Genomic DNA, 112,583 nt, shown 5'->3' with positions numbered 1-112,583 from the left:
GTTTTCAGCTGAGTATCGGCAGGAAGTGGCATCACTCCCGCAACGTTGAGGGCGCCTTTAGGCCTAGGGTGGCACCTAAATACACCCCTGGGAGAGCGAGCTGTGGGGCAGCACATGTGAGAGTGTGCCCTTTATAATCCCTCCTCCGCTGAATGGAGAAATGTAGTTTTTGCATTGGTCTGTAAGAACCAAGCGTGTGTTGTGACACAAGGATAGGAGAGCACATGGCGCAAAGGGCAAGTAATAATAATTCATATTAATCATAAGGCGTCCATTTTTATTTGGTTTAACAATAAGCATCTCTTATTTCCACAGAGACATTTCCACAGATAAGAGATGGGGTTCGAAATACCCCACATGTGACCTGAGTCGCTACCAGAAAGTCCCTCCACCACCCCCCCATGCTTGTATATGGCACGGGCAGGCCCCAGGGGATATAAATATACTTTTCTGGCTCCTCATTGGTCAGTCTCTCCCCTGGGCCCCCCACAGTTGTGGGTTCTGCTTTTATATTTCACAGAAATTCATAACAGAGTGTTTCTGGATCTCCTGGCTCAGTCCATTCTGCTGCAGTTTCAGAGCTCGGGTTTCTTCTCGAATGCCTTCCCAGTCTAATATCTGCAAAAAAAAAAAAAACAAATAAATCACACAAATGGAAACCTTAAAAAAGCAATAGGGGCCATTTTAGCACAATGATATACGGTTACAGATCCTCCCAACCCAAGTGACTTTATATCTTGCGTCAATATTTATTTTGTATTAATTATCCTTTACACTAAGGGCTTCGGTACTGGGGAATTCTGACTGCCGCAAGGGCCTCAAAGGGTAAATTGTTATGAGTGGGTGTATTCTATAGGCTGTATACTCAGATATGGTAACTGCACATACATTTTATTTAGTGAAAACTAGGGATGCACCAAATCCAGGATTCGGTTCGGGATTCGGTTCGGGATTCGGCCAAATTTTGAATTAAAATCACATATCTGATCCAAATCCTTAAAATCACATATCTTTTGTTACATAGCTGTTAATTTACTCAAGTACAGTTGTCACTACCAACCAGTAAACAACAAGTCTTGGCAGTGTACTACAATTAATGGCCAATGGGAAGCTATTTAGCATCTATGAATGAGCCTACGGCCTATGAAAATATCATGGAAAAAAAGGTCACGGATTTTATTATCCCCTTCCCAAACAAGGAACTTACTGGTTCTCCAGATCAAGAATCATCTCTCTCTTTTTTCTCCATCCTGCCCCTACTGTTCTCCATCTTTGACCCTACTGCTCTCCCATCTTGCCCTACTGTCTCCATCTTGTCCTACTGTCTCCATCTTGTACTACTGTCTCCATCTTGCCCTACTGTCCCCATCTTGTCCTACTGTCCCTCATCTTGCCCTACTGTCTCCATCTTGCCCTACTGTCTCCATCTTGCCTACTGTTCCATCTTGTTCCTACTGTCTCCATCTTGCCCTACTGTCTCCATCTTTCCCCTACTGTCTTGCCCTACTGTCCCCATCTTGTCCTACTGTCCCCATCTTGCCCTACTGTCTCCATCTTTGCCCTACTGTCCCCATTCTTGCCCTACTGTCTCCATCTTGCCCTACTGTTCTCCATCTTGCCCTACTGTCTCCCCATCTTGCCTACTGTCTCCATCTTGTCCTACTGTCTCCATCTTGTCCCTACTGTCTCCATCTTGTCCTTACTGTCCCCATCTTGTCCTACTGTCTCCATCTTGTCCTACTGTCTCCATCTTGCCCTACTGTCTCCATCTTGTCCTACTGTCTCCATCTTCCTACTGTCTCCATCTTGCCCTACTGTCTCCATCTTGTCCTACTGTCTCCATCTTGTCCTTACTGTCTCCATCTTGCCCTACTGTCTCCATCTTGTCCTACTGTCTCCAGTCTTGCCCTACTGTCTCCATCTTGCCCTACTGTCTCCATCTTGACTCCATCTTGTCCTTACTGTCTCCATCTTGCCCTACTGTTTCCATCTTGTCCTACTGTCTCCATCTTGCCCTACTGTCTCCATCTTGCCCTACTGTCCCATCTTGCCCTACTGTCTCCATCTTGTCCTACTGTCTCCATCTTGTCCTACTGTCTCCTTTGTCCTACTGTCTCCATCTTGCCCTACTGTCTCCATCTTGTCCAGTCTCCATCTTGCCCTACTGTCTCCATCTTGCCCCTACTGTCTCATCTTGTCCTACTGTCCCCATCTTTGTCCTACTGTCTCATCTTGCCCTACTGTCTCCATCTTGCCCTACTGTCTCCATCTTGTCCTTACTGTCTCCATCTTGCCCTACTGTCTCCATCTTGCCCTACTGTCTCCATCTTGTCCTACGTCTCATCTGCCTATGTCTCCATCTTGCCCTACTGTCTCCCATCTTGTCCTACTGTCTCCATTTGTCCTACTGTCTCCATCTTGCCCTACTGTCTCCATCTTGCCTACTGTCTCCATCTTGTCCTACTGTCTCCATCTTGGCCTACTGTCTCCATCTTGCCCTACTGTCTCCATCTTGCCCCTACTGTCCCATCTTGCCTACTGTCTCCATCTTGGCCCTACTGTCTCCATCTTGCCCTACTGTCCCCATCTTGCCCTACTGTCTCCATCTTGCCCTACTGTCTCCATCTTGCCCTACTGTCCCCATCTTGCCCTACTGTCTCCATCTTGCCCTACTGTCTCCATCTTGCCCTACTGTCTCCATCTTGCCCTACTGTCTCCATCTTGCCCTACTGTCTCCATCTTGCCCTACTGTCCCCATCTTGTCCTACTGTCTCCATCTTGCCCTACTGTCTGTATTTTCAGAGAATTCACGACCCAATCAAATCATTGCAGGGCACAGAGACCTTCAGGGATTGGGTGAATATACAATGGGTCTCAGGCCGGAGCCGACCCTGTAGGGGACTGTCAGTCCGAGGACGAGTTCCTTGGTTCCTTTGCTCATTGGCCGGACGTGTCCCCTACTGACCCATGTGACGTCGCTGTTCCTCGTGAGGTTCCTGCCTGACAGCGCGGAGCTCGGAGGGAACAGAACGTTCGGTGCATCAGGGAAATCTCTCCCAGTGATTTATATTCCGATCCCCCAGCGCCGAGCTCTTTGCTCCTCTCCTGGGAGGGAAAAGCTTTTAGATATTGTGGGTTCTGTTCTCTTTATTGGCTACAAGTGCCCGACCCAAGTGCCCAAGTGCCCGACCCAAGTGCCCAAGTGCCCAACCCAAGTGCTGAACCCAAGTGCCCAAGTGCCCGACCCAAGTGCCCAAGTGCCTGACCCAAGTGCCCAAGTGCCTGACCCAAGTGCCCAAGTGCCCTACCCAAGTGCCCAAGTGCCCGACCCAAGTGCCCAAGTGCCCGACCCAAGTGCCCAAGTGCCCGACCCAAGTGCCCAAGTGCCCGACCCAAGTGCCCAAGTGCCTGACCCAAGTGCCCAAGTGCCCGACCCAAGTGCCCAAGTTCTGAACCCAAGTGCCCGACCCAAGTGCCCAAGTTGCTGACCCAAGTGCCCAAGTGCCTGACCCAAGTGCCCGACCCAAGTGCCCAAGTGCCCGACCCAAGTGCCCAACCCAAGTGCCCACGTGCCCGACCCAAGTTGCTGACCCAAGTTCCCGACCCAAGTGCCCGACCCAAGTGCCCAAGTGCCCGACCCAAGTGCCCAACCCAAGTGCCCAAGTGCCCAACCCAAGTGCCCGACCCAAGTGCCCAAGTGCCCAACCCAAATGCCCAAGTGCCCGACCCAAGTGCCCAAGTGCCCGACCCAAGTGCCCAACCCAAGTGCCCAAGTGCCCGACCCAAGTGCCCAACCCAAGTGCCCAAGTGCCCGACCCAACCCAAGTGCCCAAGTGCCCGACCCAAGTGCCCAACCCAAGTACCCAAGTGCCCGACCCAAGTGCCCAAGTGCCCGACCCAAGTGCCCAAGTGCCCGACCCAAGTGCCCCAACCCAAGTGCCCACGTGCCCGACCCAAGTGCCCAACCCAAGTGCCCGACCCAAGTGCCCGACCCAAGTGCCCAACCCAAGTGCCCAAGTGCCCAACCCAAGTGCCCAAGTGCCCAACCCAAATGCCCAAGTGCCCGACCCAAGTGCCCAATCCAAGTGCCCGACCCAAGTGCCCAACCCAAGTGCCCAACCCAAGTGCCCAAGTGCCCGACCCAACCCAAGTGCCCGACCCAAGTGCCCAACCCAAGTACCCAAGTGCCCGACCCAAGTGCCCAACCCAAGTGCCCAAGTGCCCAACCCGAGTGCCTGACCCAAGTGCCCGACCCAAGTGCCCAAGTGCCTGACCCAAGTGCCCAAGTGCCCGACCCAAGTGCCTGACCCAAGTGCCCAAGTGCCCGACCCAAGTGCCCAAGTGGCTGACCCAAGTGCCTAAGTGCCTGACCCAAGTGCCCAAGTGCCCGACCCAAGTGCCTGACCCAAGTGCCCGACCCGAGTGCCTGACCCAAGTGCCCGACCCAAGTGCCCAAGTGCCTGACCCAAGTGCCCAAGTGCCCGACCCAAGTGCCCAAGTGCCTGACCCAAGTGCCCAAGTGCCCGACCCAAGTGCCCAAGTGGCTGACCCAAGTGCCCAAGTGGCTGACCCAAGTGCCCAAGTGCCCGACCCAAGTGCCCAACCCAAGTGCCCAAGTGCCCGACCCAAGTGCCTGACCCAAGTGCCCGACCCAAGTGCCCAAGTGCCTGGCCCAAGTGCCCAAGTGCCCGACCCAAGTGCCCAAATGCCTGACCCAAGTGCCCAAGTGCCCGACCCAAGTGCCCAAGTGGCTGACCCAAGTGCCCAAGTGCCTGACCCAAGTGCCCGACCCAAGTGCCCAAGTGCCCGACCCAAGTGCCCAACCCAAGTGCCCGACCCAAGTGCCCGACCCAAGTGCCCGACCCAAGTGCCCGACCCAAGTGCCCAAGTGCCCGACCCAAGTGCCCAACCCAAGTGCCCGACCCAAGTGCCCAACCCAAGTGCCCGACCCAAGTGCCCGACCCAAGTGCCCAACCCAAGTGCCCAAGTGCCCGACCCAAGTGTCCGACCCAAGTGTCCGACCCAAGTGCCCCCAGCCCAAGTGCCCGACCCAAGTGCCCAACCCAAGTGCCCAACCCAAGTGCCCAACCCCAGTGCCCGGCATAACCCCCGTCAGTAACAGGTAATATTGCAGGGGGTACAGAGCAAGGGATAGAGATACTAGAGGGAGGTATGTGGCCAGGCATATTATTGATCTGTGTTTATCCATGGGAGCTGCCATGTTGGTTCTGCTGAGCTCATCCATTGATTGTAACGACACAGCGCCCTCTGGTGGTCAGTTTATTAAAAATAAACTCCTCTCAGGCATCAGTCACTTGACTCAATAAATACAGTTTGGGTTGAAAATCCCTCGAATAAAAAATGGTATTGTTTAATATAAAACTAACAAGTCCGGTTTCCTATTCATTTCACTGACTGTTTGGTTATAACTTTAATATCTGAATCCTACAATCAGCTGCCGGTGATACCGACGGGTAAATTGCGCCCGGAATTATCCGCCTGCACTCGATCCGCCCCCTGAGCCTACGGGTGTCACTAATGGAACGTGGGGCCCCGGAATGATTGATGGGCCCCATTATAGGCACTTTAACTAAATGACTGAGAGGCGTCTGTATCGGCATTAAATGCAAAGTCTTCCTCCTCTTATACTGGGGGGATCCACTCCGGGGGGGGGGTAACTTCCCTGCTAGGTAGGTACCTAATATATAGGGGCAGAGACAGGGGAAAGTGTTGGAAGGGTTACTGCCTGCCCTGCTCTCATTTCCCTACAGAAATAGGGGTTGGTAGCACTAGGTAGGTACCTAATATATAGGGGCAGAGACAGGGGAAAGTGTTGGAAGGGTTACTGCCTGCCCTGCTCTCATTTCCCTACAGAAATAGGGGTTGGTAGCACTAGGTAGGTACCTAATATATAGGGGCAGAGACAGGGGAAAGTGTTGGAAGGGTTACTGCCTGCCCTGCTCTCATTTCCCTACAGAAATAGGGGTTGGTAGCACTAGGTAGGTACCTAATATATAGGGGCAGAGACAGGGGAAAGTGTTGGAAGGGTTACTGCCTGCCCTGCTCTCATTTCCCTACAGAAATAGGGGTTGGTAGCACTAGGTAGGTACCTAATATATAGGGGCAGAGACAGGGGAAAGTGTTGGAAGGGTTACTGCCTGCCCTGCTCTCATTTCCCTACAGAAATAGGGGTTGGTAGCACTAGGTAGGTACCTAATATATAGGGGCAGAGACAGGGGAAAGTGTTGGAAGGGTTACTGCCTGCCCTGCTCTCATTTCCCTACAGAAATAGGGGTTGGTAGCACTAGGTAGGTACCTAATATATAGGGGCAGAGACAGGGGAAAGTGTTTGGAAGGGTTACTGCCTGCCCTGCTCTCATTTCCCTACAGAAATAGGGGTTGGTAGCACTAGGTAGGTACCTAATATATAGGGGCAGAGACAGGGGAAAGTGTTGGAAGGGTTACTGCCTGCCCTGCTCTCATTTCCCTACAGAAATAGGGGTTGGTAGCACTAGGTAGGTACCTAATATATAGGGGCAGAGACAGGGGAAAGTGTTGGAAGGGTTACTGCCTGCCCTGCTCTCATTTCCCTACAGAAATAGGGGTTGGTAGCACTAGGTAGGTACCTAATATATAGGGGCAGAGACAGGGGAAAGTGTTGGAAGGGTTACTGCCTGCCCTGCTCTCATTTCCCTACAGAAATAGGGGTTGGTAGCACTAGGTAGGTACCTAATATATAGGGGCAGAGACAGGGGAAAGTGTTGGAAGGGTTACTGCCTGCCCTGCTCTCATTTCCCTACAGAAATAGGGGTTGGTAGCACTAGGTAGGTACCTAATATATAGGGGCAGAGACAGGGGAAAGTGTTGGAATCAATATGGCAGCTTCTGGCCGTACTGTATCGATACAAATGTATGAATAGAACGAGTCCCGGTTACTGGGAGGAGATAGGGCAGGAGAGGGTTAATATTTAGCGTTTCGCTAATCCGTTTATCCCGCCATCTTCCCTCATATTGGAAATGCACAGAGCGCAGGCACCGCGGGCAAAACGCCACGTTGAATTAAGAGCCCGGGGAGCGAGTTATTATGAGGCAAAGCGCTCGGCGTAGGACAAATCTCTAATAAAAGTTGCCGGATTTTTCTTTCTCTCTTTTCATCTCGTTGTAAATCTGCAGAAAACCTTTAGGGCCTGAAGTGTTTGTTCCTCTGAACCCCGGGGGCCCCCCAAATCTACTGCACAGAGAGAGAGGGGGGGCTTATATTTCCCACTGGTTAATCAGAGCTTAAAGGGGAACTGCACCCAAGAACTGATATTCTGCAACTTCCCAATGTCTGTCCCTTTCCCTTCCCTGCACTGCTGGTTCTGACTCCTGATACAACTCCCCAATATCCATTCATCCCTCATTCTCACTGGGTTTATAGTTATGTGTAACTGTCACTGTGTCTGTCCCTTTCCCTTCCCTGCACTGCTGGTTCTGACTCCTGATACAACTCCCCAATACCCATTCATTCCTCATTCTCACTGGGTTTATAGTTATGTGTAACTGTCACTGTGTCTGTCCCTTTCCCTTCCCTGCACTGCTGGTTCTGACTCCTGATACAACTCCCCAATATCCATTCATCCCTCATTCTCACTGGGTTATAGTTATGTGTAACTGTCACTGTGTCTGTCCCTTTCCCTTCCCTGCACTGCTGGTTCTGACTCCTGATACAACTCCCCAATACCCATTCATCCTCATTCTCACTGGGTTTATAGTTATGTGTAACTGTCACTGTGTCTGTCCCTTTCCCTTCCCTGCACTGCTGGTTCTGACTCCTGATACAACTCCCCAATACCCATTCATCCCTCATTCTCACTGGGTTTATAGTTATGTGTAACTGTCACTGTGTCTGTCCCTTTCCCTTCCCTGCACTGCTGGTTCTGACTCCTGATACAACTCCCCAATATCCATTCATCCCTCATTCTCACTGGGTTTATAGTTATGTGTAACTGTCACTGTGTCTGTCCCTTTCCCTTCCCTGCACTGCTGGTTCTGACTCCTGATACAACTCCCAATATCCATTCATTCCTCATTCTCACTGGGTTTATAGTTATGTGTAACTGTCACTGTGTCTGTCCCTTTCCCTTCCCTGCACTGCTGGTTCTGACTCCTGATACAACTCCCCAATACCCATTCATTCCTCATTCTCACTGGGTTTATAGTTATGTGTAACTGTCACTGTGTCTGTCCCTTTCCCTTCCCTGCACTGCTGGTTCTGACTCCTGATACAACTCCCAATACCATTCATTCCTCATTCTCACTGGGTTTATAGTTATGTGTAACTGTCACTGTGTCTGTCCCTTTCCCTTCCCTGCACTGCTGGTTCTGACTCCTGTCATTCTCACTGGGTTTATAGTTATGTGTAACTGTCACTGTGTCTGTCCCTTTCCCTTCCCTGCACTGCTGGTTCTGACTCCTGATACAACTCCCCAATATCCATTCATTCCTCATTCTCACTGGGTTTATAGTTATGTGTAACTGTCACTGTGTCTGTCCCTTTCCCTTCCCTGCACTGCTGGTTCTGACTCCTGATACAACTCCCCAATATCCATTCATTCCTCATTCTCACTGGGTTTATAGTTATGTGTAACTGTCACTGTGTCTGTCCCTTTCCCTTCCCTGCACTGCTGGTTCTGACTCCTGATACAACTCCCCAATACCCATTCATTCCTCATTCTCACTGGGTTTATAGTTATGTGTAACTGTCACTGTGTCTGTCCCTTTCCCTTCCTGCACTGCTGGTTCTGACTCCTGATACAACTCCCCAATATCCATTCATCCCTCATTCTCACTGGGTTTATAGTTATGTGTAACTGTCACTGTGTCTGTCCCTTTCCCTTCCTCACTGCTGGTTCTGACTCCTGATACAACTCCCCAATACCCATTCATTCCTCATTCTCACTGGGTTTATAGTTATGTGTAACTGTCACTGTGTCTGTCCCTTTCCCTTCCCTGCACTGCTGGTTCTGACTCCTGATACAACTCCCCATTCCCATTCATTCCTCATTCTCACTGGGTTTATAGTTATGTGTAACTGTCACTGTGTCTGTCCCTTTCCCTTCCCTGCACTGCTGGTTCTGACTCCTGATACAACTCCCTAATACCCATTCATCCCTCATTCTCACTGGGTTTATAGTTATGTGTAACTGTCACTGTGTCTGTCCCTTTCCCTTCCCTGCACTGCTGGTTCTGACTCCTGATACAACTCCCCAATATCCATTCATTCCTCATTCTCACTGGGTTTATAGTTATGTGTAACTGTCACTGTGTCTGTCCCTTTCCCTTCCCTGCACTGCTGGTTCTGACTCCTGATTCAACTCCCAATCCCATTCATCCTCATTCTCACTGGGTTTATAGTTATGTGTAACTGTCACTGTGTCTGTGCACTGCTTTCTGACTGTCATTCTCACACTGTCACTGTGTCTGTCCCTTTCCCTTCCCTGCACTGCTGGTTCTGACTCCTGATACAACTCCCCAATACCCATTCATTCCTCATTCTCACTGGGTTTATAGTTATGTGTAACTGTCACTGTGTCTGTCCCTTTCCCTTCCCTGCACTGCTGGTTCTGACTCCTGATACAACTCCCCAATACCCATTCATCCTCATTCTCACTGGGTTATAGTTATGTGTAACTGTCACTGTGTCTGTCCCTTTCCCTTCCCTGCACTGCTGGTTCTGACTCCTGATACAACTCCCCAATACCCATTCATTCCTCATTCTCACTGGGTTTATAGTTATGTGTAACTGTCACTGTGTCTGTCCCTTTCCCTTCCCTGCACTGCTGGTTCTGACTCCTGATACAACTCCCCAATATCCATTCATTCCTCATTCTCACTGGGTTTATAGTTATGTGTAACTGTCACTGTGTCTGTCCCTTTCCCTTCCCTTCCCTTCCCTGCTGGTTCTGACTCCTGATACAACTCCCTAATTCCCATTCTTCCCTCATTCTCACTGGGAATGAACCTACAATGTGACTGTGCTGCCCCCTAGTGACCAGACTGTGTAACATTCAGTTTTTATATTCTACTCTCACCCGGTGCCAAAGAATCTTCTAGAACATTAAAACCATTTGGGCTTTAGTGTTACAGAGATCTCTGGCCAATCCTATAATTGGACAAAGGAGGTAACTGGGGGGGCCCCCATATAAAAGGGGATGCCCAACCCTACAGGCTCATTTCATGTTACATTTACCTACCTGCTGCCCTACTAAGGTGGGTTGGGGGGGGGGGGGCAGATAAAGATTCAGGGGTAGAAACCCCCAGTGTGGGGCAGTTGGTGAGTCTATAACAACAAACCATCCCACAATATGTATAAACACAACCCAAGGAAGCTCATTGGCCTCCTGTTTAAGCTGAAATTAAAGGGCAACTAAGTGTCTAACCGTCCCCATTGCTAGAACCCAGCCCCGCCTCTGTCCCCGCCCCCTAGTGATTTTGCCCAGTCTTTGGTGCCTCTGGATCCATCCGAAACTCTTGGTTTTGTTCTTAGTTCGGGCCAAAACACAAAAAGATATATTTTTTTTGGGGGGGGGGGGGGGTAAAACACGGAGACGGAACCCGAGGAATCATCATTCTCATTCATTTCACTTAAAAATAAAAAAAAGCAAATAACATCTGTAGGTATAAAACTGCAGCAGTTATGGGGGGGTTACATGCCGCCCCCTAGAGTCATGGGAAGTGCCGACAATGGACTGACCCAATGGGAGCGCAGCTTTGCCTCCATGGAAGGAATCATGGGTAATTATGTACTACAGTACTGGCGCCATGTAGCCCTTTAGACCACACCCCCGGGTACTGGCTCCTCCCTCCTGCTGACTGTCAGTAGATCTATGGGGGTAGGTCAGCAGTGCAGAGAGCGAAGGGGCTGGGGGGGCGGTTTGATGCCAACGATAGAAACCCTGAGGCGATTGTATGTGCGTGTCTGACGGAGAGATTGGATCAATCTGGGGGGGTTCTTGGAATTGTTCCAATCTGGGGCCCCTCCGGTACCATTGGACCACTCTGCTGTACCCCCGACACAAGTGCAGCTTTGTGCCACAAGCAATACAGACACATTGGGTAAAATCTGGGGGTGGGGGGGGCTGGTTGCCATTACACAGGGGGCGGAACCCACTGAACCCCAAATCTAACGTTAGTTCCCTTATGTACATAAAGCGCCACAACTTGTCTCACCGGCCAATGGCATCGCAGCGAAGACCTATGGCCAGACAGATGTAACAGACACCACGGGGGGTGGGGTTATGGACCAGGGGGGTGGGGTTATGGACCAGGGGGTGGGGTTATGGACCAGGGGGTGGGGTTATGGACCAGGGGGTGGGGTTAGTGGAGCAAACCTTAGTGTGTTATGAGAAAGCAGCAAATTGTCTATAAATAAGAGTTTGTGTAACGAGTCTGTTGATTGGCTGAGCCCGTTGGTTGCTTCTTGCATGTCTCCCTGCACCCCCACGACTCCCGAGGGATTGGGGGGGGCTCTTGTTCACAGCAGAGAGGGGCGCAGGGTAGCGAGAAGGCACTTGTCTGTCACTGAGTGGTATTTGCCCCAAGGCGGGGTCTCTGTACAGCAACTGACCCCCAGCACCTTCAAGTCCCGCCTCCCCGTCGGCCTCACATGAAGCCCAAGATGAAGTCGAGGAGTTCCTGGCGGCTGCTCTGAGGTAGGAAAGTGGCGCTCAGTTCCAACATGGACTCCCGCTTTTCCTTATACACCTGGAAAACCTGCAAAGGAAGAGAAAATGCTGCCATTGGTTCATTGGTTGCTATGGGTTACTGGACCTCTAATACTCTTATTAAATGACTCCCTTCAGGAACTTAACTTGAGTGGATCAGCTAATCAATCCTCTGCCCATTTAGGTGGAAAATAAAAGTCTTTTGACATATCTGCTCAGCAGAGGCGGTATTCCTGCCCAAGGTCTTTGTATTTGGCTCCTCCCACCCCTTCAGGGGAAGTCTTTGGGATGTCCCTAGTGTATTCATGTAATGTATCTACTTGAATGTTAAATCCTTTCCAAACAGTGGGGGACATAAGGCAAAATAATGATATAACTCCTCCCATGAGGAGCCAGGGCTGAAAATACTGAAGATCTCCCTTAGATACTGAGATTACATTAAACTGGGATGTGAAATGAAACTCCATAATAGAGTTGGGGGAGGATACAGGATACCATGATGCTATAAACTCCTCCCAAGAGGAGCCAGGACACTGAAATACAGACGTACAAGCCCTACCACTCCATTTTATTTTCTCGGCGCCCTATTAACATTACATCAAATTGGGATGGTTACATGGAATTCCATAGCAGAGTTATCAGTTAGTGAACAAAGGGTACAATGAGGCTATAACTCCTCCCATGAGGAGCCAGGGCTGAAATACAGAAGAACAAACCCTACCGCTCTGTTATATACTCTCTTCTCCCTTAGATACTGAGATTACATTAAACTAGGATGTTAAATGAAACTCCATAATAGAGTTGGGGGAGAACACAGGATACCACAATGCTATAAACTCCTCCCACGAGGAGCCAGGACACTGAAATACAGAAGTACAAGCCCTACCACTCCATTTTATATCCTCTGCTCCCTACTGACATTGCATCAGATTGGGATGGTTACATGGAATTCCATAGCAGAGTTATCAGTTAGTTGACAAAGGGTACAATGAGGCTATAACTCCTCCCACGAGGAGCCAGGGCTGAAAATACAGAAGAACAAACCCTCCCACGAGGACCCAAGACAGTGAAATAGGAAAGTACAAGCCCTACTATTTCATTATATAGTGATAAGTCTGCTTCTACCATCACTATACAATAAAATGGCAGGGCTTGTACTTCCCGGTTTCGCTGTCTTGGCTCCTCGTGGGAGGAGCAAATGTAAAGGATTTATTAGTAAATACAGAAATCCTTTTTTTCCTGCAATATATTATCATTAAATCTGGGTATTTTTTGATCAGAAGGAAACTTCCCCTTGTTGGTTCTTACAGAGTTAAAGGTACCGGGGCAGCAGCCTGTCAGTTTGGCACAGAGATGCGGCACCCAACACTGACTGCTGATTGGTGGAGCAGGAATGATTCCCGGACGCTGCGGCTTCACCAGTTAATTGCTAATTTACTACAAAGCTTCGTGTCCTCGGAAGGAAAATGATGTTTTTCGCGGCGCATGTTTGAGAACAAAGTGAGACTCCGGCAGCTTATTAGGGGCAGTAAGTGTTCCATTTGTGGTTTATCTCCCCAGACAACTGAGCGTTTATAGCCCCCTGGAGAGGGTCCAAGTGCGCTGGTAATGGAGAGTGGGAACCCGTGTAATTACTGGCACAGAATGTTCCCGAGTCTCTCACTGTCGAGAGGGTTTAAGTCACAGAGCGTTAAAGGGACAATGTCCCTGCTTTATGGCTGAGATTCTAGCTATCTGTATAACAGAGCATTCTGTCACAGTGGCACAGATCCTATCTGATCCCCCCATTGTAAGCAGCAGTCCTGCCCTGCTTTATGGCTGAGATTCTAGCTATCTGTATAACAGAGCATTCTGTCACAGTGGCACAGATCCTATCTGATCCCCCCATTGTAAGCAGCAGTCCTGCCCTGCTTTATGGCTGAGATTCTAGCTATCTGTATAACAGAGCATTCTGTCACAGTGGCACAGATCCTATCTGATCCCCCCATTGTAAGCAGCAGTCCTGCCCTGCTTTATGGCTGAGATTCTAGCTATCTGTATAACAGAGCATTCTGTCACAGTGGCACAGATCCTATCTGATCCCCCCCATTGTAAGCAGCAGTCCTGCCCTGCTTTATGGCTGAGATTCTAGCTATCTGTATAACAGAGCATTCTGTCACAGTGGCACAGATCCTATCTGATCCCCCATTGTAAGCAGCAGTCCTGCCCTGCTTTATGGCTGAGATTCTAGCTATCTGTATAACAGAGCATTCTGTCACAGTGGCACAGATCCTATCTGATCCCCCCATTGTAAGCAGCAGTCCTGCCCTGCTTTATGGCTGAGATTCTAGCTATCTGTATAACAGAGCATTCTGTCACAGTGGCACAGATCCTATCTGATCCCCCCATTGTAAGCAGCAGTCCTGCCCTGCTTTATGGCTGAGATTCTAGCTATCTGTATAACAGAGCATTCTGTCACAGTGGCACAGATCCTATCTGATCCCCCCCCCATTGTAAGCAGCAGTCCTGCCCTGCTTTATGGCTGAGATTCTAGCTATCTGTATAACAGAGCATTCTGTCACAGTGGCACAGATCCTATCTGATCCCCCCATTGTAAGCAGCAGTCCTGCCCTGCTTTATGGCTGAGATTCTAGCTATCTGTATAACAGAGCATTCTGTCACAGTGGCACAGATCCTATCTGATCCCCCCCATTGTAAGCAGCAGTCCTACCCTGCTTTATGGCTGAGATTCTAGCTATCTGTATAACAGAGCATTCTGTCACAGTGGCACAGATCCTATCTGATCCCCCCATTGTAAGCAGCAGTCCTGCCCTGCTTTATGGCTGAGATTCTAGCTATCTGTATAACAGAGCATTCTGTCACAGTGGCACAGATCCTATCTGATCCCCCCATTGTAAGCAGCAGTCCTGCCCTGCTTTATGGCTGAGATTCTAGCTATCTGTATAACAGAGCATTCTGTCACAGTGGCACAGATCCTATCTGATCCCCCCCATTGTAAGCAGCAGTCCTGCCCTGCTTTATGGCTGAGATTCTAGCTATCTGTATAACAGAGCATTCTGTCACAGTGGCACAGATCCTATCTGATCCCCCCCATTGTAAGCAGCAGTCCTGCCCTGCTTTATGGCTGAGATTCTAGCTATCTGTATAACAGAGCATTCTGTCACAGTGGCACAGATCCTATCTGATCCCCCCCCCCATTGTAAGCAGCAGTCCTGCCCTGCTTTATGGCTGAGATTCTAGCTATCTGTATAACAGAGCATTCTGTCACAGTGGCACAGATCCTATCTGATCCCCCATTGTAAGCAGCAGTCCTGCCCTGCTTTATGGCTGAGATTCTAGCTATCTGTATAACAGAGCATTCTGTCACAGTGGCACAGATCCTATCTGATCCCCCCCCCATTGTAAGCAGCAGTCCTGCCCTGCTTTATGGCTGAGATTCTAGCTATCTGTATAACAGAGCATTCTGTCACAGTGGCACAGATCCTATCTGATCCCCCCCCCCATTGTAAGCAGCAGTCCTGCCCTGCTTTATGGCTGAGATTCTAGCTATCTGTATAACAGAGCATTCTGTCACAGTGGCACAGATCCTATCTGATCCCCCCATTGTAAGCAGCAGTCCTGCCCTGCTTTATGGCTGAGATTCTAGCTATCTGTATAACAGAGCATTCTGTCACAGTGGCACAGATCCTATCTGATCCCCCCCCATTGTAAGCAGCAGTCCTGCCCTGCTTTATGGCTGAGATTCTAGCTATCTGTATAACAGAGCATTCTGTCACAGTGGCACAGATCCTATCTGATCCCCCCCATTGTAAGCAGCAGTCCTGCCCTGCTTTATGGCTGGGATTCTAGCTATCTGTATAACAGAGCATTCTGTCACAGTGGCACAGATCCTATCTGATCCCCCCCCATTGTAAGCAGCAGTCCTGCCCTGCTTTATGGCTGAGATTCTAGCTATCTGTATAACAGAGCATTCTGTCACAGTGGCACAGATCCTATCTGATCCCCCCATTGTAAGCAGCAGTCCTGCCCTGCTTTATGGCTGAGATTCTAGCTATCTGTATAACAGAGCATTCTGTCACAGTGGCACAGATCCTATCTGACCCCCCCCCATTGTAAGCAGCAGTCCTGCCCTGCTTTATGGCTGAGATTCTAGCTATCTGTATAACAGAGCATTCTGTCACAGTGGCACAGATCCTATCTGATCCCCCCCCATTGTAAGCAGCAGTCCTGCCCTGCTTTATGGCTGAGATTCTAGCTATCTGTATAACAGAGCATTCTGTCACAGTGGCACAGATCCTATCTGATCCCCCCATTGTAAGCAGCAGTCCTGCCCTGCTTTATGGCTGAGATTCTAGCTATCTGTATAACAGATCCCATGTGGGGGAGACTTGGGGAACTCTGGGACAGATCCGTGCAGCAGAAGGCAGAGCTACTTTATGACAAAAGGCAATTTCTATAATGAAGCTAATTGTTTCCCATGACAATTGTGCAGGAGCAGCAGACAGAGGACAGAGTGGGGTCCCGCGGGGGGGTTGGCAGTGTCTGTATCTCAGTTCATTCGGGGACAGATCTTGTTTTGCTTCTGCTCAATCCCCGTCTCACTGACCCCCACGTTTCCCCCCCCCCCCCCCCCCCCCGGGACTCGGAGCTCCTGATGGAGACGATTCGTCTCAGCGCCTTTAGGTAAAATCTGAGCGGATTTGTCCAACAGAGACTGTCAGGCAGAGAGAGCGCAGGCAGCGAGACTCCCACAGCAACGAGACTATTAATGGGCTCAGACAGACACGGTCCCAGGGGCAGGAGGGTTGTGGCACACGGAAATGTCAGGGGCAGTTAATAGACAAACCCTTAAGCACCCAGATAAATGCCCACGTACAGCATTAACCCTCGCAGGCTGCATTCACTGTAATCTCTTTGCTACTGAAATCGGAGAGAGAAGCACTGGCGCCCCCTGCTGGCCATTACGGGAATATATAAGCTGGTCACTAAGTAACAAGAAACATTCAATAAGAGGGTGCTGGGAGTTACTGGGGGTACATTTAATAAGAGGGTGCTGGGAGTTACTGGGTGTACATTTAATAAGAGGGTGCTGGGAGTTACTGGGGGTACATTTAATAAGAGGGTGCTGGGAGTTACTGGGTGTACATTTAATAAGAGGGTGCTGGGAGTTACTGGGTGTACATTTAATAAGAGGGTGCTGGGAGTTACTGGGAGTACATTTAATAAGAGGGTGCTGGGAGTTACTGGGAGTACATTTAATAAGAGGGTGCTGGGAGTTACTGGGTGTACATTTAATAAGAGGGTGCTGGGAGTTACTGTGTGTACATTTAATAAGAGGGTGCTGGGAGTTACTGGGGGTACATTCAATAAGAGGGTGCTGGGAGTTACTGGGGGTACATTCAATAAGAGGGTGCTGGGAGTTACTGGGTGTACATTTAATAAGAGGGTGCTGAGAGTTACTGTGTGTACATTTAATAAGAGGGTGCTGGGAGTTACTGGGGGTACATTTAATAAGAGGGTGCTGGGAGTTACTGGGGGTACATTTAATAAGAGGGTGCTGAGAGTTACTGTGTATACATTTAATAAGAGGGTGCTGGGAGTTACTGGGGGTACATTTAATAAGAGGGTGCTGGGAGTTACTGGGAGTTACTGGGGGTAAGTGGAATTACCCCTGACAGCTCTCTGTGCCCCGTTCTCTGCCCCGCTGCTCAGGCATTACAAGCAGATCAGCAGCTGCTACATTGTTTCAACAGTCAGAACCAGACGAACAGAACACAGGCAGCTCTGCAACTGGTTAGAATAAGACCCTCCGTTTCTCATCCTAATTTAACTTCCCCTTTAATCTTGCTTTCAGACCCTCAGAACCCAGCGCCGGGCGTAGAATCAAGAACAATTAAAATAATATGGGAAATATATTTACCCCCAGATCCACGAAGGTCTTCACTGCGTTGCGGGCGAGACACAAGGTGGCGCTCTCGGCTGGAGGAAGAAATAAATCTGTCACTTTCGGGTTGGTGGCATTTAATTAAACGTTGTTCCTGGCCGTATCGGCACCTACTGGCCAATGGCATTGCCCCCCTGCTCCCCATCATAGTCGGATTTAAAGAGGACCTACGCTCTGTATAATGAGCCCCCCACCCATTCTTTGCTGCCTGTGTCTCGGGCTTGCAGGTAAGGAGTAGTTTATTCTGCCCCGGGGGGGGGGGGTTAGTTAGTATAGTAAGGAGAATCTGTTTAAATAGTATTTCTAGTTTATAAAATAAACTTAAAGTTAACCTTTAGTATGTTATAGTACAGCCTATTCTAAGCAACTTTTCAATTGGTCTTCATTATTTATTTCTTGAATTATTTGCCTTATTCTTCCAACTCTTCCAAATGGGGGTCACTGACCCCGGCAGCCAAACCCTATTGCTCTGTGAGGCTCCAGTTTTATTGTTATTGTTACTTTTTATTCCTTATCTTTCTATTCAGCCCCTCCCCTATTCATATACCTGTCTCTCATCCAAACCCCTCTCTGGTTGCTAAGGGACCCTAGCAACCAAACAGCTGCTGATACTCCAAACTGGAGAGCTGCTGAACTGAAAATAACTAAAAAAAACTACAAATAAAAAATGAAGACCAATTGCAAATTGTCTCAGAATATTACTCCCTATTACTCCCCCATTTAGGGTTAAATTTAAACCGTTTGCGTAACCGTTTCCCAGCAGGCAGTGGGAGGGACTTACCATAGACGGCGAGCGACCGTTCCGCCCTAGAGATCAGGTACTTGAGGAGACTTTGGGTGAACTCCTTCTCCGGGACGGGGCTGCTGAATGTGAGGGCGAAGGTGCCGGCTGAACTATACGCCTCCAGGATGGGGCCGAGCAGCCGCTGCAGGAAGGCGAGGAACTGCTGCTGCTCCTCACATGGGCTCATCTATGGAACACAAGGGGTTAATCAAAATATGGCCGAGCTGGGGTATTAATGCTCATTACCCCCAAGTACCCGCAGGTCCTTCTCCATCAAGGAATTGCCCCACTCCCCGTACCTTTAGGTAACGGTCCCTCTGCTCTTCCCCAAAGTCGCTGTCCTCATCCTCCTCATCACTTCTCCACGACAGGTGCTCTGCCAGCTTGTTACCCCAGGGCTGATCCGCGAGGCTGGGGCTGGTGTCTTCCTGCTCATCCTGTGGCAAAATATGGGTGTGTCAGAAAGGGGGGTAGGTACAGGGAACTGCCTCCCAGCAGGGCCGGTGGGACTAATACAGTAAAGGAATAGGGGGGGGGGGGCTTAAAGGGAACATAAGGAAGTGCTACTTTACAGAAAGGGGGGTAGGTACAGGGAACTGCCTCCCAGCAGGGCCAGTGGGACTAATACAGTAAAGGAATAGGGGGGGGGGGGGGGCTGAAAGGGAACATAAGGAAGTGCTACTTTACAGAAAGGGGGGTAGGTACAGGGAACTGCCTCCCAGCAGGGCCGGTGGGACTAATACAGTAAAGGAATAGGGGGGGGGGGGGGCTTAAAGGGAACATAAGGAAGTGCTACTTTACAGAAAGGGGAGTAGGTACAGGGAACTGCCTCCCAGCAGGGCCGGTGGGACTAATACAGTAAAGGAATAGGGGGGGGGGCTTAAAGGGAACATAAGGAAGTGCTACTTTACAGAAAGGGGGGTAGGTACAGGGAACTGCCTCCCAGCAGGGCCGGTGGGACTAATACAGTAAAGGAATAGGGGGGGGGGGGCTTAAAGGGAACATAAGGAAGTGCTACTTTACAGAAAGGGGGGTAGGTACAGGGAACAGCCTCCCAGCAGGGCCGGTGGGACTAATACAGTAAAGGAATAGGGGGGGGGGGCTTAAAGGGAACATAAGGAAGTGCTACTTTACAGAAAGGGGGGTAGGTACAGGGAACTGCCTCCCAGCAGGGCCGGTGGGACTAATACAGTAAAGGAATAGGGGGGGGGGCTGAAAGAGAACATAAGGAAGTGCTACTTTACAGAAAGGGGGGTAGGTACAGGGAACAGCCTCCCAGCAGGGCCAGTGGGACTAATACAGTAAAGGAATGGGGGGGGGGCTGAAAGGGAACATAAGGAAGTGCTACTTTACAGAAAGGGGGGTAGGTACAGGGAACAGCCTCCCAGCAGGGCCGGTGGGACTAATACAGTAAAGGAATAGGGGGGGGGGGCTGAAAGGGAACATAAGGAAGTGCTACTTTACAGAAAGGGGAGTAGGTACAGGGAACTGCCTCCCAGCAGGGCCGGTGGGACTAATACAGTAAAGGAATGGGGGGGGGGTGAAAGGGAACATAAGGAAGTGCTACTTTACAGAAAGGGGGGTAGGTACAGGGAACTGCCTCCCAGCAGGGCCGGTGGGACTAATACAGTAAAGGAATAGGGGGGGGGGGCTGAAAGGGAACATAAGGAAGTGCTACTTTACAGAAAGGGGAGTAGGTACAGGGAACAGCCTCCCAGCAGGGCCGGTGGGACTAATACAGTAAAGGAATGGGGGGGGGGGGGCTGAAAGGGAACATAAGGAAGTGCTACTTTACAGAAAGGGGAGTAGGTACAGGGAACAGCCTCCCAGCAGGGCCGGTGGGACTAATACAGTAAAGGAATGGGGGGGGGGGCTGAAAGGGAACATAAGGAAGTGCTACTTTACAGAAAGGGGGGTAGGTACAGGGAACAGCCTCCCAGCAGGGCCGGTGGGACTAATACAGTAAAGGAATAGGGGGGGGGGCTGAAAGGGAACATAAGGAAGTGCTACTTTACAGAAAGGGGAGTAGGTACAGGGAACTGCCTCCCAGCAGGGCCGGTGGGACTAATACAGTAAAGGAATAGGGGGGGGAACTGAAAGGGAACATAAGGAAGTGCTACTTTACAGAAAGGGGGGTAGGTACAGGGAACAGCCTCCCAGCAGGGCCGGTGGGACTAATACAGTAAAGGAATAGGGGGGGGGGGCTGAAAGGGAACATAAGGAAGTGCTACTTTACAGAAAGGGGGGTAGGTACAGGGAACAGCCTCCCAGCAGGGCCGGTGGGACTAATACAGTAAAGGAATAGGGGGGGGGGCTGAAAGGGAACATAAGGAAGTGCTACTTTACAGAAAGGGGAGTAGGTACAGGGAACTGCCTCCCAGCAGGGCCGGTGGGACTAATACAGTAAAGGAATAGGGGGGGGAACTGAAAGGGAACATAAGGAAGTGCTACTTTACAGAAAGGGGGGTAGGTACAGGGAACAGCCTCCCAGCAGGGCCGGTGGGACTAATACAGTAAAGGAATAGGGGGGGGGGGCTGAAAGGGAACATAAGGAAGTGCTACTTTACAGAAAGGGGGGTAGGTACAGGGAACAGCCTCCCAGCAGGGCCGGTGGGACTAATACAGTAAAGGAATAGGGGGGGGAACTGAAAGGGAACATAAGGAAGTGCTACTTTACAGAAAGGGGGGTAGGTACAGGGAACAGCCTCCCAGCAGGGCCGGTGGGACTAATACAGTAAAGGAATAGGGGGGGGGGCTGAAAGGGAACATAAGGAAGTGCTACTTTAGAGAAAGGGGGGTAGGTACAGGGAACAGCCTCCCAGCAGGGCCGGTGGGACTAATACAGTAAATAAGATGGCGGCCAACGTTCCCAGCAGACCCTACACATATACGCAGACCCCCGTGCCCCCCTCACCTCTGCTACCAGGAGAATCCCATAGGAGATCATTCTCTGCACGGCTTCATTGCAGACCTGGTAGAACATCTGACAGGGCTGGAAGACAAGAGACAGTCAGTTAGAGACAGACCCCGGGGCCCATAGGGACACACACTGATGGAAAGCCCCAGTGTCTGAATTTGCCCCAGGTCCAAAAACCTAAATGCCCCTCGCAAAGGTTCCTGGTCCTACTGTGCATTACTATAGCCAGCCAGCAGGGGGCACCACTTCAGCTCAGTCATGGCCCCTCCCTCCAACCATCCTCTGTCTCCCCGGCTCATAATCACATGAACAAAATAAACCAAATTAAACCCCAATAACAGAAATAACTAGAGAGGAATCAGTGACTGTACAAGCGGCGCCACACTGCCCCCTGCTGGAGATCTGCTGTAATAACCATCAGGGCCTGCAGTGCTGCACAGACGCCCGCTGGGTTATATAGAGAGATGGATAAAAATCAATTAAAATATAAAATAGATTTAAAAAGAAAATGAAGACCAACTGCAAAGCTGCTCAGAGCCTTAGCTTTGAACTGAAGCCATTTAAAGGTACCCACCTTCTTAACACCATGGTGGGAAGCGCCATACTGCCCCCCACCCTGACAGTAAAACAGACCCCGCCCCCTCCCACCCCACAATTCTCACCTTACCAGAGCAATAACCCCCTCATTGGACAGGAGGTAGCACAAGGCGGTGGCGCTGCGGATCAGTCGCTCCTGGCTGATGGCGCCGTCGGAAGAACCGTTTGTCCGCTCCGAGCTTTTCCGTCTCAGTTCCGAGTAGAGGCTGCAGGCTGAACCGACAGAACCAGCAAAGGGTTAATGGATTTGAGTCTTTTTGCAACCCCAGTAACTATGCTCAGGGAAACAGGGCAGGACACAAATGGGCCAGCAGGGGGAGCTGCTGAGTGTTTAACTGCACCTACATCTCCCCTAGTTGCTCCTTAATCACATGATCTGCCTATAAGCAAGGGGGTAACTAATGGGGGCAAGGAAAATTAACTCCCCCCCCCCCCATTAACCAATGAATAAACCAAAGAATTGCAGCCCCACCCACCCCCATTAGCCAATTGCTTACCCACTACCGCTTCGGTGAAGTAAACATGGAGAAGGCCGTTGCTGTAGTAGTTGAGCTCGAACACGGCCGGGATGTGGGTGTTGGGCGCAATGAAGAACTCGCTGCTGGTGTGGGTGATGTTGGCCGAGTTGCCCAAGAGCTGGATGGCGTGCATCACTACGTCCTCCGAGTTCCCCGAGAAGCCCAAGTCGAAATCCCGCGCCAACACCTCCTCCTTCATAGAGAAGAAATCTTCCACCAATAGGGAGAGGTGAACGCCCTGGGGTTTGGGGGGGCAAAAGGGTTAAATTACACTGGAGACAGAGAAACCAGAAATATACCCCCCCCCCCCCACCTTCTGTCTCTCATCCCCTCTCCTATCCTTTTCTATTCCCCCCCCCCCAACTGTTTGGCCTTACTCCCCCCCATCCTCCCTCTTCTCCCCCCTTCTATATTTCCCCTCTCCCCCATTTGTCTCTCTACTCCCCGAACCCCCTTTCCCTTCCCCTCTCTCCTTCTGTCTCTCATCCCCTCTCCTTTCCTTTTCTATTCCCCCCCCCAACTGTTTGGCCTTACTCCCCCCCATCCTCCCTCTTCTCCCCCCTTCTATATTTCCCCTCTCCCCCCATTTGTCTCTCTACTCCCCGAACCCCCTTTCCCTTCCCCTCTCTCCTTCTGTCTCTCATCCCCTCTCCTTTCCTTTTCTATTCCCCCCCCCAACTGTTTGGCCTTACTCCCCCCCATCCTCCCTCTTCTCCCCCTTCTATATTTCCCCTCTCCCCCCATTTGTCCTCTACTCCCCGAACCCCCTTTCCCTTCCCCTCTCTCCTTCTGTCTCTCATCCCCTCTCCTTTCCTTTTCTATTCCCCCCCCCAACTGTTTGGCCTTACTCCCCCCCATCCTCCCTCTTCTCCCCCCTTCTATATTTCCCCTCTCCCCCCATTTGTCTCTCCCCGAACCCCCTTTCCCTTCCCCTCTCTCCTTCTGTCTCTCATCCCCTCTCCTTTCCTTTTCTATTCCCCCCCCCCCCCAACTGTTTGGCCTTACTCCCCCCCCATCCTCCCTCTTCTCCCCCCATTTGTCTCTCTACTCCCCGAACCCCCTTTCCCTTCCCCTCTCTCCTTCTGTCTCTCATCCCCTCTCCTTTCCTTTTCTATTCCCCCCCCAACTGTTTGGCCTTACTCCCCCCATCCTCCCTCTTCTCCCCCCTTCTATATTTCCCCTCTCCCCCCATTTGTCTCTCCCCCGAACCCCCTTTCCCTTCCCCTCTCTCCTTCTGTCTCTCATCCCCTCTCCTTTCCTTTTCTATTCCCCCCCCAACTGTTTGGCCTTACTCCCCCCCCATCCTCCCTCTTCTCCCCCCTTCTATATTTCCCCTCTCCCCCCATTTGTCTCTCCCCGAACCCCCTTTCCCTTTCCCTCTCTCCTTCTGTCTCTCATCCCCTCTCCTTTCCTTTTCTATTCCCCCCCCAACTGTTTGGCCTTACTCCCCCCCATCCTCCCTCTTCTCCCCCCTTCTATATTTCCCCTCTCCCCCCATTTGTCTCTCTACTCCCCGAACCCCCTTTCCCTTCCCCTCTCTCCTTCTGTCTCTCATCCCCTCTCCTTTCCTTTTCTATTCCCCCCCCCCAACTGTTTGGCCTTACCCCCCCCCCATCCTCCCTCTTCTCCCCCCTTCTATATTTCCCCTCTCCCCCCATTTGTCTCTCTACTCCCCGAACCCCCTTTCCCTTCCCCTCATCCCCTCTCCTTTCCTTTTCTATTCCCCCCCCCCAACTGTTTGGCCTTACCCCCCCCCATCCTCCCTCTTCTCCCCCCTTCTATATTTCCCCTCCCCCCATTTGTCTCTCTACTCCCCGAACCCCCTTTCCCTTCCCCTCTCTCCTTCTGTCTCTCATCCCCTCTCCTTTCCTTTTCTATTCCCCCCCCCAACTGTTTGGCCTTACTCCCCCCATCCTCCCTCTTCTCCCCCTTCTATATTTCCCCTCTCCCCCCATTTGTCTCTCTACTCCCCGAACCCCCTTTCCCTTCCCCTCTCTCCTTCTGTCTCTCATCCCCTCTCCTTTCCTTTTCTATTCCCCCCCCCCCCAACTGTTTGGCCTTACCCCCCCCCATCCTCCCTCTTCTCCCCCTTCTATATTTCCCCTCTCCCCCCATTTGTCTCTCTACTCCCGAACCCCTTTCCCTTCCCTCTCTCCTTCTGTCTCTCATCCCCTTTCCTTTTCTATTCCCCCCCCCAACTGTTTGGCCTTACTCCCCCCCATCCTCCCTCTTCTCCCCCTTCTATATTTCCCCTCTCCCCCCATTTGTCTCTCTACTCCCCGAACCCCCTTTCCCTTCCCCTCTCTCCTTCTGTCTCTCATCCCCTCTCCTTTCCTTTTCTATTCCCCCCCCCCAACTGTTTGGCCTTACTCCCCCCATCCTCCCTCTTCTCCCCCCTTCTATATTTCCCCTCTCCCCCCATTTGTCTCTCTACTCCCCGAACCCCCTTTCCCTTCCCCTCATCCCCTCTCCTTTCCTTTTCTATTCCCCCCCCCAACTGTTTGGCCTTACTCCCCCCCATCCTCCCTCTTCTCCCCCTTCTATATTTCCCCTCTCCCCCCATTTGTCTCTCTACTCCCCGAACCCCCTTTCCCTTCCCCTCTCTCCTTCTGTCTCTCATCCCCTCTCCTTTCCTTTTCTATTCCCCCCCCCAACTATTTGGCCTTACCCCCCCCCCATCCCCCCCTTCTCTCTAACAGGAGGGCCCACCTCCCATTACACACTAATGTACTGCCAGAGAAGCAGAAGCCGATTGGCCAGTAGAGGCGTCAGTCAGACTCACCTGGCGGTACCTGTAGAGCAGCAGACAGGAGACGATGTGGGTGGACATGACAGCGCAGCACCTATCAGCACCTGGGGGGGGGGGGGAGCAGTAAATCAGTTTACCAAGCTGTACCCCATTATTAACTGGCACTGCCCCCCAAACTGGCACATGTATAACTGGGTAGGAGAGTGGTACCTCCCCATGAATGAGAATGAGCCCTAATGCCCCGCCTATGCACATAATTAGTGGTTCTTACTAAAAAGCACGTGATTGGCCAAGTTGGTGATCATCTGCCTCCTGAGTGGCTCCTCCTGCACATTCCTGGGTCCTGGGTGCAGCGCTGCCTCCCCATCATGCACTGCGTCCTGGGGTCTGGGGGCACAAACACACAACATGCCCTTATGGCTACACTGCATACATAAGGGGAGGAGCTGCCTAAGCCACTCCCAGAAGGCGGGACTCACCTGGCAGAGAGGATGCTGGGTAGAAGCACTTGCTTGAGGCACAGCGGGGGCAGGAATGGCTTCTGTTCCTGGGTTTCTAGATATTCCTGGAAAGCGAAAAAAATAACGTGGAAACCTTAAAAAGTAGATTCCCAGCTGCTGGGGGTCTATCCCATAATGCACTGTAACTAGACACGCCCCTTGTTTGTCCCTTAGGCACCACTTGTGCCAATACCAGTGGGGGTGGCAACTCCCGGCATGCCTCCAACAACAGTGGGACAAACTGGTTACCAACAAAAGACCCTGCCTCCCTGGCTGTTGATAGGCTGGGAGACAGCTGCAGTACCGCCTCCCACCACTACAGCCAGAGGCCAGGGCTTCCCATAGGGCTGCACAGAACAGCGCCCCCATCGGATGGGAGAACATTTCCGCCCCTGGGGACTCACTGACCTTCAAGGAAAACGGTTGCGCAAAATCCACTCGCACGCAGCCGTAGTTCTTCCGCAGCATCCGCAGAACCCCCCGCGCCACGCTCCACAGGCTTTCGTCCTTTTTGGGTTTGCCCTTAGAACCAATACAGATAGCGACGTGTAAATTTGTTATATTTCTACCATAAAATCTGCCTTATAAAGACGGGAAGAAATTCCGCCTGGAAATATCTAGATATAAGGCAAACTATCAGCATTTCATCTTTCTTTAAAGGGGAACTAAACCAGGCATAACAAAGAGGGAGGAGCATATTATACAGAGGGTAACATTAGTCCCTTTCCAATAGGCCCAAGCAGGAAAGTAGCCCCTGGCTCTGATTGGCAGCTGAAATGATGAACGCAATGCTCTGATTGGCTACTGTGTCTCAAGCAGATAATTAGTGGAATTAAAGGCAGCAGAGAAATGAAGTTGCCCCTATTGCCCCGCCCCCTGGGGACTCACCAGCTGCTCGCTATTGTAATGCCCCTCGATGATCCGGTCGTAGGAGATGCCCACGGGCACGATGAGGACGTCGGGGACGGAGCTTTTGCCCACAGTGTCCACAATGACGGACAGGAGCCCGGCCCGACCGCACGCAGTCTTTCCGCTACGGGACCGGGTCCCCTCCAGGAATATCTCCAGGAACTGGTGCTGACACAGCAGCTCCTCCACATACTGAAACCCAAACAGCTCCGGTCACAGGGGCATTCAGAACCGACCCAGCCCCACAGTGCTTATTTACCCCCCCCCCCCATGTACTTGCCCCATACATTCCTCGGTTCCAGTTACAGGAGCCAATAGGGGACACTTACCCCCTGCAGCAGAGAGCGATACAGAACATCCTTCTTCCCATCCGGGGTCTCGTCCAGTTTGCGCCGTATGAAAAAACCTCCCAACAGATGAATTAAGGTGCTGCCGAGCGAGAAAGTGACTGTTACATAAATCAGCAGGAACGGCCCTGTAACGTTACATCTGCCCCCTGAGATGGGGGTATTGGGGAGAGGGGTACTGAGCTGGAGGTGGGGTATTGGGGAGGGGGGTACTGAGCTGGAGGTGGGGATATTGGGGAGGGGTACTGACCTGAAGGGGGGGTATTGGGGAGGGGGTACTGAGCTGGAGGTGGGGTATTGGGGAGGGGGGTACTGAGCTGGGAGGGGTGGGGATATTGGGGAGGGGTACTGACCTGAAGGGGGGGTATTGGGGAGGGGTACTGAGCTGGAGGTGGGGTATTGGGGAGGGGGTACTGAGCTGGAGGTGGGGATATTGGGGGGGGGGTACTGAGCTGGAGATATTGGGGAGGGGGGGTACTGACATGAAGATGTGGGCATTTGGGGGGGTACTGACCTGAAGATGGGGATATGGGGAGGTACTGACCTGAAGGTGGGGGTATTGGGAAGGGGGGTACTGAGCTAGAGTTGGGGGTATTGGGGAGGTACTGACCTGAAGATGGGGATATGGGGGGGGGTACTGACCTGAAGGTGGGGATATGGGGGGGAGGGGGGTAATGACCTGAAGGTGGGGATATGGGGGGGAAGGGGGTACTGACCTGAAGATGGGGATATGGGGGGAGGTACTGACCTGAAGATGGGGATATGGGGGGGGGGGGGGAGGTACTGACCTGAAGATGGGGATATGGGGGGGGGGAGGTACTGACCTGATGGTGGGGATATGGGGGGGAGGGGGGTACTGACCTGAAGGTGGGGATATGGGGCGGGGGAGGTACTGACCTGAAGATGGGGATATGGGGGGGGGGGAGGTACTGACCTGAAGGTGGGGATATGGGGGGGGAGGGGGGTACTGACCTGAAGATGGGGATATGGGGCGGGGGAGGGTACTGACCTGAAGATGGGGATATGGGGGGGGGGGGTTGCTGAGATGGGGATGGGGGGGGGTACTGACCTGAAGATGGGGATATGGGGGGGGTACTGACCTGAAGAGGGGATATGGGGGGGGGGGGAGGTACTGACCTGAAGGTGGGGATATGGGGGGGGGGGGGAGGTACTGACCTGAAGATGGGATATGAGGGGGGAGGGGGGTACTGACCTGAAGATGGGGATATGGGGGGGGGAGTACTGACCTGAAGATACTAACCTGAAGATGGGATATGGGGGGGGGAGGTACTGACCTGAAGGTGGGGATATGGGGGGGAGGTACTGACCTGAAGGGGGGATATGGGGGGGGGGGGGAGGGGGGTACTGACCTGAAGATGGGGATATGGGGAGGGGGAGGTACTGACCTGAAGATGGGGATATGGGGGGGGGGGGGGGGTACTGACCTGAAGATGGGATTTGGGGGGGGGGTACTGACCTGAAGGTGGGGATATGGGGGGGGGGTACTGACCTGAAGATGGGGATATGGGGAGGGGGAGGTACTGACCTGAAGATGGGGATATGGGGGGGGGGGGGGAAGTACTGACCTGAAGATGGGGATATGGGGAGGGGGAGGGTACTGACCTGAAGATGGGGATATGGGGGGGGAAGGTACTGACCTGAAGATGGGGATATGGGGGGGGGAGGTACTGACCTGAAGGTGGATATGGGGGGGGGGGAGGTACTGACCTGAAGGTGGGGATATGGGGGGGGGGGGGAGGTACTGACCTGAAGATGGGGATATGGGGGGGGGAGGTACTGACCTGAAGATGGGGATATGGGGGGGGGGGAGGTACTGACCTGAAGATGGGATATGGGGGGGGGGGGGAAAGTACTGACCTGAAGATGGGGATATGGGGGGGGGGGGGAAGTACTGACCTGAAGATGGGGATATGGGGGGGGGGGGGGGGAGTACTGACCTGAAGATGGGGATATGGGGGGGGGGAAGTACTGACCTGAAGATGGGGATATGGGGGGGAAGTACTGACCTGAAGATGGGGATATGGGGGGGGGGGGGAAGTACTGACCTGAAGATGGGGATATGGGGGGGGTACTGACCTGAATATGGGGAGGGGGGGGGGAGGTTACTGACCTGAAGATGGGGATATGGGGGGGGGGGGAGGTACTGACCTGAAGATGGGGATATGGGGGGGGGGGGGGGAGTACTGACCTGAAGATGGGGATATGGGGGGGGGGGGAAGTACTGACCTGAAGATGGGGATATTGAGGTTGTTCCCGGCTGCAATGTGAGGGGCTTTGATATTGTGGCAAAACAAGATGAAGGTGAGCAGCAGGTAATCGATGTGTGACTTGTGCACCGGCAGGAACACCAGGGGGGAGCATTTCTACAAAGGGGGAGCAAACAAGGCTGAAGCAACAGAACAGCAACACCTACATCTACCGACCTACCGACCTACCTACCTGTCTGTCTATCTCTTTTACTGATCACTTGTGGTCATCTCATCTCAGCTCCATCTGTCTCCTCATCTCCGCACCCCCTGGACCCCGAAAGACCCAGTACAATGGCCCTTTAATGCTACAGTCTGATGGAGAACCCTCTGTAGCCACCCCCCCCCCCTATATTACATTAATCTGTAGCCCAAACCCTTTAAACTGAAAGCCCATAATGGCCCCCCAGGGCGGTACCTCCGTGGACGCTTTCTTCACCATCTCCAGTTGCCCCTTGTGGATCTGAATGTTCCAGAAGAAGCCGTTGAAGAGCTTTAGCAGAACCCACCCAGTCAGCCTGGAAGAGAAGAATCCGCATTTGGGTATCAGGTAAGTACCGGTCCAATGGGCCCCAGGCTGATCCCTCCCACCCGGTGCTGCTGGACCCCCTTACCCTTCCTTATCACTAAGCCTGGTACTCAGTGACCCAACGCCCTCCTATATGAACGAATGACACTGCAGCACCCCCAGTGGCCCCGCCTTCCCAGACAACTCCCTGTACCTGATCATTGCAGGGGAGACACAGGCCACCATCTCCTGCAGGATCTTCTTGGCTTTCCTCTTCACTTTGTTGGTGGATTTGGGATCGGCCGTTCCCGCTGGACTCTCCTCCGCTGCTACATCTTCAATGGCCGCCTGTACCCTATTGGCCAACACAGAACAACTCAGATTATATCTTTCCCTCAACCCAAACAGTGAGAAAGGGGCACTTACAGGGTGGAACCTACCCCCCCCCCCCCCCCCCCCCCACATACCAGGGCGCCAATGCAAATGCCCATGTTTCATGGTTCTGTTCCTTCAGCCCGAATAATCAGAACTGGGGAAACAGACAACTGTGACCCAGTATCCGTGGTGCCCATGCCCAGACAGTTGGGCAGCATTAAAATCAGTGAGAGCACCCAGGCAAATCAGCTTTAGCCCTAGTTAGGCGTGCCCACCCCACCTGGAATCATGGGCAGCACCCACAGGCCCCCCCTCACCTGCTGTTATTCAGCACCGTCTCCGCCATGTTACTGCAGAACATGCTCTTACGGACGTCCCGCTCCTGCACGAACAGCACGTAACACAGGCGCCGAGCCAGCCAACCCCGGTGCCTGCAAGTCACACAGCATCCAATAGAAAGGGTTATATGGGCAGCGCCACGCCCCACTATTCTCTCAGCTCTCACCATCAGCATAGGAAGGGGTTCCTTACTGTAAGGGCAGTCAGGTTATGGGGTTCCCTACCCAGAGAGGGGGAATGAGTGATACATTGGGGGTGGGGAGGAAAGGGGATCTCACCATCAGCATAGGAAGGGGTTCCTTACTGTAAGGGCAGTCAGGTATGGGATTCCCTACCCAGAGAGGGGGAATGAGTGATACATTGGGGGGTGGGGAGGAAAGGGGATCTTCACCATCAGCAATAGGAAGGGGGTTCCTTACTGTAAGGGCAGTCAGGTTATGGGGGTTCCCTACCCAGAGAGGAGGGAATGAGTGATACATTGGGGGTGGGGAGAAAGGAGATCTCACCATCAGCATAGGAAGGTGGGTTCCTTACTGTAAGGGCAGTCAGGTTATGGGATTCCCTACCCAGAGAGGGGGAATGAGTGATACATTGGGGTGGGTGGGGGGGGGGGGAAGGGATCTCACCATCAGCATAGGAAGGGGTTCCTTACTGTAAGGGCAGTCAGGTTATGGGGTTCCCTACCCAGAGAGGGGGAATGAGTGATTCATTGGGGGTGGGGAGGAAAGGGGATCTCACCATCAGCATAGGAAGGGGTTCCTTACTGTAAGGGCAGTCAGGGTTATGGGGTTCCCTACCAGAGAGGGGGAATGAGTGATACATTGGGGGTGGGGGAGGAAAGGAGATCTCACCATCAGCATAGGAAGGGGTTCCTTACTGTAAGGGCAGAAAGGGGGTTAATGGAGTAGCCTGGAGAGGGGGAATGAGTGATACATTGGGGGTGGGGAGGAAAGGGGATCTCACCATCAGCATAGGAAGGGGCTCCTTACTGTAAGGGCAGTCAGGTTATGGGGTTCCCTACCCAGAGAGGGGGAATGAGTGATACATTGGGGGTGGGGAGGAAAGGAGATCTCACCATCAGCATAGGAAGGGGTTCCTTACTGTAAGGGCAGAAAGGGGGTTAAGTGAGTAGCTGGTGAGGGGGGGGCAGTATTTGGGATTAATATAAAATAATTATTTGCCTTCTCTTGTTGAACCTATAGATAATTCTGGGAGGGACAAACCTGATTGGCTCAGCCCCACTCACTATGCAGGTAGGAAAGGGTTAAGCCAATATTTTGTTTCACTGTTTGACCTCAAAGAACCCTGTCGGGTTGGAGTGACATTTGGATGATGATTTCCATATAATGATTAACCTGGGGGTCAGGGTGGGGGGTCCGGGGGGCACAGGGAGAGGACACGGTGTCTAGACAAGCCAAGGACAGTGGCATGGGGGGGGCTAATAAAGGGAAAGCTCACTGGACAACAACCAACCGCAAGGTTTGTTCTCAGGTTCTGCCCCAGCAATCGACTAAAGGGCAAGTAAGGAACAAAACCTAAATGGAACCTGCCCCTCTAGAATAGGATGGAGCAGCTTCTCCAGGGCAAATTCCTTATAATAAATGAACTTCCTGTCAGGTCACTGAATGCAGCCAATCAGATTGCAGGTTAGAGGACATGGGCGGGACAAACATGCGCTTGAAGCCAATCAGATTCACACATACATAAAACTGTGTATTTGGATTGGTTCAACCTGTAGTTCCGCCCATCTGTCAATCACTGTTCTATAACTGCCTAGATAGGAGCCCGTGGTCCCTGTGTGGCCCCCCAGGGGGTTTTTAAGGGCCACAATCTGCCCTAGGCCTCTACAGACTTTACTCTAGAACACAAGTGTTTTACTATTGGATCCCTGAGCCACTGCAGAATAAACTGTAATGCCCTGTTGTGGGGTAATTAAGTCTAACGAGGGGGGATACAGGGTGCTGTTTAATCAGTTATGGGCCTTAAAGGCATAGCGCCAGGTGAGACTGCCCCATCAGGGTATCAGATCTGCCCGACGGGGGGCAGGTAAGTACCTTGTGTGGGTTTCATTTATGTAGATGACGTTGCGGAGACCCAAGGAGGGAATGCTGGGATTGAAGAGCGACTCCTACAGGGGGAAGAGAGGGTTAAACACAGTTACACAGACTGAGAATAGGATCAATATGGCAGCTCCCACCCCTGGGTACAGCCGTTCTGGCAGCCACTGAACCCCTTAGCCCTCATTGTGGGGTACATTGAGGGGGTTAACCCCCCCGTGGCCCCGAGAGATAATCCCCATTCACTCAGTTATTTGTATCCTGTTCCTATCCCTTTAAATAATCCAGTTCTGAGCTCGTTATGCTAGTGAGCAGGGGTCTCGTTACTAAACAAGCAGACACAGGTTGGTGGACTACAACTCCCAGCATGCCTTACACTCACATTGCTTATATGTAGGGGGGCAGTCCAGCAATATCCGGGGGCTCCCAGCTAACAAACAGGCAAAGCTTCCCCCCCCCCCCAACAGCTTAACCACTTAGCTGCCAGGACCCTCCCACGTCACTAGCAAAAGTGCTCGGCCAAGGTGGCCAAGGCCACGTAAGCTTATTGCAGACAGACAATTGCAGGCAGCCAGCCAATCATCCAGGGTGTTAATTCCGCACTATTAACCCTAATCTGCCCACTAATCCCCTTACCCGGCTCAGGGGGGTACAGGCGTGGCAGCTCCTCCCCACGAATGGTCTCTTCCTGCTCAGCAGCGTCTCCTTCCACGTGAGCGTGGCCGACCGGAACACCGACAGGGCGGGGATCCTCTCCCCCTAACGGAGAAACATCAGCCCCGTTACTAACCCTCTATATCCTTATTGCCCCCGGGGGGGGCACTTGCTTGTTACTAAATGCCCTACATGTTACTACATGCCCTTTAACCCTGTCCCATAAAGGGGTAGTTCACCCTGACTGATACTATGTTATATATTGACCAATTCTTAGCAACTTTTCAATTGGTCTTCATTTTTTATTTCCTATAGTTTTCAAGTTATTTGCCTTCTTCTTCTTCTGACTCTTTCAAATGGGGGTCACTGACCCCGGCAGCCAAACCCTATTGCTCTGTGAGGCTCCAGTTTTATTGTTACTTTTTATTTATTAACTTTCCATTCAGGGCTTCTTTATTCATCACAGAGTCACACCACTGCATGGTTGCTAGGGTAATTTGGTCCCTAGCAACCAGAGAGCTACTGAAATTCCAAACTGAAGAGCTGTTGAACAGAAAGCTAAATAAAAAACGAAGACCAATTGCAAATTGTCTCAGAATATCACTCTCTATCAACCCCTTTATCAAAAGTGCACTAGTGCAGTAACCCATGGCAACCAATCAAAGCTGTCAGAACAAAGTTAATAACTGACTGGTTGCTATGGGTTACTGCCCCGGTGCCAACTTGCCAAGTGTTAGTAAATAAGCCGAGTGTTGCACTTTACTCTCAGGAGAGCGGCCAAGGACTGGGTGTTTTATTTATTCATCGGTCTCTAAAATAACGTGAAAGGGCAAGTCGAGTTATTCTTTTAATCTGTTGGCTTCTGCTACACGGTTTGAGTCGGAGCCAGAACCAGCCGTGCACAGAATATAACCGGCCAATAGCAGCAATAGAATAGATACTGGGAAGCTGCTAAAGATTATATTTTCCTTTATGCTCCTGTGGGTTTGTTATTAATCTCACACTTCTATATTTAGATTTACTTGCCCTTTAATAGGAGAAAGGGAGTCTGGGAGCTCAGGGTGACAGGCTGGGATGCCCTAAGCTGGGGTAACTTAGCCTGGGGTAACTTAGCCTGGGGTAACTTAGCCTGGGGTAACTTAGCCTGGGGTAACTTAGCCTGGGGTAACTTAGCCTGGGGTAACTTAGCCTGGGGTAACTTAGCCTGGGGTAACTTAGCCTGGGGTAACTTAGCCTGGGGTAATTTAGCCTGGGGTAACTTAGCCTGGGGTAATTTAGCCTGGGGTAACTTAGCCTGGGGTAACTTAGCCTGGGGTAACTTAGCCTGGGGTAACTTAGCCTGGGGTAACTTAGCCTGGGGTAACTTAGCCTGGGGTAACTTAGCCTGGGGTAACTTAGCCTGGGGTAATTTAGCCTGGGGTAACTTAGCCTGGGGTAACTTAGCCTGGGGTAATTTAGCCTGGGCAAAGGGACGGTTTGTGAAGGGGAAATATTCAAAGTATTGTTATATGGCCAGAGTAGTGGATACAGGGAAAGGGACGGGCAGAGGTGGCTGTACGAGCAGCACAGATCATCAGAATAAAAGGGTCAATGTAACTCTCATTTATACACTTGTAACAGGTGGCAGCAACCTACCCACCCACCCTGGGGGCACTTTCCTTCCCACCCTGGGGGCACTTTCCTTCCCACCCTGGGGGCACTTACCCTCCCACCCTGGGGGCACTTTCCTTCCCACCCTGGGGGCACTTACCCTCCCACCCTGGGGGCACTTACCCTCCCACCCTGGGGGCACTTACCCTCCCACCCTGGGGGCACTTACCCTCCCACCCTGGGGGCACTTTCCTTCCCACCCTGGGGGCACTTTCCTTTCCACCCTGGGGGCACTTACCCTCCCACCCTGGGGGCACTTACCCTCCTACCCTGGGGGCACTTTCCCTTCCACCCTGGGGGCACTTACCCTCCCACCCTGGGGGCACTTACCCTCCCACCCTGGGGGCACTTACCCTCCCACCCTGGGGGCACTTACCCTCCCACCCTGGGGGCACTTACCCTCCCACCCTGGGGGCACTTACCCTCCCACCCTGGGGGCACTTACCCATTCCTCTGTGCAGTTCTTCAGCTTCCCAGTCGTGTAGTCCCCAGAATGGGGCAAGTAGGAGCCGTCGGCCATCCCCAGGGAGTAGACTGCATCGTCCATGGCTCTGAGCTCCCCCGTCGGTGCGACTCCCGGGGACCCTCACATGCAGAAAGTAGCGGATCCGGCCCCCCCCCTGCAGCGCAAAGGGAACACAATGAGAGTCGCAGGGGCCCCGGGAAACAGCGAAGCCCAAAGTGTCACGGATCATTAGTCTCCGAGTTGGAGATGAGACTCTGCCCCTGAGCCCCCCCCCCCAGAGCCTTCCCACCAATGCCCCATCCTCCTCCTCCTCCAGTCACTGAATGGCCAAACTGCTTAATCCCAATAATGAGCTCCAGATTCTCACTTAATTAAAGGGGAGGGTCACCTTTAAATTAACTTTTAATATCTTATATAATGGTCAGTTGCAAACAACTTTTCAATTGGTCTTCATTATTTTTTTTTTTTATAGTTTATGAATTATTTGCTTTCTACTTCTGACTCTTTCCATCTCTTAAATGGGGGTCACTGACCCCGGCAGCCAAAAAGCTTTTCCTCTGTGGGGCTCCAGTTTTATTGTTACTTTTTATTTCCTTTTATCTTTCTATTCAGCTCCTCTATTATTAATATTCCAGTCTCTCTTTCCACTCACTCCCTGGTTACTAAGGTAAATTGGACCCTAGCAACCAGATAACTGCAGAAACTCCAAACTGAAGAGCTACTGAACAAATAGCAAAATAAATAAAAAAATAAAGACCAATTGCAAATTATCTCAGAATATTACTCTCTACATCATACTAAGAGTTAATTCAGAAATGAAGGACCCCTTTACCTTTTTCTTTAATGTTCGGACTCCCAAACTGTCTCCTAAACTTGAACTTTCAAGATAATTCCCAAGTCTGAGTGTGAGCTCAGTGACCCCCCCAGGAGCAGCTCATTGACCAACTGCTGACGCTCTAAACTCTCCCAGTAGGCGCCTTGGTTGCAGGGAATGCATTGGGCAAACAGTGCCGGAGGGAGCGGCCACGGAGCTTGCAGGAAATTATTCATTGATAGAAAATGACATGTGGGCAAAGGGTTAAACACAGAAAGTAGGGAGTCATTATTTGTGGGGTGCCCCTTGTGTAGCTGAAGTTGGCCCATGTACAGTGGCCCCCCCAGAAGTCACAGGGGACCCCCAGATTGTATACTGGGGGGAGAGTTACACCCTTTGTTGCAAAACAGATTGGATATAACCAAAAAGGAATAAGGTAAAGCTGGGTTTGTGGGTGCCGCTGGGTAAATATGGGGGACAGGTTCATTACAGTCAAGGGGGCAGGGGGGTTCCACAGTTTATACTAAAAGAATTGACATTTTGGGTAAAGGTGCCGGGGGCAGGTTGACTTTCAGAGCCCCTAGGGGGCACCACCTCAACTACAGGTGAGGGGGGGTGCTAGGAAGGAAAGGTTATAGTTATAGGGGATATAGGGGGACCCCACTTGTCCAACTGCCTGCTGCTTGCCTGGTGCCAGGGTTGGGCATGTGGGGGGGGGGGGGGGCAGATTAGTGGGAGGGGCCAGGACACACTGGTACCAAGGACAAGTCCATAAGAACTAGGTGAGAAGCTGAAGGTGAGATCTTCCCCGATCCTTATCTGAGAGACATTCCCTGTGCCACGTGCCCCGTGGGGGGGGGCAGAGATTAGGGAGATTAATGTGCGGCTGGGAACCTGCTGGGGGAGGGGGGATTGGGGGGGCTACTAGAGACGTGGGCTGGGCAAACAGCTAGAGCTTGGGGCAAGTCATCGGCTAATGCCAGGCGGGTCCCACTCTCGGCCTGTAGGGTAAACGTGTTCCCCCCCGTGTGTCTGATGGGCCGACCCAATGGCTGCGAGGGAATGTACAGGGCGGGGGTAACGCCAGCGTGGGGCAAATTCTCTGTCTCCTATTGTCCCCAGGCTACGAATCCGCCCCGAGTGGCATCAGCCTTAATGGTTGGGGGGCAATAATGTCTAATGGGCAGGAACCTGGGTACTGGGTCTGATACATTGTCTACATGGAGTAAGGCTCTTAGCGGGGTCCCCAGGGACTCTGTAGGGAGGCAGTTAACGGGGGGGGGTAGGATCACTATATATAAATATATAAGGGGGGGGCAGTAATGAAATAGAGAAAGTACAGGGAAGAGCGACTAAGCTGATAAAGGGAATGGGCTCAGTTATGGGGAAAGGCTGGCCCAGTTGGGATTGGTTACACTGGGGGGGGGGGGCAGTTAAGGGGGGGTCACTATATATAAATATATAAGGGGGGGGCAGTAATGAAATAGAGAAAGTACAGGGAAAGAGCGACTAAGCTGATAAAGGGAATGGGCTCAGTTATGGGGAAAGGCTGGCCCAGTTGGGATTGGTTACACTGGGGAAGGGGCAGTTAAGGGGGGGTCACTATATATAAATATATAAGGGGGGGCAGTAATGAAATAGAGAAAGTACAGGGAAGAGCGACTAAGCTGATAAAGGGAATGGGCTCAGTTATGGGGAAAGGCTGGCCCAGTTGGGATTGGTTACACTGGGGAAGGGGCAGTTAAGGGGGGGGGGTCACTATATATAAATATATAAGGGGGGGCAGTAATGAAATAGAGAAAGTACAGGGAAGAGCGACTAAGCTGATAAAGGGAATGGGCTCAGTTATGGGGAAAGGCTGGCCCAGTTGGGATTGGTTACACTGGGGGGGGGGGGCAGTTAAGGGGGGGTCACTATATATAAATATATAAGGGGGGGGCAGTAATGAAATAGAGAAAGTACAGGGAAGAGCGACTAAGCTGATAAAGGGAATGGGCTCAGTTATGGGGAAAGGCTGGCCCAGTTGGGATTGGTTACACTGGGGGGAGGGGCAGTTAAGGGGGGGTCACTATATAAAAATATATAAGGGGGGGCAGTAATGAAATAGAAGATGCTCCTATTTATCTAACAATCCTTCCTGGTTGCCCCCCCACACTAATGTGGGTTCATACATGGCGCCCCCTGAATAACAAGTCCCATATATATAATATATACACATTGCAGGGACACATACGCTGGGGCTGAGGATGCTGGGAGTTACAGCTGGGGGGCAGTAGGGGGGCAATTAAAGGGATGGGGGACACCCGATAGCACAAAGGGGACGAGTGAAGGTCGCGGAGTTTCCTCTCCCGTGAGTGACGGCACCGAGTGGCTATAAATAGTCCCATTCAGCTGGAGCCATGGGGGGGGGGGGGGGCGGTGCCGCTGAGGTGCCAGGGGAATGGGAAGCGCAGGGACAGTGGGACAGGGGTGCTGGGCAAACATTGGGGTACAGAGGGTGAAACCGGGGTACCTGCTGCGCACTCACCGCACACAATGGGGAGCAGCAGAGACATCACAAGAGTTAAATTAACCCTTTCTGGGCTGTATTCCCACAAAGAATCCGATTGGCTCAGCCACTGCAGAACCTCTTGCTCTGACCCATTACCGTAATGTTCATGTACAAGAGCCCATAAGGAGAAGCTGCAGAACCTCTTGCTCTGACCCATTACCGTAATGTTCATGTATAAGGGCCCATAAGGAGAAGCTGCAGAACCTCTTGCTCTGACCCATTACCGTAATGTTCATGTATAAGGGCCCATAACGAGAAGCTGCAGAACCTCTTGCTCTGACCCATTACCGTAATGTTCATGTATAAGAGCCCATAAGGAGAAGCTGCAGAACCTCTTGCTCTGACCCATTACCGTAATGTTCATGTATAACAGCCCATAAGGAGAAATTGCAGAACCTCTTGCTCTGACCCATTACCGTAATGTTCATGTACAAGAGCCCATAAGGAGAAGCTGCAGAACCTCTTGCTCTGACCCATTACCGTAATGTTCATGTACAAGAGCCCATAAGAAGCTGCAGAACCTCTTGCTCTGACCCGTTACCGTAATGTTCATGTACAAGAGCCCATAAGAAGCTGCAGAACCTCTTGCTCTGACCCATTACTGTAATGTTCATGTATAAGGGCCCATAACGAGAAGCTGCAGAACCTCTTGCTCTGACCCATTACCGTAATGTTCATGTACAAGAGCCCATAAGAAGCTGCAGAACCTCTTGCTCTGACCCGTTACCGTAATGTTCATGTACAAGAGCCCATAAGAAGCTGCAGAACCTTTTGCTCTGACCCATTACCGTAATGTTCATGTATAACAGCCCATAAGGAGAAGTTGCAGAACCTCTTGCTCTGACCCGTTACCGTAATGTTCATGTACAAGAGCCCATAAGGAGAAGCTGCAGAACCTCTTGCTCTGACCCATTACCGTAATGTTCATGTATAACAGCCCATAAGGAGAAGTTGCAGAACCTCTTGCTCTGACCCGTTACCGTAATGTTCATGTATAACAGCCCATAAGAAGCTGCAGAACCTCTTGCTCTGACCCATTACCGTAATGTTCATGTATAACAGCCCATAAGGAGAAGTTGCAGAACCTCTTGCTCTGACCCGTTACCGTAATGTTCATGTACAAGAGCCCATAAGGAGAAGCTGCAGAACCTCTTGCTCTGACCCATTACCGTAATGTTCATGTATAACAGCCCATAAGGAGAAGTTGCAGAACCTCTTGCTCTGACCCGTTACCGTAATGTTCATGTATAAGAGCCCATAAGGAGAAGCTGCAGAACCTCTTGCTCTGACCCATTACCGTAATGTTCATGTACAAGAGCCCATAAGGAGAAGCTGCAGAACCTCTTGCTCTGACCCATTACTGTAATGTTCATGTACAAGAGCCCATAAGTAGAAGCTGCAGAACCTCTTGCTCTGACCCATTACCGTAATGTTCATGTATAAGGGCCCATAAGGAGAAGCTGCAGAACCTCTTGCTCTGACCCATTACCGTAATGTTCATGTATAAGAGCCCATAAGGAGAAGCTGCAGAACCTCTTGCTCCGACCCATTACCGTAATGTTCATGTATAAGGGCCCATAAGGAGAAGCTGCAGAACCTCTTGCTCTGACCCATTACCGTAATGTTCATGTATAAGAGCCCATAAGGAGAAGCTGCAGAACCTCTTGCTCCGACCCATTACCGTAATGTTCATGTATAACAGCCCATAAGAAGCTGCAGAACCTCTTGCTCTGACCCATTACCATAATGTTCATGTATAAGAGCCCATAAGGAGAAGCTGCAGAACCTCTTGCTCTGACCCATTACCGTAATGTTCATGTATAACAGCCCATAAGAAGCTGCAGAACCTCTTGCTCCGACCCATTACCGTAATGTTCATGTATAACAGCCCATAAGAAGCTGCAGAACCTCTTGCTCTGACCCATTACCGTAATGTTCATGTATAAGAGCCCATAAGGAGAAGCTGCAGAACCTCTTGCTCTGACCCATTACCGTAATGTTCATGTATAAGAGCCCATAAGGAGAAGCTGCAGAACCTCTTGCTCTGACCCATTACCGTAATGTTCATGTACAAGAGCCCATAAGGAGAAGCTGCAGAACCTCTTGCTCTGACCCATTACCGTAATGTTCATGTATAAGAGCCCTTAAGGAGAAGCTGCAGAACCTCTTGCTCTGACCCATTACCGTAATGTTCATGTATAAGAGCCCTTAAGGAGAAGCTGCAGAACCTCTTGCTCTGGCCCATTACCGTAATGTTCATGTATAAGAGCAGAACACCGTGACAGCCCAGTTATAAGAGTTCTATGGGACTGATAGTTATGTCTGACAGATGTGTATGGCAGAAGGTTCTGAAGCAGCTGATACCATGGCCCAAAGCGCCCCTGCCCCGCTAATGCCCCGCTAATGCCCCGGCCCAACACCCCGTCCCCTTACCTCTCCTTCAGCCCGGCACCGGACTCCTGAGCACGCCTCTGCCCGCACTCCTCATGGCCGCGCATCCTCCTCTCGTCATCATCCTGCGCCTCTCTGACGGCCATGTTGGGTAAGAAAGCGGTCGCTAGTGAGGAACTAACGGAGGCCATTTTGTGTAAGGGCAGTGCGTAACTAGTGTCTCCGAACAGTAAGGAGGGCTGCCATATTGGTTGAGGGCATGATTCCTCTGATATGGCCGGGAGAAGCCATATTAAGTAAGGGCAGCGCTAACATTTACTTTTGCTTCCACGGTTAAACTCAATTAGTATTTACTGTTTAGATAATAACCAAAAAATAAAATAATTTGCAGTGTATAAATTGTCCCAAAGAAGGAATAATGTAAGTTATATAGATAAATCAGCCCAAATGGGTATGTATAAGGGGAGACTCTCACATAAAGCCTCACAGTACAGTAAATAAGCATTATATAGTATAGTAGGATATAAAATTATAATTTAGGCAACAAGCCTGACTGCATTTTGTGCCTGATGGGGCATTACTCACAGGCTAGTGGCACATCCCCAATATATTGCTTTATAAAGGGATTATGACCTCTACTACAACATCCAATCAGAAACGAGCAGTCATCGGAGGTCAAAAGGCGCAGCCACCTACTGGCATTAGGGTCACCCCCCCACCGGCCGGTGTTTATTTTTACCAACCTGGCAGGTAAATCAGCGCTTGGTGCCAATGTTATTAATAGGGAGAAAGTGCACAAATAAACTGTATATATGGGGAATTGTCATATACAAGTAGGAAGAAAAATCTATAAATTAATATATATATATAACCATTGGAAGAGAAAAGTGAAGTTTGTTGGGTGAAATTTCTGTTCTGCTGGAGGGTAGGGTTCACTTACCCTTTAAGAAGTCACTGAGGACAAATGAGATTTATTTTAACCTTGGAAACCTGCAGCTATAACTCCCCCCCCCCATGCGTCATTGTATTGATCCTTGTAGGCAGATTTAGGAAGCGTACACACTGCGCCATAAAGCAGCCCCCCCCCCCTACACAATCAGCATTTCTCACCCAGGAAACAGCCAACCTCAGCTTTATAGGTTTAGTATTGCTGAATCCTGTGATTTACAGTAAATACCAACGCCGGGGGCTGCGGCCAAATGTGTTTGTGTTTGTAAACCTGAATGCTCTGTTATACAGATAGCTAGGATCTCAGCCATAAAGCAGGGCAGGACTGCTGCTTACAATGGGGGGATCAGATAGGATCTGTGCCACTGTGACAGAATGCTCTGTTATACAGATAGCTAGAATCTCAGCCATAAAGCAGGGCAGGACTGCTGCTTACAATGGGGGGATCAGATAGGATCTGTGCCACTGTGACAGAATGCTCTGTTATACAGATAGCTAGAATCTCAGCCATAAAGCAGGGCAGGACTGCTGCTTACAATGGGGGGATCAGATAGGATCTGTGCCACTGTGACAGAATGCTCTGTTATACAGATAGCTAGAATCTCAGCCATAAAGCAGGGCAGGACTGCTGCTTACAATGGGGGGATCAGATAGGATCTGTGCCACTGTGACAGAATGCTCTGTTATACAGATAGCTAGAATCTCAGCCATAAAGCAGGGCAGGACTGCTGCTTACAATGGGGGGATCAGATAGGATCTGTGCCACTGTGACAGAATGCTCTGTTATACAGATAGCTAGAATCTCAGCCATAAAGCAGGGCAGGACTGCTGCTTACAATGGGGGGGATCAGATAGGATCTGTGCCACTGTGACAGAATGCTCTGTTATACAGATAGCTAGAATCTCAGCCATAAAGCAGGGCAGGACTGCTGCTTACAATGGGGGGGATCAGATAGGATCTGTGCCACTGTGACAGAATGCTCTGTTATACAGATAGCTAGAATCTCAGCCATAAAGCAGGGCAGGACTGCTGCTTACAATGGGGGGGATCAGATAGGATCTGTGCCACTGTGACAGAATGCTCTGTTATACAGATAGCTAGAATCTCAGCCATAAAGCAGGGCAGGACTGCTGCTTACAATGGGGGGATCAGATAGGATCTGTGCCACTGTGACAGAATGCTCTGTTATACAGATAGCTAGAATCTCAGCCATAAAGCAGGGCAGGACTGCTGCTTACAATGGGGGGGATCAGATAGGATCTGTGCCACTGTGACAGAATGCTCTGTTATACAGATAGCTAGAATCTCAGCCATAAAGCAGGGCAGGACTGCTGCTTACAATGGGGGGATCAGATAGGATCTGTGCCACTGTGACAGAATGCTCTGTTATACAGATAGCTAGAATCTCAGCCATAAAGCAGGGCAGGACTGCTGCTTACAATGGGGGGGGGATCAGATAGGATCTGTGCCACTGTGACAGAATGCTCTGTTATACAGATAGCTAGAATCTCAGCCATAAAGCAGGGCAGGACTGCTGCTTATAATGGGGGGGATCAGATACCCCCAATCCTCTGGCCATCGGGGCCCCCAAGAGAACTCAGGAAGGGAATTAACGTTTCCATATATACCTCCAATCAGCGCAGTATTGTGCTTAGGGCTCCATTTCTGCCCCATTTAGTCTCTGCCTTCAATAGAACTTTGTATGCGACTCTATGGGATGTGGTTGCCTAGGAAACATGTGAAGCTGAAATCCAAAAGTTTTGTTCCCTTTTCAACGGGAACAAACAGACTTTGTCTGATATCGGCCGCCGGATTGGTCTTTTTATTCTGAATGCATTAACTCTTTATAGCTGGGGCAGACACATCACATACTCACTGTATAATATAAATATAAAGGTTTATGGGAGGATCACACCGGGGCCATTGTTCTCCCCCGGGGGGGGGGGTGTTGCTTAGCAACTGTATGTTGTCAGAAAAGTTACAGAACTGTTTGCACCAAAGCAGCCAAACTCCTGACGTGCAGGGAGAGCACCCATGGCTGCAAAGGGCCCTTCGTTCACTCACCCTAAGGTGCTGTCCCTTCCGCACCCAGTGTCCCAGCTGGCCAATCCCCAGGCCCTGTCTGTGCGCGGAACCTCTAAGCCTGGCGGGAGAATAGAGGATCCTCATTCACTAAAAGGAATCAACAGAAAAGAAAATGATTTAGACAAGAACCTGGGGGCCATCACTAGCCACGGGCTCAGTAACTGGGAGCAGCTGGACCGCTGGGCAAATCTTGGTAAATCTGGTACATTGGTGGCTTGGATATTGGGGAGTTGTATCAGGAGTCAGAACCAGCAGTGCAGGGAAGGGAAAGGGACAGACACAGTGACAGTTACACATAACTATAAACCCAGTGAGAATGAGGGATGAATGGGTATTGGGGAGTTGTATCAGGAGTCAGAACCAGCAGTGCAGGGAAGGGAAAGGGACAGACACAGTGACAGTTACACATAACTATAAACCCAGTGAGAATGAGGGATGAATGGGTATTGGGGAGTTGTATCAGGAGTCAGAACCAGCAGTGCAGGGAAGGGAAAGGGACAGACACAGTGACAGTTACACATAACTATAAACCCAGTGAGAATGAGGGATGAATGGGTATTGGGGAGTTGTATCAGGAGTCAGAACCAGCAGTGCAGGGAAGGGAAAGGGACAGACACAGTGACAGTTACACATAACTATAAACCCAGTGAGAATGAGGAATGAATGGATATTGGGGAGTTGTATCAGGAGTCAGAACCAGCAGTGCAGGGAAGGGAAAGGGACAGACACAGTGACAGTTACACATAACTATAAACCCAGTGAGAATGAGGAATGAATGGGTATTGGGGAGTTGTATCAGGAGTCAGAACCAGCAGTGCAGAGAAGGGAAAGGACAGACACAGTGACAGTTACACATAACTATAAACCCAGTGAGAATGAGGGATGAATGGATATTGGGGAGTTGTATCAGGAGTCAGAACCAGCAGTGCAGGGAAGGGAAAGGGACAGACACAGTGACAGTTACACATAACTATAAACCCAGTGAGAATGAGGAATGAATGGTATTGGGGAGTTGTATCAGGAGTCAGAACCAGCAGTGCAGGGAAGGGAAAGGGACAGACACAGTGACAGTTACACATAACTATAAACCCAGTGAGAATGAGGAATGAATGGATATTGGGGAGTTGTATCAGGAGTCAGAACCAGCAGTGCAGGGAAGGGAAAGGGACAGACACAGTGACAGTTACACATAACTATAAACCCAGTGAGAATGAGGAATGAATGGATATTGGGGAGTTGTATCAGGAGTCAGAACAGCAGTGCAGGGAAGGGAAAGGGACAGACACAGTGACAGTTACACATAACTATAAACCCAGTGAGAATGAGGAATGAATGGGTATTGGGGAGTTGTATCAGGAGTCAAGAACCAGCAGTGCAGGGAAGGGAAAGGGACAGACACAGTGACAGTTACACATAACTATAAACCAGTGAGAATGAGGGATGAATGGATATTGGGGAGTTGTATCAGGAGTCAGAACCAGCAGTGCAGGGAAGGGAAAGGGACAGACACAGTGACAGTTACACATAACTATAAACCCAGTGAGAATGAGGGATGAATGGATATTGGGGAGTTGTATAATATAATATTTTAATATAAAAATACTCTGCTTTTTTGGTTCCCCTTTAATTGATTTTCAGACAGTGATCCAAGAGTTTCTATGTATTCTTTCCTATCTCTTTCCTCATTGGCCTTCAGGCTGGTTCCGCCCCCAGACACAGTGCCAGGAGCCTATAGAGGAGTGGGCCCCACGGTTATAGATATCAGGGCTAATTTATGACGGCAGTCGCAATTGCGGTTACACAGGAATGGACAGAGTTTTTATGAACATTGACCCCCTTCATTATAGGAACTTGCTCCTCCCACTGCGGGTATTTACCCCAAGCGCCAAGGTGCAGTCTCACTGGACTTGTATTCAGGAACTGTAATGGGCCAATATGGGCCCCTGGGGGGGGTTAATTATAACATTTTAGTAACTTACAAATATCAAGTGATTCCTAAAGGGGGTGTTTCTATTCCCTACACTGCTGGTTCTGACTACTGTCACAAATTAGCAGCTGACTAAAGAGTCGCGAGCTTAAGTACAATGTGTAAAGTGTTATTTTTAGATGGAATTGGCCCCGGTTAACCTTTAATACATCTGCCCCTTAATCTTCTGTAACCCACTATCCCCAGTTTATTTCCATACTTTGTGCCACCCCCGTGTACATGCAAATGGTACAGTCTGCCCCAGTTAAACTGAGGTTTTGCCCCTGCACTGAATGGAATCCCCATGCTCTCGCCCTGCAGATGGGAACAGCTGGGAGAATGGAAGAAAGGAAGAAGGAGTTGTTTTCCATTCGGACACCTCTCGGATCCACCGCCAGGCGGAAGAGGTTGGACAGCTCCGCCTTTACTCCCCTTTACTTTGATCATTTAGACTGAACCACAACTCATTACATGGCAGCATAGAAATCAGTGCAGTCTGCATCAGAACTTATTTCATAAGCAGCCCTATTGTGTCGGCTTCTATAGGGGCTGGAACTAGGGGTAGGAGAAGGGGTATCTGGGGGTTTCTGTGTACTCTTGCCCCCTCCGCTTGTCATTGCGCTGCATCTTTCCCCCCCCGAGACATCACTGCTTGTTCTTCACCACTGAGCATGTGCGGTGCCACTGACACACAGATGGCCTAACAAGATCTAAGATGGGGGGCTGCTGGGGGCAACTATGATGGGTCATTACTGTTATAGGGCCGCAGTACCTCTGGGCTGGTACAGTATATAAAGTACAGCATTTCCAAGCAGATTCTTTTTTAGGCTTTAGTTCCCCTTTAGGATAGCGCGCACTCACATTCAGCAAAAACCATTAGAGAGAAATGACGGATAAAGGGCAAGTAAGATATTTACTGGGGGGCCCCGAGGACGGGCGCTACAGTTACTGACCATACATTGGTTCCCTGCCCGTAGCTGCAGTATCAGCTGTTTGACAAGTTAAACTCCGGAGGGTTCTACCGGCTCAAATCCCTGTTCTGGAGCAACGACCCCGAAGGTCGAGGGAGAGTGAAAAGGTACCGGGGGGGTTGTATAATTATTATTATATTATTATATCATGTTATTATAACATCATTATAGGAATATATTATTTTATTATAATTATATGTATTTTTTATTGATTATATCTGTTTTACCATTTTCATAATTATTATTATTTTTACTATATCATTTTATTGTATCATTATAGCATATATATTTATTATTGTATATTATGTTATTATAATACACAAAAGGCGTGATTATTCTGTAAATTACAACCTTATAATTGGAGCTTAGTGATGTCATTTCTGTCACATGACTCACTTACCCCCTGTTGTAAAATATAAGGATATTAGAAGTCACCTCAGAGTTCCATGACCTGTATAAAAGCACTTGGCCCTCAGCCTCTGACTTATATGGCCATGGAATGTCTTGGTGACTTATAATATCCTTATATGTTACAATAGGGGGCACTTTATTCACTATATATTATAAGGAACTCCTCGGGGGCTTATAATATCCCTATATGTTACAATAGGGGGCACTTTATTCACTATATATTATAAGGAACCCCTCGGGGGTTTATAATATCCCTATATGTTACAATAGGGGGCACTTTATTCACTATATATTATAAGGAACTCCTCGGGGGCTTATAATATCCCCTATATGTTACAATAGGGGCACTTTATTCACTATATATTATAAGGAACCCCTCGGGGGTTTATAATATCCCTATATGTTACAATAGGGGGCACTTTATTCACTATATATTATAAGGAACTCCTCGGGGGCTTATAATATCCCTATATGTTACAATAGGGGGCACTTTATTCACTATATATTATAAGGAACCCCTCGGGGGTTTATAATATCCCTATATGTTACAATAGGGGGCACTTTATTCACTATATATTATAAGGAACCCCTCGGGGGCTTATAATATCCCTATATGTTACAATAGGGGGCACTTTATTCACTATATATTATAAGGAACCCCTCGGGGTTTATAATATCCCTATATGTTACAATAGGGGGCACTTTATTCACTATATATTATAAGGAACCCCTCGGGGGCTTATAATATCCCTATATGTTACAATAGGGGGCACTTTATTCACTATATATTACAAGGAACTCCTCGGGGGCTTATAATATCCCTATATGTTACAATAGGGGGCACTTTATTCACTATATATTATAAGGAACCCCTCGGGGCTTATAATATCCCTATATGTTACAATAGGGGGCACTTTATTCACTATATATTATAAGGAACCCCTCGGGGGCTTATAATATCCCTATATGTTACAATAGGGGGCACTTTATTCACTATATATTATAAGGAACCCCTCGGGGGCTTATAATATCCCTATATGTTACAATAGGGGGCACTTAATTCACTATATATTATGATATAATTATTTTATTATATTTTTTTCATTATATTATTTACATTATTATATTATTAGTGGGTGGGGCCATGGGGGGAGGAGCATAAACCAAGTTTTTATTCTTATTTTATTCTTTAAGGGACGCCTTGCTGGGGACAGTGACAGCCTTCCTGGGCCGATATATCAGCGAACAGCTCTTTCAGTGCCTCCTCCAGCGGTAAGAACCCCCCCCGCAGTCCCCTTGTTGCCCACGGTAACTGTTTGGGGCCCCTTGGGGTACAATAGGGTAGATTTATAGCATTTACCTGATACATTTACTGTTTATTATAGTTCCCATGTATTTATTATTTCTGATTAAAGGCCATGAAGCTATCTTTAATACGGCAAAAGCAAACCCAGTTTTGGGGACCCGGTGCCTTTGGCTGAGATCCCCCCCACGTCTCTGTCCATACAATGAGATATACCAGAGCCAAGAATATTTGGAGGGGATACAGGTACAGATGTGTCTTTGTCGCCGTGCAGGTTACATCTGGGGGACCGGCAAGTAATAACCTTTGATGCTTTCTATGATCGATTCAAGAAGGAAGAGAACAGAGACCCCCCGGAATGGCTGGACCCCCACAGGAGGAAACACAAAGCCACTCTGAAGGCTGCACATCACGTTCATCTAGAACTCAGGGACATGGCAAATAACAGGTCCGTGTCATAGAAATGGGGGGGGGGGACCCCCTGCTTGGTCACTATGACCCTCTTTCTATTAATTCATATGGGTAGGAGCTGCCATAGAGTAATGGCGCCTCTGCTCCGAGGGTCCCCTCCATAGAGATTTACATGGAGTAGATATATAATTGCAGCTCTGTGATCAGTAACTTGAGCCCCTGTAGAATCTGGGGTTCCCCTAAAATGAAAATGTCATGGGAGATTCTTCAGTTGTTTCTATGGGAAATACAGGGGGTTACGGGGGGGCACTCAGGGCGAGTCATTCCCAGGATAATGATTGGCTGGGGGGTGAGCCCAGAATGCTAATTGCCCTGACACAGAAGCCGTGGGCGGCCCAGTTCTGCAGGGGGCTGAGTGTTGGCACCCAATGCCCCCTGGCACCATTTCCTTCATTCTGTTGGTGCCAGGGAACAGATTTATATTCTCATCACTGGGGCCCCACGCGCAGCCCGGGGGGGCAGAATCGCCCCAATTAAAGGCAAAGCAGCTGGAACTCAGCATTTCTGGCTCTTACATTTTCTGTGCTAAAAATTCCCTTCTCCGGGGGCGAACTGGGCCAGCGGGGCACCGGGAAAAGACCCAATGGGTTCTGCCAGCCAAGACCCGATTCCAGGGCTGCAGATCCCCCTCCCCTGATAGGGTCGGACTGGGGATGCAGGGCCCACCGGGGCTTCTGCCTCAGGGGCCCCTTCACCCCCCCGTGGGGATCAAAGGGGTCGGGGGAGGGGGTTGGAGGGTGTTGGGGGCCCCTGCACCCCCCAATGGCCCCCGACGCCTTCGCACCCCACCCACAGGGCCCCCAACACCCTCCAACACCCTCCCCCGAGTGCGCCTAAATGAAACTTACCTGCGGCGCATTGGTGAAGCCAAAGGATCATGGGAGCACCCCGGGGGGTTCGGGTCTGGCCCTCTGGGGCCCACTACGGCCTGTTTTTTTCCCGGTGCCCCGGCGGCCAAGTCCGACGCTGTCCCCCGATGTGCTGAAATTAAGTTTCATTTACGCATGCTTGGGGTGGGGGTTGGGTGGGGGCCACAGCAAGGGGCCCCTTGGGGGGTTGGTAACCCTGGTGGGCCCTGCACCCCCCAGTCCGACTGTCTTTCACTTTTCCCTGAACAGAAACCTTCCTGCAGTTCGTATCGGGGCGACTCTCAACAGGGCCCCAAGCAGTTGCAAGGGGCCCCAGTGCACACAGAGCGGCTGGGGAGGGGCATTTCTTTACAACCTGACCCTGCGGGCCGGGGCCCCCCCATTACTACAGGGTCTGTTTCCTCCATACTTACACCAGTGACCCCAGCACCAGTAAATGCATGGCCCAAATCAAAGCAGAACCTGGGCCCGTAGAACCCACGGTGCTGACACATTGTTGCCTTTATCATTGGCTGCTATGGGCTCCGCCTCCTTCCACTCTTGATCCCCACAGGCACTTTGAACTCGCCCGCCATTTCTCGAAGGGGGCTCTGAATGCATCGGAATTCCGCGCGGTTCTGTCCAAACTGGGCCTGGAGATGACGGACGCTGAGTTTCCCAAGCTCTGGAACAGGCAAGGCAATGTTATTATTAATACAATGGGGCTCATTTAGCAACACTGGAAAACTTTGCCCGTGGGCAGTAACCCATAGCAACCAACCAGTGATTGGCTTTTTTTAAGTGAACTGTTGGTAGAACAATAAATGCAACCATTTGATTGGTTACCATGGGCTGATAAATGGCCACCGATATGTCTGATATAGAATATGAGGCCCCCCCAGGTCCTACACCACAAATCCCAGCATGCCCTGGGGTTGCCACTAGAAGTGTAACTAAACCCCCCCCCCACTAGCCAGGGTGTAATTATGGCAACATATATATATAAAAATGATTTTTACATGACAGATATGTGAGAGACGGTGGGGCGGCTCTGGGAATGGAAGAATTGCTGCGCCGTTTGGGAGACAAGGACCTAAAGCCTCTGGGGAACCAGCCCAGCCCTTTGCTGACGGCGCTAGAGAAGCTCTCTGGGACCGAACCGGCCCAACTACCAAGTTTGTAAAGGGGAACAGAACCTTGACTGGTCTCCTATCATCTGGCCAGAGTAGCAGTGCATCCTGGGAAAGCCTATAATAGCCAGTGGGGTGGCTGTGGGGAAATGGGGCAAACGGCTCCAGGGGTAACTACAGGGGCACAGCCTAAGGTACCACAATGGGGTAATTGTTGCTGCCTGTGTGTTTGCTATAAATTCTGTTACCCCCATAGAAACAAGCAGAGCGGCTCTGACCCACGCGGGGAGGGACAGGAACGTATCTCTGAGCATAGAGAAATGGCTGAAGGAGAAGTTCAGGGAAGGAGCCCGAGCAATGATGGCCGAGTTCCTGCTCTGTGACCCACAGAAGATTGGGAAGGTAAGTAGGCAGGGTGCCTATTTGCCAAATATAAAGGGATCTTGGGATCCCTTGTGATCCCTGTGTTACCCCTGTGTTACCCCCTGTGTTACCCCCGTGTTACTCCCTGTGTTACCCCCTGTGTTACCCCCGTGTTACTCCCTGTGTAACCCCTGTGTTACCCCCTGTGTTACCCCCTGTGTTACCCCCGTGTTACTCCCTGTGTTACCCCCTGTGTTACCCTCTGTGTTACCCCCGTGTTACCCCCTGTGTTACCCCCTGTGTTACTCCCTGTGTTACTCCCTGTAATACCCCCTCTGTTACCCCTGTGTTACCCCCTGTGTTACTCCCTGTGTTACCCCCTGTGTTACCCTTGTGTTACCCCCTGTGTTACCCTTGTGTTACCCCCTGTGTTAATCCCTGTGTTACCCCCGGTGTTACCCCTGTGTTACCCTTGTGTTACCCCCTGTGTTACCCTTGTGTTACCCCCTGTGTTAATCCCAGTGTTACCCCCGGTGTTACCCCTGTGTTACCCTTGTGTTCCCCCTGTGTTACCCCCTGTGTTACCCCTGTGTTACCCCCTGTGTTACCCCTGTGTAGGGGTTTACCAAAAACGGGCCCTTAGGACAGGAACCCCTAGGACAGACCACAGGGTGGTGCTGGGACACAGGGACACTGGGATGACTGGGTGCTATATAGTTAATGGGGAGGACCCCTGTAGTTCGGGTTATGACCACAAGGTGGTACACAGGCCCATATAAATAACGCAGCCATGTGCTGTAGGGGTTGGTTGGTCTAGGGACTGCTCCAGTAATGGAGTGGGTGCCCTGGGCACAGTTCTGATATAGGAGTTTTGTAATAGATCGCTCTAGGAGTGATATGTAGAGTAGCGAGGTTAGAATGGGCAGACATGGCCCCTCCAGGAGTAGTAAGCGAGGTTAAGACCTCCCGGCAATACATCAGCCGGAGTGCAGGGAATTAAGTGGCTAGGGAAGGTGTACCAAGGCACCACCAGTCCAGGAGGCCGGATCTGAGGATGCCCTATGAGAGTACCGGTGTGGGTCCCTGTGGGGTAACGTCCTAGCGTGAGTACCGGGGGAACTCTATGGTAGAGTGTCTTGCCGTGAGTACCGGGGAGAGCCCCTAGATGGGAACACATGTCGGGAGTACCGTTGGGTAGGCCAACAGGAGATGGTACTCAATGAGATGTATGGAGATATACCCTGCACTGTATACTATGGTTAAGCTGCTCCTGGAGAGGTGTCCGTCCAATAAACCTTTTCATTTACTTCATTCATATACCCGTGTGGTGAGATCTATTAGTCCGGAGGGGCACATCAACCTATGAAGTTCCCAGGGGGTAGGAAATAAGTCCATACCACTATCCCTGGGTGGAGGCACGCCATTGCTGGGAAACTCCTGTCCCCATAGTAAGCGGGGCTCAGGACTCCTGTAGCGCCAAGTAAAGCAGTAGTACCACAGTATGTGCACAGGTGGGCTACATTTGGAGGCACTGCTGAGATGAGAGCAGGAACTTTTTGCCAGACCGGGCTCTAAAGGAACTGAGGCCTAGTGTGTCTGTGAGACCCTTTTCCCGACCGGATTAGATTTGGGCCATCCTGATCCGCATCCCCAGGTGGGATTTGGCGCGAAAAGAGGAGCAAGGGCGCTCCTAGCCAATAGGATTGCAGGAAGATTGGCGCCAAGGGAGAGCCGGGGAATACCCGTGAGATCTAGGCGGGCCAGAAGGGAAAGTACCTGATTTGCATACCGACCGCCCCGTGAGGGTCAGCGGCCAATAGGACACGTTAGAAAGTGCGCACAGGGCTGAGGAAGTGACGTTGCTAGCTGATGTCACAGCGGCCATTTTGGGACTTTCTCAGTTGGCAGTGAGTCGTGAGAGTAAGCTCCTCTACAACTCCACAGCAAGCATGTCGATTAAGTCCGGAAGTGAAAGAGGGAGTGAGACACCCATGCTTTCTAGACCGGAAGTTGGTAGCCTGTACGATGCCAATATTCGTTACGTGTGGCTAGGATCTTTTGTAGAGAAGCCCTCGCCGTTGGGAGAATTCCTCATGGTGCCCATATGTGGTGACTGTGGGGCCGAGGTCCATTCAGCTCTAAAACAGGCCCTGGGCCGATGCCCAAGCTGTGGACACAGAGGTTGGATGGGACCTTTGAGAGAGGACAAGCTCAATGATGGATACAGAACCACGCTGGCAATGTTGACGACTCTAAATACCAACCAGTCAAGTCCAGCCGTATACGGGCGATACCTAGGGGACGGCGACCTTACCCTGGTGTCCGGACCACTACAGTTGTATCCCTGGAAGGTGGAGATCTCGGGGTCCGTAGCCTCCGGGGATGTAAGTAGTGAGAAACCCCAGGGGGTGAATGAGGAGTCCCAGGGTTGGGAATCCCAGGGCGGACGGGTAGAGAGTGAGCCTGCAGCCATTTTACCCGAAGCCCCTAGTATCAGTCAAGCCCAGGCTACGGTTGAGCCAGAACCCCAAGGGGTGCCGCAAGGCCCGGAGGAGGCCGCGCAGAGTCCCGAGTCCACTAGTGATAAAGGGGGACCACCCGAAGTAAAGTCTCTACCACCCTATATAGAGGTTCTCAAAAAGAGAAATGAGGCCTCTGAAGGAGCCAATGGGGCAGTTAGTACCCCTAATCCCGGCTGGGATAACCTGGATGAGACGGAGGAGGAAGACTTCTATAGTCCTCAGTTGTTTAAACTACCTAATAGTATCCTAGCTCCTAGAAAAATTACTAAAGAGGAGGAGAAGGACTTCTGGGTCCTGCCTGGTAAGGGTGACCCCGATATATTCTGCCGAGTGTCCAGAATACAGCGGGTCATGAATTACAAGATATTTAGGCTTTGGGGATACTATATGCCATACGCACCCCTCTGGGTGTATGATAAAATGGAGTCCCTAATGGACGATTGGGTGGTGGCGGAGATAGCAGCCAAGGAAAAGAAGGCTGGGAAGTGCCTGTACCACGCTGATCCCCTGAAGAAAATGGCGGCCTGGAAGTTTGTCAGGGCGCTGGAAAAAGAGTGGTGGTGGGGCCGCACTGTGCTACGCCACACCGTATATAGCTGCGGGAGAAAGAGCCCAGAACCGCGCTATTTTAGTACGGAAGTTGAATTGCCCAGTGGGGTACCAGTGGAAAAACCACACCCTTGCTACTACGCCTCATATATTGACATACAGATGCGGTTTGCGTATATGGTGTGAGAGAGTCTTCAGTGGGACTTGTTTAATCCCAGGCGGGAACTTTTCAGTTCAGGGGTGAGTGACACCTGTCGTTTGGGTGTGCCCCTCAGGAGGGACTTGTCCTTCTCCCTGGAGGAGCCGTCGACGATGGGTAAGGATCATCCAAGTCGCAGCCAACCGGCTGGTTGGGAGGAAAGTGCTGCTCCTGTCACGATTCCCGGAGGGGAGATCCTGAGTTAGCCCAAGAGGGCGCAAGTTTGCCTAAATGCCCACCCGTTGGTGGATGAACGGACCCAAGGTGGGATCACCTTGGGAGCTGGACTCCCTCAAGGAGGAGGGGAGGGTCAGGAAAAGAAAGTCTTTCTATTATTTTCTTTGCTGCAAAATAAAGAAATTGTTTTGATTTTTTTTGGGCAATAAGTTGTCCTTTCTCTCTTGTTTCAGTGTGAAATGTCTAAGGGACAGAGACTCTTATGGGGACTTTCACCAAGACTATGGAGGGTGGGAATGTTTTTATGTCTCGTTCTTCCTTTTCAGTCATCCATTGTACCATGGCAGTCTCCTGGAGGAGCTGTGAAGCGTGATGTGAAAACAACATGGTAAATGTATTGTATTTAGTAGAATGTGTGTCAGCCAGGAGGTGACAATTTTCTTGTAGGGGGAGAATGTAGGGGTTTACCAAAAACGGGCCCTTAGGACAGGAACCCCTAGGACAGACCACAGGGTGGTGCTGGGACACAGGGACACTGGGATGACTGGGTGCTATATAGTTAATGGGGAGGACCCCTGTAGTTCGGGTTATGACCACAAGGTGGTACACAGGCCCATATAAATAACGCAGCCATGTGCTGTAGGGGTTGGTTGGTCTAGGGACTGCTCCAGTAATGGAGTGGGTGCCCTGGGCACAGTTCTGATATAGGAGTTTTGTAATAGATCGCTCTAGGAGTGATATGTAGAGTAGCGAGGTTAGAATGGGCGGACATGGCCCCTCCAGGAGTAGTAAGCGAGGTTAAGACCTCCCGGCAATACATCAGCCGGAGTGCAGGGAATTAAGAGGCTAGGGAAGGTGTACCAAGGCACCACCAGTCCAGGAGGCCGGATCTGAGGATGCCCTATGAGAGTACCGGTGTGGGTCCCTGTGGGGTAACGTCCTAGCGTGAGTACCGGGGGAACTCTATGGTAGAGTGTCTTGCCGTGAGTACCGGGGAGAGCCCCTAGATGGGAACACATGTCGGGAGTACCGTTGGGTAGGCCAACAGGAGATGGTACTCAATGAGATGTATGGAGATATACCCTGCACTGTATACTATGGTTAAGCTGCTCCTGGAGAGGTGTCCGTCCAATAAACCTTTTCATTTACTTCATTCATATACCCGTGTGGTGAGATCTATTAGTCCGGAGGGGCACATCAACCTATGAAGTTCCCAGGGGGTAGGAAATAAGTCCATACCACTATCCCTGGGTGGAGGCACGCCATTGCTGGGAAACTCCTGTCCCCATAGTAAGCGGGGCTCAGGACTCCTGTAGCGCCAAGTAAAGCAGTAGTACCACAGTATGTGCACAGGTGGGCTACACCTGTATCACCCCCTGTGTTACCCCCTGTGTTATCCCTGTGTTACCCCCTGTGTTACCCCTGTATCACCCCCCGTGTTACCCCAGAACTATAGCTTCCGGGATCTGTTGTGTGTCAGTGGCACTGCACATGCTCAGTGTGCTCCATCTGCTGCTGCTGAGAAGCCAGGCCTAGGGCTACATACTGTATATATACTGGATATTGGTTTTGGCTTGACTTCTCCTTTAATACGTTGGGCAGTTGGATGTTCAGCTATTGGTTAGGTTTCCCTTTAATGAGAGACGTATATATTTGGGTTGCTAGGTAACCAAAGAAGACTTTCTTATTGTCTTGGGGAAGTTTCATCTGCAACTTTCGAGCGACCAACTTGGCCGTTTCCTTGCCCGCTGCGGGCTCGACGAGGGGTCGGCCAACGTGAATTATGTGGAGTTTGTTCAGTTTGCGCAGTGCCGGGGCAAGAACGGAGCGGCCAATCGGGTCTCAGTACAAAGGTACAAAATAATTAACACTTTATACCCCGGCTCTGATACATTTGATCAAACAGTGGAACCCCCAGACAGACAGTAGCCACCCCCCAATGTTCCAGCCAGTTTCTATAGGAATGTACTAATGTCTCTTTGCACCGGGCAGGGGCAGGAAGGCAAATTCGCTGAGGTCGCAGGGGACGTTCGTGGCTTTAGAAGAGAAACTGGAGAAGATTTTCCACTCGGATTTCCAAGTTCTGCTCAGTTTGTTCCAGTGAGTGAGAGAGAAACTTGGGGTCATGGTGTCTATAGCTCCGCCTCCATTGAGCATCAGGCACCGCCCACTCAGTAGATACTTCAGCATCCAGTCATTCTGGAGATTCAGAAGAGTCTCCACCTCTTCCCTGGGGGTGGAGCAGCTACTTACTGTGCCGCCATTGGCTGGTTTGAGGATTTTGAAAGCTTTGGGGGTTATGTAATAAAAGGCACTAAGTTTGCCCAGCAACAGTAACCCATAGCAACCAATCAGCAATTAGATTTGAACAAGTTAGAAATCAAGAGCAAAGATCTAATTGGTTGCTACGGGCAACATCAACGGTGATATTTATCTCCAGTCTTAGTAAACATACCCTAAGTTATCCCAGGAGCAGTAACCCATAGCAACCAATCAGCAGGCAGCATTTACTGGTCACGTGTTTAAAAGCAATTATCTTATTGGTTGCTATGGGTTACTGCTCCGGGGCTAACTTAGGGGCATGTTTACTAAGACTGGAGATAAATATCACCGGTGATGTTGCCCGTAGCAACCAATTAGATTTTTGCTCTTGATTTCTAATTTGTAGGTGACTGTTCAAATCTAATTGCTGATTGGTTGCTATAGGCAACATCACTGGTGATATTCACAATGGACCCTTCCCAGTAGAACCAGTTTCCCAGATGTTTCTATATGTGCCCAATACTCCTTTTAGAGCCCATTGGGGCAGGATTCTGCCCCCCCCATTGTCACGACCCCCCCCATCTAACTCCATGGTGTCTTCCAGGTCTGCCGATTCCAAGAAGCAGAACGCCGTCAGTCCGTGGGAATTCCGATCCATCCTGCAGGAGCGGTGAGGTCACAATGGGTTTCCTATTAAAGGGGAAGTTGTCCTTTACGCTAAAGGAAAAAAGTCATTTAATAAAAATTTCTTTTTTCACTTTTTCAGCCGTTTTAGATATTTAATCCTTAACGCTTTTGTTCTCTTCAATGTGAATTGTTCTTGCCCTCTTGTTGCTAATGTCAGTGCCCCCGGTAACCAGAAGGCAAGCTGGTCAGACTTTCCATTGCTTTATCCGTCGGTTGGGGGTTGCTAGGGGCGTGGGGTGCAGGCCGTTCCCATACATTGTGTTTCTCTACCCCCCAAAGGTTCTCCATACAAATCACAGATGAAGACTTTGAACATTTGTTGGGGAAATTACCAGTCGATCAGCACGGGGGGGTCAAATACTTGGACTTTATGGCCAAATTCGACTGCAGGTAAAGAAAAAAAGTCTCTCGGGGCAAAAATGGTTCCTTTATGCCAACGAAATTCCCCCATTGAAAGACCCCCATAAACCCTCGCAAGGGTCCCTGATTAAATGCTGAGGCGTGATTGTGACTTGGGGTGTAACCCTTGTGCCCCAAATACTCCCTCAGAATAACCCTGGTGGGTTTATTATACAGTATTAGTGCAGGATTATTGTGCCACAGTGACCTCTACTGGTGGATTATGATCCCTACACCCAAAGCACATTCACTTGATACAAAGTTTCACTTGTTTTCCTTGCGCTTTCCCTTATTTATTTCTCACAGTATTTACAGTTACACATTCTGTGCCATTTACTGATCCTTTTTGTAATCCATTTCTCGTAATTAGCGGCAAAAGCCTGAGCCCTTGTGATGAGGCCAAGACGGTGGTGACAGAAATCAGCAGGAAACCCCGGGCTGCAACACCGATGGGGGATCGAAAAGAGAGAAGCGCCGAGCAGGTGAATCGCTTGTAGTTCCTGTCCGATCTTATTGTCGCCCCCAGAGACTGACCTACAGACTATATGAGCTTAGCATGGGGAGGCAGGGGTTAAGTGCTGTAAAAACTGGTCTCTGCCCTGTCCCCCTCTCTCCCCCTGTCCCTCTCTCCCCCTGTCCCTCTCTCCCCCTGTCCCTCTCTCCCCCTGTCCCTCTCTCCCTCCCAGTCCCTCTCTCCCTCCCAGTCCCTCTCTCCCCCTCTCCCTTTCTCTCCCCCTGTCCCTCTCTTCTCCTCTCTCTCCCTCTCTCCCTCTCTCTGTCCCTCCCTGTCCCTCCCTGTCCCTCCCTGTCCCTCTCTCTCTCTCTCTCTCCCTCTCTCCCTCTCTCCCTCTCTCCCTCTCTCCCCCTGTCCCCCTGTCCCCCTGTCCCCCTGTCCCCCTGTCCCCCCTGTCCCCCTGTCCCCTGTCCCCCTGTCCCCCTGTCCCCCCTGTCCCCCTGTCCCCCCTGTCCCCCCTGTCCCCCCTGTCCCCCCTGTCCCCCCTGTCCTAAAACACACCCAGTGTGAGAGAGGACTAACTAGGGTTGTTGGAAGGATTTGTTTGTATTACTACTAAAGGGGAAATAATCCAATGTTATTTTACATAGGGAGACTTGCATTGGGGGGTTCAGCTGGCCCTGAAATTGGGGGGAAGTTTTATCACACAATATTGCTTTACCAATTCATGCTTCAGGTCCCAACATGATTTAAAGGGGATATAACCCCTCAATAAAACTCCCCTGTGACCCCTAGTCCTTGTATTAAATATCCAAGTGAACTGGCCAATGAGAATGCAGATTATCAGCACTAAGTCAGGCATCTTGCTGATATCTTACATAGGGAGATTATTGTGCCCCCATGATCTGACTCTGGAATCAGACATAAGGGGGCGGGGGCGGGGGCAGACTGCGGTTTTAACCTTTTCAGCTCCAGTTGCAGGAACTAAGAACATGGAGCCGGGTTGACAGAGATCAGCTCAGACTCTCATTGGAGGATAACTTTGCATTTTAATGAGCCCCTGGGCCTGTAGAGCTGGGGAACCTTTTTAGCAAGGGATATTGCTTTAGATAGAATGCAGCCCCTATGTTACTGGACTACAGCTCCCAGCATGCTCTGAGAATACTGTGCTATGACTTGCAGTAAAGGGGGGGCTGAGCCAAGAGTGTTTGGGTCCCTTTGGGTGTTTCATAAAATCCTCCCCAAAAAGGTAATTGGCCATCGCTGGTGCCACTGGTACTGGTTCTGCCCAATATTAATTGCCCCACAGAGATCAACCTTCCCTTATACTGGGGGTATTTGATTTGCAGGTAGCGGAACTGATAAAGCAGCAGGTCAGAACCAACTATGGATCCATAGAGGCCGCATTCAGGCAAATGGACCGGATGAACACCAATCGGCTGAGCGCAGAGGGCGTGTACCAACTTCTGAAAGGGTATGGATACCACAAGGGGTCAGACTGAGGGGCAGATTTATAAAGGGCAGTAAATAACTGCCACCTGGGGGGAAAAGTGCAAAGTATAAAGATGCGTTCTTGCCGTAACCATGACAATAATCCAATGCTAAGTATCTTGATCAGACCTAGATGGACACATTAAGGGGGACATGTAATGAAATCCAGGTCTAGTAACCCATAGCAACCAATCAGCAGGCAGCAGTTATTGGTCACGTGATTCTTTGGATCATAAACCCTGGTGCAAAGGTTTCAGCTTTTAATATTTTGCACTAATTCCCCCCATTCCACCCCAAAGCGGTGCACATTGGGCGCAACCCTAACATTAACCCTATATGTTCCAGGTGCGACATTCACCCCCCACTCTCCAGGGAGGAAGCAGCAAAGCTCTGGAAAACTCTGATTCTCAATCGGGATCAAACGCTGAATTTCTCCCAATTTATTCGCCACTTTGGATTCTCCGCAAAAATCTCCTCCTTCCCCAACGCCAAAATCTGCCCCCCGGTGGCAGGAGATGGCGACTTCTGGGTCCGATCCAAGAAACTGAATTCTGATACCAAGATCATCGCCAACATCCTGCAGTCAAAGGTGGAACCCGAATGGTTCTGTGTCATTCCCAGATTAAAGGGGAACTAAACCCACAAACTGTATTTGTTTCTGTCTGTCCCTTTCCCTTCTCTGCACTGCTGGTTCTGACTCCTGATACAACTCCCCAATATCCATTCATTCCTCATTCTCACTGGGTTTATAGTTATGTGTAACTGTCACTGTGTCTGTCCCTTTCCCTTCCCTGCACTGCTGGTTCTGACTCCTGATACAACTCCCCAATATCCATTCATTCCTCATTCTCACTGGGTTTATAGTTATGTGTAACTGTCACTGTGTCTGTCCCTTTCCCTTCTCTGCACTGCTGGTTCTGACTCCTGATACAACTCCCCAATATCCATTCATCCCTCATTCTCACTGGGTTTATAGTTATGTGTAACTGTCACTGTGTCTGTCCCTTTCCCTTCCCTGCACTGCTGGTTCTGACTCCTGATACAACTCCCCAATATCCATTCATCCCTCATTCTCACTGGGTTTATAGTTATGTGTAACTGTCACTGTGTCTGTCCCTTTCCCTTCCCTGCACTGCTGGTTCTGACTCCTGATACAACTCCCCAATATCCATTCATTCCTCATTCTCACTGGGTTTATAGTTATGTGTAACTGTCACTGTGTCTGTCCCTTTCCCTTCCCTGCACTGCTGGTTCTGACTCCTGATACAACTCTCCAATATCCATTCATTCCTCATTCTCACTGGGTTTATAGTTATGTGTAACTGTCACTGTGTCTGTCCCTTTCCCTTCCCTGCACTGCTGGTTCTGACTCCTGATACAACTCCCCAATATCCATTCATTCCTCATTCTCACTGGGTTTATAGTTATGTGTAACTGTCACTGTGTCTGTCCCTTTCCCTTCTCTGCACTGCTGGTTCTGACTCCTGATACAACTCCCCAATATCCATTCATTCCTCATTCTCACTGGGTTTATAGTTATGTATAACTGTCACTGTGTCTGTCCCTTTCCCTTCTCTGCACTGCTGGTTCTGACTCCTGATACAACTCCCCAATATCCATTCATTCCTCATTCTCACTGGGTTTATAGTTATGTGTCACTGTCTGTCCCTTTCTTTCCTTTGGTTCTGACTCTGACTGACATTTAGCAGGAGCAGCTTTGATAAATTGAATCATGAGTCAGAACCAGTGATACAGAGAGTATAAACACTATTATTTATCTACACTTCCCTAGTCCATTTAGCAGTATCAGTGGGGAGTTATATAACTGTCAGCCCCTCGTCTCCGTCTCAGGTTTCCCCCCGTGTAGCCCCGCGAGGGCAGGGAATGGCATTTAATGATTAGGATCGAGACTCGGCATTCAGAGCGGCCGATTATTTCTCAATGCCCCTCTGTGCGCACACAGCAGCCATTGTGCCGTCCATGTCCCCTTTACGGGATCCCTCGGAACAGACTTATTGTGCCGGGAATGAGACGTCTCTTCATAGCGAGTCTCCCACTGTTGCACAGAAATAGCAGAGGGAATATGGAATAGATACTGAGCTTCTGTATATTGGCTCCGGCCCCTATAGGCAGTGTGGGGGGATAATGATATATTCACTGCTGGCTCCCTCTGTTCTGTAGTCTGAATATTCTCATTCTATCCTGCCAAGGCTTGGAACTGATAAAGGGACAGACACAGTGACAGTTACACATAACTATAAACCCAGTGAGAATGAGGGATGAATGGATATTGGGGAGTTGTATCAGGAGTCAGAACCAGCAGTGCAGGGAAGGGAAAGGGACAGACACAGTGACAGTTACACATAACTATAAACCCAGTGAGAATGAGGGATGAATGGGTATTGGGGAGTTGTATCAGGAGTCAGAACCAGCAGTGCAGGGAAGGGAAAGGGACAGACACAGTGACAGTTACACATAACTATAAACCCAGTGAGAATGAGGAATGAATGGATATTGGGGAGTTGTATCAGGAGTCAGAACCAGCAGTGCAGGGAAGGGAAAGGGACAGACACAGTGACAGTTACACATAACTATAAACCCAGTGAGAATGAGGGATGAATGGATATTGGGGAGTTGTATCAGGAGTCAGAACCAGCAGTGCAGGGAAGGGAAAGGGACAGACACAGTGACAGTTACACATAACTATAAACCCAGTGAGAATGAGGAATGAATGGATATTGGGGAGTTGTATCAGGAGTCAGAACCAGCAGTGCAGGGAAGGGAAAGGGACAGACACAGTGACAGTTACACATAACTATAAACCCAGTGAGAATGAGGGATGAATGGATATTGGGGAGTTGTATCAGGAGTCAGAACCAGCAGTGCAGGGAAGGGAAAGGGACAGACACAGTGACAGTTACACATAACTATAAACCCAGTGAGAATGAGGAATGAATGGGTATTGGGGAGTTGTATCAGGAGTCAGAACCAGCAGTGCAGGGAAGGGAAAGGGACAGACACAGTGACAGTTACACATAACTATAAACCCAGTGAGAATGAGGGATGAATGGGTATTGGGGAGTTGTATCAGGAGTCAGAACCAGCAGTGCAGGGAAGGGAAAGGGACAGACACAGTGACAGTTACACATAACTATAAACCCAGTGAGAATGAGGAATGAATGGATATTGGGGAGTTGTATCAGGAGTCAGAACCAGCAGTGCAGGGAAGGGAAAGGGACAGACGCTCAGTTAGATTCGCACACATCCCATAGGAGAGAATGATGATAAAAGCGGTTCCGTATAACCGGGTCGCTCACATTGTCTCTTTGGTTTCAGGTGGAATTTCTTGTTGATGACATTCGGACCAACTTCAAGGAACTGGACCCCCTCGGTACCGGCTGTGTTACTAGAGAAGAATTTGTGGACCTTCTGCAAGACCTGAACCCAGATCTGACCCAGCACCAATGCGACACATTTGCTGATAAATTCTCCACCGGGCAGAACAGGTATTTCCCCTGCCATGGGGCAAAAGTGCAGCGACACTGCTGATTGGTTGCTATGATTGGTTGCTATAGTTACAAACACACATCTTACATAAGCCAGTGAGTGACCCCAGGGTATATACAGTAGTGACTAAGAGCAAATAGACAGAAGGGTTTCTGACCCAAAGAGCTTACAATCTGTATCTCTGCTTGCAGGATCTCCTATGTACAATTTCTCCAGCCGTATGAAGCCGGAAGGTCGAGCTTTAAAGAAAATCAGGGTGAGGCGCCCAAACGGGAGAACAATGGCGACCCCCGCGGTGAGGCGGTCCAACACGGTCTGATGTCAGTCACCGCCATGTTACGGCAAAAGGTTGGTAACCCACATCTCTTTCTGGGATATGGGGAGTTAATATGAAGTTGCCCCTCCCCTTGCTGCTATAACTGCCCCTGCCCTTCTGGGAAGGTTCCCACTAGATGGTGGAACAGTGTTGCTGGGAGTTGCTCCCATTCAGCCACAAGGGCATTAGTGAGGTTGGGCAGTGATGTTGGGGGTCAGGCTCACAGTCGGGGTTCCATCCCACAGGGGGTCAGTTGGGTTGCCCCTCCCCTTGCTGCTATAACTGCCCCTGCCCTTCTGGGAAGGTTCCCACTAGATGGTGGGACAGTGTTGCTGGGAGTTGCTCCCATTCAGCCACAAGGGCATTAGTGAGGTTGGGCAGTGATGTTGGGGGTCAGGCTCACAGTCGGGGTTCCATCCCACAGGGGGGCAGTTGGGTTACCCCTCCCCTTGCTGCTATAACTGCCCCTGCCCTTCTGGGAAGGTTCCCACTAGATGGTGGAACAGTGTTGCTGGGAGTTGCTCCCATTCAGCCACAAGGGCATTAGTGAGGTTGGGCAGTGATGTTGGGGGTCAGGCTCACAGTCGGGGTTCCATCCCACAGGGGGGCAGTTGGGTTGCCCCTCCCCTTGCTGCTATAACTGCCCCTGCCCTTCTGGGAAGGTTCCCACTAGATGGTGGAACAGTGTTGCTGGGAGTTGCTCCCATTCAGCCACAAGGGCATTAGTGAGGTTGGGCAGTGATGTTGGGGGTCAGGCTCACAGTCGGGGTTCCATCCCACAGGGGGGCAGTTGGGTTGCCCCTCCCCTTGCTGCTATAACTGCCCCTGCCCTTCTGGGAAGGTTCCCACTAGATGGTGGACAGTGTTGCTGGGAGTTGCTCCCATTCAGCCACAAGGGCATTAGTGAGGTTGGGCAGTGATGTTGGGGGTCAGGCTCACAGTCGGGGTTCCATCCCACAGGGGGGCAGTTGGGTTACCCCTCCCCTTGCTGCTATAACTGCCCCTGCCCTTCTGGGAAGGTTCCCACTAGATGGTGGAACAGTGTTGCTGGGAGTTGCTCCCATTCAGCCACAAGGGCATTAGTGAGGTTGGGCAGTGATGTTGGGGGTCAGGCTCACAGTCGGGGTTCCATCCCACAGGGGGGCAGTTGGGTTGCCCCTCCCCTTGCTGCTATAACTGCCCCTGCCCTTCTGGGAAGGTTCCCACTAGATGGTGGAACAGTGTTGCTGGGAGTTGCTCCCATTCAGCCACAAGGGCATTAGTGAGGTTGGGCAGTGATGTTGGGGGTCAGGCTCACAGTCGGGGTTCCATCCCACAGGGGGGCAGTTGGGTTGCCCCTCCCCTTGCTGCTATAACTGCCCCTGCCCTTCTGGGAAGGTTCCCACTAGATGGTGGAACAGTGTTGCTGGGAGTTGCTCCCATTCAGCCACAAGGGCATTAGTGAGGTTGGGCAGTGATGTTGGGGGTCAGGCTCACAGTCGGGGTTCCATCCCACAGGGGGTCAGCAGGGTTGGGGTCAGGGCTCTGTCAGGTTCTTCCCATCTCAGTAAACCCATTCTATATGGACCAGGGCCCCTTTCCAGTCAGAGGGAATTGGATTATTATCATTTTTGCCCAATAAAACCCCCTGATGCCCTTGGCAGCTCTCAGCCGTTCATTGGCGGAACCTACACGGGGCCTGCCAGAAGTTGGACAGAACCGGGACTGGACTCCTGCACTTGCGCGAGTTCCGATCCGTACTCAAACTGTGCAACATCGTTCTGGATGAGGATGAGATTCTGCACATTATGTCCCACTACGATACGGACCTGCCCGGGAAACTGGACTACGGCCGCCTGGTGTCGGATCACAAAAGGAGCAGCCAGAAAGGCTGAGATTGCGCTAAATGGGCTAATAGGTTCAAAATACCAAGGTACCGGCCCATTCATGGCAATGGAAACTTATTCTCTACTGCAGAATTCAGATCTGCTGTTTGCAACTGTGCAGTTCCTTCTAGACTGTTCCACTTCTGCCTTTAATAAAATCTACAGAGCGATCCGTCTTTAGTCTGAGTCCAATATTTACTCATCTACAAACAGTGATTATCCACAGCAACAGAACATCTATATCTGTCTGTCTATACAGGCTATTGCCAAACTTAGGGGGCTGTTCCTGCTGAATTGTGCTTAGTACAGGGGAATCCCTATGTGCCATAGTATTATGGTATCTCTCTGTACAGGCTATGAGCAAACTTAGGGGGCTGTTCCTGCTGAATTGTGCTTAGTACAGGGGAATCCCTATGTGCCATAGTTTTATGGTATCTCTCTGTACAGGCTATGGCAACTTAGGGGGTGTTCCTGCTGAATTGTGCTTAGTAGGGATCCCCAAGTATTATGGTATCTCTCTGTACAGGCTATGGGCAACTTAGGGGGCTGTTCCTGCTGAATTGTGGCTTAGTACAGGGGAATCCCTATGTGCCATAGTATTATGGTATCTCTCTGTACAGGCTATGGCAAACTTAGGGGGCTGTTCCTGCTGATTGTGCTTGTACAGGGGAAATCCTATGTGCCATATGTTTTATGGTATCTCTCTGTACAGGCTATGAGCAAACTTAGGGGGCTGTTCCTGCTGAATTGTGCTTAGTACAGGGAATCCCTATGTGCCATAGTATTATGGTATCTCTCTGTACAGGCTATGGGCAAACTTAGGGGGCTGTTCCTGCTGAATTGTGCTTAGTACAGGGGAATCCCTATGTGCCATAGTATTATGGTATCTCTCTGTACAGGCTATAAGCAAACTTAGGGGGCTGTTCCTGCTGAATTGTGCTTAGTACAGGGGAATCCCTATGTGCCATAGTTTTATGGTATCTCTCTGTACAGGCTATGGGCAAACTTAGGGGGTGTTCCTGCTGAATTGTGCTTAGTACAAGGGGAATCCCTATGTGCCATAGTATTATGGTATCTCTCTGTACAGGCTATAAGCAAACTTAGGGGGCTGTTCCTGCTGAATTGTGCTTAGTACAGGGGAATCCCTATGTGCCATAGTTTTATGGTATCTCTCTGTACAGGCTATAAGCAAACTTAGGGGGCTGTTCCTGCTGAATTGTGCTTAGTACAGGGGAATCCCTATGTGCCATAGTTTTATGGTATCTCTCTGTACAGGCTATGGGCAAACTTAGGGGGCTGTTCCTGCTGAATTGTGCTTAGTACAGGGGAATCCCTATGTGCCATAGTTTTATGGTATCTCTCTGTACAGGCTCTGAGTAAACTTAGGGGGCTGTTCCTGCTGAATTGTGCTTAGTACAGGGGAATCCCTATGTGCCATAGTTTTATGGTATCTCTCTGTACAGGCTATGAGCCCCCATACAAATTTCAATAAATTTTTTATTTTCCTTGGGGAAAGATTTAATTAGCGCTGAGAACGTGAGACTCCGGTTGGCTGGCGTGTGGCCCCGCCCCCCCATGTTACATAATCATCTCCTTATCTAAAGAGAGCGATTGTCCCGTTTGTATGGAGCCAGCTGTGACTGAGCGCTTTCTCCTCTCCGGCCTTTATCATGCAGATCCCCAGTCAGTACCCGGGCCGCTCTGTAACAGAACCCTCTCTGCTCCGATGTTGCATTTCTAGATCCGACTGATAGTTTCATACATGTCTGTGAATGAGGGGATCATGTTCCCCCCGATAGAAAGAGCCGGGAGATAAGGTCTGCGCTCTCGAGGTTTCCTGAGTGCCATCCCCCCGTCCCAGCAAGGCTCAATGTCTCCCCATTGTATCTTCCCGGGATATAGAAACCTGGGGGTCACCGGGTGACTGGGGCACTATCAGTACCGGGGCTTTTCTGCTATACCTTGGGGGGCTATTCACTTACTGAGTTATACAGGGAACTCTGAGTATCACTCATGTATTATAAGGGATAATGTACCCCCTACTGTAAATGATAAGGATATTAGCAGTCACTGAGGGGTTCTGTGCCCCCCATATAAAGGCACAAGGCTGCAGGCTGAGTTATACAGGGAACTCTGAGTATCACTCATGTATTATAAGGGATAATGTACCCCCTACTGTAAATGATAAGGATATTAGCAGTCACTGAGGGGTTCTGTGCCCATATAAAGGCACAAGGCTGCAGGCTGAGTTATACAGGGAACTCTGAGTATCACTCATGTATTATAAGGGATAATGTACCCCCTACTGTAAATGATAAGGATATTAGCAGTCACTGAGGGAGTCTGTGCCCATATAAAGGCACAAGGTACAGGGAACTCTGAGGTTATTACTGATATTCTCATACAGATTATATTTTATAATAAACTCACTATTTATATTATATTTATTATTATATCCATTGGATTTACAGTTGTAAGTAAGTGCGATTGCCAGGGGGCAGGATTGGGGGGCAGATCACAGGAGTAGTGGGGGCAGGGGATTTAACAGGGATTTGGCTCAATAAAGTGAATATAAGAACCCTTGGGCAGAACAAAGAGCTGCACTGAGCATGAAAGTATCCCACAATGGGGCAGGACTGAGGCTTTATTGTCCCTGTCGGAATGGGCCCAATTTGCCTCTTATCTGCCATCGGGCCCTTTGTGCCCCGTCCCAGGGGGCTTTGTAATGCGCCTCACCCTTTGCTTTGCAGTCAAATGTTTATGTTTCTGCCTACACACAACATTAAACCCGGCACAAAGGCCGTTCCTATGCGGCATGTCGGGCCCCTAGGAGGGACCTGGAATGGAGCCCAAACAGGAGAAAGTAGCCGGGGCCCGGTGCCACCCCTCTGCCATTGGCTGGGGCAGAATAGCCCACGGCAGCTGATAGTTATCTCAGGTAGAATTGCCCCATTTTCCCTGCAGGGTATAAAAGGGGGAGAGGGAGAAGTTCCACCCTGCGGGTTTGCTGGAGAGCAGGAATTGCGGAGGGATATGCCAGCTGGGGGCCACAGGACTGCCGGGCACTGAGTATACAGGTAATTATCTCTGGGGTTATTATACCTGGGGGCCACAGGCTGGGGTTATTATACCTGGGGGCCACAGGACTGCCGGGCACTGAGTATACAGGTAATTATCTCTGGGGTTATTGTACCTGGGGGCCACAGGCTGGGGTTATTATACCTGGGGGCCACAGGACTGCCGGGCACTGAGTATACAGGTAATTATCTCTGGGGTTATTATACCTGGGGGCCACAGGCTGGGGGTATTATACCTGGGGGCCACAGGCTGGGGTTATTATACCTGGGGGCCACAGGACTGCCGGGCACTGAGTATACAGGTAATTATCTCTGGGGTTATTGTACCTGGGGGCCACAGGCTGGGGTTAGTATACCTGGGGGCCACAGGCTGGGGTTATTATACCTGGGGGCCACAGGCTGGGGTTATTGTACCTGGGGGCCACAGGACTGCCGGGCACTGAGTATACAGGTAATTATCTCTGGGGTTATTATACCTGGGGGCCACAGGCTGGGGTTATTATACCTGGGGGCCACAGGCTGGGGTTATTATACCTGGGGGCCACAGGCTGGGGTTATTGTACCTGGGGGCCACAGGCTGGGGTTATTATACCTGGGGGCCCACAGGCTGGGGTTATTGTACCTGGGGGCCACAGGCTGGGGTTATTGTACCTGGGGGCCACAGGCTGGGGTTATTGTACCTGGGGGCCACAGGCTGGGGTTATTATACCTGGGGGCCACAGGCTGGGGTTATTGTACCTGGGGGCCACAGGCTGGGGTTATTATACCTGGGGGCCACAGGCTGGGGTTATTGTACCTGGGGGCCACAGGCTGGGGTTATTGTACCTGGGGGCCACAGGCTGGGGTTATTGTACCTGGGGGCCACAGGCTGGGGTTATTATACCTGGGGGCCACAGGACTGCCGGGCACTGAGTATACAGGTAATTATCTCTGGGGTTATTGTACCTGGGGGCCACAGGCTGGGGTTATTATACCTGGGGGCCACAGGCTGGGGTTATTATACCTGGGGGCCACAGGCTGGGGTTATTATACCTGGGGGCCACAAGACTGCTGGGCACTGAGTATACAGGTAATTGTCTCTGGGGTTATTGTACCTGGGGGCCACAGGCTGGGGTTATTATACCTGGGGGCCACAGGACTGCCGGGCACTGAGTATACAGGTAATTATCTCTGGGGTTATTGTACCTGGGGGCCACAGGCTGGGGTTATTGTACCTGGGGGCCACAGGCTGGGGTTATTATACCTGGGGGCCACAGGCGGGGGTTATTATACCTGGGGGCCACAGGCGGGGGTTATTATACCTGGGGGCCACAGGCTGGGGTTATTATACCTGGGGGCCATAGGCTGGGGTTATTATACCTGGGGGCCACAGGCTGGGGTTATTATACCTGGGGGCCACAGGACTGCTGGGCACTGAGTATACAGGTAATTATCTCTATAGCAAGTAGGAACTTTATTTCTCATATTCAGTTATCATTGTGTTTAAAGGGAAAGTATTGCTTCTTACAGCATTTTCCCAACAATTATATTCAGTTCCGACTCCCACCACTACTGCTGGAATGTCATCCTTTGCTATAGGGTGCAACAGAACAGCACCACAGGGTTATTATACCTGGGGGCCACAGGCTTGGGTTTGTACAACTGGGGGCCACTGGCTGGTGTTTGTACAACTGGGGGCCACAGGCTGGGGAGTGAGGATTTGGAGGGAGGGAAGGGGATATTGCAACTGTGTAATTAAATTCTAGTTGCGATGCTGTTAATAGGACAATATACTAATCAATCAGATATGGATCCAGAAATCAGACTTTGACTGGCGGCTAAATCAGGGGGGCTCCCATCCCAGAGGAAAGTTCTGTTTTGCCATAAAGCAGCGACTCAAGGCACCTTTCAGTATGCACAATTTCATAGCACGGGGGCCCCAGCAATACATGCTATAGTGACCCTATATGGCACAGTGGCCCCAGCAATACATGGTATAGTGACCCTATATGGCACAGTGGCCCCAGCAATACATGGTATAGTTACCCTATATGGCACAGTGGCCCCAGCAATACATGGTATAGTGATCCTATATGGCACAGTGGCCCCAGCAATACATGGTATAGTGACCCTATATGGCACAGTGGCCCCAGCAATACATGGTATAGTGACCCTATATGGCACAGGGCCCCAGCAATACATGGTATAGTGACCCTATATGGCACAGGGCCCCAGCAATACATGGTATAGTGACCCTATATGGCACAGGGCCCCAGCAATACATGGTATAGTGATCCTATATGGCACAGTGGCCCCAGCAATACATGGTATAGTGATCCTATATGGCACAGTGGCCCCAGCAATACATGGTATAGTGATCCTATATGGCACATTGGCCCCAGCAATACATGGTATAGTGACCCTATATGGCACAGGGCCCCAGCAATACATGGTATAGTGATCCTATATGGCACATTGGCCCCAGCAATACATGGTATAGTGACCCTATATGGCACAGGGCCCCAGCAATACATGGTATAGTGATCCTATATGGCACAGTGGCCCCAGCAATACATGGTATAGTGATCCTATATGGCACAGTGGCCCCTGCAATACATGGTATAGTGACCCTATATGGCACAGTGGCCCCTGCAATACATGGTATAGTGACCCTATATGGCACAGTGGCCCCAGCAATACATGGTATAGTGATCCTATATGGCACAGTGGCCCCCCAGTGGCATTCCGGTATATCACCAATCAATGAAGCATAAATTTGCCCCCCAGTATTTCCTACAGGGAGCGTGATGGAGCGAATGGATTCCCCACGTGTTCCCTACTGAGAATCCCACGGATAGTTCCGGCTCGGATTGTTCTACAGACATTTCAATCATTATCTGCCCCCAACGCGGAGCAATGGTGCTTTGGGGTCTCGGTCTGGTAACTGTGCTCATTGCCTCGGCTGCGGCCAAGTGCACCCCCAACAAAGTAGGTAATCACTTTTCCTCATTTCTGCCATGGGGGGGGCAGGGAAATTCAGGGGCATGTCTAGAAAATCCAGCTAGAAGGGCAAGTAAATATAAATGCCCTGCAACATGTATTTATTAAACATGTCCCTGAATTTTTAAGGGATCAGGTCAGCCTACGATACGTGGGTTACCCCCAGTTGATAAGGAATACAGTAAGGATCCATAGAACTGAAGGCGGGGGGGCTTATGAGATTCTGCTGGGATACTCATTGTTAGACTGCGCTGCTATTGGTCAGATATAGGAATATAAAGAATGCCAGTAATAGAGTAACTTACCGTTGGGGCATTATACTGGGCACAGTCCCAGTATACTGGTATTGGGGCTGGAGGAAAGGAGATTCAAGTACAAGTAAAGACTTTTTCAGGCATCGGCAGACCCAGGATTGGGCCAAATTCCAGCCCATTAGGCAAAATGTACAGAACCCTTTTTGTCATGATGTGACGGCAACATATTGCTTAACATATAATGCAGTTCTTTGGGTTTGGGTCCAGTTTGAATACACAGATTAGGCTTAATTGCAGCTTTTTATAGATCATCTATATGTGAATCCATTTACCCCCGATACTAAATTCATTTCCTACTAATGTTCTGCCTTTAGATGCCATTATCGTGCATTGCTACCCCAGGTCTATAGTTGCCAAAATCCCTGAATGTCCCTACGGATGGGAAATCAACCAGCTCGCTATGGGAGGGGTCTGCTACAATGGGGTCGTCGAGTCGGGATATTACCAGTTCACTATTCCTGATTTATCCCCAAGGAACAAGTCCTACTGCGGGACACACTCGGAAGTAAGTATGAGGGGCTGTCCCTGCTGAATTGTGCTTAGTACAGGGGAATCCCTATGTGCCATAGTTTTATGGTATCTCTCTGTACAGGCTATGAGCAAACTTAGGGGGCTGTTCCTGCTGAATTGTGCTTAGTACAGGGGAATCCCTATGTGCCATAGTTTTATGGTATCTCTCTGTACAGGCTATGGGCAAACTTAGGGGGCTGTTCCTGCTGAATTGTGCTTAGTACAGGGGAATCCCTATGTGCCATAGTTTTATGGTATCTCTCTGTACAGGCTATGGGCAAACTTAGGGGGCTGTTCCTGCTGAATTGTGCTTAGTACAGGGGAATCCCTATGTGCCATAGTTTTATGGTATCTCTCTGTACAGGCTATGGGCAAACTTAGGGGGCTGTTCCTGCTGAATTGTGCTTAGTACAGGGGAATCCCTATGTGCCATAGTTTTATGTTATCTCTCTCTGTACAGGCTATTGGCAAACTTAGGGGGCTGTTCCTGCTGAATTGTGCTTAGTACAGGGGAATCCCTATGTGCCATAGTTTTATGGTATCTCTCTGTACAGGCTATGAGCAAACTTAGGGGGCTGTTCCTGCTGAATTGTGCTTAGTACAGGGGAATCCCTATGTGCCATAGTTTTATGTTATCTCTCTCTGTACAGGCTATTGGCAAACTTAGGGGGCTGTTCCTGCTGAATTGTGCTTAGTACAGGGGAATCCCTATGTGCCATAGTTTTATGGTATCTCTCTGTACAGGCTATGAGCAAACTTAGGAGGCTGTTCCTGCTGAATTGTGCTTAGTACAGGGGAATCCCTATGTGCCATAGTTTTATGGTATCTCTCTGTACAGGCTATTGGCAAACTTAGGAGGCTGTTCCTGCTGAATTGTGCTTAGTACAGGGGAATCCCTATGTGCCATAGTTTTATGGTATCTCTCTGTACAGGCTATGGGCAAACTTAGGGGGCTGTTCCTGCTGAATTGTGCTTAGTACAGGGGAATCCCTATGTGCCATAGTTTTATGGTATCTCTCTGTACAGGCTATGGGCAAACTTAGAGGGCTGTTCCTGCTGAATTGTGCTTAGTACAGGGGAATCCCTATGTGCCATAGTTTTATGGTATCTCTCTGTACAGGCTATTGGCAAACTTAGGGGGCTGTTCCTGCTGAATTGTGCTTAGTACAGGGGAATCCCTATGTGCCATAGTTTTATGGTATCTCTCTGTACAGGCTATTGGCAAACTTAGAGGGCTGTTCCTGCTGAATTGTGCTTAGTACAGGGGAATCCCTATGTGCCATAGTTTTATGGTATCTCTCTGTACAGGCTATGAGCAAACTTAGGGGGCTGTTCCTGCTGAATTGTGCTTAGTACAGGGGAATCCCTATGTGCCATAGTTTTATGGTATCTCTCTGTCTCTCTGTATAGCCTGTTTGCCTGCAGACTTCATGTAAAGGGATTCTAACACAACAGGAGGGCTATGGGAGAACAGCCAGAGAACAATGTTTTTAAGAAAACTCTCATTTTTGCAGTTCAAGAACCCAATCTACCACTTCTACAACTCCATAGTGTCCAACGACAGCACCCTGATAGTGAAGAGTCAGCCGGTCAACTACTCGTTCACGTGCACGTACCAGTCCAACTACCTGGTTAGCCACGGCGCCTTCGACCAAAGGTCGGTCCCTAATGTGCCCGCTGTGGCCCTTCACTTGTCCGTCTCTTACAAAGGGGCCCTACTCATGTGTTTGTTTAGTCTTACATATATTTTTCCTTCTTCTAGAGTAGCTACAGTTCATGTGAAGAATGGCAGCTCGGGATCCTTTGAAAGCCAACTCTCTCTCAATTTCTACTCTGTGAGTGTCTGTGGATATTTCTCTCTACGGAACCTTCCAGACAAAAACACCCAGCGCCAAACCCAATTTTAGCTGTGCCATGATGACAAGGGATGAATTTGAACTGACACTGCTACTAAGTTTCCTATTATTATTATTATTACTTCTCACCGGCCACCCAGAACCCACTGAGCACGTGCGGTGCCACTGACACTCCTAACAAAATCCACTGTAACTTTGGCCTGGTGTATTATGTTTTGTATATAAAATATAGCATTTCTAACCAGATTAGGGTTTAGTTCTCCTTTAACAGATGGCCCTGCTGGATTGTGATTAGTACAGGGGTATTTACCCATAATTTGGGGGTATTTCTTTGCAGATATTATAAGTTCCAAATGACAGTTAGATTATGACCCCCCCCTAAATTTCTGAGAGAAGATAATAATGAGGCCTTTGGTCTATAAGAAGAATACCTGGGGGTGCACTACTCCGACAGTAAACTGGGGGCGCTACTGGCCATGTCCCTGATTCAGACTGGGGATACTGTATTCAGTTACTATAGGGAAAATGACTCTATTGCTATTAATATATCTGTGTTTAACTCTTTCCTGAAAAGAACGCCAAGTTTTCTTCCCAAAAGGAAGCTCCTTTTGTAGTGGAAACGTCGGACATTGGCACCGATGTGTTTGCCGGAGTGGAAGCCAAAGGACTCAGCAGCAGGTACCGTATATACAGTAATATGGGGGCATAGCACGAGTGTGGCATCTCAATTGGCACCTCAACTATAAATGTGTAGTAAAGGAGAAAGGAGAAGGAAAGGCATTAGCCATATTAGTGCCACCTAGAACGCTATATTTATTCTGCAGAAAGCTTTACCATACCCGAGTAAAGAGCCCTAGAAGCTCCCTTTGTTTGTTTAAGATAGCAGCTGCCATTTTAGCTGGGTCTCTGTAGCTTCCTGCTGCAGCTCTGGCCTTTGGTAGCTCAGATTACACATGCTGATGGGAGGGGGGAGTGAGTTCTTATGCAGCCTTATGGGGAGGGGGAGCAGGAGAATGGGGAGAGCAGAGTAAACTCTGGCCCCGGAATGAAAGATTTTTCTGAAGTCAGATACCCAAGAACATGTTTACAAAAATGATTCCTGATTATTTTGATAGAGCATCTTGGGAAAGCAGGGAAACTTAGGGTTAGGGTTGAGTAAGGGTTAGGGTTGAGTTAGGGTTAGAGTTGGGTTAAGGTTGGGTTAGAGTTAGGGTTGGCCTAGAGTTGGGTTAGGGTTGAGTTAGAGTTGGGTTAAGGTTGGGTTAGACTTAGGGTTGGCCTAGAGTTGGGTTAGGGTTGAGTTAGAGTTGGGTTAAGGTTGGGTTAGGGTTGGGTTAGGGTTAGAGTAGAGTAAGGGTTGGGTTAGGGTTGGGTTAGAGCTGGGTTAGGGTTGGGTTAGGGTTAGAGTTGGGTTAGGGTTGGCTTGGAGTTGGGTTAGAGTTGGGTTAGGGTTGGGTTAGGGTTGGGTTAGGGTTGGGTTAGAGTTGGGTTAGGGTTAGAGTTGAGTTAGGGTTGGGCTAGGGTTGAGTTAGAGCTGGGTTAGGGTTGGGTTAGGGTTAGAGTTGGGTTAGGGTTGGCTTAGATTGGGTTAGAGTTGGGTTAGGGTTGGGTTAGGGTTGGCTTAGGGTTGGCTTAGGGTTGGGTTAGGGTTGGCTTAGGGTTAGAGTTGGGTTAGGGTTGGCTTAGAGTTGGGTTAGGGTTAGAGTTGGGTTAGGGTTGGGTAAGGGTTAGAGTTGGGTTACGGTTGGGTTAGGGTTGGGTTAGGGTTAGAGTTGGGTTAGGGTTGGGTTAGGGTTGGCTTAGAGTTGGGTTAGAGTTGGGTTAGGGTTGGCTTAGAGTTAGAGTTGGGTTAGGGTTGGGTTAGGGTTGGAGTTGGGTTAGGGTTGGGTTAGGGTTGGATTAGAGTTGGCTTAGAGTTGGGTTAGTGTTGGGTTAGGTTAGGGTTGGGTTAGGGTTGGGTTAGGGTTGGGTTAGGGTTAGAGTTGGGTTAGGGTTGGGTTAGGGTTGGGTTAGAGTTGGGTTAGGGTTGGGTTAGGGTTAAAGTTGGGTTAGGGTTAGAGTTGGGTTAGGGTTGGGTTAGAATTGGGTTAGGGTTAGAGTTGGGTTAGAGTTGGGTTAGAGTTGGGTTAGGGTTGGGTTAGAGTTGGGTTAGGGGTGGGTTAGGTTTGGGTTAGGGTTGGCCTAGAGTTGGGTTAGGGGTGGGTTAGGGGTGGGTTAGGGTTGGCTTAGAGTTGGGTTAGGGTTGGCTTAGAGTTGGGTTAGGGTTGGCTTAGAGTTGGGTTAGGGTTGGCTTAGAGTTGGGTTAGGGTTGGGTTAGGGTTGGGTTAGGGTTGGGTTAGGGTTGGGTTAGGGTTGGGTTAGGGTTAGTGTAAGAAAAACAAAATCTAAGGGAATCTCACTGACTTTACTCTCACTTTCTATCTTTACACTCACTCAATTGCTCACCCCCCAAGAAAAAGCAATATATTCTGATATGAGATACATTCGGAGACATTAAGGTTAATATACAAACAGAAGTGATAAATTGCACAAGTGCAGTTGCCCATAGCAACACAAAAGCAGTATAGGGAGGCATGGCAATGCTGCGTGCCTATACTAACAGCTTTCCGCATAATAATAGCAATATTTATCAAACTGATACAATTTATTTGCATTTTACAATAATCTGTATGATTAGATTGAAAGGAAATAGTTCTATTTATATCGTATTCAGTTTGTACCCGGATACAGTTTTATAAAGCAAATTCTGAGAAATGAGGGGGGGCCAAGCCTTGCGGCTATAGGGCATCACTGATATACAAAGATATTAGGGATATTAGGAGTTTATCTTTTAATAACCTCTTCCCTTAAGTTCATATTGTCAAGCAAATCAATATTTCTATAAATGTTACCAGTAATTATAACCCAGTTATTCCAGTGCTCTGCCATTGGCTGTAATGTTCTAAAGGAGGGTTCATGGGAGCCAGAGGGCCCCCAAAGCCCAGTTATTATGATATAAAACAACTAGTTATTGTGGCACTTTTGGGTTTGTATCTTTAGGTTCAAGGTGGTGCTGAATTACTGCTGGGCGACCCCATCGCCAGATTACGCCTATCACATCCAGTGGCAGCTGATCAGCAAAGGGTAAGTGTATCCATTACTGTCTGGCCTGGGGGGAACAATGGAGAGAAAGAAATGATCAGGTCTCGGAAATTCACTCACTTGCAGGACCATATAATTGCCTGATCTGCCCCCCTAACTCCGGATCTGCCCCCCTAACTCCTGTGCTGCCCCCGCAGGTGCCCCTCGGATAACACGGTGCTGGTACATGAGAATGGGAAGGATAGCCGGGCCACATTCCAGTTCAACGCTTTCCGCTTCCAGAATGTTCCCAAACTATCCAAGGTCTGGCTGCACTGCGAGACCTACATGTGCGACAGTGAGAAGTTCAACTGCCCCGTGGTGCGGCCCATATTTCTTTTATTTCTTTCTTCTTTCTTTCTATTTAATTTCTCTCTTCTTTCTTTCTATTTATTTTCTCTCTTCTTTCTTTCTATTTATTTTCTCTCTTCTTTCTTTCTATTTATTTTCTCTCTTCTTTCTTTCTATTTATTTTCTCTCTTCTTTCTTTCTATTTATTTTCTCTCTTCTTTCTATTTATTTTCTCTCTTCTATTTATTTTCTCTCTTCTTTCTTTCTATTTATTTTCTCTCTTCTTTCTTTCTTTCTATTTATTTTCTCTCTTCTTACTTTCTATTTATTTTCTCTCTTCTTTCTTTCTTTCTATTTATTTTCTTTCTTCTTTCTTCCTTTCTTTCTATTAATTTTCTCTCTTCTTTCTTTCTATTTATTTTCTCTCTTCTTTCTTTCTATTTATTTTCTCTCTTCTTTCTTTCTATTTATTTTCTCTCTTCTTTCTTTCTTTCTATTTATTTTCTTCTTTCTTCCTTTCTTTCTATTTATTTTCTCTCTTCTTTCTTTCTTTCTTTCTTTCTTACTATTGAGTGCTATTCTGATACCTACTGGGAGCTGCTATCTTGCTCCCTTCCCATTGTTCTATTTAATTTCTCTCTTCTTTCTTTCTTTCTATTTATTTTCTCTCTTCCTTCTTTCTTTCTTTTATTTTCTCTCTTCTTTCTTTTCTTTCTTTCTAGTTATTTTCTCTCTTCTTCCTTTCTTTCATTTATTTTCTCTCTTCTTTCTTTCTTTCATTTATTTTCTCTCTTCTTTCTTTCTATTTATTTTCTCTCTTCATTCTTTCTTTATTTTATTTTCTCTCTTCTTTCTTTCTATTTATTTTCTCTCTTCATTCTTTCTATTTTTTTCTCCCTTCTTTCTTTCAATTTATTTTCTCTCTTCCTTCTTTCTTTCTTTCTACTTATTTTCTCTTTCTCTCTTCCTTCTTTCTTTCTTTCTACTTATTTTCTCTCTTCTTTCTTTTTCTTTCTTTCTTTCTTTCTTTCTTTCTTTCTTTCTTTCTTTCTTTCTTTCTTTCTTTCTTTCTTTCTTTCGTTTCTATTTATTTTCTCTCTCTCTTCTTTCTTTCTATTTATTTTCTCTCTTCTTTCTTTCTTTCTTTCATTTATTTTCTCTCTTCTTTCTTTCTATTTATCTTCTCTCTTTCTTTCTGTCTGTCTTTTTTCCTTCCTTTGTTTTTTTCCTTCCTAACACGGACACAATTCCCCTTTCTCCCCTGTTTAGTTATGTGGAAAGCGCAAACAGCAAAAAGAGCAAAGTGGAGGGGTTTTGGTAGCGGAATTTCTTCTCCAGAGTAAGTACACGAGATGCGGAAATGTTATTCATCCACTCACATCTCTCGTCACATGACTTCTACTATTTAGAATTTCCTATTGTTATCACATATATTTAGGGAGCTTGAGCCTGTTGTGCTGTACAGTACATTACTAGGAAAAGCCCCTAAACAAACTCCATAAAATGTTCTATGTTTATTTTGCAGACTCTGCATCTGCCCACTGCTACAGTGTCGCAGGTAACTTACTAACAATGTCATATTTACTTGCTCCCCTCCAGACTTTTGATGAGATGCCTCATTTGCTTTCTATCGGCTGTACCACCTACTGTACTTTCTATCTATCGGCTGTACCACCTACTGTACTTTCTATCTATCGGCTGTACCACCTACTGTACTTTCTATCTATCGGCTGTACCACCTACTGTACTTTCTATCTATCGGCTGTACCACCTACTGTACTTTCTATCGGCTGTACCACCTACTGTACTTTCTATCTATCGGCTGTACCACCTACTGTACTTTCTATCGGCTGTACCACCCTACTCTTTACTACGGCTGTACTCCTACTACTTTCTATCGGCTGTACCACCTACTGTACTTTCTATCTATCGGCTGTACCACCTACTGTACTTTCTATCTATCGGCTGTACCACCTACTGTACTTTCTATCTATCGGCTGTACCACCTACTGTACTTTCTATCTATCGGCTGTACCACCTACTGTACTTTCTATCGGCTGTACCACCTACTGTACTTTCTATCTATCGGCTGTACCACCTACTGTACTTTCTATCGGCTGTACCACCTACTGTACTTTCTATCTATCGGCTGTACCACCTACTGTACTTTCTATCGGCTGTACCACCTACTGTACTTTCTATCTATCGGCTGTACCACCTACTGTACTTTCTATCGGCTGTACCACCTACTGTACTTTCTATCTATCGGCTGTACCACCTACTGTACTTTCTATCTATCGGCTGTACCACCTACTGTACTTTCTATCTATCGGCTGTACCACCTACTGTACTTTCTATCGGCTGTACCACCTACTGTACTTTCTATCTATCGGCTGTACCACCTACTGTACTTTTCTATCGGCTGTACCACCTACTGTACTTTCTATCTATCGGCTGTACCACCTACTGTACTTTCTATCGACTGTACCACCTACTGTACTTTCTATCTATCGGCTGTACCACCTACTGTACTTTCTATCGACTGTACCACCTACTGTACTTTCTATCTATCGGCTGTACCACCTACTGTACTTTCTATCTATCGGCTGTACCACCTACTGTACTTTCTATCTATCGGCTGTACCACCTACTGTACTTTCTATCTATCGCTGTACCACCTACTGTACTTTCTATCTATCGGCTGTACCACCTACTGTACTTTCTATCTATCGGCTGTACCACCTACTGTACTTTCATCTATCGGCTGTACCACCTACTGTACTTTCTATCTATCGGCTGTACCACCTACTGTACTTTCTATCTATCGGCTGTACCACCTACTGTACTTTCTATCTATCGGCTGTACCACCTACTGTACTTTCTATCTATCGGCTGTACCACCTACTGTACTAACTGTACCACCTACTGTACTTTCTATCTATCGGCTGTACCACCTACTGTACTTTCTATCTATCGGCTGTACCACCTACTGTACTTTCTATCTATCGGCTGTACCACCTACTGTACTTTCTATCTATCGGCTGTACCACCTACTGTACTTTCTATCTATCGGCTGTACCACCTACTGTACTTTCTATCTATCGGCTGTACCACCTACTGTACTTTCTATCTATCGACTGTACCACCTACTGTACTTTCTATCTATCGGCTGTACCACCTACTGTACTTTCTATCTATCGGCTGTACCACCTACTGTACTTTCTATCTATCGGCTGTACCACCTACTGTACTTTCTATCTATGTGTATGTTACTGTACTTTCTATCTATCGGCTGTACCACCTACTGTACTTTCTATCTATCGGCTGTACCACCTACTGTACTTTCTATCTATCGGCTGTCTACTGTATCGGCTGTACCACCTACTGTACTTTCTATCTATCGGCTGTACCACCTACTGTACTTTCTATCTATCGGCTGTACCACCTACTGTACTTTCTATCTATCGGCTGTACCACCTACTGTATCATATGTCTATTTACTGTATCTACTAGTTCCTCGGGGGAATTCCATAGCTTTATCACGTTCCCAGTAAAGACACATTCTGTCCCGTATGATGAGAATTCTACTTTATTCTAATCCCAAGGAATGTTCTTGTGCCTCTGGAACAGTCTGTTGGTGTTTCAGAATAACATAGAAACAATCTTTCATTTGCTCTCTCTCTCTCTGTCTCTCCAGCCGCCCTGGGCAATGCTATGCTGTTGGTAGGGATTTACAGCCTGTGGGTTTGAAATGAGACCCCTAAGACTCCCATGAGAGTGAGTGACGCCTCTCTCCCCCCGATGAGACTGCTCCGTATGGCCCGTCCCACGCTGCGCTCAGGAAAACGGAACCGATTATCCCTGTACTGTCTCAGTCTTCCGTGTTACACGCTCCATCCATCTCACAAGGCGCATTGTACTGGCTATTGGTTGGTTATTGATTGGTTATTGACTGGTTATTGATTGGTTATTGATTGGAATGCAAGTTATTATTATTGGATCTCTAAGGTGTCTCTTGCAATGGCGCTCTCCTTTATATTATATATATTTCAGAACGGTGCATAAAAAAAGATTGTGGAATTTATTTTTTTTTGGTTTCTCCAAAAAATTCTACCTATTTCTAGTCTGCATGTGAAAACCCATTGTTTATAAGGGTCCATTTTTATTGTTTTTTGTTCAGGCCCTCTAATATTCAACATTTTGACTTACAAACCGCTGCCTGGTTGCTAGGGTAATAAAGCCCTATTAACTACATAGTGGAACTGTCAGGTCTGCAATTTACAGAACAAAATGTAAATATTTCTTATTAAAAATGAAGAGCAATAGCAACTGTCTTAGAATGCTCTGTCTGTATCATATTATACTTTGAATTTTTAATATGAACTACCACTTTAAATCAATAGCAACTAAGTTACAGTTACAATTACCTGTGAGTCTGAGCTTTCAGAAGGAGCCAGCGCTACACATTAGGACTGCTTTCAGCTAACCTATTGTTTCTCCTACTCCCATGTAACTGGAGGAGTCCCAAGCCGGACTTGGATTTCTTACTATTGAGTGCTATTCTGATACCTACTGGGAGCTGCTATCTTGCTCCCTTCCCATTGTTCTGCTGATCGGCTGCTGGGGGTGAGGGGGGGGGATATCACTCCAACTTGCAGCGCAGCAGTAAAGTGTGCCTGAGTCTGAGCTTTCAGCCAGCGCTACACATTAGAACTGCTTTCAGCTAACCTATTGTTTCTCCTACTCCCATGTAACTGGAGGAGTCCCAAGCCGGACTTGGATTTCTTACTATTGAGTGCTATTCTGATACCTACTGGGAGCTGCTATCTTGCTCCCTTCCCATTGTTCTGCTGATCGACTGCTGGGAGGGGGGGGATATCAGATTTTGTGTTGGGGTACAGTGGGGTGAATCCTGGGGTGCACAGATACTGTTTAAACCACAAAAGATACAGGTCAGACAAGGAGTTAAATAAACACATTTTATTGCCTCAGTAAAGTTCTGACAATAATGACGTATAAAGGCACCTGGGTGTAATTCCCACTGCCCCCCCTCTATCGCCTGCCCCCTGCATAAGCCCCACAACTCCCAGAATGCATTAGCTGGAGGGCTGCAGGCTGAATCAAGGCGGCAGTAGGAAACACAGGAGTTAATTAAAGCCAAATACTTTATATTGTGATTTTCAGCACCTAAAAATTTTGTTTACTCCATTCTTTCATTTCTTTGTTTGGAAAATATCAGCAAATATTTATTCACATCCCTGTTATCACTTTCCTGCTCCCTACTCCCCACTTAACTTACTACTCACACATCTACTCCTCCATACATCTCAGCCCCAACCTCTCCCTATGTCCCTGGTCTCCATACATCTCAGCCCCAACCTCTCCCTATGTCCCTGGTCTCCATACATCTCAGCCCCAACCTCTCCCTATGTCCCAGGTCTCCATACATCTCAGCCCCAACCTCTCCCTATGTCCCAGGTCTCCATACATCTCAGCCCCAACCTCTCCCTATGTCTCTGGTCTCCATACATCTCAGCCCCAACCTCTCTCTATGTCTCTGGTCTCCATACATCTCAGCCCCAACCTCTCCCTATGTCTCTGGTCTCCATACATCTCAGCCCCAACCTCTCCCTATGTCTCTGGTCTCCATACATCTCAGCCCCAACCTCTCCCTATGTCCCAGGTCTCCATACATCTCAGCCCAAACCTCTCCCTATGTCTCTGGTCTCCATACATCTCAGCCCCAACCTCTCCCTATGTCCCAGGTCTCCATACATCTCAGCCCCAACCTCCTCCTATGTCTCTGGTCTCCATACATCTCAGCCCCAACCTCTCCCTATGTCCCAGGTCTCCATACATCTCAGCCCCAACCTCCTCCTATGTCTCTGGTCTCCATACATCTCAGCCCTAACCTCTCCCTATGTCCCTGGTCTCCATACATCTCAGCCCCAACCTCTCCCTATGTCTCTGGTCTCCATACATCTCAGCCCTAACCTCTCCCTATGTCCCAGGTCTCCATACATCTCAGCCCCAACCTCTCCCTATGTCCCTGGTCTCCATACATCTCAGCCCCAACCTCTCCCTATGTCTCTGGTCTCCATACATCTCAGCCCCAACCTCTCCCTATGTCCCAGGTCTCCATACATCTCAGCCCCAACCTTATATCCTTATATCCCCAGATTCCCCCCACATTCCCCCATTACGATGCTCCCATACACCTCACACATATTCCTTCCTATCTTTAAACTCAGACCCTATCAACACTCATCCATACAAATCCCTCTCCTATCTCCCACACTTCTCATTGCTCCTAAGCTGCACATACACTGTAAGGCATTTGCCTCGATACCGCACATTTCAGCTTTCTATTGCCCTCATGTCATTGGGGATAGTGATAAAATATAATTATAAACCCCAGTTCTCTTCCAACGGTTTGACATATTATATGACAATATAAGGAGAGAGCGCCCTCTAGTGCAATAATAAGTCATTACAATAAATATATATTCAATTGGTATAAATTAACCCTACGTAGAGTCGCCACCTGGCCGGTAGAAATGATGCTTGGTCCTGATATTATCAATAGGGAAGATAAATATATAGGAATATATAGGGGTGAGCACCCCTAATCCTACAATTGGATCAACCCAGTAACCTATAAGCAGGGTCTCAGAATAATCACCCTAATAATAACCCGCAGGGCCCGTATATATGTGCGCAGTGGAACATTTTCAGTTTCCGTGTTTACGTGAGAAAAAGTCACATGATTTTAAGGATTCAGGTTCAGTTCTGCCCCAATGCAGTTGCACCCCCTGATAGTTACCCCGCTGGGAAAGCATAAAGGGGTTGTTCACCTTTGAGTTAACTTTTAATATGATGTAGAGAGTAATATTCTAAGACAATTTGCAATTGGTCTTTATTTTTTATTATGAGTGTTTTTTTTAGTTATTTCACTTTTTTTCAGCAGCTCTGCATTTTGGAATTTCAGCAGTTATCTGGTTGCTAGGGTCCAAATTATCTTAGCAACCAGGGAGTGTTTTGAATGAGAAGCTGGTATATAAATATGTGAATAGAAAAACAAATGATAAAAAGTAACAATAAAAATAAAACTGGAGCCTCACAGAGCAATAGGGTTTGGCTGCCGGGGTCAGTGACCCCCATTTGAAAGCTGCAAAGAGTTATAAGAAGAAGGCAAATACACTATAAAAAAATAAATAATGAAGACCAATTGAAACGTTGCTTAGAATAGGCCATTCTATAACATATTTAAAGTTGACTAAAAGATAACGCAGTTGTTCCGGTGACACGTTTAGAATAAATTCACTCATTATATAGGACTTGGGTTCCCAGAGTAGGAAGCGGGGAGTGAACTCGCGGGGTACAATGGAAATATTCAAGTTATTCACCAATAGAACAATGGCGACATGATGTTTCCCTGTGCCAGGCCTGTATACAATAACTAGGGGGTGGAGGGGGGGATTCAGCAGAAAGAGTTAATAATAAGAAAGCCTGGCGCTATACAAACTATATGGAGGCCCAGTCCTGTTATTCATGGGACCCGGGTTCAATTCCTCCATCAGGGAACTAATATTTCCCTGTTGTACCTCTCGCTCCAGGCTGTGTTTCTAAACCTTAGCTCCCTGCATGTTGCTGCACTACAACTCCCAGCTTCATCCAATATAGAACCAAGGCATTGTGGGTGTTGTAGTTCTGCAACACGTTATAAAGCCATGGATTAGAGTGGAAGCTCTTGAGGTGTAACAGCTCCCCTATAGAGATAAACACTAAATATAAAGTTATTTTCATAAGAGACTAGAAGCCGGACTGGCACAGACAAACTGCCACACAGCCAAGTGCCTCCTTCTGTGGGATTTGGGGCGTTCCCTTTACTTCAGAATAACACTCACTCACACTCGCACTCACAGACCCACTCACACTCGCACTCACAGACCCACTCTCACCCACAGACACAAACAAACCCCTCTCTCCCTCACACAGACCTACAACCATTTTCTAACTTTTTCCCTCACACACAGGGTCATGTGACCAGGAAGGGGGTTGAGGAGTCCCTGTAGGAAGAGTAACAGGTTGCCATGGAGACCGGCAATGTTATGAGGAGAGAAAGGCACTTTCTGACAGAATTTAATGACTTCGGGGACCTTGCACTCTGTGGGGGAACAAACCTTTCTCTCCCGTGGGCACCTACACGCACCATTGAATTTGTGGCAATGAAAATTAAACTCTGGGCCCCGGGTTGTTTTGTTTTTGTGTAGAAACAAATGAAAAACCATTTACATTCTGACCCCTCTCTCTCCCTTTCCATATTCTGAATAGTAAGATTGCGACTTCGAGCAAATAATGCCATTTTTAACCAAGCGTTTGCGTTATAAAAACACATAGATACACATAGATACAAAAGGTGCAATAAATGGAAAAGTCAGATATAAAACAAAGGCATTAACATACAGTGCATAAGAAGACAAAAGTGTGACCAACAGAAAAGCGTTTGGGCCCCCGCACCTTAGCACAGAATGGCCCCCCTGTCAGCCATTGGCTGATAACTAAGCAGTGTCGGACTGGCCCACTGGGATACCAGGAAAACTCGCGTTGGGCCCAGGTGTCAGTGGGCCCTCCTGCTCCTGACCATTTGGCCTACTTCATGGCCATTCCCTAGTTCTGAATGGGAACAAAGAGGAGAAATAGATGGAAGGATAGCTGTTATTGTGTTATATTATGTAATAGCATGTAAATAAAAGAGACTTGGGGGCTGATTTACTAATCCACGAACGGATCGAAAGCGTCCGAATGCGTTTTTTCCGTAATGATCGGTATTTTGCGACTTTTTCGGAAATTGTCGCAACTTTTACGTAAATTGTTGCGACTTTTTCGTAAATGTCACGACTTTTTTGTAGCCGTTACTACTTGTGCGAATTGTTGCGACTTTTTCGTAGCCGTTACGTTGCGACAATTCGCGCAAGTCGTAACGGCTACGAAAAAGTCGCGACAATTCGCGCAAGTCGTAACGGCTACGAAAAGTCGTAACAGCGACGGAAAAATAGCAAAAAAATACGAAAAAGTCGCAAAATGTTCGTTTCCAATCCGATTTTTTCCCATTCGGGATTCGGATTCGTGGATTAGTAAATCAGCCCCTTGGTGTGAGGAAAAATAGTTTGGAGAGTGGGGCCCATGGCGTAAGGTTTTCTGGTGGCCCCCGGGGTCCCAGTCCGACACTGTAACTAAGGCTGATGTCCGACGGGGAGATTAGTCGCCTGTAGTTAAATCTTTTCTATTGCAGCCGCCAATCTACCCGAAACGCCTTTCCAACAGCAACAAAGTGAGTCACCGGTGGGAAGGCACGCGGGTCGTTTTGTTTTTCCAAAGCCGCACAAAGTTTCAAAGCAACGCGTTTGCCTTTCCACCGGCCATTTACACTTCTTGGCACACACAGTTTTTTAGGCTGACGGCCCACGGAACAAGTTAGTCGCCCGCAATAAGCTTTCTGAAACCACGCGAAGTTGCCTTAAGGAAACCCCGTGACTATGGAAAGCCGGAGCGATGAGTAGGCATTTCCACCCCGTGACTCCTATTGTTGCCAGTGGAAAAAAAAAAAAAGGAAAATTGCTCCAAAGGGCCCCTTAGATGGGCCAATAAGCTGCCAATTTTAATCTCAAGTCCTGTGTATGGCAGCCAGTGGCCAATCTCACCTTTAGATCTGATGAGATTGTCTCTGTACTGCGCTACTGCTGTGGGTGCTTTAAGCAGCGGTGCAATTAGACTTTTATTCTCATGAGAACCAGACACTGTCCCGGCTTAAATCTACCACACCAAAAATCTGCTTTATATACTGACATTGTGCCAAGCAGCCCTCCGGCATAAGTGAAATCATTCTTATTATATTTATATTAAGCACTTAGAAACACACCCTGTTGGGTAAGCAGTCTATTAGAGTTAAAGGGGAAGTTCACCTATACATAAACGTTTAGTACGTTACAGACGGATCTGTTTAAAGCAGTTTATCAGCAGCTCTTTATAAAGCCAAATTTTGCAACAATAAAACAAGAAGAAACAATGTCAATTGAAACTATATGAGAACTCTGCTATATACTCCATACTAAATGTTAATTTTTAGGTGAACAACCACCTTGTAAAAACACAAGTTCAGAGCCACCAAGGGCACAAGCTGCCGGCAATATCAATAAATATGAAGCAGAAAGAATTTGGTGACTCTTCTTTTGAGACTAATCTTTTTCAGGATATCGGTTTAGTAGCCCACCGCTGTAGTACTGACCCCCTGTATTAGATATCCCTTGAAAATTACACAAAATGTATTATCCTTCCTTACTCCAGGCAGTGGCTATGGCAGTTGTTGCTTCTTGATCACTTATACCACCTCCTGTAGGTAAGTCCCTTCACTCTTGTGAGGCTTTGAACCAACAGATATTTATTACATACCACACTGCCATAATCAAAAGTGTTAGTCCTTCAGTGCTCCAGTTGTGCATTCACTGAATGCAACCATATTCATACGTAAAGCATATTTATTTTCCCACCCATGAGTGAGATCACTTGTTTAAGGAAGAGGCAGGCAGTCGCAAGCTGTACTCATTTATCAAAACAGTGGCGTTCTTCAGCATCTCATAAAACATCACCAGGGTCTTCTGGTAGAGGTCTCGGTCCAGGACGAATGAGCGGAAAAGGTTAAGGGGTTCTGCAAAATGGAAGTTTTCCGGAATGTTTACAGTGTGTGGTAGTTTAGGGTTTCCAACCATGAAGTGGTAGAGCTTCTTTTCCAGAAGACACTTTTCCAGCATTACGAATACGTCTCGCAAGCGTTCCTCAAGCATGACCACGTCCCAGTCGGAGAACTGTCTGGAAAGCAAAAGGTGAAGCAGCACGGTCTTTAGATGATAGGTGGTCAGACCACTCGACCCAGTGATGTGACACTGTTTGGAATGAAGAAAGGACACTATCTGCAGGCAGCTTAGGTGACAGGAGTTAACTGGAAGCTTCTTGGAAATATCCTTGAGGAACCTTTTCTCATATATTGCGAAGGAGAGAGCCCACTGGATGTTAGAGTCATGAGGTCTCGGACTACTTGGGAAATGGGAAACTAAATATAAATCAGAATCCTCAAACTGTACCACTGGCGTGATATTGAAGTTGATTATCTTTCCAGATCTGAATTTCACTCTCAAAGCCCCTGGGGCATCCAAATGACTGAACGCCAGGTCAAAATCGTACTTGTGTGAAATCCTACCCCAGGCTTTTGTTACAGCCGACTGGAACCATTTCATGACCTGGTTGGTATCCAGGAAGTCTGTATTTTTAGAGCACAGTAAGTCAATGTCCCTGCTCACCTTTGTCTTGTTTGTTGTTGGGTTGTGGAGAAGACATAGCATATCTTCTCCAAGTTTGGTCCTGTCACAAACACAAGCCCTAGATACATCATCAGGCCCGATGACCTGAATTGTTCCACAGCCTTGTTTGTCTGGTGAAATCGAATGACTGGAGATCCAGGGTTGGCACCTAAACTGATACGGTTCTGGTGGGGCAAATGGTACTATCAAGTCACAAGTTAAGGGCTTCTTCACTCTCCAGTTTTCATACATACTTCCAATACACATGCTGTCCTCTACCTCCATGTCTTCATCTCGATTACAAACGCTTCTCAAAGCTTCTAGTAAATCATCCGCAAAGCCTTCCACAAACTCCCGAGTCCTGACAGCGTCATGGGTTGTGACTCGGATATACTGCTCATAAAAGATAGCCAGGACGGCCTTATTCGGAAGCGATACTCCTTGGCAGTTGTTCCCTAAGAATGGCAGGTCATCTTCTTCCTTAGTCGAAGCTTGAGCATTGCCTTCCTGAAAATCCTGCCTCCATATCTCAATCATCAAGAAAATAACCATTGACAGGGCACTCCAGAAATCCCAAGGTGGCTCATCTTCTGAAGCTTCCGTGCTCTGACTGGCCTCTTCTTCCTCCCTCTTCTCCTTCGTCACAGCACTGGAGAACATCTGCTCCAGATGCATCTGCTCTGCTTTCAGACTCTCCTCTCGATCCTTCATCTTCTGAATGATCTGCTCCTCAGGAAGAGTCGCGTTCTCATTTGGAAAGAGAAGAGGGTGGTTCACAATGGCTGTGACCACCACCAGGCACACCTTGAAAATCCCAAACTGCATGGTGATCCTGAAAAAAGAGAAAGAGTCTCAGATTCTGTCTAATCATATATAACCTTCTGCAAATAATAACAAGACTCTGCAACTACTAAGACAAAAAGATATTGAAAATTAATTTCAAGTCCTATCCATTTCTGAAGATGGCCCACCAAGATGGAGCAAATAATGTAAACTACTTGTCATAGCCCCTCATTTACCCATCCCAAACAGGTCACATGGTATAACTGACTATGGGAAAGCAATCCACTTAGATATGACGTATATCTCATATCAACTACTTGTTACAGGTCTAATCGACCAATATTTATATTTATATGTGTCAGATGGTATAACTGACTAATCAGCCAAGGCACAATCTACCAACATATTAGTGATGTGCGGGAGATTTTCTTGACCCGGGTGTGTCTTCTGCCTACCCCTAGTTCTGGCCCTGACCGCAGGTGATGTGCCGAGGTCGGGCTGAACTCACCCGACCCGCAGGTTAACCCACGGGTCCCACAGTATCGGGCCAACCCGCACATCACTACTACATATGGGGACCACCTCATATAAAATGTTCTATTATTTTTCCCTGAGTTCAGTGGTGCCATTACAGCCAATCAGAAATACAGATAATGGGGGTGCGCAGATAATTTGCACCGTGTATTTAGAAGAGGTGGAGCAAAGCAATAAATCCCCACTGAATCAGTGAGTTCCCCACCTCGGCTGGTTGGATGAGACAGGGCTGGGTCCATTGCTGAATATAATTAGTTATGGGATCAATCCATGAAGAGCTTGTAATGCTGATGTGGCCTCACCTAGTCACAAAGTGACACTGTGTTGCTGCCAATATAGTTCCGCTGACACCAGTATTGTTAGTCACTTTGCAGGTTTTATCACCTATTTTTTTATGAACTAATAGCTTTTTTATTCAGCACCAAATGTAAAATTCTGTATATATATACCGGTATATATATATATATATATATATATATATATGGCTACTACAGTTACTATAGAGTCCCAGGTACTCAGTCTCTCGCCATTCCACTACAGAGTAACTCACGTCTGACCCACATACCTTCCACTAAATTCATTTCAACCACTGTCTAGTTGTTAAGGTAAGTGGGACCCTAGCAACCAGATAACAGCAGAACAAAAATATTTTTCAAGACCTTACAATAAAAACAGTTGCAAAATTGTCTAAAATATCATGAGTTAAGAAGCAACCTGCAGGAACCGTTGGTATTTATTGACCCTGAGCTATTTTGAATGTACACATCCCCTGGGTTATTTCCTCTGCTGCTCAGGAAATGGAGACACTGCACCTACGCCCTCTGCCTAAATGTTACCAAAAACAAAACAAAATCTTCTTGATCTGCCTCCAGGAAGAGAGATACCTGAGCCGGGGCAAGCGTTGCTGCCATAGAGGTGCCAGTCTGTAGCCGGCTATAGAGCCATGCAGCCAATGAGCAGCCGGGTATAGCGCCCAGATTCCACAGAACGCTCACTGCAGGCATTGTCCTACTGCACCACAGCACTACCCTTCCAGCTGTGAGGCATTAATATACCCTAATCTGGCCCCTAATCTGGTTACAGTACCCTTGTATTGATAATTGGATGAGACACAAACAAACAGAATTTGTTTAAACTGCATAAAGTGCTCACAGGAAACGGTGGTTCCGCTTCTCATAGAGGTCAGTCAGCCGTAACGTTTCCTCTCCTGTTCCTTAATGATAATAATGAGTATGGGGCCCCGAGATCTCTCCATAAATGGAACCCTCCTTCTGTTATTTCACAAGAGCCCTCCTGAGGCAAACTGGAGGCTTATATGGAGTATTAATTGCCTTTTGTTGGATCAATCATGCCTAGAGCTTCTAATTCCCTCTCAGTTATTAACCTACCAGATAGTGACACCATCTGTGCTGCCTATATACAGTAAAGGCAATGCTGCCCTAGACTGCATGCATTTAGGACCCAGTAGGAGACAGTAGGGCAAGATGGAGAAAGTAGGGCAAGATGGAGACAGTAGGGCAAAATGGAGACAGTAGGGCAAGATGGAGACAGTAGGGCAAGATGGAGACAGTAGGACAAGATGGAGACAGTAGTACAAGATGGAGAAAGTAGGGCAAGATGGAGACAGTAGGGCAAGATGGAGACAGTAGAGCAAGATGGAGACAGTAGGACAAGATGGAGACAGTAGTACAAGATGGAGAAAGTAGGGCAAGATGGAGACAGTAGAGCAAGATGGAGACAGTAGAACAAGATGGAGACAGTAGAGCAAGATGGAGACCGTAGGGCAAGAGGGAGACAGTAGGGCAAGATGGAGACAGTAGGGCAAGATGTGGACAGTAGGGCAAGATGGAGACAGTAGAGCAAGATGGAGACAGTAGGGCAAGATGGAGACAGTAGTACAAGATGGAGACAGTAGGGCAAGATGGAGACAGTAGGGCAAGATGAAAACAGTAAGGCAAGATGGAGACAGTAGGGCAAGATGGAGACAGTAGGGCAAGATGGAGACAGAAGGGCAAGATGGAGACAGTAGGACAAGATGGAGAAAGTAGGGCAAGATGGAGACAGTAGAGCAAGATGGAGACAGTAGGACAAGATGGAGACAGTAGAGCAAGATGGAGACCGTAGGGCAAGAGGGAGACAGTAGTACAAGATGGAGACAGTAGGGCAAGATGGAGACAGTAGGGCAAGATGGAGAACGTAGGACAAGATGGAAACAGTAGGACAAGATGGAGACAGTAGGACAAGATGGAGACAGTAGGGCAAGATGGAGACAGTAGGGCAAGATGGAGACAGTAGGGCAAGATGGAGAAAGTAGGACAACATGGAGACAGTAGGACAAGATGGAGACAGTAGGACAAGATGGAGACAGTAGGACAAGATGGAGACAGTAGAGCAAAATGGAGACAGTAGGGCAAGATGGAGACAGTAGGACAAGATGAAGACAGTAGGACAAGATGGAGACAGTAGGGCAAGATGGAAACAGTAGGGCAAGATGAGACAGTAGGGCAAGATGGAGACAGTAGGGCAAGATGGAGACAGTAGGACAAGATGGAGACAGTAGGGCAAGATGGAGACAGTAGGGCAAGAGGGAGACAGTAGTACAAGATGGAGACAGTAGGGCAAGATGGAGACAGTAGGGCAAGATGGAGAAAGTAGGACAAGATGGAGACAGTAGAACAAGATGGAGACAGTAGGGCAAGATGGAGACAGTAGGACAAGATGGAGACAGTAGGACAAGATGGAGACAGTTGGGCAAGATGTGGGTATGTAGGGCAAGATGGAGACAGTAGGGCAAGATGGAGACAGTAGGACAAGATGGAGACAGTAGGGCAAGATGGAGACAGTAGGACAAGATGGAGACAGTAGGACAAGATGGAGACAGTTGAGCAAGATGGAGACAGTAGAGCAAGATGGAGACAGTAGGGCAAGATGGAGACAGTAGGACAAGATGGAGACAGTAGGACAAGATGGAGACAGTAGGACAAGATGGAGACAGTAGGACAAGATGGAGACAGTTGAGCAAGATCGAAACAGTAGGGCAAGATGGAGACAGTAGGACAAGATGGAGACAGTAGGACAAGATGGAGACAGTAGGGCAAGGTGAAGGCAACAGAGCAAGACAGAGACAGTAAGGCAAGTTAGAGACAGTAGGGCAAGGTGAAGGCAATTGGGAAGGATGGTGACAATTAAGATGACAAGTACAAAAGACATTAATAAAGACAGTAGAGCAAGATGGTGAGTGCCAGTACAACCAGTTACTAAACCTATAGCCCTTACCCTAGCCTGGAATTCAAACTGCACCCTGGTTGCTACAGTTCTGAGCCTATCAACCCCTGCAGGAGAGTAGGTTAAAAGCAGAGAAAACACATAAGACTGAACTACATACGGGAGCAACTAGAGATAGTCGGTGCTGCCATACTGCTCCCTTTGTTGAGTTCAAACGCCCCCTCAGCAGATCCCAATCAATGCTTGCTTGCCTTTACATGGCAATAACATTTCAGCATTCCCCCACACTGAGCACAAGACTTCTGTACTGGGGGAATAATACTAAGTGCAGCCGGGGAGCCCTGAGTATTTCCTATGGGCAGAATGTGCTCTTACCTCCTTTGCTTCTCTCTGCAGGGAATCCTGTCAGCACGTTGGTCCCAGGGCTGTAATTATCAGGGTGTAGCGCTGCCTCCACCCAAACTGCACCATGTGCTCATTGTGGCTGAAGGGCCAGGAATACACGGAGCTGCCAAACTAAATCCTACCTGCTGCCACCCTATTATTATCTCCCAAGAGGCTGCACCCAGGCTGGCAGGCTCAGGGCACCCCCTCTGGGGATTATAGGGGCCCGACAGCCCCCGCTGGGCGTATAATTCCCTACAAACCTATGGTCTGGGACCCAACTGGCCCCTGTGCCCCTTCCACCAGTTTCCTAATCCGTCTCCCCTGAGCATTCCCTGCATTCCTGGCGCTGGGAAAATACTGAGAATAGTTCCCTGCTGATATCACTGGACTCTGTATATTCTCCAGGTCCCCCCACTAACAGCCACTCAGGCCCCCCTGTGTGAGATACAGTAAAGGGGGGCACCTTCTTGCTTTCCTGCACTGCTGTGGAGAGCAGCCCTGATACAGAAATCACTAATGCATCATGTGAGGACTGGAGTCTGTGCCCATGGGTGCCACTGGGTAATTCCTGCCAGTATCTAATAATATTACAGTGGCACTGGGTCAGCACGGCTGCCTCACAGCGCTGGGGTCCTGGCTTCAGTTCTGACCTACATACTACCTACACAGAGTTTGTATGTCAGCCCGGTGTGTGCTGGTAAATAGCTGGTTGTGTGGTAAGGAAATTAGATTGTAAGCTTCACTGGGTCAGTGCTGATGTGAGATCTCTAATATGTTGGCACCATATAAACAATGGGCCACTCACTGTGGCCACTGGGCAACGAAAAGAGCCGCTCCAACCGCCTTCTGAAACAAAGCCGTACCTGGGTGTAGGGCCCGCCAGCAGCACCTTTGGGTGCACTAAGGCCGACAACTTGGCTCATCTTTTTGTGCCTGAAGCACTGTTCCCATTAGGCTGGGTGCTTGCCCCCCCCATACATTATTATTATTATATTAATGCACCCAATGATTTGTGAAGGGCACAAGCTCCTGTTCAGACTGGTGCACAAAATATAGACTTTTTTCACACACCCTACAAGTCACATTGGCACAAAATCCAGCCACTTGGCGACCAGGATTAGGCACCCAAAGTCCCCATTTTGCCTGCTCAGTAACTAGGTTGCCAACTTGGCTTGTTACTAGGGAAGACAGATCATGGTAACAGGAAGGCTGGGGGTTTATTCAGAGCTGGGCCACATAGTATAGCACCCTATTTCAGCAAATACATAAAAATACTGCCCCTTCTGTGTGCCAAACTACTGTATTAGTTCCCTTGTCTCTAAATCCTAAAGCTTCTGTGGCTCCTCCCCCGTCCCCTCCGCCCTCTCAGCCGCCTGCACCCAAGAATTTGCAGAAACACAATGAGCCCAATCCACAAAGACTTCCCCCTCCTTTTATCCCCAAAATAGCAGCCACCCACCCCCAGTGAACCTTTATTTAGCTCCTTCCATACTCAGTCTGCACTGACTGCCCTGACCCCTTCCCTCCTCTGCCGTAGTCTGGCTCCCCTGTAACCCCCATATCCTGTAACCCCCATATCCTATACACACAGTAACTGTATAATATATAGGCGTAACCCCCATATCCTATACACACAGTAACTGTATAATATATAGGCGTAACCCCCATATCCTATACACACAGTAACTGTATAATATATAGGCACAGTGTAACCCCCATATCCTATACACACAGTAACTGTATAATATATAGGCACAGTGTAACCCCCATATCCTATACACACAGTAACTGTATAATATATAGGCACAGTGTAACCCCCATATCCTATACACACAGTAACTGTATAATATATAGGCGTAACCCCCATATCCTATACACACAGTAACTGTATAATATATAGGTGTAACCCCCATATCCTATACACACAGTAACTGTATAATATATAGGCACAGTGTAACCCCCATATCCTATACACACAGTAACTGTATAATATATAGGCGTAACCCCATATCCTATACACACAGTAACTGTATAATATATAGGCGTAACCCCATATCCTATACACACAGTAACTGTAATATATAGGCGTAACCCCATATCCTATCACACAGTAATGTATATATATAGGTGTAACCCCCATATCCTATACACACAGTAACTGTATAATATATAGGCGTAACCCCATATCCTATACACACAGTAACTGTATAATATATAGGTGTAACCCCCATATCCTATACACACAGTAACTGTATAATATATAGGCACAGTGTAACCCCCATATCCTATACACACAGTAAACTGTATAATATATAGGCACAGTGTAACCCCCATATCCTATACACACAGTAACTGTATAAATATATAGGCACGGTGTAACCCCATATCCTATACACACGTAACTGTATAATATATAGGCACAGTTAACCCCCATATCATATTACACCAGTAACTGTATAATATATAGGCACAGTGTAACCCCCATATCCTATACACACAGTAACTGTAATATAATAGGCCACAGTGTAACCCCCATATCATATACACACAGTAACTGTATAATATATAGGCACAGTGTAACCCCATATCCTATACACACAGTAACTGTATAATATATAGGCAACAGTGTAACCCCCATATCCTATACACACAGTAACTGTATAATATATAGGCACAGTGTAACCCCCCAACTATCCTATACTACTACAGTAACTGTATAATATATAGGCACAGTGTAACCCCCATATCCTATACACACAGTAACTGTATAATATATAGGCAACAGTGTAACCCCCCATATCCTATACACACAGTAAACTGTATAATATATAGGCACAGTGTAACCCCCATATCCTATACACACAGTAACTGTATAATATATAGGTGTAACCCCCATATCCTATACACACAGTAACTGTATAATATTAGGTGTAACCCCCCATACCCTATACACACAGTAACTGTATAATATATAGGTGTAACCCCCCATACCCTATACACACAGTAACTGTATAATATATAGGTGTAACCCCCCATACCCTATACACACAGTAACTGTATAATATATAGGCACAGTGTAACCCCCATATCCTATACACACAGTAACTGTATAATATATAGGTGTAACCCCCATATCCTATACACACAGTAACTGTATAATATATAGGCACAGTGTAACCCCCATATCCTATACACACAGTAACTGTATAATATATAGGCACAGTGTAACCCCCATATCCTATACACACAGTAACTGTATAATATATAGGCACGTGTAACCCCCATATCCTATACACACAGTAACTGTATAATATATAGGCACAGTGTAACCCCCATATCCTATACACACAGTAACTGTATAATATATAGGCACGGTGTAACCCCCATATCCTATACACACAGTAACTGTATAATATATAGGCACGGTGTAACCCCCATATCCTATACACACAGTAACTGTATAATATATAGGCACGGTGTAACCCCCATATCCTATACACACAGTAACTGTATAATATATAGGCACAGTGTAACCCCCATATCCTATACACACAGTAACTGTATAATATATAGGCACAGTGTAACCCCCATATCCTATACACACAGTAACTGTATAATATATAGGCACGGTGTAACCCCCATATCCTATACACACAGTAACTGTATAATATATAGGCACGGCGAAACCCCCATATCCTATACACACAGTAACTGTATAATATATAGGTGTGACCCCCCATATCCTATACACACAGTAACTGTATAATATATAGGCACAGTGTAACCCCCATATCCTATACACACAGTAACTGTATAATATATAGGCACGGTGTAACCCCCATATCCTATACACACAGTAACTGTATAATATATAGGCACAGTGTAACCCCCATATCCTATACACACAGTAACTGTATAATATATAGGCACAGTGTAACCCCCATATCCTATACACACAGTAACTGTATAATATATAGGTGTAACCCCCCATATCCTATACACACAGTAACTGTATAATATATAGGCACAGTGTAACCCCCATATCCTATACACACAGTAACTGTATAATATATAGGCACAGTGTAACCCCCATATCCTATACACACAGTAACTGTATAATATATAGGCCGGTATAACCCCCATATCCTATACACACAGTAACTGTATAATATATAGGCACGGTGTAACCCCCATATCCTATACACACAGTAACTGTATAATATATAGGCACGGTGTAACCCCCATATCCTATACACACAGTAACTGTATAATATATAGGCACGGTGAAACCCCCATATCCTATACACACAGTAACTGTATAATATATAGGTGTAACCCCCCATACCCTATACACACAGTAACTGTATAATATATAGCACAGTGTAACCCCCATATCCCTATACACACAGTAACTGTATAAATATAGGCACGGTAACCCCCATATCCTATACACACAGTAACTGTATAATATATAGGCACAGTGTACCCCCATATCCTATACACACAGTAACTGTATAATATATAGGCACAGTGTAACCCCCATATCCTATACACACAGTAACTGTATAATATATAGGCACAGTGTAACCCCCATATCCTATACACACAGTAACTGTATAATATATAGGCACAGTGTAACCCCCATACCTATACACACAGTAACTGTATAATATATAGGCACAGTGTAACCCCCATATCCTATACACACAGTAACTGTATAATATATAGGCACAGTGTAACCCCCATATCCTATACACAACAGTAACTGTATAATATATAGGCACAGTGTAACCCCCATATCCTATACACACAGTAACTGTATAATATATAGGCACGGTGTAACCCCCATATCCTATACACACAGTAACTGTATAATATATAGGCACGGTGTAACCCCCATATCCTATACACACAGTAACTGTATAATATATAGGCACAGTGTAACCCCATATCCTATACACACAGTAACTGTATAATATATAGGCCGGTGTAACCCCCATATCCTATACACACAGTAACTGTATAATATATAGGCACAGTGTAACCCCCATATCCTATACACACAGTAACTGTATAATATATAGGCACAGTGTAACCCCCATATCCTATACACACAGTAACTGTATAATATAGGAACCCCATACCTATACAACAGTAACTGTATAATATAAGGCCAGTGTAACCCCATATCCTATACACACAGTAACTGTATAATATATAGGCACAGTGTAACCCCCATATCCTATACACACAGTAACTGTATAATATATAGGCACAGTGTAACCCCCATATCCTATACACACAGTAACTGTATAATATATAGGCACGTGTAACCCCATATCCTATACACACAGTAACTGTATAATATATAGGCACAGTGTAACCCCCATATCCTATACACACAGTAACTGTATAATATATAGGCACAGTGTAACCCCCATATCCTATACACACAGTAACTGTATAATATATAGGCACGGTGTAACCCCATATCCTATACACACAGTAACTGTATAATATATAGGCACGGTGTAACCCCATATCCTATACACACAGTAACTGTATAATATACAGGCACGGTGTAACCCCCATATCCTATACACACAGTAACTGTATAATATATAGGCACGGTGTAACCCCCATATCCTATACACACAGTAACTGTATAATATATAGGCCACGGTGTAACCCCCATATCCTATACACACAGTAACTGTATAATATATAGGCACGGTGTAACCCCCATATCCTATACACACAGTAACTGTATAATATAAGGCACGGTGTAACCCCCATATCCTATACACACAGTAACTGTATAATATATAGGCCGGTGTAACCCCCATATCCTATACACACAGTAACTGTATAATATATAGGCACAGTGTAACCCCCATATCCTATACACAAGTAACTGTATAATATATAGGCCTGTAACCCCCATAATCCTATACACACAGTAAACTGTATAATATATAGGCACAGTGTAACCCCCCATATCCTATACACACAGTAACTGTATAATATATAGGCACGGTGTAACCCCCATATCCTATACACACAGTAACTGTATAATATATAGGCACGTGTAACCCCATATCCTATACACACAGAATGTATAATATAGGCACGGTGTAACCCCCATATCCTATACACACAGTAACTGTATAATATATAGGCACGGTGAACCCCCATATCTACACACAGTAACTGTAATAATATATAGCACGTGTAACCCCCCATATCCTATACACACAGTAACTGTATAATATATAGGCACGCGAAACCCCCATATCCTATACACACAGTAACTGTATAATATATAGGTGTACCCCCATACCCTATACACACAGTAACTGTATAATATATAGGCACAGTGTAACCCCATATCCTATACACACAGTAACTGTATAATATATAGGCACGGTGTAACCCCCATATCCTATACACACAGTAACTGTATAATATATAGGCACGGTGTAACCCCCATATCCTATACACACAGTAACTGTATAATATATAGGCACGGTGTAACCCCCATATCCTATACACACAGTAACTGTATAATATATAGGCACGGTGTAACCCCATATCCTATACACACAGTAACTGTATAATATATAGGCACGGTGTAACCCCATATCCTATACACACAGTAACTGTATAATATATAGGTGTAACCCCATAATATACACACAGTAACTGTATAATATATAGGCACAGTGTAACCCCATATCCTATACACACAGTAACTGTATAATATATAGGCACGGTGTAACCCCCATATCCTATACACACAGTAACTGTATAATATATAGGCACAGTGTAACCCCATATCCTATACACACAGTAACTGTATAATATATAGGCAGTGTCCCCATATCCTATACACACAGTAACTGTATAATATATAGGCACAGTGTAACCCCCATATCCTATACACACAGTAACTGTATAATATATAGGCACAGTGTAACCCCATATCCTATACACACAGTAACTGTATAATATATAGGCACAGTGTAACCCCCATATCCTATACACACAGTAACTGTATAATATATAGGCACAGTGTAACCCCCATATCCTATACACACAGTAACTGTATAATATATAGGCAGTGTAACCCCCATATCCTATACACACAGTAACTGTATAATATATAGGCACAGTGTAACCCCCATATCCTATACACACAGTAACTGTATAATATATAGGCACAGTGTAACCCCCATATCCTATACACACAGTAACTGTATAATATATAGGCACGGTGTAACCCCCATATCCTATACACACAGTAACTGTATATATATACAGTGTAACCCCCATATCCTATACACACAGTAACTGTATAATATATAGGCACGGTGTAACCCCCATATCCTATACACACAGTAACTGTATAATATATAGGCACAGTGTAACCCCCATATCCTATACACACAGTAACTGTATAATATATAGGTGTAACCCCCATATCCTATACACACAGTAACTGTATAATATATAGGCACAAGTGTAACCCCCATATCCTATACACACAGTAACTGTATAATATATAGGCGTAACCCCCATATCCTATACACACAGTAACTGTATAAATATATAGGCACAGTGTAACCCCCCATACCCTATACACACAGTAACTGTATAAATATAGGCCAGTGTAACCCCCCATACCCTATACACCAGTAACTGTATAATATATAGGTGTAACCCCCATATCCTATACACACAGTAACTGTATAATATATAGGCACAGTGTAACCCCCATATCCTATACACACAGTAACTGTATAATATATAGGCACAGTGTAACCCCATACCCTATACACACAAGTAAACTGTAACCCCCCATATCCTATACACACAGTAACTGTATAATATATAGGCACAGTGTAACCCCCATATCCTATACACACAGTAACTGTATAATATATAGGCACAGTGTAACCCCCATATCCTATACACACAGTAACTGTATAATATATAGGCGTAACCCCCATATCCTATACACACAGTAACTGTATAATATATAGGCACAGTGTAACCCCCATATCCTATACACACAGTAACTGTATAATATATAGGCACAGTGTAACCCCCCATACCCTATACACACAGTAACGGGGCAGAGGGTTGAGTCACGGGGCTGTTAGTCAGTTTGTGGGGTTGGAAGGCTCTAAGCTTTTCCATGTGCAGTAAATGAATAACATGTTTCCATGCAGGAGAGGAGGGGACAAGGGGAACTTTGGGCTAAAACCAGGATCACTGTGTTGGGATCTGCTGACAGGGAATCAGTTTGGGCAGAATAACCACAGGACTGGGGCTGTAAGGGAAATAGTGACATTTAGTGAGAGGGAAATTAGGGCCGTCCCCTCCTTCCTGAATCAGTCAACTTCCCATAGTGAAAGGGCAGGGGCTTGTGCGTTGTTAACCCTCTCCCTGCTGTACTTGTTGTACAACCCCATGTGATCATGAAGTTGCCTCCAGGTACCCCAGTTTCTTACCACAGTCCAAAAAACATGCAGTGGCTGCTGATAACATTTTCATTGGTGTGTGTGACAGGTAAAATAGATTGTAAGCCCAGCTGGCACAGTGGGGTGATGTGAATGATTGAACAATATAAGAGAATTCTAGGCCCTTTGGGAGAGATGAAGCAGTGGGTATGATGGGATTGAATGGCGCACTCACACTCCCACTCAGTTCCCCATTAAATGTACTGGGAGCTCAGGTCAAACTGGTGCAGCTCCCCAGAGCACAGGGGCAGGCGAAATGGGCCTATAACTGCCCTGGGATAGAGAGCCTAATGTAGGGGGGCAAACTGCAGGGGCACGGCTACACAGGTACATTACAGGGGGCACTGGCACTACTACTATGTTGGACCTCAGAGGGATTTAAAGTCTAAAAACCACTGCCATAACCCATAATCCATCTAGTGCTGGTTCTACAGACCTACCTGGCATGCACATGGTTAACCCATCCCTTGCACGAATGAGAGAGAGACAGAGTGTGCAATGGAGTAACAGAGCCTACAAGAGAGAGTCATAAGGACAGAGAGGTGCAAGGGACAGGCGAGAGACAGAGTAAGCACATAAGACAGTTACCGAAACAGAGGTGACAGCAAGCAGCACGGAGCGTGACAACAAGCAGCACGGAGCGTGACAACAAGCAGCACGGAGCGTGTAATAGAGACACATTGTGCAAATGACACAATAAGGGTTGCAAAAGAGAGTTACAGAAAGATTGTGCAACTCTATCCCAGTGAGAGAGTGAAGTCCCGCACAGTCTCCCAACAGAGAGAGAGCAGCATGAGCTTATGAAGGAGTGTGAGAGTGCTGTGCAAAAGTGAGTGTGACACACAGCGAGAGACTGACATGAAAAGTGAGTGTGACACACAGCGAGAGACTGACACGAAAAGTGAGTGTGACACACAGCGAGAGACTGACACGAAAAGTGAGTGTGACACACAGAGAGAGACTGACACGAAAAGTGAGTGTGAATGGGAAGGGATCGGTTACAGAGAGATACATAGTTACACAGGGTTGAAAAAAGACCTGAGTCCATCAAGTTCAACCAAGCTGAGACAATCGCTCCTCACTGTGTTACAGTGTTGCTGACATTAGTGCTAATAGTAGTGCTAATAGTAGTGCAAACAGTAGTACTAACAGTAGTGCAAACAGTAGTGCTAATAGTAGTGCAAACAGTAGTACTAACAATAGTGCTAATTGTAATGCTAACAGTAGTGCAAGTACAAGTATACAATTAATATCCCCAGTTTTACCAACACTCACCTTTCCTGGGGTACAGAGTCCCCCCACTAAGTGCAGCTGTGGCTGCCAGGGAAGTAGCTCAGTCCATGGTGAGTATAGGCTGGGGGGCCCCAGGCTGCTGGAGGGGCTCGGAGGACCCGACCCTGCTGTCTGCGCTCCTCTCACTTGTGTCTCAGCCGCTTCCTGGTGTCACTGCTAGAGAAAACCACAAAGTTACGTTTGTGCAGTCAGCGCGGAGTTAAGGAGGGGCAGGAGCAGGGGCAGGGGAAGAAGCAGGGGTAGGGGAAGAAGCAGGGGTAGGGGAAGAAGCAGGGGCAGAGGAAGAAGCAAGGTCAGGAGCATAGGCAGGGGCAGGGGTAGGGAAAGGGGCAGGGGTAGGGGCTGGGGTAGGGACAGGAGCAAGGGCAGGGGTAGGGGCTGGGGTAGTAGCAGGAGCAGGGGAAGAGGCAGGGGTAGGGGAAGTGGCAGGGGTAGGGACAGGAGCAAGGGCAGGGTTAGGGGCAGGGGAAGAGGCAGGGGTAGGAGCAAGGGCAGGGGTAGGGACAGTGGCAGGAGTAGGGGGGAAGAGGCAGGGGTAGGGACAGGAGCAAGGGCAGGGGTAGGGGCAGTGGCAGGAGTAGGGGGGAAGAGGCAGGGGTAGGGACAGGAGCAAGGGCAGGGGTAGGGGCAGGGGAAGAGGCAGGGGTAGGAGCAAGGGCAGGGGTAGGGGCAGGGAAGGCAGGGTAGGAGCAAGGGCAGGGGTAGGGGCAGGAGCAAGGGCAGGGGTAGGGCGGGCAGGAGTAGGGGGGAAGAGGCAGGGGTAGGGACAGGAGCAAGGGCAAGGGTAGGGGCAGTGGCAGGAGCAGGGGGGAAGGGGCAGGGGTAGGGGCAGGAGCAAGGGCAAGGGTAGGGGCAGAGGAAGTGGCTGGGGTAGGGGCAGAAGCAGGGGTAGGGGCAGGAGCAGGGGCAGGAGCAGGGGCAGGGGTGGCTAACACATACACTTAGACTGTTATTGCCCCAACTCACTTTCCCTTGCCCCTAAAACCCACAAGCAAAACCAGAACAGACAAAACCCAATTTGTATTTAAATCTGCGAACGACAAACTTACTGACCGACTCACTGCCCTGCGCGTCTCTCCGCCCGGCACACAAGGGGTTACAGTGTCGGTGCAACCGCGTCTCTCACAGACTGTGCCAATCCTGCCGGAGAGACAGCCCCGGGGGAGTGAGAGTGCTGCCCCCTACCGCTCACATCTGGCTCAGTCTCACACACAATCCCCCGCTTTGTGCCCCCGCACCCCCCAATCACTGGCTCCGGGCCCTTCAGGGTTAACAGGCGGCTCATCTCATTGTTAAAGGGACAGGCAGACTTTTTCTTCCGACTCTTTCAGATGCAAAACAGGGACCGGAAGTACAGGGATGGGGGGGGGGGTAACAGGGAAGGAATCAATAGCCCCTTGTACGGGTATGTTTAACCTCTGCACCAGCTAACTATGCCCTAACTATGCCCTAAATATGCCCTAACTATGCCCTAAATATGCCCTAACTATGCCCTAAATATGCCCTAACTATGCCCTAAATATGCCCCTCTCACTGCAGGATCCGCTGAACTACACACCGCAACCCGCAGCCCTATAGTCATCTATATAATGTGTATTCTGCATTAGTTTGTACCTGTCTGTCTGCCTATTCCTACCCTTCAGTTATATAGCGCCAACAAGCATTTATCTATTATCTATCTATCATCTATCATCTATCTATCATCTATCTATTATCTATCTATCTGTCTATCTATCATCTATCTATCATCTATCTATTATCTATCTATCTGTCTATCTATCATCTATCTATAATCTATCGATCTATAATCTATCTATCATCTATCTATTATCTATCGATCTATCTATCTATCTATCATCATCTATATATCTATCTATATATCTATCTATCATCTATCTCTCTATATATCTATCTATCTATCTATCTATCTATCTATAATCTATCTATCTATCATCTATCTATAGTCTATCGATCTATCATCATCTATCTATCTCTCTATATATCTCTCTATATATCTATCTATCATCTATCTATCTATCTATCTATCTATCTATCATTTATCGATCTATATATCTATCTATCATCATCTATCTATCTCTCTATATATCTATCTATCTATCTATCATCTATCGATCTATATATCTATCTATCATCTATCTATCTATATATCTATCTCTCTATCTATCTAACATCTATCTCTCTATCTATCTATCTATCCATCTATCATCTATCTATCTATCTATCTATATCTATCTATCTATCATCTATCTATCTATCTATATCTATCTATCTATCATCTATCTATCTATTATATATCTATCTATCTATCTATCCATCTATCATCTATCTATCTCTCTATCTATCTATCTATCATCTATCTATCTATTATCTATCTATCTATCTATCTATCTATCTATCATCTATCTATCTCTCTCTATATCTATCTATCATCTATCTATCTATCATCTCTCTATCTATCTATTTATCATCTATCTATCTATCTATCTATCTATCTCTCATATCTATCTATCAATCATCTATCTATCTATCATCTATCTATCTATCATCTATCTATCTATCTATCTATCTATCTATCTATCTATCTATCTGTCTGAGAGAGTACTGTATGTGTGAATGTGACAGAGGCATTAGATAGCAAGCTCCATTGGGGCAGCAGCCTGACAGACCTGACTCGCTGGGGGAGACTGACCCCTGAAACAATGTAACACAAGGCAGCAGCCTGACAGACCTGACTCGCTGGGGGAGACCGACCCCTGAAACAGTGTAACACAAGGCAGCAGCCTGACAGACCTGACTCGCTGGGGGAGACTGACCCCTGAAACACTGTAACACAAGGCAGCAGCCTGACAGACCTGACTCGCTGGGGGAGACTGACCCCTGAAACAGTGTAACACAAGGCAGCAGCCTGACAGACCTGACTCGCTGGGGGAGACTGACCCCTGAAACACTGTAACACAAGGCAGCAGCCTGACAGACCTGACTCGCTGGGGGAGACTGACCCCTGAAACAGTGTAACACAAGGCAGCAGCCTGACAGACCTGACTCGCTGGGGGAGACTGACCCCTGAAACAGTGTAACACAAGGCAGCAGCCTGACAGACCTGACTCGCTGGGGGAGACTGACCCCTGAAACACTGTAACACAAGGCAGCAAGCCTGACAGACCTGACTCGCTGGGGGAGACTGACCCCTGAAACAGTGTAACACAAGGCAGCAGCCTGACAGACCTGACTCGCTGGGGGAGACTGACCCCTGAAACACTGTAACACAAGGCAGCAGCCTGACAGACCCGACTCGCTGGGGGAGACTGACCCCTGAAACACTGTAACACAAGGCAGCAGCCTGACAGAACCTGACTCACTGGGGGAGACCAACCCCTGAAACACTGTAACACAAGGCAGCAGCCTGACAGACCTGAACTCGCTGGGGGAGACAGACCCCTGAAACAGTGTAAACACAAGGCAGCAGCCTGACAGACCTGACTCGCTGGGGGAGACCAACCCCTGAAACACTGCTGACTCGCTGGGGGAGACCGACCCCTGAAACAGTGTAACACAAGGCAGCAGCCTGACAGACCTGACTCGCTGGGGGAGACAGACCCCTGAAACAGTGTAACACAAGGCAGCAGCCTGACAGACCTGACTCGCTGGGGGAGACTGACCCCTGAAACAGTGTAACACAAGGCAGCAGCCTGACAGACCTGACTCGCTGGGGGAGACTGACCCCTGAAACAGTGTAACACAAGGCAGCAGCCTGACAGACCTGAACTCGCTGGGGGAGACTGACCCCTGAAACCGTGTAACACAAGGCAGCAGCCTGACAGACCTGACTCGCTGGGGAGACTGACCCTGAAACACTGTAACACAAGGCAGCAGCCTGACAGACCTGACTCGCTGGGGGAGACTGACCCCTGAAACCAGTGTAACACAAGGCAGGCAGCCTGACAGACCTGACTCGCTGGGGGGAGACTGACCCCTGAAACAGTGTAACACAAGGCAGCAGCCTGACAGACCTGACTCGCTGGGGGAGACTGACCCCTGAAACAGTGTAACACAAGGCAGCAGCCTGACAGACCTGACTCGCTGGGGGAGACTGACCCCTGAAACAGTGTAACACAAGGCAGCAGCCTGACAGACCTGACTCGCTGGGGGAGACTGACCCCTGAAACAGTGTAACACAAGGCAGCAGCCTGACAGACCTGACTCGCTGGGGGAACTGACCCCTGAAACATGTAACACAAGGCAGCAGCCTGACAGACCTGACTCGCTGGGGGAGACTGACCCTGAAACAGTGTAACACAAGGCAGCAGCCTGACAGACCTGACTCGCTGGGGGAGACTGACCTGCCTGTAAAACGAGCAGCAGCTGAACAGACCTGATCGCTGACCCTGAAACCATAAACAGCCAGCCTGACAGACTTTTTCGATTGCTTATAAAGTAACAACCAGGAGGTCAGCAAACGCTGCTTTCAATAGCAATTACATTTACACAGAACTTTTAAAGCACTAAGAATTTTCAATAAATTCACACTGGAAAGTTGCTTATAATTATGTTTTCTTTAATTAGGCAAAAAAAAAATATATTTTTGGGGTTGACTTGTCCTTTAAAGATTTATCATTGTGGGACACAGTAGAACTGGGTGCCCGGTGGCAGTTGGCTCTGTGCTAAAGAAACACATCCCCGGTGGCAGTTAGTTGTGCACCTTGATTTACTCAGGGAAAAGTAATAATTAGTATAACTACAACAATTACTCTAATTAGTATTTCATTCCAGAGCCACAAACACTGAGTATAAAGTCATTATTCCCAGGCAGTGTGTGTGGGAAGGGGCGGTCCCACGGGGCATCTCCATCCTGCCAGCGTGTGGGTAGGGGTATCTGCTGGAAGTGGGGGGGGGGGTATTTGGAGGCATTTGGTCCCATTACCCCAATAATGGTGTTTGAGATCTGAGCCCTCATTCTGTTTCTCTCCATTTAACATTACAGGTCTCCATGGCAACTGCAGCCTCAAATTTTTTACTTTGTTTCTCCTCATCCAGCAACTGGTCCACAGCCTGGTCATGTGATACTGTGAGTGGGAGGGAAGATGGTTCATCAAAACCACCCCCACTTACAGCAGATACCCCCTGCTTGTGTCTGTGTGTGTAGGGGGGTGCACTGCTCCTGCTGCACCAAGGGACCCCAACAAATGCCAGTTTGAGCCCCCCCCCCCTGTATCTGTTAGGAGAAAGGAGGCGTTAGTGTTAACTATCCCAATTATTTACTATTTACTTCCCAGCTGTGCACCTACCTGACAGCACATACATACTATAAAAAGGAAAAATGAGTGGCATTCTGCTCCTCAGGTGTGGGTGAAGTAATGCTTTCCATGTATCAACTTTCTGAATTAATCTTAATGGCATATATAGAATTAATGTGTTTATTATCCAATTTGTGCAGTGATCTTACTGGTATGTCTGGGGTTAATATGCTCACTGTTCATTTCTGCAGTGATCGGACTGGCATGTCTAGGGATCATATGTTCATTTCTGCAGTGATCTTACTGACATGTCTAGGGTTCACATGTTCATTTCTGCAGTGATCTTACTGGCATGTCTAGGTCTCACATGGTCATTTGTGTAGTGATCTTACTGGCATGTCTAGGGTTGACATGTTCATTTCTGCAGTGATCTTACTGGCATGCCTAGTGGTCACATGTTCATTTCTGCAGTGATCTTACTGGCATGTCTAGGGTTCACAAGTTCATTTCTGCAGTGATCTTACTGACATGTCTAGGGTTAATATATATTCATTTCTGCAGTGATCTTACTGGCATATCTAAGGTTCACATGGAGTTGTAGTCAGAAGGGAGGATTATATTAATGTTGATTTCAGGGCCACATTTTAGAAAAGCATGGCCCTTAAGGCCCCTCTGTAAGTCATGGAATGTCGGCCTCTCACTATTCCAGAAATGTCACTTCCTTTACACGGGGCTGTCAGGGAGAGGTGACAGAGAGCTGCTGACAGTTCCAGTTATAAACTCTCTTTCCAAGATAAAATCCTATTTCCAGACTTCCCCTGAGTGTCACTGTGACAGAATGCTCTGTTATACAGATAGCTAGAATCTCAGCCATAAAGCAGGGCAGGACTGCTGCTTACAATGGGGGGATCAGATAGGATCTGTGCCACTGTGACAGAATGCTCTGTTATACAGATAGCTAGAATCTCAGCCATAAAGCAGGGCAGGACTGCTGCTTACAATGGGGGGATCAGATAGGATCTGTGCCACTGTGACAGAATGCTCTGTTATACAGATAGCTAGAATCTCAGCCATAAAGCAGGGCAGGACTGCTGCTTACAATGGGGGGATCAGATAGGATCTGTGCCACTGTGACAGAATGCTCTGTTATACAGATAGCTAGAATCTCAGCATAAAGCAGGGCAGGACTGCTGCTTACAATGGGGGGATCAGATAGGATCTGTTGCCACTGTGACAGAATGCTCTGTTATACAGATAGCTAGAATCTCAGCCATAAAGCAGGGCAGGACTGCTGCTTACAATGGGGGGATCAGATAGGATCTGTGCCACTGTGACAGAATGCTCTGTTATACAGATAGCTAGAATCTCAGCCATAAAGCAGGGCAGGACTGCTGCTATGTTAGAGAGGAGTGTGTAGATAAACACTATGAAGGACACATTATATCTGGATATAATGACCCAATAGCATTTTGTTATAATTTAAGAAATCCCTGAGCTGGGGCAGTTGTACAGTTGGAAGTGCCAGAGATAACTCCGTGCCGAACATCAGATCGTGGCAAAGTTCTGCCATTTTATTCTCATGTCCTGCCCTGCACATTAGCCCCCTCCCTTCCTGCTCGTCAGTGGCTCTTCCTGAGTTCAGGCCCCTGGGATTCTAGAGAATAAATATTTCCTTGCCGCTATTTCTGTCCGTCTGTGTCTGAGAGACTGTGCTCATAGGCATGTGTGCCCGACTCCTGCAGTATGTATATGAGTCAGGGATCAGTCTCCCCCAGCGAGTCAGGTCTGTCAGGCTGCTGCCTTGTGTTACAGTGTTTCAGGGGTCGGTCTCCCCCAGCGAGTCAGGTCTGTCAGGCTGCTGCCTTGTGTTACACTGTTTCAGGGGTCAGTCTCCCCCAGTGAGTCAGGTCTGTCAGGCTGCTGCCTTGTGTTACACTGTTTCAGGGGTCAGTCTCCCCCAGTGAGTCAGGTCTGTCAGGCTGCTGCCTTGTGTTACAGTGTTTCAGGGGTCAGTCTCCCCCAGCGAGTCAGGTCTGTCAGGCTGCTGCCTTGTGTTACAGTGTTTCAGGGGTCGGTCTCCCCCAGCGAGTCAGGTCTGTCAGGCTGCTGCCTTGTGTTACACTGTTTCAGGGGTCAGTCTCCCCCAGCGAGTCAGGTCTGTCAGGCTGCTGCCTTGTGTTACAGTGTTTCAGGGGTCAGTCTCCCCAAGCGAGTCAGGTCTGTCAGGCTGCTGCCTTGTGTTACAGTGTTTCAGGGGTCAGTCTCCCCCAGCGAGTCAGGTCTGTCAGGCTGCTGCCTTGTGTTACACTGTTTCAGGGGTCGGTCTCCCCCAGCGAGTCAGGTCTGTCAGGCTGCTGCCTTGTGTTACAGTGTTTCAGGGGTCGGTCTCCCCCAGCGAGTCAGGTCTGTCAGGCTGCTGCCTTGTGTTACAAACTGTTCCAGGGGTCGGTCTCCCCCAGCCGAGTCAGGTCTGTCAGGCTGCGCCTTGTGTTACAGTGTTTCAAGGGTCGGTCTCCCCAGCGAGTCAGCCCTGTCAGGCTTTGCTGCCTGTGTTACAGTGTTCAGGGGTCAGTCTCCCCAGTGAGTCAGGTCTGTCAGGCTGCTTGCCTTAGTGTTACCCTGTTTCAGGGGTCAGTCTCCCCAGCGACGTCAGGTTCTGTCAGGACTGCTGCCTTGTGTTACAGTGTTTCAGGGGTCAGATCTCCCCCAGCCGAGTCAGGTCTCAGGCTGCCTGACTTGGTGTCTACAGTGTTTCAGGGGGTCCAGCTCTCCCCAGCGAGTCAGGCCTGTCAGGCCTCGCCGCCTTGTGTTACAGTGTTTCAGGGGTCAGTCCCTCCCCAGCGAGTCAGGTCTGTCAGGCCTGCTGCCATTGTGTTCCACTGTTTCAGGGGTCCATCGTCCCCAGTAGTCGATGGGTCTGTCAGGCTGCTGCCTTGTGTTACACTGCTTTCACGGGTCAGTCTCCCCCAGCGAGTCAGGTCTGTCAGGCTGCTGCCTTGTGTTACACTGTTTCAGGGGTCAGTCTTCCCCAGCGAGTCAGGTCTGTCAGGCTGCTGCCTTGTGTTACAGTGTTTCAGGGGTCAGTCTCCCCCAGCGAGTCAGGTCTGTCAGGC

General features: G+C 48.5%; 4 protein-coding genes and 1 long non-coding RNA gene across 11 annotated transcripts; 2 read left to right on the top strand and 3 right to left on the bottom strand.

Annotated features, from left to right (window-relative positions):
* Nucleotides 1–10,602: 10,602 nt before the first annotated feature.
* Nucleotides 10,603–41,170, bottom strand: gpam (glycerol-3-phosphate acyltransferase, mitochondrial). 2 transcript variants are annotated; one of them, XM_031905192.1, is made up of 21 exons: nt 41,085–41,170; nt 35,266–35,438; nt 33,153–33,275; nt 32,514–32,587; nt 30,438–30,551; nt 29,960–30,100; nt 29,656–29,755; nt 29,218–29,354; nt 26,953–27,052; nt 26,603–26,815; nt 26,123–26,236; nt 25,694–25,779; nt 25,486–25,601; nt 25,248–25,318; nt 22,445–22,703; nt 22,018–22,160; nt 21,348–21,425; nt 18,733–18,870; nt 18,431–18,620; nt 17,626–17,684; nt 10,603–11,754 (listed from the first exon to the last, which is right to left on the bottom strand). In XM_031905192.1, exons 2-21 carry the CDS (start codon nt 35,365–35,367, stop codon nt 11,644–11,646), a joined length of 2,469 nt encoding a protein of 822 aa, XP_031761052.1. In that variant the 5' UTR covers nt 35,368–35,438; nt 41,085–41,170; the 3' UTR covers nt 10,603–11,643.
* A 2,808-nt stretch (nt 41,171–43,978) lies between these two features.
* On the top strand, nt 43,979–66,139 carry LOC100486867 (EF-hand calcium-binding domain-containing protein 6). Of its 2 annotated transcripts, XM_002942920.4 has the most exons (18): nt 43,979–44,269; nt 46,364–46,449; nt 47,020–47,120; nt 48,619–48,696; nt 49,002–49,175; nt 50,621–50,740; nt 51,073–51,221; nt 51,433–51,578; nt 56,652–56,839; nt 56,979–57,086; nt 57,853–57,918; nt 58,215–58,325; nt 58,705–58,816; nt 60,138–60,262; nt 60,625–60,868; nt 63,616–63,785; nt 63,978–64,134; nt 65,746–66,139. In XM_002942920.4, the coding sequence occupies exons 1-18, from the start codon at nt 44,026–44,028 to the stop codon at nt 65,974–65,976; spliced, it is 2,610 nt and encodes an 869-aa protein (XP_002942966.3). In that variant the 5' UTR covers nt 43,979–44,025; the 3' UTR covers nt 65,977–66,139. The 2 variants fall into 2 exon arrangements, with proteins under 2 accessions (XP_002942966.3, XP_031761961.1); XM_031906101.1 differs by lacking the exon at nt 48,619–48,696.
* Nucleotides 66,140–68,761: 2,622 nt separating this feature from the next.
* tectb (tectorin beta) lies at nt 68,762–82,443 on the top strand. 3 transcript variants are annotated; one of them, NM_001017156.2, is given in 11 exon segments: nt 68,976–69,044; nt 71,811–72,015; nt 72,652–72,842; nt 74,362–74,504; nt 74,610–74,682; nt 75,278–75,381; nt 77,743–77,826; nt 77,982–78,144; nt 79,384–79,453; nt 79,640–79,672; nt 81,812–82,443. In NM_001017156.2, coding segments are annotated over 10 exon segments (990 nt in total). In that variant the 5' UTR covers nt 68,976–69,044; nt 71,811–71,939; the 3' UTR covers nt 81,865–82,443.
* Nucleotides 82,444–83,079: 636 nt separating this feature from the next.
* Nucleotides 83,080–85,027, bottom strand: LOC116412302. The gene is made up of 2 exons (XR_004223649.1): nt 84,027–85,027; nt 83,080–83,985 (listed from the first exon to the last, which is right to left on the bottom strand). It is a non-coding gene; the product is annotated as an uncharacterized LOC116412302 (long non-coding RNA).
* A 3,607-nt stretch (nt 85,028–88,634) lies between these two features.
* itprip (inositol 1,4,5-trisphosphate receptor interacting protein) lies at nt 88,635–105,450 on the bottom strand. Of its 3 annotated transcripts, none has more exons than XM_031906123.1 (3): nt 105,269–105,450; nt 104,198–104,371; nt 88,635–90,303 (listed from the first exon to the last, which is right to left on the bottom strand). In XM_031906123.1, exon 3 carries the CDS (start codon nt 90,294–90,296, stop codon nt 88,677–88,679), a length of 1,620 nt encoding a protein of 539 aa, XP_031761983.1. In that variant the 5' UTR covers nt 90,297–90,303; nt 104,198–104,371; nt 105,269–105,450; the 3' UTR covers nt 88,635–88,676. The 3 variants fall into 3 exon arrangements, with proteins under 3 accessions (XP_031761983.1, XP_002942965.1, XP_031761984.1); XM_002942919.5 differs by having other exon boundaries at nt 104,198–104,368; XM_031906124.1 differs by lacking the exons at nt 104,198–104,371; nt 105,269–105,450 and adding an exon at nt 94,389–94,707.
* Nucleotides 105,451–112,583: the final 7,133 nt, after the last annotated feature.

The sequence above is a fragment of the Xenopus tropicalis genome, chromosome 7 (assembly GCF_000004195.4).
Source record: "Xenopus tropicalis strain Nigerian chromosome 7, UCB_Xtro_10.0, whole genome shotgun sequence".
NCBI classification, from domain to species: Eukaryota; Metazoa; Chordata; class Amphibia; order Anura; family Pipidae; genus Xenopus; species Xenopus tropicalis.
This window is presented reverse-complemented; position numbering and strand designations above follow the sequence as displayed.

Excerpts from the sequence above, each read along its gene's own strand:
- gpam (XM_031905192.1), bottom strand. The coding sequence starts at position 35,367 with ATGGACGATGCAGTCTACTCCCTGGGGATGGCCGACGGCTCCTACTTG. Across the intron at positions 22,704-25,247 it reads TGCTCTACAGGTACCGCCAG|GGCGTTCACCTCTCCCTATT; the intron begins GTGAGTCTGACT and ends CCCAAACCCCAG. Across the intron at positions 18,621-18,732 it reads AGAGGGACCGTTACCTAAAG|ATGAGCCCATGTGAGGAGCA; the intron begins GTACGGGGAGTG and ends TGTGTTCCATAG.
- LOC100486867 (XM_002942920.4), top strand. The coding sequence starts at position 44,026 with ATGGCTGCAAAGGGCCCTTCGTTCACTCACCCTAAGGTGCTGTCCCTT. Across the intron at positions 51,579-56,651 it reads ACCCACAGAAGATTGGGAAG|GTAACCAAAGAAGACTTTCT; the intron begins GTAAGTAGGCAG and ends TTGGGTTGCTAG. Across the intron at positions 58,817-60,137 it reads AAGAGAGAAGCGCCGAGCAG|GTAGCGGAACTGATAAAGCA; the intron begins GTGAATCGCTTG and ends TTTGATTTGCAG.
- tectb (XM_031905110.1), top strand. The coding sequence starts at position 71,940 with ATGGTGCTTTGGGGTCTCGGTCTGGTAACTGTGCTCATTGCCTCGGCT. Across the intron at positions 72,843-74,361 it reads ACTGCGGGACACACTCGGAA|TTCAAGAACCCAATCTACCA; the intron begins GTAAGTATGAGG and ends TCATTTTTGCAG. Across the intron at positions 78,145-79,383 it reads AGAAGTTCAACTGCCCCGTG|TTATGTGGAAAGCGCAAACA; the intron begins GTGCGGCCCATA and ends TCCCCTGTTTAG.
- itprip (XM_031906123.1), bottom strand. The coding sequence starts at position 90,296 with ATGCAGTTTGGGATTTTCAAGGTGTGCCTGGTGGTGGTCACAGCCATT.